Consider the following 143,143-nt stretch of genomic DNA (forward strand, 5'->3'; position numbering starts at 1 on the left):
TAACCACTGGACCCCCCCGCACCCAGGGAATTCCCCAGACTGTGTTTTTTGGACTGAATATAGTATATCCCAGCCACATCTGGCTGCTGAGAACCTGAAACTTGTTGTACTCTTAAAACATGCACTGGATTTTGAAAACTTAGTATATGGAGTGTAAAATCTCATCCATGATTTTTATATTGGTTACATATTGGTATATTGTAGATATGTTGAGTTAATTAAAATAGATTACTAAAATTAAGTTCACTATTTTAAAAAATGCGGATACTAGAAAATGAGAACTTACATATATTGTTTGTATTATATTTCTGTGGATAGTGCTGTGACTACATTAATTTGCTAAAAAGAGGGGTCACAGAAATTCTGTTCACCACTCAATACCTGGTACTGGGGTTGGGACATAGCAGGTGAGCAATGAACAGTGTTATTTATGGAATGAATGTTTGACAGCTACATTTTCCATAAGCCCAGAAACGTTTTGAACATCATGCTAAGGGAATGAGATCTAATTTACATGTCAGATTAGTAAACAACAACAAAAACTCAGGCATGAAATCTGCAAGAAAGGGAAAAGGAGGAGAGTGAAGGGCTTGGGGGTCGGGGAGGGGGCGCTCTTAATCCTTCTGAAGAGGAAGAGGTCCCATGGTTGTACCCACCCCAGAAATATTCCAGTCCCAAGAGGCTTAGGGGAATTTTCTGAACTTTATCAAGCAACCCCCCCACCCCCGCCAAAACAAACAAACAAAACCCCACAACACATCCTTATACGCTGCAGGCGGACATGGTCATAGCCCACTTCTGTACCTCCCCGTGCTGTTTACTAACAGAAGCCCCTTCATAGCCACCCGGAACCCAGACGGCATCCCCCAGCCTCCTTTGGAATTGTGTTTGGCTAATTCTGGCTGAGGGGATGTGAACAGAGATGCCAAGTTAGCTTTTGGGAACTCTCCTTAAAGCGAAGTGCTGTGCCTCTTTCTTCATTTCTTCTGGCTGTAAGGCCCGGAGTTCAAGTAGCCGCCTTGGACCATGAGGAACGAGGGCTGGGCCACATGCTAGGGTGGAAAGGGAGGTTGGGAGAAGCCTGGTTCTCCCACAACTTTGTGAAACTGCTGTTATTAATCCTGCAATACCATCTATGGTCTTTTTAAGTATGAACAAAAAACCACCTTAGGTATTTAAGGCTGTTAACTTAGATTTTTTGTTAACTTATGCTGATAAGTGTCCTGCTCCCTGAATATTTGGTGCCTACTTGTTTATGTAACTGGAAATGACCACTCTACTATGTTCAGGGCAGAACACTCAGCACTTTCCAGAGCAAAGTTTGGTCCAAGATGATGTGATTTCTTTACCATCAGACTTAAAAAAAAAAAAGGGCAATACCTTCAGAAGGTACAACATAACAGAGTGGTTAGTAAGGTGGCTAAGATTACCAATTTCTTATTGGTAATATTTTTTGCTGATGATTTTTCAATGGCAACCTCTCTGAGTGGGACGTGTGTGCGTGCTAAGTCACTGCAGTTGTGTCTGACTCTTTGCGACCCTATGGACTGTAGCCCACCAGGCTCCTCTGTCCATGGCATTCTCCAGGCAAGAATGGTAGAGTGGGTGGCCATGCCCTCCTCCAGGGGATCTTCACAACCCAGGGATGGAACCCGCGTCTCCTGCACTACAGGCAGATTCTTTACTGCTGAGCCACCAGGGAAGCCTGAAGAGAGGAACACCCTATCATAAACACATCTATATAAATAAGGGTATTAATACCTACATCTCTCCGTAAAGAGCCTCTGAGTTAGCTGGTATTACTACCAACAATTCTTAAAACGAGATCACATTTACTTTATGGCCTAAATGAAAATGTTCAAGCTCTGATCCACACAACTGCTAAGTGTCAGTCCCCGCCCTGAGCCTTCTTTGTCCCTGGTGCGAAGTACTTCCTGGGATCTACTGACTGAGCAGAGAGTGAGGCAGGAGTTATATCCAGGGAGGCCCGATTTCCAAAGCCACAGACAGGTCCATCCGAGTGAATTAAAAAGCGTCAAAGGATTGGGTTTTCCTTGTGAATTCACAGAGCATGTTTTTCAGTCAAAATAGTGATAGTCATCACAACTGCAACGTACTTAATGAGCACATACTCTGTGTGCCAAGCTGTACTAAGACCTTATATGCATAATCATGTTGAAACTCACAATGGCCCTATGACTTAGATACCAATAAATGGCATTTCTATCTTACAAATGAGTAGAGGCAGAAAGGCTAGGTCATTAGCTCAAGGTCACCAGATAAAAAGGGGAAACTGGGATTTGAATTCGGACAGCCTGATCACAGAACCCAGGCTCTTAACCATAAGATGACCCCAAGCAGATGGTAAACCCCATGCAGGCAGGGACTTCCTCTGAGGGTCCAGCACACCACCTGGGCCAGAACAAAAGCATAATACTGCTTATTAACACTGCATGTTGATGGTGGGGAAAGGAGACAGCATCCCTCCCCACTGACCAGAGGCAGCTGTCCTCTGCCCAGGGCACATCCTCCAGAACTCAAGTCCAAGGGGAGGAGGCCTGGTAGGGCTGGAACCTGGGGAGTGTGCTGGCTCAGAGGGACCTTCCTCTTTGCTCTGATGAGGGCTCATGTGCTGAGCCTGCCTACAGGAGCCAGGCCCTCAATTCTGAAGCTTCAACCCTAGACTGTGTTGGACACATTTTTGCCGCCCCACCCACTTCTGCCAAAGAATTGTTTCTAGATGCGTTAGTATCTGATTCACCTGTTTGGTTTACTGTTGTACTTTCAGTACCTAGAACAGGACTTTGGACACAGCAGGTCTTTACTAATTGAATGAATGAAGTCAAGCTAAATACCTGATCTTGGCCAGGGGGCACCTCCAGAGGATGGGTGTGGGGGACGTTGCCCCACAATTCACTGGATTTGAATTAGCCACATGGGGTGGGAGGGGGCTGGACGCTTACTGCTTACCTTTAGAGTTGGGCCTGCAGCAGGAACATTCATTATTTTAGGAGTTGAAGCCCACCCATAACCCAGTTACCCTGTTTCACAACCATCAGGGCTGAACTGCTACACTTTTTTGTATAGCACGTTTCCTTCTTTTGAGTTTTGATAGAAAAATGAGTTCTGCCAAGAGACAAAAATTTAAGAGAAAATCACCACCACATAGTGTCAGATTGAATCAGACATTCATCAGTGTGAATGCACGTGGACAGAGCCTGAAGTAGAAACATAGCTCTGTGTTTAACTCTGATCTGACACAGACCCTGAAAAACTCCAGAATGTCTCTCCCGCCCCCAAAGTGCTGAACAAAGTGGGGCGGGACTGTAACTGAGTCAGTCACTATTTTGATCCCTGTGTACAAAGGAGGGAAAAAGGGTCAAGGACTGGACAGATCACCAGTCAGAAATACGTGTCTAATTGATGAGGCAGAATTTAAACATTTTCCTTATTTCCTCCAAATAGGCCAGAATAACATCCTAACCTGTTGAGCTCGCCTTCTGTATACACCGCTATTTGAGTGTTTGAGTTGTTTGCACAAAGCCCAAGGCCAGGGCAGATGATCAGATTAGGGGGAATTTTAACTCCCACCCCTGGGATGTGCAGTGGGGAGCCCGGAGTAGGGTTTACCAGTCAACACCGCCTATGGAGGCAGGGCTGGTGGTGAGGGTGCCTCACTGTCGCTGGGGGTGTGCCCCTTCCCAGAACCACGTGCTGGTCTGAATCCAACCCAGAACCTGTGTCCACTGCAGCCACGCCTCACCCAGGGAGTCAGAGTGCCCGCCAGAGACCAGGCCAGGCTCCGAGAGGCGCCACCTGTCACTCACAGCAGCTGTGGCCACGGCCTCTCTGCTTCTGTCACACAGAGCGAGGTGGGCACTGTGGTCCCTTCCATCACCCAATTCCACCCTCCTTGGCCCTCACGTGTAGTCCAGCAGTCCTGGATCTGATCAGGCCCACAAGTTACTTCTCAGGTTTTAGGAAGCCAGTCTTGTGGCTCCTGGCAGGTTGGGTGAGTGAAGCAGAGTCCACGGTGAGGCTTCAAGGGGCAAACCTGCATAAGCATTATTAACGGACTCAACCATTTGTCTTAAACTAGGCCAGATCAGTTCAAAGGTAAATGGGGAGCTGGATGTGAAAAACGGCATTTTTTTTTTCATATCACTGGCACCCTAAGAGAAGTTTGTAAGTTAACCTCATAGGTGTAGGGCCAAACTAATTTTACGCTCAGTTGTGTTCGACTCTCTGTGACCCTGCAGGCTGTAGCCTGCCAGGCTTCTCTGTCCACGGAATTCTCCAGGCAATAATACTGGAGTGGGTTGCCGTGACCTCCAGGGTATCTTCCTGACCCAGGGATCAAACACAAGTCTCTTGTGTCTCCTGCACTGACAGGCAGATTCTTTACCACGGTGCCACCTGGGAAGCCTGGACTCACTTTGGTAGAATTGAAACCTGAGCGTTGACAAAAAATAACTCAGGTCAAAAATTCCTAACTTATGTCAGTATGGGGAAAAAAGCACTCGTTCCAAACACACACCCAAGAACCTAGGGCTTTGCAGAGTACCTTAGCAGCATTAACTCAGAAGGTGGGGAATCAACTAGGGAATGACCAAAGAATGTAATTCTATAAAATACTGGTTGAATTCTTTGAGCCTCCCCTTTTTCTTTTATCACACCCTCTTTAATCATCCAAACCATCTTCTCACTCAAAAATAGATGCTCATCTCTTTGGCCTGCACTATTGCGTCTTCCAGTAGCTTAATACACCGAGATGCACCAGCTATCATTTCAGAGGTTGACCTTCTTCCCAAGAGCAGGGAGCCAGAAAATAGGGTCAAAGCTCCACTTTTCCTATCATCTCACTTCTGACCAAGCAGCCTAGGTTTTCCAAGGCCCCCAGGGAGGGAAGGACAGGCTCCAAGGAACATTCTCGGAGGAGAGCTGCGGCCACCACAGTTCCTTCTCCGTGGCCTCAGGCCAACCCCAGGGAGCAAATTCGGCACAAAGAACCGTCTCTGTGAGCAAACCCCTGCGCTTGCTAGAAGACAAGCTATGTACGTTTCTTTCTGGTGTTTCACCAAACCCCCTTGTAAGCCTTGAAAAGCCCACCAGCGACGGATGGCGCAGTCACTGGCAAAAGCCCCAGCAGGCAGTGAAGCACGGGTCTTCCTGGGACGCCCTTCCGGGCCCTTCCTCACAGCCTCACGTGTGTTCTCATCACAGATGTGCTCTGAGAAACCTGCTGCAGCCGTCTGGGGAACGTCAGCTCCAGCGGGTGCCCACCCCCGTGCGGGCCCCACCCTCCCTGTCTGGGTGGCCGCTTCACCCGAGCGCCGGTGCCTGCCTGCACCCAGAGGGCCCTCTCACACCAGGCCCCGGGGCACTTGCGAGGCCTCCGGCTCTGCAGCTGCCTCGTGTGCTCCCTGGCTGCGGGAGGCGGGCACCCATGTGGATTCCTCAGGAGGAGTGTGGATGCCCCCAGGCAGGGCAGGGGGTCTGGGCCAGCCCCGCTCCTCATCTCCATGTACACCGGGGGTCCCCACCCCAGCCAGCTCTAAACTCTGGAGAGGCTTCTACAGGACACAAAGACTGAGTCTGACTCATGTGCCCCCATGGGCACTGGAAATAGACACAAAGGGGGTGGCAGGGGAAACAGACAAAAAGGGTGCAGCTTGGCCTCATGACAGTTTCAACGCAGTTTCAAGTCCTAGACAGCCCCATTTGCTTAACTAGTTTTTCCAGTGATGCTTCAAAGCTGGCTCTCTTGGTTTCCACAGCTTCTTGGTTTCAACAGGAAAACTAAAATAACAATAAAAACTCCAAATTCTTCAGTGAACAAATAAATACTACGAACAATATTTACATTAGTATGTCACACTGGGAGATTCCAGCGTGACCAGGGAACGGAAGAACTGAGGATGTGCCCTGGCTTTGGGGCTCAGAACTGGCGCCTGGTCAGCCTGGGACCCCTGTGAGCGGATGGAGGGACAGGGGAGGTCGAAATGAGCAGAGATGCTTGGCTCTCCTCACCAGTCCAGGGAGGTGGAGTGGGCAGGAGGTGCAGAGCTGTCCCCAGATTAAGCAGGTTTCAAACAGACAGAAAAATCCTGGTTTACCCCACCAAGCACTGTGCTATGGCTGGGGTCATGGGATGAGCAGCTCCCAGGACTCCGGGAACCTTCTCCAACAGCCAGCATGGTGGGGGCAGCAGGGCCTCGGTCCTGGAGAGCACAAAGCTCATGAGATGGCTGCTGGCCTCCAGCCCTTTTCCAGGTGACAAGGAGCCAAGGTCAGGAACAGCCCTCTCTTCCTTGGACTAGGTGACAAGGGGGATGTGGAATTCGTTTGTGTCAAAGATGAGGGGCCTCCTGGGAGGGCTGGGGTCCCTGTGGGCCTTGTGGAGCAGCTTGAAGAGTCCAGTTCCAATGTTCATGGGGATCCCCATGATGATGCATTCAGACACCCCTGAAACCAACCAGAAAGGAGATGAGAGAGCTTCTCCACGCTTGGGAAAGTCTTCAAGCAGGAAAGAAAAACTGCTGACTTGGAGTCCCAGCCCCAACGTGCTGGGCCTGGGCTGCTCACTTTACTCCTCATCTGTGGATGCTGAAGGCATGGCCTGGTGCTCCTGGGCAGGCTGGGAGAGTTCCTGCATCTGGTTGAAGGGAAGTGCTTGCTCACAGCCCCACTGCTGGCTCAGCAGCCTTTCTGCCTGAGCTAAAGCATCGTGTGGCCTCACCTTTGAGCACTAAACTCAAACAGCAAGGATACACTGAATGATGCTCAGGAAACCCTGAGTCTGCTACCCAGCATGTCCTTAGCTTAGGGCCCAGGGAACAAGCAAATGGGACCTCAGTGAGCAGATACCAATCCCCATGGAAACAGCAGCACAGATTTGTTCTGTGCCCAGGGGTCAGGGGTGGGCCAGGGTTAACAGCACCCCAACCTCGGAGTCCACAGCTTGAATCAGAAACACTAAGAAGGCAGGGCCCCTCATGGAGTGACGGGAGTCAGGCGACAGTGTAGATTCTTTCTCCAAGCTCCCTTTCAGCTTTCTAAGCTCTAAATGCTGGGCTCTGCGTGAGGCCTCTGGTTCTATAGCAAGCAAGTGTCCATCTGCTATGTTCTGGGCTTTGTGCTATCAGGGGCCAGAGAGGCAATCAAACTAAAGGCCAGCACAGAGTGAGGGCTGACACCGGGCTGCAACATGCAGAGGACCAGGAGGCTTTAGAGCTGGGGCAGCGCGACCACGCCAGGCCCCTAAAGTGGAGCGGGATGCTGGGTCTCCGGCCTGCAAGCAGGCTTTCTCTCACTTTTGGCTGGGCCTTGCCCTTCTCCTGCCCCCATCTCTGCCTTTTCTTTCCTTTCACCCTTCGTTCTAGTAAAGAACCGTGTAATTTCTCTTTCCCTCTATTTGTAACCTGTGACCCTAATCTTGGAAGCAAAATCTAGGCATACACTGCCTGGTCCCATCCGACCATCACCTTGGGTGGTGAGTCCACAAAGGAGGTGAGAGGGGAAATGGCCACTAGGAAGCAGAGCTCTGGCGGCAGCGTTGGGGGCCAGGTGTGGCGTCGCTGTCTGAACCCCAGACCAACTCCCACCTCAGGCCACAGGGTCTTGCTGAGGCATGAGAAAGGCTGGAGCAAAGCGGGCACTCTGGGGCAGGGGGAGCCGAGCTCCGCTGTGACAGCCACCCCTCTCCCCTAGGCCCGCCAGACAGGCTCTGTGTGGGGAGAGCAGGCCCGCGCAGGGCGAGACTCTGATAACGAGTTAGTGCCTTGGTCTTCTCCCTGTGAAAGGGCTGATATCCATGCCTCAGCAACGTGCTGAGATGGCATGCGAGGCACCTGGCAGAAGCGTGCCAGCTGCCTTGTTTAGGGAGTTGGGACAGCAGGAGCACCTGGGGCAGGACCAGAGTGGCTGACTCTCATTCTGAGGGCTAGAAAATTCCTACCTGCCCAGGGGTGACCTTTCCTCTGTCCTGACTGAGCACCCTGCTAAAGGATGGGGGGACGCAGGCAGCCATGGTCAGGCTTTGGAGACAAAAGATCGTTAGCTCCAATTCTGTGAGCTGCGGCTTTACTCTTAAACAAGGCAAAGCTCTGCATGCTCAGTTTCTCCACCTCTTGAGAAGCCCTGGCCATAGTTTAAACTGTAAAAAACAAAACAAAAAACCAGCGAAAACCCACAAAGGCCTCTGGCGAGGCTGCTGGAAGCACCAAACCTACCACACACAGAGTCCTTCTGGCCAAAGTAGGCAGCGTCAAAGAGGTGGTCGGCCGTCTTCTCAAACGAGGCCAGCATCAGCACGCTCTCCTTCATCTTGGCCAGGCCAAACCTGGTGATGCCCAGGACTTCACCCTGTGCCAAGGGAGAGAGCCAGAGTGGGGACTCCTGCCAGGTACAGAACGCAGCCCCTGCGCCCCTCAACAGAAGAAGCAAAAAGCAGCCAGGCTGCTGTTCAAGTCACAATCCAGGTTTGAGAAGGACCCCAATGACCATCTGTCCCACCTGTGTCCCTCTGAGGTCACTGGCACGGACAGCACAGATCCTGACACTCACAGCCAGGGGCCACTGGAACAAAGAATTGAGAACTGGAAACTACAGCGTGGATATGTGTGCATGCGTAACTGATTCACTTTACTGTACAACAGAAACTAACACACCATTGTAAAGCAACTATACGCCAATGAAAATGAACTAAACAGAAGCGGAAAAGCAGGGAGTTCTCTGCTGGCCCAGTGATTAGGACCCTGCACTTTCACTGCTGAGGGTCTGGGTTCAAATCCTGGTCGGGGAACTAAACTGCACCCCTCCCCCCCAAAAGAAAAAAAAAATACTTCTGAAGATGTTTCTTATGGCTCAAAGAAATAAAAACCCAAATAATTTAAAAACCTCAACGTAGGGAAACAAGTAAATTTAGGTACTTTCATTCAAAGGAATATTAAACCATCATTAAAAAAATGTATCTTTATAAAACTACATAGCAATGTGGAAAATACTTATAATGTTCAGTAAAAATGACATGCTAATTTTTACTGTTTACCTGTAGTAATCTAATATGTGCGTATAGAACAAAAATGGAAAGGAAGACTTTACAATGACTGTCTTTACTACCGGATGGCAGGAAATGGGTCACTTCTCCCACCCAGTTTCTGAATTTGCTGCAATACAGCACAAGTTTGTCTGTGGCGGCATCGTGCCTTATGGCACTGAAGAGGAAAGATTTTTGGTACAAGAGACAAAAACAAAACCCAACCAACCAACCAAACTCAGTGCCCCACTCAGATTTTCACCTAGAAACGGCTATAGACGTATGAGAAGTGGGTTCGACAGGACATAAACCTCAGTCTGTCACGGAACCCTCAGGCTTCTGGCAATGGCTAATGTTCTTTTAGGACAGAAACCACGCCCTGCCTCCTGCCATGCGGCTGCAATTTCCACACTGGAATTTTACCAGCACGCCCGGCTGGACCCCTGTACTCTGGGTCTGGGGTCACGGTGGCCGTCACAGCCAGGCACTGTATACGTCCTCCAGGCCTCGTGCCCTGAGACCGGGTGTGCGATGGCAGCCACGAGGCCCCCGCGCACCTTGTAGGTCATGAGGTCGGAGAGCAGCATCACGTGCCGCCGGTCGATGCTCATGCCGTGGTTGACCATCGTATACTGGATCTCGTTGATGATAGTTGTCCGGGCAGCTTCGATGCCCAGGGTCTTCTCCACCTGCGGAGGGCAGGGATGAATGGAGGCAGCTGCGTCCAGGGCTCCCCAGCCTCCCCTCATATCTCCTCTGCCCTGCAGGTTCCCAGCACCGTGTCCCTCCCCAGAGATGCAGCGTGGGGTAGTCTTCGGTGCAGAGCCGCAGTGAACGGCAGGGTCAGAGGAACATGCTGGGACGACTGCAGGAGCCCCGTCCGTGAGCGCTACCTCGTACGTGTTGTTGGAGGTGGTCTGGGTGCCCTTCACGCCGTGGGTGGCCATGACTGCCCGCAGGTTATCCCCCTCCACCAGGAGCTTGTACTTCTCCTTCCCGCTCTGCTCGTCGATGTGGATGACAGCTCGGGATACCTCCGGGATGCCCTGCACCACCACCTGCACTCAGAGACACGGAGGGCTCGAGACCCCGCAGTGCGTGCGGCCCCACCCACCTAGCAGCCTGGGAAACCACAGTGAAACCACAGTGGCTGCGAGAACTGGGGGTGTCACAGCCTGTGTCTGTGGTCTTGATCACCCCATCTCAGGGGTGACTGTCAGGGACGCGCCAAAGCTGGGAGTGCCTGCGTGCTGCCTCAGTCGCTGGGAGGCGGGGAGGCAGGAAAGCAGAAGCTCAGGGGGTCGTGCCCTCTTCCACCACCAGTTTTATGAGAGAAGAGAGAAAAGCTGAATAGGCAGAATGGTGAGGCAGTGCCAAGAAGGCAACCTGAACCTGCCCGACTCCTCAGGGATGTGGCCAAGAAGCGAAGGAACAGGGCGCCACCCGCAGTCTCAGCAGCCCTTACGCGCCCGCTGCCTGGCTCTGCAGCTTAGAGCCGAGCGTGCTCCCCGCGTTAGGCCTGACCGCCTGGGGAGGCGGCCTGCCACTCACCTTGGGGAGATCCTCCTTCAGGAACTGCAGCACGTAGTACATGGAGCTCTTGCTGTTCTCTCGGGGGGTGACACACAGCACTGCCTCGCCGTGCACAGCCACGTCGCCGGGCTTCACACGCAGCCTGGACATGCAGATGGAGTATCTCACCGTCTCCGCGTTCACCTGTGAGGGGTCGCATGCCCGGGAGGTTACTGGCAGGGTTTGGAGGCTGCGGTTTCTGTTTCCTGCCCCTCTGAGGAGCCTTTTAAATCAATCCCCCCTCATCAGTCTCTCTCCTCGTCATGTCTTTTTTGGTACTGTGATATCTTAATACCAGAGACGTATGTACTGTATATACACCTCTGCTTTCTTCACTAAAAAAGCAGATCCCACCACCCGCCCCTCCTAAATCCACTTTGCCACCATTACCCGTTTATAAATGCCAATAAGAAGCAGCCAGGTCAACCCACATATCCTGAGCCAGCCGTTGCTGCGCTGGGCACCCACGGGTGGGTAAGACATGGCTGGCACTATGGCCCTTCCGACTGCTGGCATGCTGTGCCACAGCAAATGGGCACTGTGGTCTGCACACCACCTCCACTAATTTCCTGTGTGCCTCTAGGTGGTCATATCTGTGCCAGGGTCAGGGTTAGACAGAACGTGAAGGTACAACAGATCCAGAGGGCAGACACCACGTGGAAGCCTCTCTGGGGCTTCCCATGCTACACGTAGCTCTTGCCCTAGTTCATCAGCACCTGTCCTGGGACTGAAAGGGGATGACTTCCTTCACGCCTTTAATTACGGGACTCACCTCCAGCCTCAGAAGTCTGATCCGTTCTAGGGAGAGCTTGACGAGAATGAAGCAATCATCAGGAAGAAACACTTCTTCAATATACTCTGAAATCTGCGGTGTCAAAAGATCAGAACATCCGTCAGTCACTTCCCCGTCCTTCAGAGCATACGAGGCTCCCTCTCGGCTTTAAGGACACAGAGCAGCGTGGACACCCAGATTGGTAAATCCACTGCAGGCGGTTCTCACACGTCCTGGCGAAGCTGCTGGCTTAGTTCTCTTATTGTTGAGAGGGATTTCTTCTTACCTCTCCCAAGAGGGTTTTCTCAATCCTCCCTTTCACCAGACGAGCATAGTCGGCATCGTCGTCCTTGTCCAGCTGTGCTGTGATGATGGGAGTGCTGTGGGGAGGGAGGGCAAAGGATTACGAGGCTGCTTGAAGGCCACACTGCATTAAGCCCGGGTGAGTTTGGAGCCTTGACAGCAAGTGCAGTTTACTGTACTGACCATTCACTGGAGCCAGGCGCAGTCCTGAGGGCTGCACACACCCGTGCTCAGGAGGCAAGCCACTCCATCAGTGAGTGAGTGGCTTTCGGAACAGTCTTCCTGGCCACGCAATCCTGCCTTCTCCTCTTTGGTCCTAATACGTAGTTATTTCAGTTCTGCTCCCTGAGTAAACTGACCCTTGGTGTGCTACAAGTTTGTATGCTATGGTGTGCACAGTGACAAGATCCAGTCTCTTACAGCTTACCCCACTGCACCCCCACAACCTCCCCTCCAGGACACCTCTGGCTCCTCCAACTACTAGCTAGCCGCTTCCACCCTCGCCATCCTGGATGGCATCCCCTGAATGCACCCTCCTGGGTGATCTGACTGACCTAGAGGCGGGCAGAGCTCCTGCCACCCGGGACACGGACAGCTGCTATTCCAGAACCAAGTACAGCGTTCTCGCCTTTAACGCTGTGTTGTCATTTCGTCACACTCCGATCATAGGTAAGACATGACTTTGTCACTGAACGCGCCATGAAGTATTTCTGTCTTTCCCAGTTTCAGGACACCTACAAATTCTACCATGAAATCAGCAGGGGGTGGGATTTGGGCTGGGGGAGTTGTCACAGAATACGGCCCCAAATCGAGTTGCAGACACATCATCAGTGAAGCTGGGAATAACAACATCAAATGCATGAAGTCTACAATGACACATGGTTCCAATTTTTCCAGGCATTTTTTTAGGTTTCTCTCTTTCATGGACTTGTGGTCACAAAGAACCACTGCTTCAGTTCTGACTCTCTCCAGTTTGGACATTTTGTCTTGGATTTTTTGTAAGAGCCACAATATGATTAACACTAGCACGTGTCACTCCAGAGTCTGAGATACTGTCCTAGCATTTATCAGACACCCCCTCATGACAAGAGAAACATTGTTTCTCCAGGACATGACAGACGAGTGTGAGAACAAGAGGGAAATGGATGAGGGCACCTGATGGCCTTGGAGGCGTTGATGATCTCTTTGATGCGGGGCACGCCCAGGGTGATGTTCATGGAGGCCACGCCCGCAAAGTGGAAAGTCTTCAGGGTCATCTGGGTGCCCGGCTCGCCAATGCTCTGGGCACACAGAGCGCCCACCGCAGAACCTGGCTCCATCTGTGCCCTGAAAAGACAAGACAGGATGAAATGTACAGCCTGGGGATTACAATTAATGATGATGCAATATCTTTGTACGGCGGCAGATGGTAACCAGATGTATCGTGGCGATCTTTTTGCAATTACAGAAATGTTGAATTGCTGTGTTTACACCTGAAACTTGCATAATGTTATAGGTCAACTATCTGTTGTTTGTTTAGTTGGCCAAGTTGTATCCGACTCTTTGTGATCCCATGGACTGCAGCACACCAGGCTCCTCTTCCCATGGAATTTTCCCAAGCAGGAATATTGGAATGGGTGGCCATTTCCTTCTCTATGGGGATCTTCTTGACAAAACAAAGAGACAAAACTAAACCCCCCAAACTGCTGGGGAGGTTTCTGATTATCTTTCAACAGAAAAAATACATATGCCGTCAGGGTCAGGAAGGAATTGGCAAGGACCCAGATTGGGCTTGTGACAGAGGAAAACCGGACACAGATCAGTTATAGGTACAAATGAGGGGGAGTAATGCTTGGAGGGGTCCAACGATGACAGTGAGCACTGTGTGGCTACTTGCGTTCAGCATGGGATGACTGGAGAAGACCTAAGAGCTCTGCTCACACATGGTACTGCAGGCGGACAAAGCAGCCAGCCCTTGCCCAATATGTTGGTAGTTTCCCTATGAAAAGACAATGCTCGGAAATTTCTCTGCACTTCCTACCACATGTTGGAGCATTTGGCCTGTCTACCCACTGGAGCCCCTACAGAGGAGGCGACAGAACCTGCTCGAGGCCGGCAGTTGGTAAGCGATGTGGGCACAGGATTTTTTTTCCTGGGGAAATAGGAAAGATGCAAGAGACCCACTGGACTGCCCGACCGCCTCAGACAATTAGCACCCTCACCTCATGTACTTGTCCCTACACGTCTCCAGAAACTTCTCTATTTGGGTAGGGGTGATCCGGTCCAACTGGTACAGCACACGGGGCTAGAGGAACAAAAGCCGAGTTCAGGGTCAGGGCCGGCAGTGTGGGAAACCCTCTGCATTGCCTGAGCCCCTGGGGAGGGCCGCTACCTCTGTCGTGCCATTGTCGTTGATGCCGTATTTATCTCTGGTCTTCTTGATCTTCTCAGAGACCTCCTTGATGAACTTTTTTATCTCCTGAAAGATTACACAACAAACATCAGCTCTATATTTCTCAGTGATTTGCATGACCTGATTCATTTTTAAGGAAACTTTAGTCATGTGATGAATCCTTCCTACTTTAGTGGTGGCTAAATAAGACACTGTAAGGGATATGACACGGATACGGGTTCTATTACAACGTGCTTTTCTAAGGAGCACACCACATTACCCATACCCTGGACACGTCCACCCATGCAGCGCTTCTCAGGTCTTTTTACTGTGATGATGCTTCCTATGAAGCTGCAATGCTAACCTAGCACGTGAGAGTGACATAGGATGACCCTTTCCACCCACTGCCTTCTCCCCTGCCCTCCTGGAACACCTCGCTGCCCACGCTCATGCGGCCCAGAGGAAGTACTGTTGCACCACTTGTACTTCTAAGCCTTTAGACTGATACATTTTTGAGGGTTTCTTCTGCAATTGTTCTGCTCAACTTAAATACTACAGAGCTTGGCTTTGTAGATGCTATGCACATTTCAAGCACATGCCTTCAGCTTGCCTTCATTTCAAAGGAAACACGCCCAGGTCCCAGCTCTATCTCTGACCCTCACCTCTGCCTTGCTCCCGTCTCATGCTCAGAACTTTGTAAGGCCTCCAGGAAATCACCCTCAAAGCTGGAAATGAAACATCAGCCTATCGGTAGCTCCCGCTGTATTTTAAGAATAGGGCTCTAAGCCCCAGGATGATGACAAAATGGAGCAAGAAAGAAGGTGAAGAGAATTTACATTGTATGGAAGATCCATAGGTCACGGCTAGAAATGACAGGCCTAGGTTTTCTGGTAACTATTCTAAGGGAAGCCCCATATGCTTTATACTTTGGTATGTGTCTGTGAAATAGCCTTGTGGTTGCTCCTAGAACCAGGAGCAGCCAGGATCTCCTTTCGAGGAGTTTTCACAGGGGGTGCGGTGTGTTTAACGGGCCACACACATCCGTGCCCTGTTGCCAGCACACACCACGCACCGTGGGACTGACTCCTAGAGCACCTTGCAGATGCGCTGAGGACACATGCAATCTAGCAGCTGCATCCTTCAGAGAAAGCACAGCAGCCACTCTGGTTTGATCCTGGGGTGTTTCTGACTATGGTTCCTCTCAGCGACCCTCAGGGAAATATGATTTCCCTCAATGATTCTGGACAAATTGGGGGTTGAGGGGCACTCTGGCCAAGTGCAGGCATCCAGCTGCTTTGTGCGGCTGGCTGAGGTCAGATCCACACATCTGGACAAAACCCTGGGCAGGCCCGAGGGTGGACAACTGTTTTGATGGCTGCAAAGCCTCACTAGGTCATGTTTCTCAATTGAGGATAACTGTAGGAGAAGACCAGCATGCCTGCCCAGTGTCTACTCAATCTGTATCACAGCTGAAAGTATCTAAAGTTTCGTCTGAAATAAATGTTCCCAAGGGCAGATTGGACCAGATGCCCACTTTCGCAAAAACAGAATTCTATAAGGCACTTCCAGAGAGCTTGAGACTTAACTAGCCGGGTACTGTCCTAATACTGCAAAAACAAATCTCTCTCACCTCCCATAGACTAATGAGCAATTTCTAGTTACTATCTTTTCTGAAAGCAAAAAACTAAAACTTCTGGGATCCACAGGGTCTGTGACCACAAACTCCTTAGTCACTTGCTGTCCAGCGTGGTGTGCTCTCCCTGTGGGGCGGTAGGATACTGGCTCCATCACTCTAGAGCGGAGGCCATTTGGGCTGAATAAGGTCAGGGCTTGGCCAAGCGAACAGGCCCCTCTACAAAGTCAAATGTTTCTGCACAGTCTACACTCAGAGGAGGGGTTTCCTGCAAAGCTGTCTTGGCCCGCTGGACACTTCAGACTGGCTCCCAGGAGCCCAGGTGATCGGGAGGCTATAAGGGTGGACTCCATCACAGCTGGGCTGTCCGCTGTTCACGAACACAGGCTTCTCATGACTATCCTTGTTGATCAACTCCCCTCACTGACAAAGAGTGGAAAGTTACCATGCCACTAAGCCATCATTCTATGCAGAAAGACTTCTATTTAAGAAAGAACTTAAACTAATTTAAAAGAGCTTGAAAATTCTCAAGAGACTCTTTTTAAAGAGACACTCGACAGGCTTACTTGTTAATTACAGGTTCGAGGCCACATTTTTCAGATATAGTTAGTTGTTACAAATCAGAGGTAGAACTTAGAGCTGGAGAAGGTGGTGGGACAATCTCCCTTGAGGAGGCTCTGCCTTCAAGTGGGATCCTCATCAACAATAAAACCCGCGGCCACCTAGTGTCTCCTCTGTATCATTCAGTATTAAGAGCTTCCTCCAATGGGTGACTTCCTCCCTGAGCCTACTTATCTAGCTGTGGTCATGTCCTTTAGGGAGAGTCTCTGAAAGCCCTCCTGACCCAGATGTTGCCATTTGCCTGCTAGGTGTTCAAGGCTGCCCCACCTGTTGGCACAGGGAAACCGGGGCCAGAACCCAAGGCCAAGCCGATCCAGGGGGTTTTCATCTGTCGAGGAAGTTGGTACATACGAGCAGTCAAGCGCACACACCTCACACCATTCCCCCGTTCTGGTGCAAAGGACAGCTTTCAGCTGCCACCCACGTGGACATGCTTCTGGGAGCGGCTTTGCTAAAAGGAATGAGTTCCCTCACCCACGAGTTATGGCAGGTATTTTGGAAGTTAGGTTAAAAGGAAAAAGCTCCCTTTTTGGAAGGGGAAACTGAGATAAGCTACTAAGAACTTAGCAGGATCAACCCATGCATACCAAGGGCACTCAGAACACGGCAACTGGCAGGCTGTTAATCACACGGCTGACCAGCAGCTACTGCTCGCACTCAGCCCGCAGCGTGTGTGAGCCTGGCTCTCGGCTTCTGGCAGGGCTAGGGCTCAGCGCCACCCGGGAGTTCTCTCTGCCTCCCCAGCTCTAACACCACAGCAGGATAAGGTTTTCTCGGCTCAGATTAATCTGTTCTGGTCAGCGAATTTTGGAATCCCTCAGCAAACCTGATCTCAGACTGACTGACTGGAGGGTGAGGACGTGTTCCGCCACCTCTGGGGCCCTGGATCTGTGGGGCGTGTGACAGATGGGGACGGGATGGATGAACAAGTGCTCACTGAACCCACAAGCGCTGCTGGTCAGGGCACCACTGTCAAACCATATCTAAGACAAGAAAGGGCCTGGGCCAAGTGACGAAGGGGAAGCCCTGCTAGTCGGACGGGACAGTGCCCTGCAGCGCCTGGGGCTGGCAGACTGCACAGCATAGCCAGGCCCCCTGCTCGGTAGCCACAGCACGGAAGCACGTTACCTCGTTGTATTTCTCATAGCCTGTCTCAGTTAAGGTCTTCGAGGAGAAACAGAAACATAAATAAGTGAATACAGTCATGGAGAAAAACCAAATCATCTCTCTCATTTGTTACTTAAAAAAAAAAAAAAAATTGTGAAGCAGAAAAAAAAAATGAAGGCACTCAGCTTAGCCAGGCTCTTAATTTTAAATGTGTTAAAATCTGGAAGAATCTCTTTTTCACCTTTTGTATCTTACCATGTCAAAGAGTGAAGAGCTTTTACCTAAAATATCTTTATTTAAGTGTCTTACTCTTTTTATCTTTTATATACTTCAAGGGATATATTTTGTGCTATATTTGAATCACAATCAGTGTACACAGGGAACCATGTATTCCTGTATTCCTTTGCTTTTGATCATAAACATGATTATCAACAGAAAGGAGGAGGTCTGTGAAATAAAAAACAAACTAAAAAACCAAGAGGATGTCAAGGTAACAGGTCCCTGGAAGAAAAAGGAAGGATGACTGTACATTTCTAACCCATATTGTGGCAAGAAAAAAAAGCAATTTAAAATAATGATGGTATTCAACAAACCCCACTGCATCATTTATTGTGTAAAACACAATAAATGGCATTAAAACAATGCTCTTACTATTACAAATTACTGGGTTTCAAAACCACGGAGGGAGGAGTTGGCCTACGGGATGCGAGACTGGGTGGCAGGGGGTGACCGGGACAGGGTTAAAAAAAAAAAAATCAGTTCTCGTAACTAGGGCACTTGTCTTCTACCAGAGAAACACTTGTGCAAAAAGACAAACTAAAAAAGACATGAGATAAATTCTTTATGCTGACTGCTGAGATTCTCCTGCCTGGGCCACTCTTAAATCTTCTAACGAGAAACACTCTTACATAAACACCCCCAGCTTATACACTTCACTGTCGGCACCTGGAGAATGATTCCTTGGTGACGGCCAAGCTGGGTGCGCAGCCCCCGCAGAGCTCACCTGCAGGAAGCTGTCCTGGCAGCAGAGAAACTCGTTCTTCTTCATGATGGACTCGGCGCTCAGGAGCAGCTCGTTCTTACTGAGAGCAGGCTCGCTCCGGCATGGGAAGACTGCCTCGAATATCAAAAGAAAACAGTGTGATTTGGAGGCGGGCAGGGGGCAGTATTCAGTGAAGGAGTTTATAAGAGACAATACAACCTCACCCAGAGCTTTCAGCAACCTGTGATGTTTTTGTCTTTCAAAACACATACCTTTAATACGAAGGTGAAAACAGCATAAACTGATACTCCGCCTTACCTAACAGCTTGTGGGCTATTCAGTGGGTATTGTGTCATTCCTTCCCAACCTTCACCCCGCCCCTGATTTGCATTAAAACCATAAACTGCTGTTATGAAAAAAAAAAAAAAATTTCAAGTGTGAAAATACCTCTCCGCCCCCAAGCTCATGGGTTTTCCCTCAAAGTTTTAATGGTTACACTGCAGCCTAACATGTGGACAGACCATTCCATGTTTGACCTGTCCTCCACAGATGGCCTGTATCTGCTATAAACAATGCTGGAAGAACATTCTTGGCACATTTAGATCATTTCTGTAGGGCGAATTCCTATAAGTGAAATTTAAGTATAGCTCAAGGGCGCCCAGACTTAAATTCAGATCAACATTGTCCAGCTACCTCTTAAAAAGCTTGCTCTAAACTGTATCCCCTGTTAAAACTATGAGAAACAGGCCTGCTTCTCCCCACCCACGACTTTTACATGGTCTCTATAGCACTCGACTAGACATTGGCAAGAAGACCAAGGCCTCTTCCACTGGCACTGGTTCACTACCAAGAACTAGACTTTTTGAACTTGAGAAACTCTCTTTCCTTAATACCTGGGGAAAATTATGCAAAGCGAATAAAAAAGACTAACATCATCGCAGTGGTTGGGCAGATATGACAGCGTTAGCTGTATGCTATGCCAAAGGCACACCCACTCTAAGGAAACATCCTTGAAAATGCTCACAGATATGATGCTCAACCTTACTTTGATGTTGTCCAGAACCCTTTTAAACTCTAAGGGCTCATCTTTTCCCTCCATGGCTGCAGGATCTAAGCCGTCTCCCCCGTAAATGAACTGGATGATATCGCCCGTAGAGCTGCGGACTGTCAGGTCATACTGTGAACAAAGATCTTCCAGGGACTTGACGAGCCTTCTCTAAGGAAGAGAAGGAGAGGAGATAAAAGTTCAGGTGCTTTGAGAGCACTAGTCACGTGCATGAAGGTTGATATTTGCAACTGAGTTTCAAGGCTACCAGTGCTTTTAATCACATAAAAACATTTTATTAGAAATCCCTTAGAAAGAGTTCCTGACCTCAAGAATGGCCCCACAAGTGCCTCACTAGCCTGTGCAGTGGGATTTAGAATATGCTCCACGCTCCAGTATGTTTTAGAATACATGCAATTTAAACCCCATCACCCCCGAAGGACTCAGCAAACACTGTTTTCCTAGGCTGCTTTGCCTTCCCTCTCTGTCTCCCTAAGGTTTAAACTAATGCAATTGCTTTGCATTTCTAAACACAACTTAAGCTGGAACCCCTGTGGACTTCAATATGAATTACAGAGGATCCGGTGCAGGCCCTCTTCTGGGACGGATGGGTAAGAAGAGAGAACAGGACTAGTGTGTTTGAACCAGCAGGCAGCAGGCATTTCTCAAACCTGCTTAGGGAGAACCTTCCACCAGCAGAACCCTCCAGCCAGCGGGGTGAAGGGGTTCAATGAGTTAAAGGGAAAGATATCTTCCTCCAGGCAACTTCAAAACAAAAATCCCTCATGCCAGAAGTAATTTGTTCCAGGTTAACAAGCCACTCTGGGAAAGTCATACTCTCGACTTCAGAAAGGTACAGGACGAAAAATAAAGTCAACAGACATTCAGGCAAGAGTGTTAAAAGCATTTCAGAGTCTGTTAGGTTTCTGACAAAAGCACACTCTGAAGCTAAAGGGCGATTTCCCATTAAAAGATGATTAAGAGGGAAGCACTATCAGTAATGCCGCACAGGGGACAGATGAGAGGTTATGGAAATAGGTGGGTACTGACTCGAGTCCATTTTGCTCTCATCAACCTTGTGTATTCTGGCTTACTCATTCACTCATTACTCATCTTTGGTTTATCAGTCCTCATTTCCCTGCTTGCCAAGGGCTGCGCTTCTCAGTCCACGGTGGGGAGAAAAGGGACACAAAACCACAGCAGTTCATGGCCTAGCAACTTGGAGTGTTAACCTCAGCATGTATTGTAAGCAGATAAAATCATCAAAAACACAAACCAAAACCAAAACCAACCGCAAAATGAAAAACAAAATGTAGGTTATGGAGTACAAGGTAGAAATGAGAATTAGAGACTGGAGAGAGATCCTTCGCTTGTGGTCTTATGGAAGCACAAAGCAGGATGTGCTCTCACCTCTCTGCTGTCTAGGATGTACCTCTGTGGCAGTCTCAGAAACACAGGCATAAAAAGCATGTAGCTCAGCCCTATCCCCGAAGACTACTCTCTTACAGCTGTACACACAATGGAGAACGAGTCAGCCCTCCAAGTGCCCACGCCCTCCTGCGGGCAGTGGAACAGGTTCTCTGAGTCCCTTAGAGTGACATTAATGACAGAGTCCATAAACCGCTGCACAGTGAGCACAGGCCTCTCAGTGTGTCATCAGGAGGTGGGTACTGTCAGCCTATCTCCGTGTGTTAGCAAGTAGTGGCTCAGTGCGATGGCGTGCCGGGGGACTCCTGGCCCATGTTCTCTAGCGGGGCTTTGGTACATGTGCTTCCTGGTCTGCACCATTCGAAGGAGACACTGATTCTGAACTTTTTTAATATCTTACTTTTTCGTGTTGTTTATTTTTAGGGCATCTACATCTCTCAGTTATTCCTTGTAAATGCCAAGACTTAATAAATCAGAAGTCAGGTAGAAAAGAAGCAAACACTCAGCAGTCAAGATCTGCAGACCTGTCTGGCTTCATTGCTAATGGGCTACATTTCTCAGGTTACCTGCATATATCCTGTTTCAGCTGTCTTCACGGCTGTGTCGACCAGACCTTCCCGGCCAGCCATCGTGTGGAAGAAAAACTCGGTTGGTGTCAAACCAGAATAAAAGCTATTAGCCACAAAGCCTTTGGCAGCTGGGAGCTAAAGAGAGGTAGAAAAAAAGAGAAAAATCTAACAAATAAAAGTTTAAGGTCCCCAATTCCAAGACCCATTCAAATCAGGAAATACCTCACCTTTAGACTATAAATACCTGGCCAATGCACTGCCATGTTTTATGCCCTTTCCTAAAGAAGAAATAATTTAGTTCAAACCATCCTTACCAGAGAAAAGGAGAGGGAGTTCCCAGCCAGGAGGCTCAGGACAGGGACACCGAAGCTTGGGCTGCTACTCCTAGAGCAGGCAGGCAGTCATGGATCTCAGTTTAGAGGGCACCCTGGCCTTCTCCCAGGAAACCTGCCAGCAGGCCAGACCTGTCCACTTCCAAAACATAGCCGTGTGCTGCTACAGTTTATGGGGATTCATTTTTGGGCTGTTGAAAATATCCTAAGATTTAGATTATGATGATGATCACACAACTCTGTGAACACATGAAGCTGCTGGAATTCTACACTTTAAATGGTTGAATATTAAGATAAAGAAAAAAAAAAAACTGTAAAAAACCAAAAAACCCACATATAAAAAACACCCTATGAAATGCCCAGTGGCCTTTGATCTGGACAGGTTTGTGTTCCTTGGAGAACAACTCAGATGAATACGCTAAAATCCTTTTGCCCCATTTCACTTAAGGGGCAACTGGCATACTCAAAAGCACTTCTAGGCAAGTACCATCCTCCCCAAAGTCTGGCACTAGATGTGCTTGGCATTTCTTCTAAATTGGTCAGGCTTTGACTCCGAGCCATAGAAGCACAGTCAGGTACCACTCCAGTGACTTGCTGGCTGCCTGACCTCTAGTAAATTCTGATCTTGGGCAGGGAGCCCAGGTTGTTCCTGGGGCCACCTGATACAGACAGTGTCTGTCAATTTCAGTACAGCAGGCCCCTCTCCCCAGGAGGGGCTGGCCGTAAGTCCTACAGCTCCTCAGGCCAGGAGCAGCTGGGGCATCTGTGTTTTAGTGTGAATAACAGTTGACTCCGTCCAGAATTACTAAGTGACCAAATCAGCTCTAAGTTCCTCAACTGTTCATTTCATAGCTATCTACCCCAGAATCTCAGAAAACCCCAATACAGGCGTGTCTGTCTCACTCTGCTGACAGTAGTGCCCAGACCACGAGGGCCAACAGAACTCAGAAGTCATTTACAGGCAGTTTAGGAATTCCAGAGAGAGCCTGGAATTTCCTAGTTGTTTCACTGTGGTTCACATGTTCACTGTTTAAAAATCTTTACACTTTTACGTAAGTGTCCCCTAAAATAAGTATACAGGTTGAATGCACACAAACGGTAACACCACATTCAGATTACTTCAGATAAAGTTGGGTAGGAAACGGACATCCTCCCCCTTAAAAGAGAAAATGTACAAAAGGGCACTGGTCCAAGTTTTACAGCTCCGAGTTTCATGAGGCTCCTTCTACAGGACTCAGTCAAGTTTGGGCTGCAGAGGGAATAACCCTGAGTGGTCTTCACCCTCTATACCAGCTCCAGGAGTCGCCTAATTGGCAGCCCCAGAGCTTCAGTCATTCTTTCGTGCTCCTGAAGCTTGTCCTTCAAAGTTGTATTTGATCCACTCCTGCTTACCTTTGAGTGTTTTTCAAAGTGAGGCAGGGACCTGTTTTCAAAGCCATCTGGCACTCGAGAGCCACTGATAGCTTGCTGTCCCACACAGGCAATCATCTGTGATATGTTAATGAAGGAACCTGGGGAAGCAGGCCAGAAATGGAACATTCATTTACCAAAATCACAGTAACTGAAGTACAAGCAGACCTGTTGGTACGACAGGAATACAACACGGCACAGCCCCCATCCTCAACAAGTTCATACTCCAGGGACAGTAAAGGCCAGAACCGGGACAGTAAAGGCCAGAACCAGAACAGCAAGGACAGAGCTGTCAGTAACACAAGGAAGGCCAGGCAGGGCTGGAGCTCAGGGGCGGATGAGCACTCTGGGGCTGGAGGAGAGACTTCCAGGGGAGTATTCGAGAAGGCAGCATTAACCAGCTGGACTCTTGGAGAAGATTATGACTTCCACATAGAGGACACGGGGGAGGACTTCCAAAGTGGGTCAGAGAGTAGGAAGCAGAGACACAGGACAGGAGTGTGGGGTATGCACCAGGGGCAGGGAGGAGACTATGGGGTGAAGGACAGCAAGGTTAAAGAGACTGGACTTTATTCTGTCGAAAATTTGTTAAAACAGGAAGTTTGCAAAGCTCGGGGTTCTGAATTTGAGTGCAGTATCATGAAACCTAACACTTTCAGGTCCTGGCTAACTATAAAATTTAAGTGTATTTAATTATCATCTAACATCATCCCTGGCTCTTCTTTCTTTCTTCAAAAAAAATAAGACCAAGTTTACTCAAAGCACCCTCAAACTCAGAAATCCACACACATGATAAACAAGTTTCTCCAAAGGAGTTAGACTTTTTAAAAATGCCAAGAACCATCTCCTTCTCTAAGCATTATTTGAAAAGATACACCCTTATAAACAAAAGGGCTGAAGCTCTTTTTTTAGGGGGGTCCTGAACAGGGGTTGCCAGCTTGTGGGATCTTAGATCCCTGACCAGGGATTGAACCTGGGCCTGGGCAGTGAAAGCACTGAGTCCTAACCACTGGACGAACGACCAGGGAATTCTAGGCCTGAAGTTCGGATGCACATTTTCCAGAGCACACCCAGCCAGCCTGCATGGAAGGCAGAGGCAGCAGTGGCCAGAGGAGGTGCTCACCTTTGGAGCCACACAGAGCCATGGTGAGGGGGCTGTTGCTCTTATCGAGCTCCCGGAGGCAGGCGCTACCTGCGTGGTCACGGATCACAGACAGCTCCTTCAGGATCAAAGCCTGGCGGGAGAAAGAGAGATGCATGGTGCCTATGTGATTACCGACGCTCAACGTGACATTTAAGAGAATGTGAGGAATTCGAGCGAGATGTCAGATTTCCAGCAGATAAAAGGTTTCAGACCTTAGAAGACCAAGATGTCCTATCTCTGCAGACTGACATTTTCCACGTGCTAAGTCATTTCAGTTGTGTCCTACTCTTAGCGGCCCTATGGACTGTAGCCTGCCAGGTTCCTCTGGCCATGGGATTCTCCAGGCAAGAATACTGGAGAGGGTTGCCATGGCTTTCTCCAGGGGATCTTCCTGACCGAGGGATAGAACTCATGTCTCTTATGCCTCCTGCACTGGCAGGCAGATTCTTTCACCACTAGCACCCCTTGGGAAGTCCCACGGGTTTCATAATCAGTGTGTAAGGAAAAAATGCTGCTGCTAAGCCACTTCAGTCGTGTGCAACTCTATGCAACCCCATTGATGGCAGCCCACCAGGCTCCCCAGTTCCTGGGATTCTCCAGGAAAGAACACTGGAGTGGGTTGCCATTTCCTTCTCCAATGCGTGAAAGTGAAAAGTGAAAGGGAAATTGCTCAGTCGTGTCTGACTCTTAGCGACCCCATGAACTGCAGCCCACCAGGCTCCTCTGTCCGTGGGATTTTCCAGGCAAGAGTACTGGAGTGGGGTGCCATTGCCTTCTCCGTGTAAGGAAAAAATGGTTAGTAACAAAACCTCAGAAAAACATTTAAATGGCAAATGAGGTAGAATATACGCAGCTTTGTGTATATACCCTACATAGCGGTGTGTCTGTATATTATATATATTACTGTATATACACACGTTTGTGTATACTGTATACACATGTATAACATTTTGTACCTTATATGACATTATGTAATACATACTAAAAGAGGGTGGCGTGTAATGTTTCTAAAATTTGTCTCTGCCAAGCACACACTTGAATTCCCACCAACTGGGCATGTGATTAGGCGACTCAATAGCAATACTCTAGTCCATGGGCTCATCTAGATTGCCATCCCTCAACCCACAACCTATGATGCTCAGTCAGCTGGGAATCATGCTTCCACTAAAGAGGAGTGCAGCTGAGGTCTCAAGTGATCATCTAGGTGAGAAACACCCGATTTCTCTCTTTCTGTTTTTCTTTAAGACTTACATTAAGAATGAGCTAATTGTGAATGCCTCACACAACTCTGCTTTCTTTTTGCTTTAAAAAGTTCATCAGAAAATTTCTTATTGGGTTTTCCCTGGTGGCTCAGTAGTAAAGCATCTGCCTGCCAATGCAGAAAGACACGGGTTTGGTCCCTGGTCTGGGAAGATCCCACATGCCTGGGAGCAACTAAGCCCGTGTCCCCCACTACTGAGCCCGTGCTCTCGAGCCCAGGAGCCGCAACTCCTGAGTCCACGTGCTGCAGTTACTGAAGCCCGCGCGCCCTGGAGCCCTGTGCTCTGCGACGAGAAGCCACTGCAGTGACAAGCTCGGGCACCACAGTGAAGAGCAGCCCTTGCTCACTGCAGCTAGAGAAAGCCCACAGGCACCCACCAAGGCCCAGCGCAGCCAAGAGACACACAAATAAAATTAGAACAAATTGTTTTCACTGTTCAAAAATCCTTTCTTCCCTGCTTAGTTGAGTTGAAGCCCTGAGCGCCAGGCTACTGGGAGGCAGAAGAGAGTCAGACAGGGCCCTGGTGCAGTCAGACTGCTAAGGCAGGCTGCTTCAGGGAAAATGCGGGACTCTCAGGCCGTTCTGACTCTGACCCCTGCAGGTCCAGCTCTCAGCTAACTTAGCTCCAGACTGGAACGTGACTGGAACGTGCAACAGACTGGACTGTGCAACAGACGGGACTGTGACTCTCAAACGCGACTTCACCACGTCTCTTTCAAAGACCATCCTTTCACAGCTGTGGTGTCAGTCTGGTCACAGGATGCTGGTAACAGGGCAAAAGCATTGAAGTACCAGCGACAGAAGGGGCCCAAGTGTGACGACGGAACAAGAGCAGCCCCATGTGGCCAAATGGACAGATAGCTGTTCACCGCCTGGAACACGAAAGCTGGAACGGATGGAACCGATTTGATGGGAGGCCCCCCATCATTAGAACACACATGAGCTGCGCAGCTCAGAGACGGGCTGAAGCCACTGCCTTTCCTCTCCACTCACCTGTCGCTTCTCTTCAGGGCCTACAGTGCCACTGGCTGCTAACCTGACCCAGAGAGCCAGACTCACCTCCAGAGTCTCCTCGGCGGTGCAGCCAGGCTGCTGCTGCAGCTTGCCTGTGTTCAGGGCTTCGATGTACTCATCGCATTTTTTGTAGCCAGCGTTCAGTAACTCATGCTTGGCCTTCAGCAGCCCTTGGCCAGGTGTGACGTCACCAATCCCGATTGAGAATCCGCGGTTAGCTGCAGAAGGGTTGGCAGGGAGAGCCGGAAGAGAGAACCATTGATGTTAGTCAACCTGTTATGCAGAAACAAGTTTATACCTTCAGAGAACTTGCTGCAGGCCAGTTAAACAGAAATTTACTGTACCGGTCCCTGGGTTGTTATACAAAGATGACCAAGACTCACTAACTCCTCTCAGAGAGCTCACAACCTGGTATGGAGCAGAGGGATGTCCCAACTATATCATAAAGCAGACAGCCACTGAACAGGAAACAGAGACTGAGAGAGAGCCAGCTGTAGAAAGTGGGCTACCGGACGGATGGCACTCAGCATCCCAGACACCTCTCTGCTCCAATTCTTTTTCAGAAATCATTCCAAAATAGAGGAAAAGAAGCAAATGTGAACTCTACCTTTGATGGAACTATATACCATCAATAATCCTAACCCTAACACCTGTAGCAAGTGGGCAGGTGAGGAGCAACTGGATTAACAGGGTGGGGAAGGGGATGCTGGTAAGTGGCAATGGAATGGAGGGACACCGAGTCTGAAAGTCTCAGAAACAAATCTTCATTTTCTGCTGGAGGTAATGTACAAACTGCAAATGGAGAAAGCCGGGGGGGAAGTTTGTATAGGTACACCTTTTTTTACTGTGCTTCACAGATAGTGTATTTTTTTAAAATCAGAAGGTTTGTGGCAACCTTCTATTTGAACAAGTCTAAAAGCACAATTTTTCCAATGGTATTTGCTCACTTTGTGTCTCTATGTTGAATTTCAGTAATTCTCACAATATTTTAAACACTTTCATTATTATATTTTTATGATGCTCTGGGCTGTTATTATGATTCACTGAAGGCTCAAATGATTAGCATTTTTCAGCAATAAAGTCTTTTTTTTATTAAGGTGTGTACATGTAAGACACTAAGATCATTGCATCTGATCCCATCACTTCATGGCAAATAGATGGGGAAAAGTGAAAAGTGACAGATTTTATTTTCTTGGATCCAAAATCACCGTGCATGGCGACTGCAGCCATGAAATTAAGACACCTGCTCCTTGCAAGAAAAGCTATGACAAACCTAGACAACATATTAAAAAGCAAAGACATCACTTTGCTGACAAATGTCTGTATAATCAAAACGATGGTTTTTCTAGTAGTCATGTATGGATGTGAGTGTTGGATCATAAAGAAGGCTGAGCACTGAAGAACTGATGCCTTATAACTGGTATTGGAGAAGACTCTTTAGAGTCCGGTGGACTGCAAGGAGATCAAACGAGTCAGTCCTAAAGGAAATCAATCCTGAACATTCACTGGAAGGATTGATACTAAAGCTGAAGCTCCAATACTTTGGTCACCTGATATGAAGAGCCGACTCACTGGAAGAGACCCTGATGTTGGGAAAAACTGAAGGCAAAAGAAGAAGAGGGTGGCAGAGGATGAGATAGTTAGATAGTATCACCGATTCAATAGACAAGAATCTGAGGAAACTCTGGGAAACACAGGGAAGCCTGGCGTGCTACAGTCCATGAGTCACAAAGAGTCAGACACAGCTTAGCGACTGAACAACAACATGTTAACACACAATACTATTGCACACTTAATAAGACTATGGTGCAAACCAGTTTTTTATGCATTGGGAAGCCAACACATTCATCAGTTGCTTGATTATCTGTTATATATGCTTCGTCACGGTGGCCTAAAACCAAACCTGCAATGTCTCCGAGGTCTGGCTATAAAAAAAGAGGCCTCAAGCCCTCGCCCCTATGCGAGACAGAGTGCTGTACAAGAGCTATTTGAGCATCAAGAATAGGAAGTCTTAAAAAGAGAAGAAAGACAAGAAGGAAACAGAGAGAAAAGAACTATGGCTGGGAATTAAATACATGATACTGAAAAATTGAAAAAAAAAAAAAAAGAAACAGAGACAGTGTTAAAAAGAAAACTGAATCCAGAAACAAATGCATGGACAACAGGGAAAAAGGGAAAATTAGAGAATCACTCCAAGAACCCCACCAGACGATTAACAGAAATTCCAAAAAGCAAGAACAGAGAAAGTAAAAGGCTATGATCAGAAAAAGTACAAGAAAATTTCCAGAACCGAAGGACACGTGTTGCAGACTGAGAGAGCCTGCAGAGCGCTCAGCACAACGAATGATAAGCATCCCAAGGCTGCATCACTGTGAACTTCCAGAATGCCAGAAACAAAGAGGATTCTCAAAGCTTCCAGAATAAAAAGACAATTCAGGATAAACAAGGTCCTACAGTACAGCTCAGGGACTTATATTCAATATCCGGTTAAAAAAAACCACAATGGAAAAGAATATTTTAAAAAAAAGAATGCATATATGTATATAACTAGGTAAACTAAACTGGATTACCCAAAAACTGGATACTGCAATTTAAAAAAAGACAATTCAAATACAAAAAGTTGGGAATAAGAAGGGAAATACATTTTACAGCAACCCTCAAAGAGCAAAGTAGAGTAATACCTTCAAAATTCTCAGGGAAACAATATTCAGTCTAGAATTCTATACTCAGCCAAAGAGTCAAGTACAAGAGTAGACTAAAGATATTCTGGGGCATGCAAAGAAAATCTCCTGGCCTAGTGTACAAGGACAGTAGGGAATTACTGAGTCAGCTGGTAGGGCTGAACTGTGGAAGAACCAGAGGGTGACAGTTCTGCACAGCCCACCTTGGAAGCAGCCCATGAAGGCCCTTTATGTAACAACCCACGTATGCCATGGGCATTAGGGAGCTACTATAGCTTTTGAGAAGAGAACTGAAAAGCAAATTCGAATCTGCAGTCAAGCTTGTCAGCATCAGGTTTATTTCATTAAGAAAAGCATAAATGGTTTAGCCTGGAACAAGTATCCTTTTCTTTGTGTTTCTATGTGTTTGGGGCAGGGGGATGAAATAGTAAAAGAACCCCCTAAAACATCAATAACCTATAGCAATAAAACAAGGACGCTAAGACACTCACACAAGTAGACGGGAGCCAGCCTGGCAAGCCGTGACATCGCATCGGCAGCTTCATTCTGCCCCCAGTCTCGGAGCAAAATGTAAAAAATGTTGTTCTTGGATCCTGACCCCAGCGTTCCTTTGTCCATGCTGCCACTCATCAGCTCGCTGTTCTGGATTGTGACATCTGGAAGGAAAAGATTATGGACTCACACAAATGATTATCTGTTACTTTGTTTCATTCCAAAATGAATTTAAGGCAGTTGAGAAAATTTGCTTTTTTTTTAAGGTTGCTGCTACTGCTAAGTCACTTGAGTCGTGTCTGACTCTGTGCGACCCCATAGACGGCAGCCCACCAGGCTCCCCCCGTCCCTGGGATTCTCCAGGCAAGAACACTGGAGTGGTTTTTTTTAAGGTTAGAGCAGAGCAAATAGAAATGCTCTCTAAAAAATTTCTTTTTGACGGGGGAAAAGGAGAAATCTAGGAACTTTTGAAAAGCAGGAAAGATCTAGTTTGTTACCCTATAGTCCTGACTCTGAAAGGTATTAGTTGACTCTCATCATCTTTATCTGTGATCTGTGGATGACAGTATCAAGCTCTTGCCATCTTTATGTCATGGCGACGTTTTGAGCACCAATTCAATCATGTACAACAAAGTGTTGTTTATAAAGCACTTTGTTATTCACTAAGACACTGAAAACTAGCAGTGGCACCATTGTGAAAAGCCTCAACAACAAAATGAAATTTGTATCTAGAAACAAAAACACAATATAAAACAAGAACCCAAAATACAGTAAAGACCAGGGAGTACATTTATGAAAGAATGGTTGTAAACCTGGGGTGGGGGTGAAGAAAAAAAATCAGTGCTCTTCAAAATATTTATTCATCACGAGACAGCAGAGAATCCTTGACCTTCAGAGAGTCTTTGCGGTTCGGTCATCAGTATAGAGGCCTGCAGATCCACCTCTCATCACAAAGCCTTGCTAGCAAAGGCCGTTTTAAATCAGTGTTACTCAAAGCAGTCTGCTGGGGAACCGTCTGTTAGCAGCCTGAGACCCAGAAAGTAAATGCTGCCTGAATGGCATAGGTCTGGGGAACACACTCTTGGGCTCATCAGTCAGAGACTCATATTTAAATGTTCTCACTGTTACACCTGGGGCTTCCCAGGTGGCGTTAGTGGTAAAGAGCTGGCCTGCCAATGCAGGCGGCTAGAGCCACAGGTTCGGTCCCTGGGTCAGGAAGACTCCTTGGAGAAGGAAATGGCAACCCACTCCAGTATTCTTGCCAGGAGAATCCCATGGACAGGGGAGCCTGATGGGCTATAGTCCACGGGGTCGCAAAGTCAGACACGACTGAATGACTTCGCACAACACAGCACTCTTACACCTAATCTACATGTGATCAAAACACCCACTGACCAGGTGAGGCAGGTAAAAACATTAGCCTTTTCAATATACTTTATAGCCATGGATGCGTGTTCGACTCTGGGTGACCCAATGAACCAAGCCCACCAGGCTCCTCTGGCCATGGGATTTTCCAGGCAAGAATACTGAGTGGGTTGCCATTTCTTCCTCCTGGAGATCTTTCTGACCCAGAAATTCAACCTGTTTCCTGCGTCTCCTGAATTGGCAAGCAGATTCTTTACTACTGAGCCACTTGGGAAACCCACTTGCTTACTTATACTTTTAGTCATACTTTTAGACAATGAACACATTTTGGGACATAAAATAATAAATTATAAGCCTTAAATAATGAGACCCTTGTATAGCAAAACACACACACACACACACACACACACACACACACACACACCAATAACAGAAAAAGAAGAAAAGAATTTGCATTAATTGGTAGAAACAAGTCACCGGAGAAAAACATGTGGAGAAGAACACTCTAACCGCTGGGCTGGTCATGTTTCCACATGACCTCTACCTTTAGGAGAAACACCAGCTGCATTTCCCTGAAGAACAAACTTCCTGCCTAAGGCCTTAGAGAAACAGGGGAGTTACTGGCAAAGTGAAGGGAGCTGCTGGCCCCAACTTGCCGCTCTCACTCACAGGAGTCATTGACGCAGAGGTCCTCTCCTCTGCCGCAGTACTGCTTGCCCTTGGTTCGGAGGTTGGCCCTCACTGGATTGTCATCGCTGGGTCTGAGGATGACACTGAAGATCTGCTTTCCCGTCCACAGGGTGACAGGCTGGAGGAGGAGAAAGCCAGAGCATCAGCCGGCTCAGCCTGGTCTCACCTGCCCTTCCCACCAATGAGGCAAGACGGTACAGTGGTCACGAGCCTACTTGGCACCAGTGGGTGTACACCAGACCACTGGTGCATCCACACAGACACAGCCACAGCTCCTGCACAAACCTTTAGTATTGTAGGGGGTGGGAGACGAACTTTAATTTTCTCATCCTTGCCCACCAGTATTGAAGCGATGATCTGACAAGCTTTGGCTCGGTCAAAGAAAGTGTCCTTAAGAGTGAGGAGATAGGCACCTGAGGATGTTAAGAAAGAACACAAAACAAAGGAAAGGAATGAAATTGTGAGAAAAATCACGAGGTTTCAACTTTAAAAATACAGATGGACTATCACTAAAAGAGTGAGGTAAAACACAGCTGCTTCTTGGTTTTCTCTTCCAACGAGAATCCATGCTCCACAAGGAAAGGGACTTTGTTTTACTTGTTGCCATGTCCCCAGCACTTAGAAAAGTAAAAAATATCTCGTGTGTGGTTCATTAACTCAGTAAACAAACAACAGAATCACACAGCTTTTCAAGTGGTCACGTGAACATGTGAAAGAGAATCCTTGTGCTCCAAAGTCTCTTTTCAAGTAAATTCCACAAAACCCACCTGTCAGAAAATCCTGAATAGCAGCAATTAGTGGTTCTCCATTTCTTGGTGTAACAAGGTTTGCTTTAGTCTGCAGGAAAAAGGAACACAGTGAGTTAGCCATGCCTGGATGCATGATGCGGCCCCAAGATTCTTCACTGCAAACACTCTTAATGGTTATGGATGAATGCAGAGCAGCAGGAAGGCGGGGCTGTGAACCGGAAGCTGGGGTTCTCAACTGCAGCTTTGTCACTAACATCTAGCACCTTCATCTGTCAAAGGGAGAGGAAAAAAATACCAGCAAGATTGACCTCAGAGGTCCCTATGTTTAAATACTGTGTGGAGCTGTTCTGCATTCTTATAAAGAACTCTTTGGGCAAAAGACGTTAGTGTAATTATAATGCTTTCCTCCAAAGAAAATTTTCTTCTATGAATGATGAGTAGCACGGTGTTATCTTTGAAGTCCATCAATTCCACACGAGTTACAATAATGGCAGGATGGTCAAATTTCTCTTGGTTGAGACACTAAGTTCGAACAACAGCATTTATTAATCATCAAAATGTAATGAGAGCCTACACTGGCAAAAACAGGTGCTAGTTGTTCGCTGCATAAGCACTCAATTTAAAGAAGGTTCTGTACATCAAGGTGCATTTGCTCGGGAACTCCCTGGTGGTCCAGTGGTTAGCACTCTGTGCTTTCACTGCTGAGGATGTGGGTTCAATCCCTGGTCGGGGAACTAATATCCTGTAAGTAGCCACTTGGCACAGCCAAAAGGGGGATAAAAAGGTGCATCTGCTCAAACCCTTTATCTGAAGTATAACCATGATATCCAACAGTCAAGCTTCTGACACACCCGTCTTAGCTTTTCATAACTAGTGCTCATGTGCATATATTCTCCTAGGAACCGACATTACAGTCAGCAGATACCCAGTCCATTCAACTCCCCACCTATGAGAGAAAATAACTCCCTTATATACTATGGGGTGCTTTCAAACAAGACTTGTTTCCCTTCTCCTCCTTTTAAGGAGCTTTTTCTCAGGAGTTGGGCTGCGCCACCCTACTTACCCCCATGAGAACAAGGGCTTCTGCTTTAGCTTCTTCTGTTTGAGGAAGATGAAGGTTCATTTCATCTCCATCAAAATCCGCATTGTAGGGTGTACAGACACACTCATTAAATCTGAAAGTCCGGTGGGGCTTGACCCTGGCCTGTGGAATACAAAACAAAGCAAATCAGGAAAAGGACATAAGTCATTTATTCAAAAGCTTCTGAGTCGCATTATTTTTAAAAAAAGGCTTCCTGCAGAACTGGACACTTTACATTAAGGAAGAAAATTCCTAGTATGTTCTGGTATGGATGAGGTCATTAGTTCAGTTCAGTTCAGTTGCTCAGTTGTGTCCGACTCTTTGCAACCCCATGGACTACAGCATGTCAGGCTTCCCTGTCCATCACCAATTCCTGGAGCTTGCTCAAACTCCTGTCCATTGAATCAGTGATAGCATCCAACCATCTCATCCTCTTCTGCCTTTAATCTTTCCCAGCATCAGGGTCTTTTCCAATGAGTTAGTTCTTCGCATCAGGTAGCCAAAGTACTGCATCAGTCCCTCCAATAAATATTCAGGACTAATTTCCTTTAGGATTGACTGGTTTGACCTCTTTGCAGTCCCAGGGATTATCAAGAGTCTCTGATAAGGAACTTTGCAAGGAAGGCACCACGCTGAGGCATCTGACTCCCTCACCTTCTTCACATGGCTAAGACAGCCAGCCGGCCAGCGTGTACCTCCTGAAATACGGGAAGAGGAAGTAGCCAGCACCACCTATGAGTTATTATTGCCAAAGAAGTTCTATTTGAGTCTGATTATGCTGTGAGAGTTTATTTTCAGTGACAGGAAAACAATGAAGCATGAAGGCACCCTTACTGCCACACAGAGGCGGACAAATAACGAACGTGCAGCGTCCTTCAGGACAAAGGACCTGTTTTTTCAAACATGACACGGAAATTAAGAGGAGGAGGGAGGACTACACTAGATTAATAGGGGCTTAAGACAGGGATCAATTAAATGTGTAGATTTTATTTTATTTTATTATTATTATTTTTTTAAATGTGTAGATTTTAGATCTCACTTTGAACAAACTAGCTGCAAAAAGATTTTTGAGACACATGGGGCAATCTGACTATGGCCGGGTACTAGACAACACCAGGGAATGACTTCATTTTGATGAGGTGTGATAATGGCACTGTAGCTATGTGTGTTTTGCAGAAGTAGGCTGAATATACATGGAAAAAAAGACATGGCATCTGGTTTCATCAAAGGAAAAAGGGAGAGAGAAAACCAGGGTGGCAAAATCTTGAAAATTACTGAATATAAAGGATGGGAATATGTGAGTTCATCACAGTACTCTTTCTACTTTTGTACATATTTGAAAGTTTTCAAATGAAAATATTTCTATGTTAAATGGGCCAAGTTTCCAGAAAGGGAAGGCTCTTTGTTCACCTCCTAGAGCTCCATAATCATAAAATGTATCTTTGGTATTTCTGCCATTGAGCAAAAAGATTGATGTAATGTTTCCATAAACTACTGGAAAAAAAAAATCAACCTAGAAAAACACTACCTTAGGAGCCTGTTTGCAAATGCTCAGGGATTTAATGGTTTTTTCATATAGGAGAATTTATGAATATTTAGCAAATTGAAGTTGCATCTTGTTTCCATTTGAAATCTCCAGAAAAGGAAACTGCTGCTGTTGCAAAGTAAACTGCTCCAAAAAATATGCATTCAGGTCTTAGCTGGAGGACGACTGCAAAGGAAAATCCTGCAAGCATTTTCATTTCGTAGTGAATATGCTGCTTCAAATCAAGTCAATTTTGTGCCATGTCTATTTTGCATAATTTTGTGCACACACAGATATGCATCTACGTTGTTTGCAAGTGAAATCACAGTAATCACTTTCATACTAATTTCCAATTAGTTCCCGTTTCACTGTTGTGTGAACAGTATGTTATAAATATTAAAAACACTGAAGGGAAGCTTGAAATTGAAGAGTTTCACTCAAACTAAAATGGAAGAGAAGAGGAGAACCAAAAGTTGTAAAAATCTGAGACTGCTGGCAATTTAAATTTTAGATGTCTGGAGACTCAGCCTGGCACACACAGCAAGGTCCCGCCCAGCAGATATGAGCGCCTGTCCCCTGCTCACCAGGTGTGCCATGATGCTCAATTTATGCAGCGAGGGCTGCCGGTTGAATAGGACCACGTCTCCATCAATGAGGTGCCTCTCCACAATGTCCCCGAACTTGAGCTCCTGGGCCATCTTTTCTCTGTTTCCGTATTTCAGAAACCTTAACATACAATAATGGACATAACCTATGAGAACAAAGTTTCCTCAGCAAGTTTCTCCCTCTTCATAGCAAGATCTGGTCTCTAAAACGACCATGTTTCACTGAATTTAAGGTGCCTCCCTCCACTGTCGATTAAACTACCGTAACAACAACAAAATTGTTTTTGTAACTTTATTTTTTGGCCATGCCAAGTGGCCTGTGGGATCCTAGTTCCCCAAACAGGAATTAAACCCCGGCCCCCGGGAGTGAAAGGGCCAAGCCCTAACCAATGGACCACCAGGGAAGTCCGTAAACTACAACAAATTGATTGTATGATACCTCTTAATTTTAGAAATGTCCAACTATGATAAAAATATGTCTCAGAGTCACAGAAACCAAGTAATAAACTAGCTTCTCGCACAGGGCCCTGGTGATGTTTGAATTTCACGAGACGAAAAGCACTGGTGATCAGCTCATGTCACTGTGAAAAGCCAGAACTGGCAAAATGTGCGCCTCCGGGGTCATGAGTGCACTGAGGCTACCCCAGAGCATCCAGGTGACCCAGAAAATGATCTGCTTTCACATCCCAATGCGTTATGTCTACCTAAACATTAAATGCTATAGAATAAATGAACACTGTGCACACGTTCAAAGAACCAGCAGAGGAAACAAAACGTACCTCGGCTAACTGCAATTTAAACAGGTGTTTTCCACATGTTAAAATATCACGATAATCGTACTTTGGACAGCCTTCTGTGGCTGAGTATGGCGACAGTGAACTTGGTCACGAGGAGATAATTACATCCAACCACAAGGGGAAAGCATTACCTTTTCATCTGTGTGTGTCTCTGCTGAATGAAATTGGCTCCTGGGTGAACTTCAGGGCCATTTCGAACCAGTTTCCTCAAAAAGTTGATGTTTGCTTTGTTCACCTGGAGGACCACAACATAAAACAGAATGAGGCACTGTTAGGTCTTGATGCGCCAGCATGCTACACTGAACTGAGTCTCAGTCTCTACTTTCTTTAAGTGATTCCAGGGGATTTTCCTGGTGGTCCGTTGCATAGGACTCTGCAACTTCCACTGCGAGGGGAATGGGTTTGATCGCTGGTCAGGGAACGAAGATCCCACATGCCACTTGTGGGGACCAGGAGAAAAAAAAGCATAACTGAACCCCCTGTGCAATTCTAGGAGAAGAGAGGTACCTGCAGCGCGCTGCTGCCAAGGTCTTCACTGTAAGGACAACGGTTCACGTCTGAGTTTGGCCACTCACTTGCTGGGTGACAGGGCCAGGTCCGTGACTGACCTTTGGTTTCTCTACTGATAAAACGACTGGGCTGGACTGATCTGCGGGGACCTTTCAGTATATTCTGTGATCCTAAACACAGGTGGCAGCTTCACCTGCAGTGATTGACTGTGGGTTCTATGGTTGAAAAGCTGTTAACGGCAGAACAGCAGGTCCTGTACTGCTCCGCCGTGCCCTGCGGCCTCCTCGACAACAATCTTGCGGGGCACCGTCTCAGAGAAGGAACTTGAACTCATCCAAGGACACTATTTTTTTTTTTTAATTCTGACTGCACTGGGTCTCTGCTGCAGCTCTTCCCTGAAGGGTGTGCAAGGTTAGCTGCCTTGCAGCATATGGGATCTTAGCTGCCTGACCAGGAACTGAACCTGTGTCCCCTGCATTAGAAGGCGGGTTCTTAACCAATGGACCATCAGGGAAGTCCCAACCAAGCAGACTTTTTATACAAGCTTTACCAGAAGCACCTAATTATGGGCTGATTATGAATTTCAAGAGCAAAGTCAAAGCCAATCAATATCTTCCTGTTATCAGGCCTTTCAATTATCTACACCTCAGTTAAAAAAGAAAATACTGTAAATACCAGCTTACACTCACGACGAGTATGAACTCAGTGTAAAGTGGTACAGCCTTTCTGGTTATATATCAACAGCTTTTTAATATTCAGTCTTTGAGTCAGTGATTCTAATGTTTTAAAAATGATTCTAATGTTTTAAAAATTCTGATGTTTTAACTCATCCCAAGAAAATCAATTGGGTGTGGATGTTTATCATTTAGTTATTTAAGGCATGAGGTATGAACTAGCACAGAAAGATATCAAAGATGGAAAAAGAGTAGGCATGAACGTTTAATGTGTATCTGAGTATTTAAATATAAAGGCAGACACAACTGTGTCGATGCTGCAGATGTTATGCATGGTGACACACATGTGAATCAAACTGGAAAAACACACACACACACACACACGCCACACCGTGGGCTGGGTGGGTTACTGGGGGTTTCCCACTGTTCAGACTGTTTGGAATCTCAGAACGTAACATAAAACACTGGGTTCAGACAAAATACTGAGCAATTCAATGTACTTACCTTCTCAGGAAATGTTAGAATTTTGGCCACGTGAACTGGCACAGCTACCTCATCAATTCGGAGGTTGGGGTCAGGTGAGATGACTGTTCTACCAGAAAAATCCACTCTCTTTCCTGAGAGATTGCCTCTGAATCGACCTAAATAAATAAAAATATATCGTAAGTCTCCAGGGCACAACGTGTGTTGTTTGGGAGCAATGCGACCAGAAAGACCAAGGAAAGACTGTGATCTCCAACGAGATAAGCTGGACATATGTTCCCCCAAACGAACCAAAGGCAGCAGGCTGCCTTCTGCACAGGTAGGTGGACGCGTACCCTGCTTTCCCTTCAGGCGCTGGACGAAGCCTCTGGTCCACTTCTTGGGTGCCATGTTGAGGGGAATGCCTGAGAGCTCGCTGTTGATGTAGAGGGCGCACTGCAGCTGCAGGAAGTCCCAGTCCTCCATGATCATCTGGGTCTTAGCTCCGGATATCCGATGCTAAGAATGAGCAGAGGCAAGCCTGGTCAATTTGACTTTCTCCATCAGATGCTTCCGTTTGCATGGATATACTCCAAAACCTGGAGCCTGGAAACGCTAATGGGAAGTGCTGACCTTTTTAATGACGTCATTCAGGAAAATGATCTCTGTCAACTTCATCGTCAGATCGTCTTCATTGGTGCCAGACTTCAAATCGCTCACGACAGAGGGTCTGATGCACAAAGGGGGCACCAAGAGGCGTGTGAGGATCAAATCGGAGGGCTTTCCAGCTTCCGGATTCATCAGAAGTAGAGGGATGTCTTCAGCCGGGATTCGTTTAAATAAGTTCAAAACTACTAAGGGATTCAAGTTCTCCTGTGGAAAGGAGGGAAGAGCAGAGAGAGAGCTGAGCTTTTTCTCCACAGCTTAGGCAAAGGTTTACTTCATGCCCCCAACCCAGCAGTACCCAGTCTTCTTGGCACCAGGAACTGATTTTGTGGAAGATAACTTTTCCACGGCAGGGGGAAGGGGGAGATGGTTCAGGCAGTATTGCCAGTGATGTGGAGCAGCAGATGAAGCTTCACTTGCCTGCCGCTCACCTCTCATGCGTCCGGTTCCTAACAGGCCTCTGACCAGTACTGGCCCATGGCCCAGGAGTTGGGGAGCCCTGCTCTAACCGCTTAACTGACAATATGTACAAGTGAGGACAACGGCTTCTGATAATTTGCTAAACTGCAAGAGCCCTAAAAATGTGCATGACTTTTATTCCAATAATTTAAGCCAATAATTCCACTTAATTTTTCCAAAGGGTATGATTTTAGAAATTAACACAAAGATTTAGCTATAAGGATGTTCACTAAAGCAGATCTTAATTGTAAAAGCTGCTAACAACCTGAAAGGTTACTGGCCAGATAAAATCATGGTACATTCATATGTAGAAAACTATGAAGCCATTTAAAGAAAAAAAAAATGAAGACACAAAAATGTGGCTTATGCCATGAAAGGTGCTCACAAAATATTGATAAATGAGATAGGTATGTTTACAATGTGATCTAATTTGGGCAAAGATGTACATATACAGAAAAGAGGAGATGGAAGAGTTTACCAAGGTGTGAACAGGGCCATCTTTAGCTGAGCTGGATTACCATTTTGCTTCTTTTTCTACATTTCACTTTTCTGTAATGAACTTTTCTTCGTATTAACTTCACATAACAGAGGCGCCACGGTGTAAAAATGCTGGTTATTAAATTTTCTTGGGATCAAAGACTGTGACTGAGACTATACGTTGTCAGTACAATTTTCCGCACAGGACTTAACGAAACGGGGAACAAAGCCAAGAAAACTGATCAGCTCCTAGAACACTACCAAAGGAAAAGTTTCTACGGTCCTGCCCTGGAGGAGATGGCAGTGTGGCTGGGCAGAAGGAAGGAATCTTACCAGAGGCTTTCGAGTCCGGGCCCCTGTCCAGAGAACAATGCATGTCCTTGGCTCCCATCTCCCAGCAATGGGCACCTCACTGCCATCAGAAACATCAGGGAGGAGGAAGTTTAAATCTAACAAAATTCTAGAACGGGATGAAGGTGAGACGTTGCCTGTAGTACCACAGTCAGTCCTGGACAAGAACATTATGGAGCTGAAGGCCGTCCAGGAGGGCAGGAAGACTGGCAATGGTCTGGAAACCAGTTCTCAGCAAGAGTGGTAAGAACAACTGCATCCCCAGAGGTATGAGGAAGAGGCCGCTGACTTACTGTTAAACACCAGGAACCAGACGTCAGGGACTGATGGGCAGCAGAGCAGGGCCCAGATGTGCATAAGGCAGAACACCCTACCAGCCCGAGCTCTCTAGCCACGGGGCGCGGCTGCCTCGGGGGGTGGCGAGCCGGCACAGCTGGGGACTGGCACTCAGTCTGCAGGGATGACGTCATTATGGAGAGAGCTCATCTGCAGGTCTACCAGTCCCTGGATTTGTACTAAAACAGGAGTGGATACACATCAGCCCTCTGGGAGTAGAGTCCAGAGTTTCTGTCCAATTCCTAAAGGCGTCTCTGACCCATGACAGGTCAGGAACCACTGCTCTAAGGTCTCTTCCACTGCAATCTTGTTGTGCCTCCTGTAAAGGCACGGGGCTCTAAATCCCTGAAAATTCAATGGGTGGGTACACATTAGTAAGTGAAAGTCGCTCAGTCATATCTGACTCTTTGTACCCCCATGGACTGCCGCCCGCTAGGCTCCTCTGTCCATGGGATCTCCCAGGCAAGAATTCTGGAGCAGGGTGCCATTCCTTTCTCCAGGGGATCTTCTAGACCCAGGGATCAAGCCTGGGCCTCCCACGCTGCAGGCAGACTCTTTACTGTGGGGGTCACCAGGGAAGCACCACGTCAGGACATGGGCCATCCTGGGGTTAATGAGACACCTTTCTGCTGCCTGTCTTTATAAAAGGCAAACGTAACTCGATAATTCTTTGCTTACTTTGGTGACTGAGTGGCTCCCTCTGAGGAATCTTGGAGGACCCGCCACTACTCCAAGCACTGTGACTGGCATCACACAGGACCTCAGAAAAAGGGATCTTGTGAGGGACTCAACTTAAGTGGAAGAAACTAGCAGAAATATAAGACGGAACACAAGAGGTGTATGGGGCATAGCAAATGTACATGTGGTTGACGGACGGTGAAGACTGGGGTGGCGGTGTGTTGCAGAGAGCAGAGGAGGCTGCATGGAAGCCCAGGGATGGGGGATTCGGGAGAGAGGGAGGGCGCAGAGGCTCTCTTGAGCTGAAGGGACACACGAAAAAGAAACAGAAGAAGGCTTACCTCTCCATCATTATTTCTGTTAATACAGGAACATCAGGAATAAGAAAACCACAGTAACTGGGTCACAGGCTTGAAGCATTTGCTATTTGCTAAGCATCTGATCTGGAATCCATCTTTTACTCCTCATAATGGCCCTAAAGCAGACACTCTTGTAATCCCTGTTTCATAGTTGTGGAAACTCAACTCCAGGTTGGGTCACGCGTCTAAGATCATAGAGTAAGTGAGCGGCAGTGTGCGTGTGTGCTAAGTCACTTCAGTCACGTCTGACTCTTTGTAACCTCATGGATTGTAGCCCACCAGGTTCCTCTGTCCTTGGGATTTTCCCAGCATGAATACTGGAGTGGGTTGCCATTTCCTTCTCCAGGGGATCTTCCTGATCCAGGGATCAAACATGAGTCTCCTGCATTGGCAGGCAGATTCTTTACCACTGAGCCATCTGGGAAGCCCCAAAGCTCTCAGCCATCACCACCCTAAATCACATCGAGGGTGTCAGCTGGGTCACGTGGGCTGGGGTGGACAGAGAGGTGGTGGCAGTGGGGGACACAGAGAGGCAAGACGGACATGCTAGACAGGTGGCTCCTGAGTGGGAGGAGATTACCTCCTGGGCCCAGTCACTCAGGACAGTGGGCCCCAACCTTCTGGCACCAGGGACTGATTTCATGGAAGACAGCTTTCTCATGGGCCTGGGCTGAAGGGGATGGTTTTGGGACGATTCAAGCACACTACATTCACTGTGTGCTTTACTTCTAATCTAATGCCACTGCTGATCTGGAAGGAGGTACTGCTCCCTGGCCTGGAAGTTGGGGACCCCTGACTTAAGAGACTTTTCCAAACAAGATGCCTCCTAGGCCTTAGACAATTCTACTGCAGAGGGTGCGGGGAGCAGAGGAGACTTGGTCCTCTGCACGTAAGGACAGTGGCCTCAGGGGCCCAGGCGGAGAGTGGGCACGGCAAAGTGGCGACAGGCGTCAGGGAGGCTGATCTGGGGGCAGCAGAGGGAACACACAGGAGCCTGCAACTAAGGCCACACTCAGGAGAGCTGGGCAGCCCTCAGACTCATTGAACGCTTTCCGCACAGTTGTCAGCCTGGAGGGTAGAATTCCTCTACACTCACGCTGGGAGGAGACGAGATCAGCTTTCTCAGTCTGCACCTTCACTTCCTCTGCAGGAGCCTGAAGACATCTCCACTGGGATGCACGGCTGATGCCGTCCCCCATCACGGTACTCCATGTTTCCAGACGCCGGCGCATGGATTCCGGCTTGTCTCTGACCGCCTCCTCTCCCACCCGTTGCCACGGTGGCTGGTCATCAGTTACTGTCCATTCTACCTGCACACTCTGACCTCTGGCTTCACTATCACTGCCCAGGGTCACAACCTGCTTCCTTTTTACATCTCTCTCCCTACTATATAATAGTAAACTGCACAAATCTTAAAGAGATGGCTAAAGTTTTACACAAGTACCCATACACCACCATTCAGATCAGGAGAAAGAACATGTGCCCCTCTCCAGAAAATGCCCCGATACCCCTTTCTCAGTGCTAAGCCCTCGCCCCAGTTCAGTCCGGCCTGTTCTTGGACTTGACCTAAATGCAATCACACGCTTCGGACTCTCGTATAAGGCTGCCTGCTCTCAGCAGGACTCTGCTATTCAGCCAGGCTGTGTGTGGCAGCATGACTCTTCACTCCAGGACAGCACTCCACCGCGTGGACCTACGACAATCTGCACACTCTCCTGCTGACAGGCATCTGAGGTGCTTCTAATTCTGGCTTTTATTAATGAAGCTGCAACGAACATACTTGCACAGATATTTCTGTGGACGTATGCACTTGTCTCTCTTGGGTACATGCCCGAGAATAAGGCTGCTAACCACATGCTAAGTGTAGGTCTTACTTTGTAAGGAATTTCAGAGTGGTGGAAACATTTTACAAGGTTACTATCGACACAGGAGTGCCAGTTCCATCAGATCCCTGCCAGCACTTGGTTTTCAGTTGTTTTACATTTAATTTTTCTAAGAGGGTGTGTGTTTTAATTAGTATTTCCCTGATGACTAATAATGTGGAACAACTTTTCATCTACTGATTGGCTGTTTGAACATATCCTTTTGTGAAGTGCCGATTCAAGTCTTGCTTCTGCTTTTAAAAATCAGGACTTTATATTCCAGACATGACAGTCCTTTGTCAGACATATGAAAGGTGAGTATTTGCTCCCAGCTTCTAACCTGGTTTTTCATTTTTGTTACAGTGTCTTTTGAGCAGTCAGGCTGTTCTAAAATGTCATTGTTTATGTCCCTCCCTTGCTTAAAATTCTGAATGGCTCCACATTCTCCAGAGCAGGAGGACCTCGACAAAGTGCGTTCAGCTGTCTGTCTTTTCTCCAGCACAAGCCTTTTCTCCAGTGGCCTCAATGAGGATTCCCCCTCCACCACTTACTATTTTCTTGGCTGATGCAGCCTCACAGAGTTGCTGTGAGGATAAAATGTGAGGATAAAATATGAGGCAATCCATGGAAAGAAGTTGGACCGACCCCGGAAGGTAATAGCAGTCACTAAGTGCAAGGTGCTTTTGTTAGCAAAATGCTGGGACTTTTGAGCAGAACTTGGCTTCAGAAGGAGCCCCAACACAGCCTCCTGGACGTGGCAGGCTCACTGCCCTAGACTCTCTAAACCCTACAGGTTTAAGGACCACAACAAGCCACACCTTCCCTCACAGTCTGCCCCAACCAAGCCCCGCTGACTTCCCACTCCTCCCTATCCTTTCCATTCCTGTGACAGTCAGCACCGTGTCGTGTGGTATTGGCTATGTTTTCACGGGTTAATGTCCTACAACACCTTTAAAACCATGGGATTCCTGGGTGCAGACCCACTGCCTTGTGGTTCCTGATGCTCCCTACAGGTCTGACAGTTTGGTACTCAGTGGCCACTTAATTGTTAGTTTTGTACACTATCAATTCTAGAAGGTACCGTGTGTCTCAAGTACTAATCAAATTCAGAATGAGGCAGAACAAGACACTTCATAAAATCCTACTAATTAATCTGTGCCAAGTAAAGCAATGGAAATTACCTAGAAATTGATTAATGCCGCATCCATATGAGAAACAGGATCCCTCAGTGTATGCTGTACACAGCTATGCTTTTACAATCTTTTACAATGAAAATGTAACACGTGTTACCTATATAATTAAACTCGTTAGTTACGAGGACAGCTCACAATAAACTGATTGCCAGGCGAATACCTGTCACGTGAAGTATCCCTGGAGATCTAACCCCAGTGGACCTTCTGTTCTGGAGGAACGGTGTACCCAGACGGTGAGGAGACAACGTGTGATGCGGACAGAGGGGGCAGGCAGGGGCGGGCTCACCTGCGCCTTTCCCAGCAGAGGCTCCACTTCTTTGTTATGCTCTATGGCGGTTTCAAAGGACTGGAGGAAACTTGATACGATGGGATCCATCACTTTCTTGTTGGTCTTGTATTTCTCATGGATTATCTTCAGCAACCCGCATTTCTTGACAGTACCTGTGAGAGTTAATCCATTTTACCATGGTTGGAAAAATCAAGTCCTTGGTTAGGCTGGTCTGAGCTCATGATCTAGGAAATGCAGTTGCGGAAACTGCCATCGCGATGAAGACAGGATGTGTATCTGGCTCACCATTGAAGGCGCCACAGTGATGGCACGTGTTCTTTTTCCGGCACTTGTCAGAGATTTTCTTCTTTAGCCCTCGCTTCTGGAGGTAGGTCAGGCCGGGCCTCTTCAGATAATCCAGAAACTGCTTCTTCTCCTCCTGGGACAGCATGATGTGGCAGCAGGTTTTACAGATCATCTTTTGAAAATTAAACAAAACAGATAAAAGGATGAGAGGATGAAAAAGTATTTTCTTTTTTTTTTTTTAAAAAAAGCTGCATCTACCCCTTGTCCAGGACACTTAATTATATGCACACATCTACAGGAAGACATGCTTAGAGGCAGCCCATGTTCACCACAACGCTGGCTGTAGCCACAGCCGGCAAGTGGGGTTTTTGTTAGCTTTATCCCCTTTCTGGTGCTTGAATTATCTTGTGCTTGTACTGCTTGAATTATTATTATTTTTTTATAATATATATCTACAACCTACTCAAGAAAAATCAAGGAAAAAGAATCTTCAAGCAATTTAACTTATTGCAGGATGAAATATTATGCCACAAAAACCAAACCAAAACAAAAAACAAACCCCTCAAACAAAACAAACATTACATGTTTAGTATAAAGATGTTCCCTACGTGTATCCCCGACCAAGCTCACTCCCATGTCCCTGATCAGCAACTTTCAGGGAGATGGAGTTACTGCATGGAGATGAACACACACACGCTTACCTGTAAGATACCTATAACTGCTCGGAAGTACCCCACGTGGAAGCACGGCAGCTCCAAGTCAATGTACCCATAATGGCCCAGACAGTCAGCCAAATTCTTCCCACAGGTTTCACAAGGGCGGTCCTTCTCACTTGTACCCTGTGAATAAAAGCATGATCAATAATACGTGGAGACCAGTGGAGAGGAAACTGGGATGAGCTCTCACAGGTGGCCAGGGGACCCAGAGTCAGAATCACCTGGGAAGGTGCAGGGTATTCATGTTCACTGGATCAAGGAAGGCTGGAGTCCCTGAGATATGCTGGGGAAGGGGGAAGGTGGAAGGAAGACCTGGCTTCTTCCTATCTGGTAAGTCACCAGTTTTACCAGCCAGTCAAAACACACGGAGCCACGAAGGGCAGCAGGTCTTACCATCCTGTGGTCCAGCACCCCGTATAGCAGCGGGGCGTGGTTGTTGTCCTGGCTGTACAGGTTCTTACTCACAACCTGGATGTGTGCCTGCTGCCGCATCTCCTCGGCTGACTTCATCCCAAAACAGATGTGGCTTCTACAATGGAAAGAGACAGGGGAACAGTTACATCAAAACCACTTACCAGGAAGAGCATTTATGCATGTGACCCACCATAAGCAACCTTATCCTTCCCACGCCTGACAGGCTCTGCTCTCTCATCACTAAATGTCCTTCATCCTGCTGACTGTTCTCACCTTCATTATCTAAGGACGGTGCTCACCAGTTGTACCTACCTCCTTGCTGCTAAATCCAGGAAGAATTTCTCATTTTAACGTCTCTCTGTAGCACTGACAGCAACCTCTTCACCCCTTATCTTGCAATAATTTCTTTCCTTGGCTTTGGTAACACCATCCACACTTTGAGTTTTTTCCCCTCTCAGGCTGTTACATCTTAAGTTTCTTCTGTGGCCTCTTCTACTGCCCTCTCTCAGACGTTGGCTTTTCTCCTTACCTGGGGTTACAACCCCATTCCTCCTTGCATTCTATACCTTCTTCCTGAGTGGTGTCTGTCTAATCTCTATCTGTAGGCCAACTATTCCAACTCATACACACACCTCCTTTGGACAGTTACACAAGTACCTAAACTCGGCACTTTCTCTCCCCAATCTGTTCCTTTGTTCACTTTCCCAACAAACTGGGGGTTTACAATGTGCCAGGCACCATCCTGAGGGGCTGAGGGTACAGGTTAGGACAAGACAAACTCCCTTCCCACATGGGGCTCAGTTTCAGGGAGGGCAAGACAGAGAATAAACAGATTCACAAAAGTGAATAGATGTAAAGACTGAAAACACTGAAGCCTAGGGGAGAGTTTGACAAGACTATGTGATGTGGTCAGAAAGTCTGGAAAATTGACATTTCAGCTGAATTCTGAATCAGAGGGAGCCAGTCATAAGACGATCAAGAAGTGATGCATAAGAAGTACAGCTTAACTAGGGCAAGGGTTCTAGAGGCAGCTCAAGCCTGGCATTGTCAAGGCACCAAATGAAACCAGCAGTGTAGAGCACAGAAAGCTAACGGTACAAGAAAAAGCCAGTGGGGTTTGCAAAGACCAGCTTTAGGGGGCTTGGGGACTCTGACAAGCAATTTAAATGTTAGTCCAAGGGAAAGCTGCCTGAAGAGTTCAAACTGAAGTGTCAAGGATCTAATTTGCATTTTAATAGAGTCACTCAGGTGGTCAGAGGAAAACAGATTATATCTACATCTGAATATAGTTGGAAGTTGGGATGGGTTTGGAGGGACCACCAGGGATAATTTATCCAGCAAAGAGGCACGTTTCCCATTCCAGTGAATGGCAACCTCCACAGAGTCACCCAAGCAAGAAATTCTGTGCATCAATTTCATTTCTCCCTTACCCATCCCTACCAAAAGCGTCAATTTCACACCCCTCAACCGAGGGGTGATGATGGCCATCATCAAAAATTCTACAAATAATAAATGCTGGGGAGTGTGTGGAGGAAAAAGAACCCTCATTCACTGTTGGTGGGAATGTAAATTGGTACAACCAGTATAGAGAAAGGTACGGAGGTTCCTTTGAAAACTAAAAAGAGTTACTGTATGATCCAGCAAGCCCACTCCTGGGCATATATCTGGAGAAAACTACAGTCTGAAAAGCTACACTTCAATGTTCACTGCAGCTCTACTGACAAAAGCCAAGGCATGGAAGCAACCTAAAAGTCTATCAACAGATGCATGGATAAGATGTGGTGTGTGTGTATGTATATACACATAAGCCACACACACACCATAAAAAAGAAACAATGCCATTTTCAGTAACATGGATCGCTCTAGAGATTATCAGACTAAGTAAGCTAGACAGAGAAAGACAAATGTCAGGATATTGCTTATATGTGGGGGAGAAAAAGATACAAATGAGCTTATTTACAAACACACAGCAAACAAACTTATAGTTACCAAAGGGGCAGGTGGGGGTGGTGGAGATAAATTAGGAGTTTGACATGAAAATATACACTTACTATATTTAAACTAGATATCCAGCAAGAAGCTACTGTATGGCACAGAAATGTATACTTAATATTTTGTATAACCTATAAAAGAATCTAAAAAAATAATACGAATATAATCTAAGAAAGAACGTGTGTATAAAACAACATATAGTATATATATAATAAAAGGTATATTTTTTAGATTCTTTAACAGATATTATATGCATTGTTTCTTATATCTATTATAGGCATATTATGTTATTTTATACATATATATTCTTTCTTATATTACATATACATATTCTTTTTTAGATTATTTTCCCTTATAGGTTTTAAAAAAAGAGTATCTGTGTGCATTGCAGGAACTGCAGGAGACGTGGGTTCGATCCCTGGGTCCGGAAGATCCCCTGGAGGAGGGCACACAACCCACTCCAGTATTCCTGCCTACAGAATCCCATGGACAGAGGAGCCTGGTGGGTTACCGTCCAGGCAGTTCGCAAAGAGTATATAACTAACACAACGTTGTAAATCAACTATACCTCAACTGACAAAAAAGCCCCCTCACTGCCTCCAAGATGACTCTGGAACAAAGCTGCAAAATCAGCTTTCTTCTCATCACTGTAATGTCTCCCTCCTCTATGCTCCTGGAAGAAGGCTGTTTGGCTTGCTTTCTTCCATCTGAACCCCTTTCCCACTGGTGCCAACCCTTGCCCTTGCACTAACCGTTGACTTGCCTACCTTTTCCAACTAGACTAAGCAGTAAGGTCTTCCTCATGTCACATCTCTTAATGCCTATCACCGGGCCCAGCACACAGTACCTTCCTCAACTAAGTGTCTCCTGCAGGAACGATTGATTTATTTCTTTACTGGAAGTTCTAAGGGCGAGGCTGTGACCTATTAAATTTCACCTCATTTTTGAGACTGCTATCCATGTGCCTGTTGACACAGCTTTCTAGCTGGTAACTCCATTCTTTTGGTCAACAAATATTACCTCCGTGTCACGTGTTCTGCAGCAAAATGAGTCCCCGCCCCAAGCTGTAGTGACCAAAGATTCGCAGAAAGGGGTCATCATCTGACCTCAGGAAAACTCTCGTATCGACCCAGGGTGTACGTTATCGCCAAGGTTCCCACCACATCTCCCATTCTCTGCTGAAACCCAAAGGAACACCCCGGCCTGCGGTTCCCCAGACGCTGAAATACCCTCTGCCCAATCAATATTCATTAACCTGATACTCCTGAGCTGTGCCCACACCTCCCACTGATTCTTGGTCCTTTCCTTCCCACTGACCCTCAGCTATGACGCTTCGAGACCTAAGACCCTTGGCCTTGGATTCCTTTGCCCCTAATTTCTGTGCCCTTTGGGGATTTTGGCTCCATCTTACATTTTCTTGGCCACATCTGTCTCCCGGAACTGCTCCTTCACCATGGTGACGGCTGCCGGGGCTCCCTCCTATAAACTCCTGGAGCTGGGTTAAAAACACGATGTTCTCCGTACCATCCGCGGCTGCTTCTTCCCCGGTTGCTAACACATCTGCGGCATTCTTTCGGCCACCGTAGCACGCCCCACGTGCCCGCCCCCACTTCCGCTACTCGCTAGCGCGAGTCTGTCAAGAGAGGCTTCAGGCACGCAGCTTCTCGCCTTCTCCCCATACCGCCATCTGGCGGCACCTCGTTGAAACCGCCGCGAAGCCCGAGCTGTATTTTCCAAGTTCAATTTCCAATCTATTTCTGGTTCATTGGTCTGTCTCTCTCTGAACCTGCACTCTTTATTTTATTGCTACACATCTATCTCCCTGTAATCAATGGACAAATTTCAAATAGCAAATACTTGTTAGAAGCTATAAAGAAAGCTGAGCATCGAAGAATTGGTGCTTTTGAACTGTGGTGTTGGAGAAAACTCTTGAGAGTCCCTTGGACTGCAAGGAGATCCAACCAGTCCATCCTCAAGATCAGTCCTGGGTGTTCATTGGAAGGACTGATGTTGAAGCTGAAACTCCAATACTTTGGCCACCTGATGTGAACAGCTGACTCATTGGAAAAGACCCTGATGCTGGGAAAGATTGAGGGCAGGAGAACGGGACGACAGAGGATGAGATGGTTGGATGGCCTCACTGACTTAATGGACCTGAGTTTGGGTAAACTTTGGGAGTTGGTGATGGACAGGGACACCTGGCGTGCTGTGGTTCATGGGGTCGCAAAGGAGTAGGACACAACTGAGCGACTGAATTGAACTGATTAAAAGCCCACTCCAGTAGTCTTGCCTGGAAAATCCCATGGACAGAGGAGCCTGGTAGGCTACAGTCCATGGGGTTGGATAGAGTCGGATACCACTGAGCGACTTTCACTTTTCACTTTAACCTTGATTGTTGGGATGGGGAGGAAGGTGGGAGGTGGGGGGTTCAGGATGGGAGACACATGTACACCCATAGCTGATTCATGTGAATGTATGGCAAAAACCACTACAATATTGTAAATAATTAGCCTCCAATTAAAATAAATTTACAAAAAAAAAAAAGCTCACTTTTGTAGGGACTAAGATTTTCATAAAAAGACAAAGTTTGGGGAAAAAATTTAGACAATCAGATTCTCTAATCTCACAAAAATAACGGTCAGGTCTGAGTACTTGAAATAACAAAAGGTTTTGAGTCAGTTCTGCACTTTCCCCAGCGGTAAAATGAGGAGGCTAGTCGAAGGGACCGCTAAGGATGCCTTCCACCCTTACCAACCGCTAACGCAGGTGGAGGGGATTTAACTTTAATCTGGTTTAATTTAAAGTCCAGACAGTCCAAAATAATGAATCGAAGTGGAACATGTGCTAGCATAAATCTACTCCGTCTAAACTGTGCGCCCTCGGGATTGGCCAGTTCCCGTTCGGCGGGGTGTGGCGAAAGACCACAGAGATCAGATCTTAAGCACTTTCAAACAGGCATTGGCGAGGTCGGCCTCACGGTCCGGCCACGCCCCCACGTCGGCGCCGTCCGGGGACCTTCCGTGAGCGTTGATATGATTGGCCGGCGAAGTTTTAGCCCTCTTTTCCTCCCTGGCTGCTTGAAGATCAGCCGCCATCATGGTGAGTCTCTCCGGACCTGTGCCTCCATCCGCCGCGTATCCGCGCCATCCTCCGTCCCCTGGTTCTGACATTGGCGTTACATCCCTCCAAAGCCCAGTTACTCTTCCTTGGCCGAGTCTGACCGGGGAGACCTGTTGCCGAGGGCCTGGGAGCCGCCGGCGAGGAGTCCGGGCTGTGTGTTGTCTACCTAGACATGCCGGGCTTTCAAAAGTCCCAGGAGTGGGGGATTGCGGGAGTACCTACTACGTTTGTCGTCCTCGTGGAGTCTAATGGGTGGGGTGGGGTGAAGAGAGAGACATCACATTTGCACTCCCATCCTGGGGTAGACGGTTTGCCAGTGAAGGCTGCCCAGGAGGTGAAGAGGGTGCCAGCAGCGCCCGGGCGAGTTGCGGCGAGTGAAACTGTCATGTGTAAGCTACAGTTACTGTCAGCCGAATGCATTCTCTTGTTTCACATGGGGGAAACGGAGGCCTCCGGGTGTGGAGCCGCTTTAAGGCTTGCCATGCCTTTACTAGTTCACTCATTCGAAGGTTCACCAGTTTTTAACCCCGCTGCATCCTCGACCTATTTTTTCCTTGATCCCGACTTGAAAGAATTGAACTTTGCTGAAGTGGATTTAGTTTGGTGTGGTTTTTTAAAACTGTAGTTGAAATAGCTATCGGTTTACTCTGAGAGCTCTTACCGGTTAAGTTTTTGTTCGTAGCGTAAACATGCCGAATGCCCACATTCTTTGCTAGTTACTGTGTACAAGCAGTGGGGCCGTTCAGAAGGGAATACGATTTTTGTGGGATGTAGAGTTGGTCATTCAAGAAGGGTAGTTTACCTGAAGAAAGTGCAATGCTTGTCAGACCTCTGCGGGCTGTTACAAACAGGGTGGTCTGACAATAACATTTGTAGAATCACAGCTTCACCCCAGAGCAGTGGAACGTGGGGTGATTTTTGTCTTTAAGGGTACAATGGGCAGAGTCTGGAGACATTCTTGGTCACAACCAGGAAGTGGGTATGCTACTAGACGTTCTGAAACACACGGGACAGTCCGCACAGCAAAGTAGTAGCGGGGGCAAGGCATCTGAGGTTTGAGAAACCTGGAGAGTGATTTCTGTAACAAAACGAAGTAGCCTTTACAGATTGAGTGTGTGGCTGTTGAGCATGTATTCTTGGTACTGTTTTTGTGTTGGGGTGACTTGTAAGTTAGGCAGTTTGCTAGTAAGTGTGTTAGGAGGAGATGGGAATTGGTGCCTTTTTTCCCCCTCTTATTCACGGTTTCCTGGCACTAACGCGTATGACTACTTTGTTTTAAATTAACTGTTCACAGATAGTGGCTATTGATGTGGGCCTTGCATTTCTAGATCTTGGAAAATCACAGTAGGGTCAGGAAAAGATTGACTAGTTATTACAACTATTATTATTAAAATGAGCGTTATGTTTTCAGAACGACACAGTAACTATCCGGACTAGGAAGTTCATGACCAACCGACTGCTTCAGCGGAAACAAATGGTAAGGAAGGGTACGTCAGTGTTTGGTTGCTCAGTTTAGAAGATGTGTTTCCTTATAATATACACTAAACTTGATAATTTCTTCGTAGGTCATCGATGTTCTTCACCCTGGAAAGGCAACAGTACCTAAAACAGAAATTCGGGAAAAACTGGCCAAAATGTACAAGACCACACCAGATGTCATCTTTGTATTTGGATTCAGAACTCATTTTGGTGGTGGCAAGACAACTGGCTTCGGCATGATTTACGATTCCTTGGATTACGCGAAGAAGAATGAGCCCAAACATAGGCTTGCAAGAGTAGGTGTCCTCGTTTGTTCAGTCGCTGCTGGAGACTTTTTTAATGGCCTTGTATTGTGGGTGCAGCAGAATGAGCGAGAGCAAGCAGTCTGGAGGGATAACACACTAAACTCTTGAGTGGTTGGCAGAAAAGGTTCTTTGATAAAACACACAGATAGAGTGTGGAGTTCAGATGGTGTCTGCAGGATTTGAGGAGGTGCCTTTTCAGCTGGGTCTGGAAGAGTAGGTGAAGTGCTCCTGGAGGTGGGAACTGGCTGGCAGTAGAGGGATGGGTTTAGAAACCATAGGTTGGCCCTACTTGAAGTGAAATCTTTATTCCCAAATGTCTTAGAGTTTGCACTTAGCTTCGTAGCTTAGGTTCATTGAGCAAGGAGCCATGAAAAGTTGCGGGTGGTTTCCTGAGTATCAGGTGCATAGTGAACTACAGTGGATCCTTGAAGAACACTGGTTTGAACGTCCACTTACATGCAGATGTTTTTTTCAGTCGTGAAGTCTATAGTGCGGTGATCTAAGGTTGGTTGAATACATGGTGGCAAAAGAAAGCGGATGTGGAGGGCCAGGCCAGCCATACATTCTGCTGAGCTACTTGACTCTGTCGAGATTTGATGTGCTTATTCCTGGAGTTGGATGAGTTGATGTTTGCAAGTCATATGTTCATATGTACACCTTTTTCCTTCAGCATGGCCTGTATGAGAAGAAAAAGACCTCAAGAAAACAGCGAAAGGAACGCAAGAACAGAATGAAGAAAGTCAGGGGGACTGCAAAGGCCAACGTTGGTGCTGGCAAAAAGGTATAGTCTATCGAGGAAAATACAGAAATGTTTCAGGTTTTTAGTTTGTAGAAAAGTGGGGTTTTGTTTTCTTAATAACCTTTCTTAATGTTTCTTCTTTTCCCACTTCTTCTGGATTACAGAAGGTAACCTGTTTTGAGAAGCCACGTAACGTAGTATCTTAACACCTCAGTAGAGTAGCTTTGCCCACCCCTTAGCTCACAGATTAGCACAGCACAGGGCCACATCGGTTCAGTGATCCTGGTGGGTGCCTTGCAAGTTTTACCAGAAAAGTTTTCACTTTACTGCTAATTGCAAAGGTTTGTAAAGAGGGAGCGGATCTCGGTTCCCAAGACTGACGGCCTTAAAATTGGCAGCTGATTGAGGAAGCAGCTGAATCGATGTGGTCCGTGTTTTCCTGGCACACTGGAGAGGCAGCACGGTTTTCCCTTGCTTTCCTCTCCAGTTAGTCAGGACTTGAGTGATTTTAATTCTCAGCTTTTTACCAGCTTGGCTAGCTAATTGTAAGTAGTTGAATGGAATTAAGGTGTTGGGTTGTCAAATTAACAAATAATTAAGTGTTCTGTGAACTTTTTTTTTTTTTTTTGCCTTTTCCCTCTACTTTCTTGGAATTCTTGTTCATCAGAAATGAAGTGTCTAGCAGGTACTGAGATTGTGAGCACGGTGTGGGGATGGATGCATCACCTTCACTGAATTTGCTTTGATGCTTTGCATGTTGGCTTCCAGAGGAGAGTTTTGTAGCAGAGTCTGTTATATAACAAACACTACTCCTATGGTTTAAAATAGTATATTGTGAGCAAAGGAGAGAAACTTTAAATCACGTTTATTTTGGAAACTCAGAAATGCATGTTAAGTTGTGAAGTGTCCCAGTGGAGGAAGGTGGCCCCTTTTAATTGGCACTTGCTGTGTTCCAGAGCACCACATACCCAGGAAATGAATGGCTTTACTTCATTAACAAGGGATTGGGAAGGGTTCTCTGATCTAGTCATGAGCAATGTCTCTCTTGGAGACTGGTTGATTGACTGGCAGCTCGATAAACTGGCCCAGAAAATCTGGCAAAGCCTCTGTCTCAGAGCACCCACTCAAAGCTGCCTTTCACCATCTCTCTACTGTCCCATTGCTTATCAGCTTTCTACCTGATGCCCCCTTTTTTTAATTGAAAAATTTCCAAGATAATGGAGTATTCACATCAAAACCTTTGATAAGCTTTTGCCATAGACGCTTAAATATATTTGTACCGTGAGCAGCCTAAACATGTAACATGAACAGTGGCCTGAGAGTGGACTGGGGCTGCAGGGTTTGAAACAGTGGTGGTCACAGCCCTGTGTGTTTCCCTGTGTGACTCCCTGCAGAGTGGGCAGGACACCTGGTGTGCGCCCTCAGGCTCTGACCACTTCCTGGTGCTGAGGAGCTGTAGTGGACGACTGCAGAGGAACTGCTTGCTGCTTAGAGCTGCTCCCTGTTTGTGAGGCTTACTAAACCTGTTGACAAATTCCAGAAGTTGAAAAGCAGTCAATATTTGTGTACTGATCTAGATCTGAAGAACGTTTTTACGTTTTGTTTTCTTCATTCAGCCACGTGTTAGTGCTCAGTGGTGACAATGTGCAGAAAGTCAGGCATCCTAATTGTTCTTTTTAACTTAATTTTTGTTCACATGTTGGAATTACATCTTTTGGGTGCTGTAGAGTTTTACATTAAAAGGATAGTCTTTTGTTTGAGTAGCGATTGAACTATTTTTATATCAGCTAAATTCTGTCTCTTAAGATACTAATTTGCTACTTTTGTTGATTGTGAATAGTGGCTTTTAAATTACTGAACCTGAGACAGGTCTTAAAGACTTGGCTTGATCCTTTAGAGCTCTCCCTTTGGTTAAATTAGACTTTAGTCTGGGATGATTCTCAAGTCTGTTGATGGTGCTAACATGCCCAGCATGGTGTTGCTGAGCAGAGCAGAGGGGCTGAGGCTTCTAAAGTGGGCATTGGTAGCCTAAGAACCATAGAAATCGGGCAGGGTGTTCTCAAAATTGGGGAGAATAAAATCAATTAGTGCATCTTGGGAGTGCTCTATATACAATTGCAAAGAATAAAACAATCATCATTAAGGTACCTGATTGCATGCAGATTATTTAGGAGTTTGCAAAGGGACTATTAACGAAATGTTTCTTTTCCCTCTTCCCTCCTTTCTCCCTCCCCTGCCACTATTCAGTGAGCTGGAGATTGGACAACAGGTATTCAAGCTTTTCGTTTAGATTGTTAGATTTTTTGGTTTGACAGCATTAAAGCATGTGAAATGATTTAGAAGCATATTTACAGTTGCTGTCAAGAGTTGTGCCTTTTAAAAACTAGCAGTGTCATGGTTTTGTTTTCAGCACTTGTTTTTTGTCTCATCCCTAACTGGAATGTTTTTTATGTCTTCGTGCTTACATTGTGTTGAGATTACACAGACTTACTATGGACTAGGTTACTAATGTTCGTTCTGCATGAGTGCCATTAAGTTTGCAGTTTGTTGAAGACTCTGTACTGTTAATTTTTAAAGACTTTTAAAGGTAGTTGCTAACTAATTTCTTTTTTCTTTGATTCACAGAAGGAGTAAAGATTCTGCAGTGACTGTATCTGTGGTGATTGTGCAGATTTTTCATGAAAGAGAAAATAAACTAAGACCTTTTACATGTCTGGCTGTTTGGAGTATATTTGAAGTTTCCTGGGAGTGTTGTAAATTGGTTTGCTATTTAACAGAATTAAACAGCCCACGATCACATGTTCCATTAAGCATTCAGTGAAAACTTGCCACGATTGGGGTGGTGTGTGTCCTTTCGTTTACTAGCACAAAGATGTGAGTGTGTAGAGTATCTAGCATGGGGGCATGTAGGGCCAGTCCAGTGTGCCGTGTTAATACTTGGTATTGTAGTTGGTCAGTCTCTGAAAGAGACATTTGAAACCTGAATTCCTTTTTGGTCTTACTAAAACCCTACTTTGTTAAGGAGAAAAAAATGTGCTGGCTGTGATAAAAATGAAAGTTACTAGGTTGCATTCTCATTATTTACCCTGGAACAAATAGGATCTGACAAAATCATTAGTCTATCACAGGTTTGTGCTTATGTGATAAATGGGTGTTCTGTTGTGGGTGGAGAATTTGGAAAAGGCTCTGAAGTGGTGAATATTTGTGTAGTGTGTAGTTGCTTGGTAAGTCTGATTGTGCATGGGTTTTATGAGGTATGGAGGATTATCTGGTGCTGCTTTTTCTTGGCCAGATGCTGATTCTCAGATTGGCTTTCTCGGGCTGAACTGGCTTGCTGGTCAGTTGTGTGGGGGTGGCGGGCTTGAGGGTGCATGAGTTGGGAGAGCTTGAGTGTTCAGTGGGGACGGAAGAGACGCTAATAGTTTGGGTTTTTCTGTATCATTCATTCTTTCCCGCAGTTGGTGTGATTGGTTTGTGCATGTAGGGGTCAAGCTTATAAATGCCATTAGGAACTATGCCAGTGGATGGAAAGCTCCAGAGAGGCTTCAGGAAGCAATAGCGGACTGCTTGGTTGGTTGGTTGCTTTGATGGGGGAGCCAGGAGAAGTAAGAATTGACAGCAGAAAGCATCTAAGGGTTGCAGGAAGGAATGATATTTTGAAGAGAGCATGCTGGGAAGCCTTGACTTGAAGGAGCTATATGCAGGGAGGGCAGGGATGTGACTAGGTAGGTGAGGGGCCTGAGGCCTAGGGTACAGAGGGCAGGGTGGGTGTAGTTCATTTGTAGTTAACGCTGAGGCTAGATATTTGGGTTTGTGGAATTCATGGCCCTGTGGGTTCCCTTACTAGGAAATCTGCTTTGTGTTCCCTTAATAGGACCAGGAAATAAGATCTGATGGCCTACTTGTAGGAAGAGTAGAGAAATGGGGGATTTAGGCTTTAACCAAAATGGCTAATGGGTGGCGTGGAATCTCGGGGGGATTTGAGGTGGGTGGCAGTTTTCAGTGAGCAGTGCATGGGGCCCAGAAGAGGCCATCTAAGCCTGGGGAAGGTGCAGTTTTTCCCACTACTGACCTGGGGTGTGGGAACAGACCCATTGGTGAGCAGGATGTAGGCAAGAAGCAGAAGATCCTGGGAGGCTCAGGACTGGGCAGAAGGTAAAGTTGGAAGCAGTGGTGGGCAGGGTTGACAGGGTGGCCCCAAGTTCCCGTCACCAAATTAAGGAACGAGGCTCAAAGCAATGGAGCAAGAACCAAAGGGAAGGAGGTGGTTTTCAGAGTAGGGTACTAGAGGCCGACGTGAAGATAGACACACTGCCGGGAACCTGACCAGGTGAGGGTTGGCATGCAAGTCCCAAGATGTGTAGGCTTTTCCATTGGGATATGCTCAGGAAGGGCAGGGTGCCGTCATTCAGCCAGGAGTCTCTGAAGGGGGTTGCATATGAAAGATCCAGATTTCTAACCTCTTGAGTTAGAGGAGTCAACAGCAGGCCCAGCCTTCTGGACGGTGACAGCTGGCAAAAGTTGGGCGGTGGGCTGTGTGCCTCCGGGGAGATGCTCTGTTCTCCCTGTGGCCTCTGCTCCTGCAGCTGGCCTCAGCCCACCTGCCCTCTGTTCCCATGTCCCATCTGCGTGCAGCTTAGCCTTCGAGCTAGTCCAGCTGGGTGGGCAAGTTGCCTGGTCCCCTGATTGGGTTAGCTTCTCTATATTGGGGCCCTCCAAGAGAGCATTAGCTTCTCTTCTCATAGTTGGCACCAGTGATAATGAGTCCCCTGCAAGGCAGGAGACGCCGCTTTGATCTCTGGGTCAGGAAGATCCTTTGGAGGAGCAAATAGCAATCCACTTCAGTATTCCTGCCTGGGAAAGCCCATGGACAGAGGAGCCTGGTGGGGTAAAGTCCATGAGGCTGCAAAGAGTTGGACACGACTGAGCGTGCATGCAGTGTGTGCTCTACTGACTTGACACAAGGCCGTTGTGAATCTCAAATGATAAAAGCATCTCATATGAGAACAGTTTGGAAACTGAAGTGCTGAACAACTGTGCCAGAAAGGACGCGCTTTAAGTTGTGCACAATTGTGTGCAATTCGAGGGTTCTTAAGAGACTGAGCTCTTCGTCGGCTCTGATAGTAACCAGATCAAATTCTGCTGTCAACAGGCTTTGAAAGAGCCTCCATGAAAACACAAAGTCGACTTTACTGATCAGCAGTGAGGGAGGGCACATCCCTTCCGTTCGCTTGTCACTTGTGAGGCTTGTGTCATGAGGAGAGCTAGAAAGAGCCTGGTGAGAAGAGCATAGGACCGCACCCTTTCTTTCCACTTGCAGCTGCAGGTGCCCAGGTGGTAGTTCAGTTGCTTAGTCTGTCCAACTCTGCGACCCCATGGCCTTCCCTGTCCTTCACTGTCTCCCAGAGCTTGCTCAAACTCAAGTCCATTGAGTTCGTGATGCCATCCAGCCATCTCGTCCTCTGTCGTCCCTTTCTCCTGCCTTCAGTATTTCCCAACATCAAGGTCTTCCAATAAATTGGCTTTTTGCATCAGGTGGTATTGGAGCTTCAGCATCAGTCCTTCCAATGAATATTCAGGATTGATTTCCTTTAGGATGGACTGGTTTGATCTTGCAGTCCAAGGGACTCTTAAAAAGAGTCTTCGTCAACACCACAATTCAAAAGTATCAATTCTCATTTGTGCCCAGGTAATCAGCTTCTAACTGCTGTGCGCTCTTCCAAAGAAAAGATCAAACGGCAGGTTGATGATTTTGGGCTCTCCTGAAAGATAGCATCTTGACAAACCATACTTTTGGAGCTGAGTTAGGTACTGTATGAACAGTTCTTTAGTCTGTACAATAGAAGAGGCAGGTCTCACTAGACCCATGTTGGAGAGGGTTTCGAGCGGGTAGGCAACTTTGAGCTCAGTGATGGGGTGGGATTAGAATGCAGTTGACTGACTGGAGACTTTATTGTGCATTTCTGCGCATGCGAGCCGTGCTGTGCTCAGTCGTGTGTGACTCTGCAACTCCATGGACTAGCCCACCAGGCTCCCCTGTCCGTGGGATTCTCCAGGTAAGAATGCTGGAGTCGGTTGCCATTTTCTACTGCAGGGGATCTTCCCAACTCAGGGGTCAAACCCGTGTCTTCTGCATTGACAGGTGGATTCTTTACAACTGCACCACCTGGGAAGCCCGCAGGACTGCCTGTTACGTACTCTATGTGTCTAACTCTTATTTGTAGTTAGAGTGCCTGTTGCCAGGAGTGTATTGAGCAGTCATTGATGGCCAATCGAGTCTCCCATTTACTGACCTGCTGTGCAGAGTCCTCCTTGTTCTGGTAGCTGCGGAGATGCTGGAGAAGCTGTCCCTGCCCACAGAGCTCAAAGGGGCTTAAGCCGCTTACCCCGAGGCTCGTAGCCAGGTTTCTGTTCCTGGCCGTTGAAGCCGCAGACTAATTAAGTCACGTGATGGGAACCCAAAAAGGCAAGAAGTCTCCCGAGAGTAAAACCTAGGGCAAGAGGTGGTCTGGGCATATGGGAGCAGGTGTCTCACAGGAAGGCTGTGAAAGTGGAGGAGGGTCACACAGCAGTCATCTTGCAGAAGAGGGGATGAGACTGGAGAGAGTGGGGGCGCAGTGCAGGCAGGCTTTGTCGTCCTCACTGAGATGGCCCTGTGGTGACTGGGGGCTTCCAGCAGGGTGTTGCCCAGTGCATTGCTGGTAGAAATTCTGTTTCAAAAATAGACTTCAGGTTGGCTGCCAGAGTACAGAGGTGTGACACTTGATTGATTTATGCTGGCAAAGTAGAGGTGTTCCTGGGTTCTGGAGCCCTATAGTGTGAGCCAAGGGGGTAAACACACCTTACTTTCCTTTGTCCATTCCTTCCCACTCACCCTTGAACTTCCTTTCCTATATGCTAGACTTTGTGGAAGTTGTACCCATAGAACAAGTGTCTGTAGTCTGGTTGAGGATCAGTGCACAAGGGAGCTTCTGGTGGGAAATGAGGTCAGCAGGGAAGAGGTCAGGGAGGAACCTTGTATGCTGGGCTAAGGAGGTCTCATATAGTATTTTGGTTGAGTTGAAACTAGATGTTCAGCAGTGAATTGATTGCCCTTGTCATGTGCTAAATTCCTCTGCATGGAGGATACCAAAGCCCTTGGACTGCTCATTTATGTAGGAGAGGGAGCTTATACAGAAAGTTAGGTGCTGATGAGATGGTATCCAAGCGTCTAGCTTAGTGGGAAAAGGACTAGACTGGAAATCAGGAGACTTAGTTTCTGACGACTACTCAGCCTCCAGCCGCCTGGGGCCCTGGAAAGACAAGAGGCTTCCCTTTCCTAGGTCTCTATTTCCCTGTGTCTAGATAAGACACAAGGGCTTGATGAGTGCTTCCCAACCTGGTACCTGGGTGCTTGTTAAAAAAAGCAAATGCCCATGCCTCCTTCCTGTGTCCAGAAGTCTCGGTCACAGTGAAGGACATCTGAAGTTTTAACAGCTTCCAGGTGATGCTGCGGACAAGCTCAGTACAAAAGGTCTCTAATGTTCCTTCTGCGTCAGAATTCTGTGTCTGTCATTCTGAATTGTCTTATTAAGAAGCTGGCAAAGAAACAGTAATGCTACTGTTACTGCTGCTAATAAAAGTAAGGGAAGAGCTAACACTTTTGGAGCGCTTCCCAAGTGCTAGTGCTGAACTGATTTCTCTCATTTGCCTTTTATAACCACTCTGTGAGGGACATATTCATATCCTTGTTTTACAGATGAAGAGGTTGAGGCTCCAAGAGGTGAACTGTTCTGGTCAAAGTTTCACAGCCATGGGGCCACAAAAAACCAAGTATGAGCATGCATGCATGCAGCTTTGACAGCCTATGCTACACCTGTGGGCATTACTGGAGTTTCCCAGTAAGGAGGTATAATTTGCCCTGAGTCTAGAGTGCAGAGAGGTTAGCTAGCAATTCTCCGAAGGCTAAGGCAGCTTCTACATCACCCTGCGGCATGTGAGAAATGCAAGTTCTCAGGCCCCAGCTGAGACACACTGAATCAGACTGTGGGGTCCACCCACCTCTGTTAACAAGTCCTCGGGGAGGTTCTGATGCAGGTTAAGGTTTGAGAGAACCCCTGAGCCAGAGAGCGAGAAGGTCGTTCCAGGATTGCAGGCTGGCCCATCACGGGCCTTCCCTTTGGTGGAAGCGAGAAGCGAGAGGTCAGAGGAGCCACGAAGACGCCCGCGAGGGGGCGCTGTGGGCTCAGGCTTGGGTGCTGCTTGCTTTGTTATGGCTGCTACCCTGGTGGAAGCGTGGAAAAAGCCTGGTGTCGCATCAACGGGAGAGGTCATTCTTTCTCCTCAGAAAAGGCCTGATGGGGCTGGCAGTCTTGTTTATAGGATTCGGCCCTCGTAGGGAAGCTGAACCTGCAGGGCCTTCTGCCGTTCACGTGTGCACAGCTGTCTACCCGTGCCGCAGTGTCTGCAGCTCTAGCATTCCTCTTGGAGCTGCCCAGCCAAGGGGCTTGTAGTTTCTTTGAGAGAAAAACCGCTTGAACCCCTGCAGCCTGATTCTAGTTCAGTGTTTTGCCTATAGGCGATGCCTCTGTCTAGTTCTTTGACACTTTGGGAGTAGAGTGCAATGCTGGGTTCCAAGACCCATCTTCAGGCCTTAGCTGTACCCCAACTATATTTCGTGATCTCAGGCAAATACCCCTTTCTTCAGGCTTGAGTTTCTGGTTGTGTTACATAAAGGAGTAGTGTGGAGAAGGTGGCTTCCAGCATCTTTCTCTACATATAAAATGCTGCCCTGGGGAGTTGAGGAGGAGCTAGGCCTGTCTTATTCAAGGAGCTGGCAACGCAGGGCCGCAGCAAGCCCAGCTGCACTACATCCATCTCCTGTATCCGCTTAAGTAAGTCAGGTACTTTGTATAAGGCAGAAAGGTGGAACCTGTCAAATTGGAATTTTTTTTTTTTAAAGTCCAGATCTTTAGGTAAGGATTTGCCTCTGTAAATTTCTATCCTGAAGAATGAAAGATTTACACCTTGTTCTCTCAGCTGCAGTGTGTATTTCTTCTGAAAATACTGGGGTTGTGGCAGCGTGGACGCTTTGACGTTCTCATTAATCCGGGGGTTGGCATTCTACACCTCATGGTGACTGCACACCCAGCTGAGCTTCTCTGCCTGGGCACTTCATTTCTGGAATTGTGGTGTTTTCAGAGAGCTGTAAATGTGCTCATCTCAGAGCCAGAGGGAATTAAAGAGACGGTCTGGTCTAGCCCTCTGCTGGTTGCCCCTGTCTATACACAGTGATGTTCAGAGCATTTGGTTAGAAATTGCCCCATCCAATGGGCAAACGCTGTCAAGCTGCAGCTGTTTGGTGGAGGAAGCTCCTTAAACAAGATACCTCTTTCCATCAGGCCTCCTTGGAGAAGGAAAGAAAGCCCTTCAGTTGATCTGGCGCCTCTGTTTTGTGTCCACGTGATTCTGCACTTTTCTCCCGTTTATGGACAAGGCCGCTGAGGCATCATCAGGTCCAGTGGCTTTCCCCAGCCCTGCAGCTCATCAGTAGTGGTGGAGGGGTGCGCATCAGGCCTCTTCCCCTTGAGCTGCTCCCCTCCTGATTGCTGCCGAGCCACGTGCTATTCAGGTGCCAGTTTCTCCTCTTCTTTTTATTTTTTGAAGTATTCCACCCTCAGTTGTTCCTTTAAAAAATTTTTTTTCCAGTTTTTGAGATATAATTGACATGTCGCATGATGTGAAAGATCTATATATCGTGAAATTGTGAAATGGTTACCACAGTAAGTCTATTTAGCATCCATCACCTCACATAGTTACAAATTTTCTTTTTTCTTGTGGTGAGGACTTAACAACAGCTCTCAAACATACAACACTATATTTGGTCCATGTAGTCACCGTGCTGTACACCATGTGCCCAGAACTTCGAGCTGGAAGTTTGTACCCTTTGGCCACCTTCCCCCATTCTCACCCTCCTCCTGCTACTGGCAGCCGCCGCCCTGTTCTCTGTCTGAGTGAGTTTGGTTTGTTTTAGATTCCACATAAAAGTGAGATCATACAGCATTTGTCTTTCTCTCTGACTTATTTCGCTTATCATGTCCCCACGTCCATCTATATTGTCACAAAAGGCAGGATTTCCTTTTGAAAGACTGAAGAATACTCTGTGTGTGTGTGTGTGTGTGTGTGTGTGTGTGTGTGTGTGCGCGCGCGCGCGCGCGCGTGCACGTGCGGCGTTGTTAGTCATTCATCTAGTCACGGACACTAAGGTTGTCTCTGTGTCTTTACTGTTGTGAACAGTGCTGCGTTGAATGTGGGAGGGCAGACACCTCTTGGAGAATGATTTCTTTCTTTCTTTTTTTTTTTTTTTGGAGAATGATTTCATTTCCTTTGGATATATACCCAAGTTTGGAATTGCTGGGTCATAATACAGTTCTATTTTTAATTTATTTATTTTAGTTTTTTGAGGAAACTCGATACTGCTTTCTATAGCAGCTGCAGCCATTACGTTCCCACCAACAGTGTACAAGGGTCCGTCTTTCTCCACATTTTTGCCAACACCTGTGTCCTTTGGTCCTTGCCATCTTCAGGGCCTTATGGTTGCCTGCTTCTGCCTGGCAGAGTGAGCAAATAGGCAGAGAGGCGCCCATTCTCCATAAAGGCCTGACCAGAAGCCACCCACAGCTCTCCATTCCTACTCTGCTGGCTGCAGCTTAGCCCTCGGCACGCCCAACCACGACGGGGGATGAGGAATGTAGGCAGCTCTATCCCAGGCAGAGGCCAGGAGAGTGGTCTGAGGGGACGTCTGCTAGTCTTTGCCACGGCAAGACGAAGGAAGTGGGTGTCCTATGGGGACCCTTCGAACAGAAGCCTTCCAGCAAATGGGATTTATTGGAGAGCTGGAGGTGTCTAATAGCCATAATGCAGACAGCGCTGATGGCTTTGCTGGGATTGGGACTAGGAGTTGTTCCAGTAAAGGTCAGCTCTTCTTCCTTCCCCATCTTTTGAGTCTATTTCACTCCTTTCAGGTTGGCCTTTTCTTGCTCTTCCCTAGGGCTTTCATTTCAGCTTCCCATTCCCTTCCTTTCTAAGCATCCAACAATATTAATTTGAACCTGCCTCCCACTTAACACTTCCCAAGAATGAGACACTGACTGGCCTGGCCCAGGAGTAGGGTCCCTTCCTCATCCTTCCAGCTCGTGGAGCCTACTTTCCTCTTAACCAGGACTGAGGGAGCACTTGCTGAGAGGGAGTGAAAATAGGGGGCTGCTGACGTGTGCACAGTGGCTGCCCTTTGCACTGCTAAGACTTGCCTTCTCTCCTTGTCACTCCCAGACCACCATGTTACCACTTAAACAAGAAAACCAACGCTTTATTTTTAAAAACAAACAAAATAGCTTTATTGAGATACAGTTCACATACCAAAATCCTTTTGAAATGTACATTTCAGTGGGCTTCAGTATTTTTGCAGTTTTATAACTATTATCACCACCCACTTTTTAGACATTTTCATCATGCCAGAAAGGAACCCTGTGCCTGCTAGGAGTCTCCCCCTTTACTCCAGCCTCTACCCTTTAACCCTGGGCCACTGCTAGTCTGCTTTCTGTTTCTATGCACACATGCATGCTAAGCTGCTTCAGTCGTGTCCAACTCTGTGACCCTATGGACTGTCCATGGATATTCTGTCCATGGGATTCTCCAGGCAAGAATCCTGGCGTGGGTAGCCATGCCCTTCTCCAGGGGATCTTCCTGATTCAGGGATTGAACCAGCGCCTCTTAGGCCTCCTACATTGGCAGGCAGGGTCTTTACCACTAGCATAGATTTGCTGACTTTGGACATACTCATTTCATATAAATGGAATTATATGAAATGTGATCTTTTTGTGATTATATTCTTTCACTTAGTATTTTTAAGTTTCATCTATATTTTAGTGTGTATCATTACTTCATTCCTCTAAAAAAATACAGCTTTATTGAGTTATAATTCACATAGCATGGAATTCACCGTATATAGCCCTCCATTGTTTTTAATATATTCACAGAGTTGCGCAGCACTCACCACTGTCTAATTTTAGAGCAAAGTTTCATCCATGTAGTGGCAAGCAGCAGTATAATTAATGCCTTTTAATTGTCAAATAATATTCAATTGTATGGGTATACCATATTTTGTTTATCCATTCATCAGTTGATGGACATTTGAATTTATTTCTGTATTTTTGCTGTTATGAATAATTCTGTGAACACTCACATACGAATTTCTGTGTGGACATATCTTAACATCTTGAGGTGCTGCCAAACTATTTTCCACAGACACAGCACCATTTTTTGTAACTCCCAGCAATATGTGAGGGTCCTAATTTCTTCACATCCTTGCCAACACTTTTTATCGTCTGTACTTTTGATTTTGGCCATCAAGTGAGTATGAAGTGGTTTCTCACTATGGTTTTAAGTTGCATTTGATAATCAGTGTTACTGAGCATTTTTTAATGTGCTTGTTGGTTGTTTATATGTTTTGCTTAGCAAAGCATTTAAGTCTCACTTATTTTAGAATTGGATTATTTGTCTTTTTAAAAAAATTGTAGTATAATTGATTTACAATATTGTGTTAGTTTCAGGTATACAGTCAAGTGATTCAGATATATATATATCCATTATAGATTATTTTAAAATATCAAATATAGTCCCCTCAGCTTCCCTGGTAGCTCAGCTGGTAAAGAATCCACCTGCAATGCAGGCGACCCTGGTTCAATCCCAGGGTTGGCAAGTTCCGCTGGAGAAGGGGTAGACTACCCACTCCAGGATTCTTGGGCTTCCCTGCTGTCTCAGTCGGTAAAGAATCCACCTGCAATGCAGGAGACCTGGGTTTGACCTTTGGGTTGGGAGGAAGATCCCCTGGAGGAGGGCAGAGCAACCCACTCCAGTATTCTTGCTTGGAGAATCCTCATGGACAGAGGAGCCTGGCGAGTTGCAGTCCATGGGGTCGCAAAGCGTCAGACACGACCGAGTGGCTAAGCATAGCCCAGTGCTACACAGTAAATCCTCATTTATCTGTTTTATGTATATCAGTTTGTTAATCTCATCGTCCTAATTTGTCACCCCTCCCCCCCTTTGGTAATGTATTTGTTTCTGTTTTGAACACGGATTCATTTGAGTCCTGTCTTAGGTTGCATATCATCATAATATTTGTCTTTGGTTGTCTTACCTCACTTGGTACGATATTCTCTAGATCCATCCAAGTTGCTGCAAATGTTGTTGAGTTATAAGTGTTCTTCATATATTCTAGATATAAATCTGTTAGATATGTGGCTTGTACGTATTTTTGTCCATTCTTTGGGTTGTGTTTTCACTTTTTTGATTGTGTTCTTTAAAAGGCGAAAAGTTCTACATTTTGATGAATTCCAAATTCTATGCTTCTGTTGTATGTCTTTGATATTTAGGTAAGAAATCGTTGTCTAACCCAAAGTCGCCAAGTTGACTGGTTTCTTTTGTGAGTTGTGTAGTTTTAGTTCTAGCATTTAGGTGTGCGACGCATTTTGAGTTAATTTCTGTAGATGGTGTTAGGATGGGTTCTGGCTTCCCTCTTTCCCTGCGGCTCCTCCGTTGCCCTAGCACCCGGGTTGAAAAGCCTACTTCCCCATGAACTGTACTGGCACCCTTGTGGGAAACTGGTTTTGTGTGTAGCCACTTACTGGATTTTCTGTCCTTGGAAACTGCTGTCAGGGCCCCCATGAGACTTTGAATATGACGATAATGTCTTTCTTGTATTGAACACCTACCATTTACACTGCTAGGCACATTATATGTATTCTCTTTTGTCCTTGCAATAATTCTTCAAGGTGAGTATTACTCTCCTCATGTCAGAGATAAGCAAATTGGAATTTAGGGTTTCAGCCATTTGCTGAGGGTCCTTTCGCATGCGGTGGAGCTGGGCCTTGAACTTCGGTCACTGTGGCTCCCAGGGCAGAGCCTGACCCTGTCTATGGCTCTGTTCCCAGGAGACCCCATCCAATTTAGGTGTCCTTTCTGGGGTTCTTTGAGGCCATGACTAGTCAGGTATATGTATGGCAACATCATGGCCTGAAACCTGAATGTAGATTATATGATTTCACAGTGTACTTTGGAATTTTTTAAAAATTAATTAATTATGTTTAAAATTTTTTATTTTTACTTTATTTTACTTTACAATACTGTATTGGCTTTGCCATACATTGACATGAATCCACCACGGGTGTACATGCGTTCCCAAACATGAACCCCCCTCCCGCCTCCCTCCCCATAACATCTCTCTGGGTCATCACCGTGCACCAGCCCCAAGCATGCTGTATCCTGCATTGGACATAGACTGGTGATTCGATTCTTACATGGTAGTATACATGTTTCAGTGCCATTCTCCCAAATCATCCCACCCTCTCCCTCTCCCTCTGAGTCCAAAAGTCCGTTATACACATCTGTGTCTTTTTTGGAATTTTTTTTTTTAAAGCAAATTTTTGCCTCCAGCGGCTACTGTAGAAATTGGGCATCTAAAGTGAAGGAATGGTGGGTGGGTCCTATCCTGCCCTGTTGGGCCACTCCTGGGGGTTACGTTATTTTAGAAGCCATGAAGTACATGGCTTTAAGAAAAGAGTATCAAGATGGTGACTTGCCTTCAGATAATGGCCTATGAAGTAAAGGTTGAAGGTATTTAACTGGGAAATGAATGGAGACAGTTGCTGTCGACTCGAGGGCTGTCATGTGGGAAAGGGTGCGACTTGTGCCAAGCACGGTAACGCAGTTGGCTGGACAGGAGGGAGCTTTAGAGCTCAGAACCTATGGGAGCTGGCAGGGCTGCCCTGTGCAGGCGTGAGCTCTTGCCGCTGGTGGTGTACAGGCAGAGCCTAGTGCTAGCCTTGTGGGATGGTTCTAGAGGCTCTTGGGGGCTTCTGTCAGGTGTAGGCCTGTGGGACTTTTTTAAGGCTTCTTTTGACCCCCAAAGCTTATGTGTCATGGCTTCTGGTTTTACAGGGACTTCCTGTCTGTGCATCTGGGATTGCTCCCAGCTCAGATCTGTCATGCCTCACTGATCCCGAGGGCTAAATTTGGAATTTAATAACAACACTTTGGATTTATGTAGCCTGTTTCCTTGGAGGCACTTCATCTGTTATCCCATTAATTCTCATAACATCCCTGAGCGGAAAGTGAGGGAGGGCAAGAGAGGAGAAGGAATCTCACTGACTTCTGCACAACCTGAAGGTGAGAGGAGGTGGTGGGATTAGGAGCTAGCCAGGCCCCTCCAGCTCCCCACCCATCCCCTTACCCTCACACACAGAGAAGCAGTTGCCCACTGGATAAAGGGTGTGTCTGCCCAGTAGGAAGCTCAGGTCTTGGGCATAGTATGTTGGTGATATGATTCCACAGAAAGTTTAAGACATCTCTATGATGCATATAGCTCCACGTCAACTCTGTCGTGTGTGGGAGTTGATGTGTATGGAGGAGAGCAATGAAATTTGAGCCCCAAGGAGAAGGGAAAGACCAGTGTCCATCGTGTCCACCACTAACTTCTAGTGGCGGGGGTGGTAGGGGGGCCAGGCAGAGGCAGCAGGCTGGCTTCCTGGGGGAGGACATTTGAGCCAAGTTTGAAGAGTCTTGGATAGAACTTTGGATTTACAGTCTGGAGCTCAGAGTTTGAGTGGTTTTCCTACAACTAGCCATGTAATGTGGGTAAAGTCCTTACCTCGCTGGTGCACTTTCCCAGGGGAGGCCTTGCCTTGGGTGCTCTTTAAGTTTCTGACCCTGTGAGCTGAGTGCTGTTGCAGGGATGGGTAAAGAGTCTGGGCATGCAGAGGAGGACCTGGGGACTAGCTTAGGAGGAGGTGCTGGAACTGCTGTAAACGTTGAGCAGGGATGGAGGGAAGAGGACCCCGGCTAAAGGTGTCTGCTTGGGCAAAGTCCTTTTCACTCCAGACCATGCTGCTTGTCACCCCTGCCTCTGTTCATACTCTCACGGGCATCTGGCTTCTCCATTCCTCCCAAGCTCTTTCCCTTTAAGCCTTGGCATTCTGTTTCAGGCTGGCCCTCAGTAAGTGTCCCAGCCTGCAGTGGGGACACTCCTGGCTGGACTCTGAGTGCTGCTAGTCTTCTCTGGCACCAGGCAGGAGAGGGCATGGGAACCTAAGGCCACAGACTGGAGACTGCTGCAGCTGGAAGGTCCCTTGAAAATTGTCTGGTGCTATACTCCCCGTCACCTTTTGGTAGATGAGGGAATTGGGGCTTGGAGTTGCAAGCCCTGGAGAGAGCAGAACAGGTGCCAAGACCCAAGGCAATAGAAAGCAGATGGATTTGTGGAAGGTGAAAGAGTCAGGACTGCGAGTGTTTGAGAAATAAGGCCGAGGGGTGGGCAGGGCCAGGCCACCGCAGGACGATGTTAAGCAGAGGAGCGGTTCCTCTCGCAAAGGGTACTGGCCGGAAACCAAGCCCCGTTTTCCCTGCGTTCCCTGTGCCTTGGAGGCCTTGCCCACCGGTGGCGCACCCAAGGCAGGGCCCAACTCCTCCTCTCACCTCCGCAGTCCAGACTTCAGTGTTTCCTCTCTTGTGAGAACTTGCTCAACAGGCACTTAGTTGAGCAGTTACTGTATGCCAAGCCCTGTGAGAGGTACTGAGGGTCTAAGGATGACTAAACATGGTACCTGCCCTCAGTGGCCTGGCGTGGCCACTGCTGAAGAGGTTGGGCCCATGCTGTCTGGATACTGCCACCTAGCCCCCCAGCACACCCAGAGTTCTGTCTAATCTACTTCCCCAAGGAGCAAACCCAGGGGCCAGGAGCCCTCCAGAATCTTGCTTTCCTTAATGAAGTCCTAATCTGCCCCTAATGGGCGACAGGTGCTTGCTTGACACTGGTGAGCCATGATGAGCGGGCTGCTGGGGTACCCTTGGCTTCGACTCTCTGAGCCCATGGGGGCAGCGGGGCCCTGGGCCCAGTACAGTGCAGGGGTCCCCATAGGAAAGAATCCTTTGGTGATGAACATTGTGTCTGCAGAAACTAATGGCCCAGCCTCCTATTCAGTTTATGTAAAATAAAACAGGCCATATGCTGCTGCTTTCAGAGTTTGGGTGTTTAAATTAAATGTTGTTTAATGAATATTCAAACCCATTTGCTCCAAAGTTGCGCTCAATGTGGTGGCGGCTTTCATCCCCACTCCTTCCTTGCAGCCGCCTCCCTCCTCCAATACCCAGGGTATTAAACCATTAGAACGGGGTGTGAACATCCAGGCATCTGCCTTCCAACGGAAAGTTGGATATTAAAATGCTGGAGCAGATGACAGTATAAATAAAGACATACAGTGAGAGGCTCGTCTGGTTATTTTTTTGTTTGGTAATTAAGACTGAGGAGGTTTTGACTTAAGTTCTGTCTTACTGAGAAACAGAGCTGGGGGGCCAAGAACTCTCCATGTCTTTCCTTTGCCCATCAGCCCAGAGGGTCTTCCACACTGGCCTCTGTGTAACTGGTTTATTGACGAGTGTCGACTTGGTGGCACAGAGAAGTAAAATGGTTTATTTTCTTCCAGTCACTGCTTTCTGTTGAACTCTGTCAAATGACCCTTAACATCTGCTGGAGTGGAGTCCTTAGTTTTATGGTCGTTTATAGTCCAGGCTCTGGGTCGGGAATAGCCCCTGGAAGAGGGCATGGCAACCCACTACAGTATTCTTGCCTGGAGAATCCCAGGGACAGAGGAGCCTGGCGGGCTGCAGTGCATAAGGTCACAAAGAGTTGAACATGACCGAAGCAACTTAGCACACACAGTCCAGGCTAGTTCACTCCTGGCTCACCTCTGGATAGAACCTCTCCTCTTGGCCTGCACACCAGACCCAACTCGGATGATTGAAGTGAGGAGGGGGTAGTATTTGCTCTCACTATTCCTCCAGCTCTAGAGCCTTGGGTCTCACTCCTTCAAATTCAAGGGCAGGGACCATGCGCTGCGAAGGCAGGGTGTCCTAGGGGAGCAGTCCCCAGGGTGGTGGGAGGTATCTACTTTGGCTTGCTGCCGTGGCTGACCTGGTGGTCTCTGTGTCAGTGGGGAGCTGGAGTCCCTGGGGGCAGAGTCCGTCTCATTCCAGCACATCCATCTCTGAAGATGCCCTTAGGAGATGCCCTCCTCTGAGGCCATGACATCCTGTTGCACACATTTAGAGTGAGGGTTTGTGTATGGCTGGAACCATTTTCAGAGCATCATGAGGGTTCCCATCCTTCTCTCCTACCCCGCAAGACACCCCCCAGCCTGGAGAGCTCCAATGCCTCTATCACCTCCACATGGAGACCTCCAAGCCTCTGTCAGCAGCCCTGAGCTCTCTTTGTGGCTCTTTCCACTGGGACATCCCACTAAATTTCATATGCTCATTTTGAACTTCCTCATCTCTTCTCACCTCCACAGTCCAAACCAGTGTTTTCTCTGTTGTGAGAACTTCCTCAACAGGTGCTTAGTTGAGCAGCTACTGTATGCCAAGCCCTGTGATAGGTACTGAGGATCCAAGGATGGCTAAAAATGCTCCCTGCCCTCAAGGAGCTCTTGGCTCAGTGGGGTCCATGGACCTAAGGGAGAGACTCTCAATATGAAAAGGTAAGAGCTAAGGATGGAGGTGGAGAGCTCTTAGAGGTATTTCACTAACCTCTAAGCATGTGGGCACTCAGGCTTTCTGGAGGGGATGACCTTTAAGCTCAGTCTTGAATTGTAATAACTAGCAGGGTAGGAAATGTAAGAAGGACATCCTGAGGAAAGGAAATAGCAAGAAGAAAGAGATGGAGACATGGAAGAGCTGTTCTGTGTTCCTGGCGTCTAATACGCAGGGTAGGGAGTGGTAAGAGGTGGCTGTTTCCTGTGTCTGTTTCTGGCCTATTTCTCCTCCCAGTCCTCCTCCTGCTAAGAGTCGTGGCTGACACCTCTTCAGCAAGCCTTCGGCCCTGCAGCCTGTCTCACCCCAGGGTGAGTGAGGGAGTGAAGTGGCTGATCACATCCTGCTTTGGTGCCATGCCACCAGTAGGTAAGTCTGGTGCTGTCTCTCCTGGGGGAGGTGGCCTGGTGGAACCATATGAAGGTGGGAAGCTATCCTCGGGCCAGACCTGCTCCTTCACCCTGGCCTTCCTTTGGGCTCAGCTCCTGGTCTGAATTCTGACTCTCCTTCATTCATGACTTCATTTGCATTTTTTTAGGCTCTGACTTTCATTTAGAACCTGCTTCCCAGATTCGATCTGATCTCTCAGAGTAGGCAAGCTAGGTAGATCCACCTCTCTTGGTATCGCACATGCCCAGACCTCAGAGAAAAGGACCCGCCTGTGGACCCCAAGGTATTCTTACAGATCCCCACCTGACCCGGATCCCACAGCTCCTGTTGTCTAGGAGGACTGGCATCTTCTAGGTGAGGTCAGCCTGGAGACTTTCTTCCCTGCCCTGACTGTGTGTGCCTGTGCATATAAATGCATGTCTGTGCCTGTCTGTGTTGAGAGGGATTGGCAGGGAGCCAGTGTCCCAGCTGAGAATCTGTTTCTGGAACTCAGAGGAAACTGGACATCCCTTCCACTGGCCTGGGCTCCCAGTCATCGATAAGTGCGTTATCTGTGATAGGAGTATTGCATTTTGGGGGTGGAAGCCCTAGTCCCAAGCCCATGCCTAGGCCCCTGACTCTCCCAGGTGGCAAGTGTGGACTCCAGTGCCTTTTCCTGGTAATCAGAGCCAAACAATTCAGGAGCTGAATGTGCTATAAGGAACCTGTTCATTTGTTCCTTCTTGCTTACAATTTGTGTCAGAGCTTGGGCTGGGAATTGGGGGGTAGCGGGACAAATAAGACATGGCTCCTGCTCTCAGGGCTTCATAGCATGCTGCAGGCTGGGGGAGAGCATTCTGTGCTGTGTGTGTTTAGTGGTCCTGGGCATCAGGGATAGCCACCTCCACAGGATGAAGGGGCTGATGTTCGTCAGGCCCTTACCTTGCACCTGCCTCAGGACTGACCTCTCGATTATTTCACTTCATCCTCATAACTGCCTGATGAGATCAGTACTATTCCATCAGAAGAAATAGGCTTAGGGAGGGCAAGCAAAGTGTCTGAGGTCACACAGGGACAGCCTTTGAGGTTGGGCAGCCCCTTTCTAGAGATCCCACTCGATTCCTGATGGCTCCCAGTCTCCTTGTGGGGCAAGGTGCTGAACTGCGTTTACCTGATGGAGTTAGTGATTTGCTGTTCCATTGGGCAGAGGCTCCCTGCCCTGGCTTTTGGAGGTCCACAGAGCCCTTCTAAATGCCTAGAGACAAAAAGAAGTAGTTCCAGGGAAGGAATTCCCTGGTGGTCCAGTGGTTAGAACTCTGAGTTTCCACTGCAGGAAGCACGGGTTCAATCCCTCATCAGGAAATTAAGATCCCACATGCCACAGCTCAGCCAAAGAAAGAAAGAAAAGCAGCTCCATGTCTTTGTGGACATCCCTATAGTCCTGAATCTGGAAAAGACAGTGCTCAAGACAGGGACAAATGGTCTACCTAAGCTTATTCCGGTTTCTTCTGGGCATGAAGAAGAACTGGCTCACCCTGGCGAGGGATGGGGAAGATAGTGGGGGAGTCAGATGCTTTGTCTGTGAGTTGAGGATAGTAGTTCTGCTCTGTATCCCAGAGTGGTTGTGAGATGGTATTTTAGAAGATCACCTCCTACAAGAATGTAAAACATGACTCACACTGTTACCTGAAATTCTTCCATTTCAGTGGGTTTTTCTCTGTCATTAGTGGACTTCTAAAAACCAATCAACCAAGCAGCTGCCCTTGTCCATCACAATACATTTATTTCATACCTACTTGTTGCCAGTCACGTACAAAGAAAGGCAAGCAGTATTGTAGGCAACCTCCTAGAATATTTTTAATTAGATACCTTATTTTGCTGAATCTTCTCCATACCAGTCAGATGCTATCTCCATAGGAGATGACAAAGTTGAGCAACAGAGAGGCTAAGTTATCTGCTCCAAGTCACCGAGGTAGTAAGCAGTGCAGCCAGAATTTGAATCCAAGTTTTTCTACTTCAAGTGGTTTGCCATGCTATTGATGCAGTGGCCTTAAAGGGTCCTATTTTTATTTGGTGGAGGAGACCATCTTGGTTCCAGAAGACAAACAGTCCATCGTGTGGCTGCACTGCAGGTTTCTCAGTGACGGGCAGTGACTCCAGGGTGGTTTTGTAGATCTGTCCCCTTATCTCTACAGACAGCTGAGCTGTGACACCCTGAATTCAGTATGCTGCCAGATCTGCACGCTGCCCAGGAACTTGGGGGTATCTTAACAGGCACATGGGACTTGGGCCCATGGAAAGGATGGAGAGAACATTCAGACGGGCATAGAGACCAATTTCTCACACCAGGACCAAGAAGCCCCTGAAAGATGCACCCTCGTCCCTTGGTGGATGCCCCTTGGCCTCATTATTAGGTGGGGATCACTGGGTTGCATGGAATGCCATCTGTGCGAGTCAGCTTATGCAATGGGGGTCGGGCAGACCACAGTTATTGGAGCAGTAGAGTCCTTAGGTGGGAAGTGAGGCCAGGCAGCTCGTGGGGACCAGATCTGGTAGGCCATCAGCGAGTGAGGCAGCTTGCCTCTCTGTCTGGGGTCTCCCGTCTCTTGGGCTGTGTGGTCTTTACCCTTTGCCTCGCTCTGAGCCTCTGTGCTGTTTTCCTCTCTGCAGGCAGGATTCCTCTGCTTATTTATGGATCCTCTGCTCAGCACACCTTTCTTTTCCAGTCTTTTTGCTTGGTTTGCTGTAGGGTCAACATAACTCTACACAACCTCAAATGTCCATCACCGTCTAACTTGGTCTAAATTCGTGAGAGAAAAAAATCTGAGTGGTCACTGATGAGCAGTGAACTTGATATCCTTAGGTCAGGTATCTTATCTGTCTCCCGTCCATTCAGCAGAGAACAAGCGGTAGAGACACGGCCGCTTGGGGCTGCCCCTGCAGCCAGGGGTGTGGGCAGGGCAGGGACACCTGAGCACATCTGCTGTGGACCAGGCCAAGCTGGAGCCACTTGTCTCACTCAGACCTCGGGCAGAGGGCACAGCCGGGCTCAGTTTCCTGTGGTCTGCTTTTCTCCAAGTGGGCAGTTGCCTTCCAAAGGCTCTGAGCAGCGGAGGCCCCCAAGAGCGCAGTTCACTGGGTTTGTCTCGGTTCACATCGTGAGCCCTCCAGGTAGGGAGGACATGGTGAGAGACGTGTGTCCACGTGACTCAGGGCCCTTCCAGCATGTGAGGACAGAGGGAGAAGCCTGCAGTGGAAGAGGGCCTGCACTGAATACCGGTACCACAGTCTTGGGCTTCCAGCCTCCAGAGACGTGAGGGATGGATTTCTGGGCTTTATAAGCCACCCGGTTTGTGGTATGTTGTCACAGTAGCACAAATAGACTCGGACCCTGTTCATGTCTGGAAGCTCTGCTGGCCCAGCTGGCTGCGCAGAGCCATGTTTGTCCATGGCTGACTCTGCCAGCCTTTTCTTCCTTGCTCCTGTGGACCTCTCCATGTCAGGGTCATGTCTTCACAGGACAAACAAGCTGTGTGTGTGAGAGAAAGAGAGAGAGAGAGAGAAGGAGAGGGAGGGAAAGGGTTAGACATCCAGGAAGGCCTTAACATTAGGGCTGTTGATGAGCTAAGTGACCAGGTGACTTCCTAACTGGCTGTCACAACAGCCAGCCAGCTCCTGCCACATTTGTGCAGGACTCCTGCTTGCCTGAGGAGGTAAAGCACAATCAGGCAGGGCTGGAAACGGGGGACTGTCCCCACCCCACGCCACGACTGTAATCCAGGAGACTTGGCACCCAGCAAGGACTTAACGGCTTGGCCAGCTTTCTGAAAGGGGTGAAGGCCCTTCTCCCTCGGTCTGACTACCTCCATCAGTGCAGAGAGAAGGAGCTTCTGATTGGGAGTCTCTAACTCTGAAGCGACTATAACTGACTTCTTTATGTTGTAACGAGCCCAGAAGCCATCAGGGAGAGGACAGAGGACTGATGAAAGGATGGTCCTATTTTGGATGAGCTGGGAGAAGGAGAGCATACCTTGTGGTCTCTGCTGGCTGAGAAAATGAGATGTGGCTGTGTCAGAGTGCTGACCTGGCAGAAGGGTGTGCTCTGATGTCATGGAAGAGCATGGATATAAGAGTTGGAGGCTTGGCGCCAAGTGCTAAAAAGATAGTGACTGATAATATCATAGTGCTTATTGTGAACTGGGTACTTTTCTAAGCACTTTATGTGTTTTGAATTCATTCGAGGTTCACAACAACATAATGGAATAGGTACATCCTTGTCTGTTTTGTGGTTGATAAAACTGAGGCATGGAGAGGGTGAGTGACTTGCCCAAGGTCGCATCGCCTCTTAGCGGCTACTGAGACCGTCATGAGCTGTGCAAGCCTGCCGCTTGGCCGGGGGCAGGCCGCTGGCCTCTTCACGTGGAGTGGCTGGCGTGGCAGTGCCCTGCCTGTTGTCCTCTGCTGTGTTTTGACCCTGAAGTCTGGCCTTGGGACTCTCTGCAGGGTTGAGAGATGGTGAGGGGTGGAGCTTTTCTTCCCAGGGACAAAGGAGCTGTCCAGATGATGTCATCACTGAGCTGTGCAAGCCAGCCTTCCCTGGTTGATCACACTAGTCATTAATCCCCATGTAAAGCGCAGCTCAGGACCAGGCTCCAGACTCCGTAGTCACATGCCTGATAAATGATTCTGTTGGAAGAGGTTTGAAGGGCATCTGTGGAGAGTGGTTCTCAGCAAGATTCTTTAAGACCTTTTTACACATTCCCATCCATTCTGAGGCGGCCCTGGGACTGAGCAATGAGACTGCTTGCAGCATTGGGAAGCCAGCTCTGAAGGCCTTTGGCCTGGAGTCAGAATGCTGTGCAGGCTTCTTCCAGGAAATAGGGAGGGAGAGCCTGGGAGGCACCTTAGGCTCTCTCTTCCACTGCACTTCGGGTCCAGGTGGGAGAAGGGAGTATTCCAGGTTGGCCAGTGTTAGTCCTTGTGCTGGGGCTCTTAGAACCATGCTTGGCCTTTCTCCTTGCCTCCTAATAATATCTGGACACTGGCGTGTTGTAATCACACCAACCCCAGGAGAGGAGTGCTATTAAGCCAATTTTACAGATGAGGAAATTGAGGTCAAACTAGCAGAAGCAGAATTTGGCCACAAATGCTTCCTTATTATTCCTTCTTGTAGTATTAAGATCCTTTATATTTTCCAGAGCACTTTCTCTTTCATGCACAGGCTGTCTGGTGGCCATAATTTCTGAACCAATAATCTGGATGGTCAATCCAGTATCAGATAGCCCAAGTTCAAATCCCAGCACCACCATTTACTTTGGCCTTGAGTAAAGCAAACAGTTATTGAAGCCTCAGTTTCTATTGTAAATTGAGGGTTCAGTTCAGTTCAGTTCAGTTCAGTCACTCAGTCGTGTCCGACTCTCTGCAACCCCATGAATCGCAGCACACCAGGCCTCCCTGTCCATCACGAACTCCTGGAGTTCACTTAGACTCATGTCCATCGAGTCCGTGATGCCATCCAGCCATCTCATCCTCTGTCGTCCCCTTCTCCTCCTGCCCCCAATCCCTCCCAGCATCAGAGTCTTTTCCAATGAGTCAACTCTTCGCATGAGGTGGCCAAAGTACTGGACTTTCAGCTTTAGCATCATTTCTTCCAAAGAAATCCCGGGGCTGATCTCCTTCAGAATGAACTGGTTGGATCTCCTTCCAGTCCAAGGGACTCTCAAGAGTCTTCTCCAACACCACAGTTCAAAAGCATCAATTCTTCGGCGCTCAGCCTTCTTCACAGTCCAACTCTCACATCCATACATGACCACAGGAAAAACCATAGCCTTGACTAGACGGACCTTAGTCGGCAAAGTAATGTCTCTGCTTTTGAATATGCTATCTATGTTGGTCATAACTTTTCTTCCAAGGAGTAAGTGTCTTTTAACTTCATGGCTGCAGTCACCATCTGCAGTGATTTTGGAGCCCCCCCAAATAAAGTCTGACACTGTTTCCACTGTTTCCCCATCTATTTCCCATGAAGTGATGGGACCGGATACCATGATCTTCGTTTTCTGAATGTTGAGCTTTAAGCCAACTTTTTCACTCTCCTCTTTCAATCAAGAGGCTTTTGAGTTCCTCTTCACTTTCTGCCATAAGGGTGGTGTCATGTGCATATCTGAGGTTATTGATATTTCTCCCAGCAATCTTGATAATGTCTAAATCACAGAGCAATTTTTAGGATGAAATGAGACAGCCCTTGGGTGGCACTTATGATTCCAAATATGTAAGTGGTAGCCACTAAATCATTATTATTGATTAGAAATGCCAATATTTGATATTGAGTCTTGTCCTGGAAATCTAGAATTAAGTTTGTTGTGACCATATGCTAAAGCTTTTGGCCAGTTTCTACAGAAGGAATGGCTATTATGATTTATTTTATTAAGTCTGTGATAGGCTGAATAAAGGGTCTCCCAAAATGTCTACATCCTAAATCTGGACTCTAGAAACTTCATGCTGCTGCTGCTAAGTCACTCCAGTTGTGTCTGACTCTGTGCGACCCCATAGATGGCAGCCCACCAGGCTCCCCTGTCCCTGGGATTCTCCAGGCAAGAACACTGGAGTGGGTTGCCATTTCCTTCTCCAGTGCATGAAAGTGAAAAGTGAAAGTGAAGTCGCTCAGTCGTGCCCGACTCTTAACCAACCTGTGGACTGCAGCCTACCAGGCTCCTTCGTCCATGGGATTTTCCAGGCAAGAGTACTGGAGTGGGGTGCCATTGCCTTCTCCAAGAAACTTCATAGAAGTGATTAAATTAAGGATCTTGAGACCGGGTGATTATCTAGATTATCTGGGTGGGCCAAGGCCAGCAGAGGGTCCTTACAGGAAGGACAGAGTTAGAGAAGCAGATATGATAATGTAAGCAAAGTTCAGAGACAGAGAGAGAGATTTGAAGATGATTTGCTGCTAGCTCTGAAGATGAAGAACGGGACCATGAGATAAGGAATGTGGATGCCTGTAGAAGCCAGGGAATGGCCAGGAAACAGATTCTCCTCTGGGGCCTCCACAAGGAATGCAGCCCAGTCTGGACCTGTGACCTGTAGAACTATAAGTTGATAAACTGGTATTGTTTTAAGCCACTAAATTTGTGGTAATTTGTTAGGCCACAGTAGGAAATCAATCTAAGATCCTTACCAAAAAGGCTGAATCCAGGTGATACCGCAGCAGAAAGATCATTTAGGAGACTTGGTTGGGTCTAGCTTATACTTCTTTTGTCAAATCTTACTGTACCTTTGTTTGAAATAGACTATTTGACTTTCACTGGGATCCTGGGTGTCAATGAGTAAATGATATTCTAGTTTTTCTGAATAATGATAGTTCAGTTTTTCCACACACAAAAAATTACAGAATCCTTATTTAATGTCTGCCATTCAGATTTTACAGGTAATGATAAGCACCTCCTCCACAGACCAGGCTCTGTGCAAGGTACTTCCACCTCCGTGCATTTCTATAGGCAGGGTGATGAGTGCATTTGGAGAGTGTGGGCTTTGATGTAGAAGATGCGAGCAGGAATACCAGTCTTACTGCTCATGAGCAATGTGACCTTGGGCCAGTCTTCTGACCTCTCTGAGCCTTAGTTTACAAATCTGTTAAGGAGGGTTCAGCACATGAGAAATACTTGACATGGGCCCAGCACACAGTAGATCCTGACCCAGTTAATGTTGTTGCTTGCCTCTCTCAGCCGTGGGTGCTCTGTGTTGCTCCCCAGGAGAGCACTCTTGTCCGGTGAGTGCCGGCACTAGGCGTCGGGCGCGTGAGGTTCAGTGCCTCACGCTTTACGGCTCTCCTGAAGAGAGGTGGCCTGGCCCACGGACAGGGCCAGAGAACTCACCTGCAGCCAGAACTTCCCAGAGGTGGAACCAGCTCCTTGTTACCTTCCTTGTTTTCAGGGGGACCTGGGTGTTATGACTTTCTGTCCCACAGGGGCCTGGGAAGGACATTGGCTCAGTCCAGACGGTGAAGATGTGGACGTTGGGTGTCATCCCCTCCTGGGGTCACATATACGGTCACAGAGCCACAGAGCCCGCTGTTGGGACCGAAGGAAACAAACAGATATGCACCATCTTGGAGTCGAACGCATGTTTCCTTTCTGGTCTTTGCTATCTCTAGCGCTCCATACTTCTCGAGATTACGGGCTTTATCGAGGTATTGGCACAAAGACATATATTGATCAATGGAACAAAATGGAAACCCCAGAAATAAACTCACACACCTGTGTTCAGTTAATCTACAACAAAGAAGGCAAGAATATATAATGAAGAAAAGCACATGGTGTTGGGGAAGCTGGACATGTAAGTCAGTGAAAGGAGAACACTCCCTCACACCACATAGAGAAATATGACTCAGAATGGCTGAAATGCCTAAATATAAGACAGTACCATAAAACTCCTGGGCTTCCCTTGTAACTCAGTTGGTAAAGAATCTGACTGCAATGCAGGAGACCCGGGTTCCAGCCCTGGGTCGGGAAGATCCCCTGGAGAAGGAAATGGCAACCTACGCCAGTATTATTGCCTAGAGAATCTCATGGACAGAGGAGCCTGGCAGGCTACAGTCAGTGGGGTTGCAAGAGTCACCCGGGTTCCAGCCCTGGGTCAGGAAGATCCCCTGGAGAAGGAAATGGCAACCTACGCCAGTATTATTGCCTAGAGAATCTCATGGACAGAGAGCCTGGCAGGCTACAGTCAGTGGGGTTGCAAGAGTCAGACACGACTTAGCAACTAAACCACCACCACCATACAACTCCTCGAAGAGAAAGTAAGCAAAACATTTTCAGACAGGAATTGTAGGAGTATTTTCTTTGGTCAATCTTCCAAGCAAAATAAATAAATAAAAGCAAAAATAAACAAATGGGACCTAATCAGACTTAAAAGCTTTTGCACAGCAAAGGAAAGCATTAACAAAAAATGATGTAAATGACAAGGGGTTAATATCCAAGGTATAGAAATAGCTCAGACAACTCAATATTTAAAAAACTGAACAACCCAATCAAAATAATGGGGAGAAGACCTAAATAGACATTTTAACAAAGAAGACATACAGATGGCCAAACGGGCACATGAAAAGATGCTCAACATCAGTAATGATTTGAGAAATGCAAACCCAGAACCAAGAGGCATCTACCTTATACTGATCAAAATAATCGTCAAAAAGCCTGTAGGCTTTTGTAAATAATAAATGTGGGAGGGACTTCCCTGGCAATCCAGTGGTTAAGACCCCATGGCTTCCATTGCATGGGGCATGGATCCCATCCTTGGTTGGAGAACCAAGATCCTAAATGCCAAATGGGGCACAACCAATCAAAAAAATAAAAAGAAATGCTGCAGAGGGTATGGAGAAAACAACTCTCCTATTACTGTTGGTGGGAATATAAATTGGTGCAGACACTATGGAAAACAGTATGGAAGTTCTTTAAAAAACTAAAAATAGAGCTACATATGATCCAGCAATCTCACTGCTGAGTATATACCCAGAAAAGATGGAAACTTTAATTTGAAAAAAAAAAAAATCCATGAATCCCAGCGCTCATCACACTACTTAAAATAGTCAAAACACGGAAGCAACCTAAGTGTCCATCAACAGATGAAGGGATAAAGAAGATGTATGTGAACACACGCACACACACAGAATGTGATATTACTCAGCTATAAAAAGGAATGAAATATTGCCCTTTACAGCAACCTGGATGGACCTAGAGAATATGCTACGTGAAGTAAGTCAGAGAAAGACAAATATACATCACTTAAATGTGGAATCTAAAAAATACAACAAATGAACCTATATACAAAACAGAAAGAGGCTCACAGACATAGAAAACAAGCTTATGGTTACCAAAGGTGGGGAGGGGTCACTTAGGAGTATGGGATTAACAGATACAAATGCCTATAAATAAAATAGATAACCAATGAAGATTTACTATATAGCACAGGGAACTGTATGCAGTATCTTGTCGTAACCTACAATGGAAAATAATCTGAAAAATATGTAGCTGAATCACTTTGTTGTAAACCTGAAACTTACACAATATTGTAAATCGACCATACTTCAGTAGAAAGAATACAGGCTTCCTCTTTTGACTGGCAATCACACTGCATTCCATTTTGTTTGGATTGGTGGGTGAAAACAATATTTTGGTAAATGTACACATTAAAAATTCCTCTCCCCGCCTTGGCCCCCCGCTTTTAAAATTCTGGCAGTTCTTTATTTTTCACTCAGAGCTTCAAGAAATGGAATTAGCCTAACTTGAACTTAACTTCATGAAGACTTTGCCTCCAGCCAGTATCTGCAAAAGAAGGAAAAAATACAAAAATTACCCAGATCTGCAGTATTTGAATAGAGTCTTCCTCCTTTGAAGCCCTATCCCATTCATTATCTCCTGTAATGCTTTCAACAACCTTCTGAGGAAGGTATTCTTATCCTGCTGATCCAGTGCTCAACCGGGGTTAACAGGTGAGGGCAGGGGGCACGTAGACCATACCACCGTGCCCACAGCTCTGGTCCTTTCCTGCCAGCATCTGTTCTGATTGGTGATAGCCCGTGCTGCACTGATGTTTACTTGTTTGAATAGTACCCCTGATTTTCCCCACTTCACAGGTAAAAACTCAGATAGGTGAAGGACGTTAAGCCAGGCCGCACAGCTGAACCTGGGGCCCCTGACTCGGAGAACCTGTGAGCTTTCCCTGCTTCAAGCTGCCCCTCTTTGTGGCAGGTTAGATCATACCAGCTTTAAAGACCCCATTACAATACCTTGGTTTCTTTCTTTTTACCACCTCGGAAGCAGCAGTAAAAATATTAAAACCAATTGCCGTCATCTTTCAGACCGCTGCGTTTAGGAGAGGTAGCCTTCAAATGAACGAAAATAACCGCAGACTCCCTCCCCGTTCCATTCTATGGGGACATTTCAGATTTATACAATATTTCTGAAAGCTGTTATAATAGAGCACATGCACTCAGGGCATTAATGAAGTCGGCTCAGTGCTGGCTGGTCTCATTCCACGGAGCTAATTGTTAAGTGTTTTGCATACTTACAATTGAACTAAATTATTCCAAGCTCGCTGGTTTCAGGAAGTGTTAATTATATTTCAGTAAAGGAAAATCAAGGCTGAAAAATCATCCACTTAGAGCTTATCTATTTATGAACATCTCATTCTGGAGATCTCAAACATATATTTTAACACCATGTGAATATTGAGATTAATATTTCTTCACCAAAGAGAGCTTTATTCCTCCTTTGAATAGGCCCCTTCTCCCCCCATTCCATCCTTCTAGCTTTATTCAGCAGTCTGGTCTGAAAGTTGAAAGAGGCCTTCTTGTGTATTTCTGGCGCCTTGAATCTTTAAGTTGGGTGCCAAGAGCAGCATTAGCTCCATTCATCTTGAGACCAACTGGCCTTCTATAAATGATATTAATTCATTTAGGGGTCCTGCACAGGCCGTTTCAGACCAAGTGCTCCCTTGCTCCTGGGGTTCTTTCTCGAGTAAGTCGTTTGGACGGGAATTTTCTCCTGGGACATGGGTTGGAGAGGGTGAGTGGCCCAGCATTGTCACTCAGGTCTCAGTACAGCAGGGATGGTAGTGAACAGCTGGAGAGAAGGGCGCCTGAGGGGTCCACGGCGCCTGCATTGTCCTTTCACACTGCTCTTTCTGCCCACTGGGTCAGAAGAACTGAATGCATGCCTAACAAGAAGCTCTCTCAGCTTCTTTTCCACTTGTTCTTAACTTTTTGTTCATTCACTCCCGGCATGCATTCATTTATTTATTCAGTGCACACGTATAAAGCTGTGGAAGGCCCATCACTCAAGAGCAGTGGACCAGGGGCTGGGCGTGGAGAGCTGAGGATGGCAGAGCCCCTGCCTTCAGGAGTGCTCATAATAGGTAAATAGACCAGAGCCTCCTGGAGGGCTTGTTTAAAACACAGATGACTGGGCCCCACTGCAGAGCTTTTGATTGAGCAGGTCTAAGGGGAGCTGATAACTGGCGTATCTAACAGGTTCCCAGGTGATGCTGATGCTCTGGTCCAGGAATTACTCTCTGAGAACCACTGCAGGAGACTCATGGGATGTAGGAGACTACATCCTGAGGCCATCTTAGTTTGTGTGTATAGAACTCTGGTATAAATTTTTTTGGCTGGTAGATGTGAGTGGCATTTTTTCATGAATAAAGACTTTTTCCTTTAAAAAATTACTTTATCTTATAAATGACAGAGAATAACCAATACGTGTTGAGAAATGAGCATCAAGTGTCTAAGTCGGGCTTCTGAAGCAGCTGCACAGCTCCTCCTGCCCACTAGCCTTCCAGAAGGAGATCCAAACACACGCTTGTGCAAAATGACAAACACTGCTTTGTGGAGGCCTCCAGGAATGCTTGCATGTGCGTGGGACCTTGAGAGGAATTAATATTTAAATAGCCGTGGTATGGACAGCATCTCAGTGTTAAATCCCCACAGGTCCAGGTCTACCCAAAGCTTATGTAGGCCTGGGCTCGGGATCTGGGCACTGAAGAGGACATGGGTAAGCTGGAGAGGACGTGGGTAAGCTGGACATGGGTAAGCAGGGTCATGGCAGCACAGGAAGCTGGTGAGGGGATGGTGCACTTGGGGCTTTGAGGGATGAATAGGAGTTTACTAGCACTGGCGTGAGCGCAGGGTAGAGAACCACTTTGGGCTGAGGGGACAGTCTTTGCAAGGCACAGAGGTGAGAAAGGCAAGGCTTAAAGAACACTGTGCAGGCACTGCTGTGTGGAAGCAAGAGGAAGAGTGGACAATGAAGCAGGGTGACAAAAACCAACTGTTAGGCTGAAAGCTAGGCTTTGTCCTGAAATGCAGATGAGAGAGGGCCACTTGGTGCTTTCCAGTCGGGAGAGTGACTCAAGACTGCTGTGGGGAGGGCTTAGGAAAGAAGTCTGGCAGGACTGAGAGACGAGCTGGGAGGCAGACTCCAGTCTCATAAAAGCTTCAGTCCCTCAGCTGTAGTAGCCATGTTTCCAGGACTTCGTGGCCGCATGAAGCTAGTGGCTGCCGTTGGCCAGTGCCTATAGGACAGCCCTGTGGAATGTTCTATTGGGCAGTGCTAGTCTGGACGGGAAGCCTGAGGTCTAGGTAGTTACATCTCCTTGGGTCCGTGGACTCCTTACCGCAGGGAGAGAGGGGTGTGATGCAGGAGGGCCAGAGTGGAGCCCTCTCAAAGTGCCGGTTTCCAAGTTCAAGGGTAGCACTTGGGTGGAGTGGGAGCCATGCCCAGAGGTTGCTAGCAGAGTATAAGCAATGGGAGTGGCTGGAGAGGGATGGTCAAGGGTCAGAGGAAAGATGACTCAAGCTCAGTCCTAGAGGCCAAGAAGGACGGTTTCAAGGAGTGAAAGCCATCGGTGAGCCTAGGAAGAGCAGGGATGTTCAGGAGACTCCATCTCGGCCAGTCAGTCCTTTCTCCTGGAAGTCTGAGTTGAGACACAGCGACTAAGCCCATTAAATGCAGGAGCTGAGTTGGAGGGTCATTAGCTTGGGGGACAGAGCTGAGACTGCCATGTTTGGGAGGCTGCAAGGAAGATGGTGTGCCAGAAGAGGAGAAGCCAGTGTGTGGAGGGAGAGGAGAAGAGCAGGTGTGTAGAGAGAAAGGGAGCAGCCACTCCCTGGAAGGAATGGGCTGAGAGTCTGGCTCTGAGCCCCTGCCACTTCCCAGGAGACACTGTCCCCTCTCTGCGCCTTCACAGCAAGACTGCCTCCACTCCTAACCAACGGAGTTTCATTGGGTTTCTCTTTCTTACAACCCAGCCATCTCTAAGCGTGTCCTACCGCCTAGCCCAGGAAGTGACACACACCAGGTGCCCAATCAAAGCCTTTGCCTTTATTTACAAATTTATTTTTTAAATTGGAGTTTAATTGCTTTACAGTGTTTTGTTACAATTTCTGCTACACAATGACAGATGAATGATTAAAGATGCAGTACATATATACACAATGGAATATGATTCAGCCACGAAAAGGAATGAAATCAGGTCATTTGTATAGATGTGGATGGACCTAGAGTCTGTCATACAGAGCGAAGTGGGTCAGAAATAAGAAAACATATATTAATGCGCATATATGGACTCTTGAAAGATGGTACTGAGGAACTTATTTGCAAGGCAGGAATAGAGATGCAATCAAAGCTTTTAAGGTGTTGAATCAGTGTGAGATTTGAACCATGGACAACAGAGATTCAGAGGCAAAGAAGAGGCCGTGGATTGCCTGTTCATCCTTCCTCCCACCGCCTTGAATGCAGATGGAAATACTGTGGGCAACTGAAAGATGGCCCTTCTTCCCCACCCCTTTGGCATGTGGGATGTGGTGCCCGTCCTTCCTTCTTCCAGAAACTACTCCTATGGTTGGCGCTGCTTCTGATGTCTTTCCTTGCATCACCACACTCTTGCATCAATTTAGGTAGTGGTTTAGAGCCAATTAAAGTGTGTAAGCCACAGGTAGTGAGTGAAATCCCTAGGATTAATTTGCTCAGTGGAGTATTAATCTGTGTAATGTCACAGGTGCTCCTTCAGCAAACGCGGCAAGATGGAGATGGAGGTACATCCCCTCCCCGTGTTTTACCGTAAATGCTCTAATTGGCCCCGCTGGGCTGGGGCTGGGGCTGGGGTGTGGCTCCACCTCCTCTGAGCCCGTGAAAGGGCAGAGTCAGCTGTTTGGGCCCCCAGCCGAGCTGCCAAGCATCCAGGCCCCCTCCTCTGTGCCAGCTGGCCCCCACACCCTCGCCCTGTGCCACCTTTCCACACTGCCCCTGGGGCAAAGCAAGAGGAGCTTAGCGGGCTGATCCTACCAGCCCCCAGGACTCTCCACATTGCAAGCTTTGTAATTGGAATCCTTCTCAATTAGGAGGTGGAGTGAATCAGCATCCAAGTTAACAATATGACCACACCCATCTGCCTGACCAGCTACCTTGCCTTTAAGACAGCCCCAAGAGCAGGAGAGGATTTTTTAGCGCTGAGGCTGCAGAATCAGGGCTGCACGGTTGAGGGGATGTGAACCTGTCTAATAAGCTTGGGCGCCGCGGTTCAGGACATCTGGCTTCTAAGGAAATGTCTTCCCTCACCAGAGCTTGAGTCACGAGAACCTAGTCTTAAGGGCACTGGGTTTCCTCCTGGAGAGTCTAAACTTCACTGTTGCAGTGACCGTAGCTGGTGACCTTGGAGTCTGGAGGCGCTTAGGTGGCTTGTCCAGAGACAGTGGCAGGACAGTGGGAAGCCTTTCAACACAATGGCCAAGAGTTCTGGCTTTGGAGCCAGACAGATCTGGATTCAAGTCCAGCTTCTGTGCTTAGCAGTTGGAGGTCCTTAGGCAGATAACCTAACTTCGCTGGGCTTATTTTCTTAATACCAGAATGTGTATCACAGTATCTGCCTTACAGGGTCGCATGATGTGTAGGAAGTGTTTAGCACAGAGCTTGCTCAGTCAACGCTCTTAAAAGTGGCAGTTTTTATTATTATCGTTAATAGTAGTGATAATGGAATAAAATGCCCTCAGGTGCCCTGAGGTCGCTATGTTCTCCTATCCTTTGTCCTCCCTTCTGCCTCCCCTGTCAATAACAAAGACCTGCCATATCTGCCTCGACCTGTGCGTCGTGATAGTGAGGCAGGACAGTGGAGGCGACGGCTCTGAGGACATAATTGGTGCTTAAGCGTAGAGATGATTATGGCCAATAAGCTAAGCTGAAGCCCTAGAATCCTCCAGAGCTGGTCAGCTCGTCTGATGACGGGGACAGAAGTTCCTCTCAGCTTCAGAGGATTCTGATGTTGGGGTGAACATTGCCAAGTTCACTGCCGCCAGCAACGGACATGGACTCTGGCTGGTTTAAGTAGGAAAGGACTTTCTTGAAAGAGTATGGTGTCTCAGAGAAAGCTGGGAACCCAGTAAGGGAGGTGGGGTGTAGAGCTGTGCTGCCTCTGACCTCACTGTGCCTGGGGTCACACACGGACACCCTGGGGACACGGGAGCTGCCTCACCTCTGGAATCTGTTCTCTCCTGACCCTGCCTCTCTGTGCCTCTTGCACATCCTGAATATCTGATCCTTTCTTCCTGGGTGACATACTGGATTGCAGCTGCACAGATGAGTGGGGGAATACTAAACGCCTGTCAGGCCTGCCTTGTTTTCTGAATTGGGAGGAGGGCTGTGCCTCCCCAAGAGTCACACAGGTGTTTATTACATAGTAAGAACACTTGGTCATGGGGCAGCCACTGGTGTATGTCAATGGAAAATCCTAGAGGCCTTCAAAGTCCCCATCCCATGGACCGTGACGCTGCTGAAACCTTCCCTGGCACATTTCCAGCATATTTCTGCATTGATAGCTGCTTCTGTCCGCCTGTCCTGTAGGGAAAGGGGCTTAGCCTCCTGGAAGTCCAGGCCCAGATCTTCAGATGACAGGATGCTTGGGATCTCTGGGAGTAGGGGTGGGGGCAGCTGGTCCACAAGTTCAGGCCGTGAGCAGAGTCTCTCCGGAGCAGCAGTGAGTCAGAGCCCAGGTTGCAGGGTGGCAGGAGAACCGGAGGCACATGCTGCAGGGGGCTGCCATGCTGCCTTTCCGGGGACACACCAGATACGACACCCCTCCTCACCAGGCCCCACTCCACGTGATGTGCGTGGGGAGGAGACTGGCTGAAAAGGCCCTTGTCCTGCCTTGACAGCATCGTTCGTGTCCTGGGGCTTCACCCCCATCCCCTATCCCCATTCCCTGCAGTGGGTGACCACCATGCGCCAGGGAAATGGAAGGTAGCTTCCTGTCACCAAATGAGAAGGCATCTTCATGATATATTCCAGTTGTTCCCACAAAACAGTGTTTAAAAAGTCAAACACCAATTTTTTAAAAAGCCAATCTTATCCACAGCACAAAACATTACCGTTGCTCTGTTAAAACCCTGGGTGAGTGGAGGGCTGGGTGTGGGGTCAGAATTCACACAGCCTCCCCTGTGTCGCCTAAAACAACACCTGGCCTTAGGACAGTGGTTCTTACAGTGTGGTCAGCAGCTTCAACGGCGCCCGGAGATGTTAAAGACAGCTTCTCAGACCCCATGCCAACCTCGCAGAATCAGGAACTCTGGGAGTGGGGCCCAGCACTGCTCTGGCAAGCCCTTCAGGGAACGCTGATATTTGAGGACCACAGCCTTAGGTTTGAGGAGGTATATTCTCCTTCCATGGAGAAGGAAATGGCAATCCACTCCAGTATTCTTGCCTGGAGAATCCCATGGATGGAGGGGCTTGGGCTACAGTCCATGGGTTACAAAGAGTCGGGCACGACTGAGTGACTTCATTTTCACTTTCATTCTCCTTCCTGAAGGCCCTCCATTTCCCTATCAGTAAGGTGAAGAATTTGGATGGGGACTTCCCTGTGGTCCTGTGGCTAAGACTTTGTGCTCCTAATGCAGGGCCCGGGTCTGACCCCAGTCAGGGAACTAGATTCCGCATGCCACAACTGAGAGATCTGGTGGGCCACAACGGGGACCCAGCACAGCCAAATAATTGCATAATTATTGTTTTTAAATTATTTGGATGATTTTTAAACTGCAAATTCAAATAATTCTTGGAGTGGACTTCTCACTCTGTTATCAGTCAGCTGAAGGTCACTGGGTGAGTCACAAAACCTGGGCATAGTTTCCTCATCCATCAAAGGAAAGATATTGGATGGCTTCATGGAGGAGGCAGGACCTGGGGAATGGACTGGATAGATGACTTCTGCAGGCCGACTGTGGACCTGGAGTGTGCCATGATGTGTTTGCAGTGGGGGTTTCCTGCAGCTCTGATTTTTTAAAAAATTATTTATCTTTTATTGAAGGATAATTGCTTTACAGAATTTTGCTGTTTTCTGTCAAACCTCAACATGAATAAGCCATAGGTAGACATATATCCCCTTCCATCTCCCTCCCCATCCCACCCCTCTAGGTTGATACGGAGCCCCTGTTTGAGTTTCCTGAGCCACACAGGAAATTCCTTTGGCTATCTATTTTACATATAGTAATGTAAGTTTCCACGTTACTCTTTCCATACATCTCACCCTCTCCTCCCTGCTCCCCATGTCCATAAGTCTGTTCTCTATGTCTGTTTCTCCATTGCTCCCCTGTGAGTAAATTCTTCAGGACCATTTTCTAGATTCCATATGTATGCATTAGAATACGGTATTTATCTTTCTCTTTCTGACACACTTCACTCTGTATAATAGGTTCTAGGTTCATCCACCTCCTCAGAACTGACTCAAATGCATTCCTTTCTCTGGCTGAGTAATATCCCATTGTGTGTATGCACCACAGCTTCTTTATCCATTCATCTGTCGATGGACAGCTGGGTTGCTTCCATGTTCCAGCTATTGTAAATACTGCTGCGATGAACAATGGGATACGTGTGTCTTTTTCAATTTTGGTTCCCTCAGGGAATATGCCTAGGAGTGGGATTGCTGGGTAATATGGTGGTTTTATTCCTAGTTTTTAAAGGAATCTCTGTACCATCCTCCATGGCGGCTGTATCAATTTACATTCCCACCAACAGTGCAAGAGCGTTCCCTTTTCTCCACACCCTCTCCAGCATTTATTGTTTGTAGATTTTTTGATGAGGGCCATTCTGACCAGTGTGAGGTGATATCTTTTTGTAGTTTTGATTTGCATTTCTCTAACAATGAGAAATGTTGAGCATCTTTTCATGTGGTTGTTAGCCATCTGTATGTCTTCTTTGGAGAAATGTCTGTTTAAGTCTCTTTCCCACTTTTTGATCGGGTTGTTTGTTTTTCTGGTATTGAGTTGTATAAGCTGCTTGTATATTTTGGAAATTAATCCTTTGTCAGTTGTTTCATTTGCTATTATTTTCTCCCATTCTGAGGCGCAGCTCTGATTTTTTAAGTACCAGGCTGGCCAAAGTATCAGAGCTTCAACTTTAGCATTAGTGTTTCCAATGAATATTCAGGAGTGTAGAACTGCCTTAAACGTGTATTGGAACTAATAGGAAAACAGAGATCTTCTCTTTTTACTGGAATGGTGATATTCTGCAGTTGGAGCTATAGAGACAGAATAGGAAACATATAAAGATTGTGTGTTGGTGGATTCATGGACTAAAGCATCACTTCATGCCTTCATGAAAACCGAGACTAAGAAAAATAGGGAAGATTGAGGCCAGAGGAATGGATAGGGCTTAAGGAAAGGTTGAAGCTCAGCAAGAGATAAAGATTGAGGTAAAGTTCAAAATTAGTTAAGTGCTTAGAGATGTAGTGAACTATTGGAATAATAATCAGGGATGTGTGTCTACTATCTTGGTATTGATGTGCTATTGTGATGAGTTCATATCAAAACTGCTACCTCCAAACATGCATTGGGAAGTTCTTTTAGTCAAGAAATATCAGTGCTGAGGTACAGGACCGTGTTGGGACCAGAGAGGATTTTCTGCATAGAATCAAGATTCAATATGAATTTTCTGTGGGGAAAAGATACATCAGTTACCCAAGAAATCTGGCAAAAGAAACAATTTAGCATTTGTACTCAAGCCCAGGTGGTGCTAGTGATAAAGAGCCTGCCTACCAATGCAGGAGACGTAAGAGACACAGGTTCCATACTTGGGTCAGGAAGATCCCCTGGAGGAGGGCATGGCAATCCACTTCAGTATTCTTGCCTGGAGAATCCCATGGACAGAGGAGCCTGGCGTGTCCATAGGGTCACAAAGAGACACGACTGAAGTGACTTAGCACACAGACTGGAAGCAGCTATAGATCCACAAATAGATGCGTCCATGCAATCAAATATCCTGCATTGTCAAAAAGAATCCCTGGAGAAGGGAATGGCTACCCACTCCAGTATTCTTGCCTGGAGAATTCCATGGACAGAGGAGCCTGGCAGGCTACAGTCCATGGGGTCGCAGAGAGTCGGACACGACTGAGAAATGAGGAGAATGTGCATGTACTGATTTGGGCTAATCTGTCAGATACGGTAAGTGAAACAAACAAGGTATAAAACTGTATATAATGTGTTAAAATTTGTATGAAGAAGATATCGACATGTTTGAATATACGTAAGATGTCTCTGGCTATAGGATGTGCCCCTGGACAGGGCATCTCAGGGACGGGTGTTGAAGGTGGGTGGGAGTGAGACTTACTGGTTACCATATCCCCTTTGGTACTATTTGAGTTTTTAAAGCATATACATGTACTACTCAGAAAATGAAAACATAACAGAAAGCAGCAAAAACAGAGGGCCACTGGCCGGCCTGGCCCTCTGGCGGTCTGGTCCTTGAGAACTGGCAAGCCAAGGCTGCACGCCAGAGATGAGCAAGGCTCCTGTGGTGGCCTGAAAGACAGGAGGCAGCAGGTGTGGGCCGAGTTCGCTGTTAACATGCTCACAGACAGCCAAGCTCTCCAGGCCTCTGTCTGCACCCTGCAAAGGAGGGGGAGGTGTGGAGGCCCAGAGGGCCCCCGCTTATAGGCTGCGCAGTGAGCTGAGCAGGGGAGCTCTGGAGGGCAGAGGTGTGCTTGCCAGGCAGTCAGGGCACTGGTCTCCCTGTGGACTCCAGCTGGGCACGTCCCTGCTGGCTCCCAGGACCACAGAGGTGCTGGGGGCGTGAGGCTGTGCTGGAGCCCAGGGCTTTGCATTTCTAGCGCCCTTCTCCATGTCATCTGCACGCCTGTGATGGGGGAGTGTTGCTAACCCCTTTCTGCACATGAAGAATCGGAGGCTTATTTGTTCCAAGGACCTGTCCAAGGTCACCTCACTGGTACATGGCTGAGCTGGGGTTGGAACTCAGTCCATGTCCCATGCAGTGAATGGTAGGAAGAGGTTGCTGATGACTTGGGCAGGAAATGGGCATCACCCTCTTCTGGCCCAGGCTGAGAGAGTTCAGGGTCCCAGGTTTGAGAAGCAGGTTTGGTAAAGCAGACAATTCAGCAGCAGCTGCTGACCTTGAGGAACTTCCTTGAACTAGAACCACCACTGCTTCCGCATAGGGAAGAGGAAGGTGACTCTGGGACCCTGTGAGAGGTTCTGCCATGGCCTAGTCCCGTTTCCCTCTTCTCGTTGGCAAGTGCCAATCAGGCTAGATAAGTGGATAAAATGAACATTCGCTGCCTGTTGGGAAATCCTATTATTTCTCCAAGGTCTGGCCCAAATGCTGATCCTCCACAGAGATTCTTGGATCACTCCCAGGGCACTGGATCTCTTTATTCTTGCAGAGCATGTTCACATGCAGTTCCCTGCTCAGGGCAGGGTCCTTGAGATTGCCCATGCTGTGGCCAACTTTGGGTTCACAGGAAGGTTTTGTGAAGGCTGAAAGGTGTCCTGGCCTCATCTCTCCTCTCCAAAGACAGAAGTCATTTACGATAATGACTCTCATATGGCTAGGACAGAGGGTGTTTAGCAGTGAGTGACTCAGAGTTGGGGCTGGCTGTGAAGGCTGCAGGGAGATTTTCTCCTGGAGGCCCGAGGACCTGCAGAGATGCTGAATTAACCTGTGTGGTCTCTGGCAGTGGTAAGGTGGGAAGCCTAGGGATATGGGGAGAGGCTGCATGTGGACGATCAGGCCACTCAGTGGGCCTGGGATGTGGGATAGGTCTGAACAAGGCAGCTGGGGAGGGGCAGCCAGAGGTGGAATCAGCAGTTAGTGTGAAAGAGAATGAGGAGGAGAAAGAGGAGGGGAAAGGAAGGGCAGGAGCGGACCTGTATTGTCTGGTGGCTTCTGATGGGCGAGGCAGTGGATAAGACATAATTTTAGTAAAAAGGAGGGGTCAAAGGAAGTCTCAAAAACCCAGGGAGCATCCTTTTAAAAAGAAGGCGTGATGCCAACTTCACAGCCTTCAGAGGAGGTCAGTCTGTGCAGGGCTCGGGGAGGTGGCTGGCAGGGGCTGTTAGGAGGTCACGCAGCCTGGACTGATGGCTCTCCGGGCATGATGGTGGAGACACTGGATGGCAGTGTGAGGTGAGCAGCGAGGCATCGCTTGTGGGTTGGGAATGGGCCCAGCACAGGCTCACTGCGTGATTGATTCTGCTGCTTGAACCAAATAGCTGGCAATGTAAACACTGCCCGATCCCGGCACAGCTCTTGGCATTGCTAATTAGCCCTGAGATTATTCCTTGCAAGGGAGCAACTACATCACACCTCAGTTACGGCTGAACTACCGGAGAGGGAGGCTGGTCTGCTCATTGGCTGCCTCTGCCCCAGTTCTCCCTAAGAAATGCTCCAGACAGTCATCTGGCCCCTGCCTCCTGGTTCTGCCTTCTTCCCAAGGTGCCACTGCTTAGGTGTTATTACTTAGGAGAGGGACTAGTTTGTGTAAGGGAAAAGTCACAGGGAGAGACTGTGGTGTAAATGTTAATCGTTTTTTAACTCCGCATTATGTGATCCGTTAACATTAATATTTAATTTAATGCAGTCAAAAGATTAATGCTTGTGTTTATTTCTAAAAAAGGCAAGAATGCTTCAGGCTGCTTTTCAGCTTGGTTGAGCTTTGGGGGTAAAAAAAAAAAAACCCATCCAGAACAGAAGAAATGTATTCATGCTGTAATAACACAAATACCCCCTCTCCCTCCTGTTCTCCCTCCTCAATTCCTAAAAATAAGCCACGGGGTTCTAATGGGGACACTGATTAAATATTCGGCTCTGTAATTTATGCCCAAGTGAATCCCAACAGGAACCAGGGGCTCTGGAAATCTGTTGCGAAATAATTATCCTGAATGACATTGTCGAGATGGTCTGCAAGGGTGCTGTCAATAATGCATTAGCCCAAATCTGTTTGAAATACAGCAAGGAAATTACACGATATTCATGGGAACCTGAAAGAATTATCAGTAAACAAATTTAATCAACTTGATGTTATGCATACCACTCAACCTCTTATTATCTGATCATCTAGGTTTAGAACACGCAGGGGAATTGAATGACGTGGGATGCGAGGCTGTGTGTGCGTGTGCGTGTGTGCCTGTGTGTGTGTGTGTGTGTGTGTGTGTGTGTACTTGGTGGAACCAGCCTCAGGTTTCTACGTTCCTCCTCCGTGGCTGCATTTCATTTGCATTTCTCTCTCGGGCTGATTGTTGGCTGTCAGCTCTCATATCAGCCTGCTCCTTGAACACTCACTTTCCACCCCCCACCGTGTCAGAGCCCTGCTTAGAAAATCAGCTTACTGTCCCCCTGTCCTTCAGATACCTCTTGCTCCCCTTCTACCTTCCAAAGGAGTGGTACTCGCCCCTGCTTTCAGCTCAGAAGTAAAGAGACAGTGAGTGCTGTTATCTGGGGGATACTTCCTGGCGTAGGAGAAAAGAGTCCTGAGTGAGGGTCTGCCACTGATTTGCTGGGTGATCCTACCTCAGTCCCTTGCCATCTCGGGGCCTTACTTTTCCCATCTGAAAAGTGGGTCTTGGGCTGAGCTTCTTGGCAGCAGCTCAGCAGAGTCTCATTTGACAGGCTTCTTCTTCGTGTCCTCTTGAAGCTGATGGGGACCCCAGAAGGAAGGGGGCTTTCTCAAAATTACACGGGAAGTTGGAGGCAGAGTCAAGACGAGACCTTCCAGACCCACCTCTCATGACCCCTGTGTCTCCTAAGCCAGAATGTTTTGTCTTTGCCTGCACTACAATCCACGAGGAGCATTTCTGAGTCTTTAATTCCCATCCGAGCTCTCACTCCTGGGTCAGGGGACTTGGGTTTCCTCCTGGGATGTGTATTCCTTTCTATTTCCAAGTCTCAGCTTCCCTACCTACACAACAGAGCAGCTGGGTGAGGTGACATTCAGAAGCCACTTATTTTAATAAAAAAAAATGTATTTGGCTGTGTTGAGGCCTAGTTACAGTGCATGGGCTCTGTCTTTGTGGCACATGGGCGTCGTTTCTCCAAGACAAGTGGGATCTTAGTTCCCTGACCAGGGATTGGACCCGAGTCCCCTGCATTGCAGGCTGGCTCTTAACCAGGGAGCCTCCAGCAAAGTCCCAGATGCCACTTATTTCAGCTTTGACATTCCTCATTGTCGTCTACTTTCTAAGTTCCTCAGTTGGCTGTGGCTTTGTGCTTTGAGGAAGAGGGTCTAACTTCCATATCCAGACTGTCACCGTCCTGTCTAACTTCTCTGTGAAATGAAAGTGCGCTCTTGGTGAGCCCCTGCTGTGGCCAGTGCCCAGGCCCAGGCCCTGGGTGCACGTGAGGTGGGTGATGCTCACTGAGCCCTGAGCTCAGTGATTGGCCCTGAGCCTCATATTGGTGTTACTTGATGGAAGTTGAGAAGTTCTACTTGGAGATTAAGTAAAAGCCAATTCATTCATCAGCTGCTTTTTGGGCACCTGCTGGGTGTCCATCCCTACGCTTGGCATTGTGTGGGATAATAGTAACATATGAATATAGACTATGTACTCAGTACTTTACATGTTTGAGGGCATGATGAATTGCCTGAGAATGGGCCATGATGAGGGCTTCCCTGGTGGCTCAGCAGTAAAGAATTGGCCTAGAATGCAGGAGAAGTGGGTTCGATCCCTGGGTGGGGAAAATCCCCTGGAGGAGGGCATGGAAACCCACTCCAGTATTCCTGCCAGGAAAACCCCATGGACAGAGGAGCCTGGTGGACTACAGCCCATGGGGGTCGCAAAGAGGCAGACACGACTGAAGTGACTGAGCAAGCACGCATGGGCCATCACGAAATAAAGTTAGGGTAAGAGGCAGAAAACACCTGTATTATAAAGAACAGCCAAAGCAGAGAGGTCTAGACCCCACAGCACCCCCCACCCATTCAGAAGCTACTGAATGGGCCCTTCTCCCTCCGCCCATCACTGTAGCCTGGCCCCTGGGCCCCACATTGTCCCAGCCTATACAAATGGAAGTCTAGATCTGGCGCTGCTCAATATGGTAGCCTCTCGCCCCAGGTGGCTATTCAGTCCAGACTGAGGAGGGCTGTAAGTGTATACAACACACTGGACTGCAACAATAAGTACAATTAAAGGATGTCAAGTATTCCGTTAATAATTTTTATATGACTAGATGTTGAAATGGGCTTCCCTGGCGGCTCAGACAGTAAAGAGTCAGCCTGCAGTTTGGAAGACACGGGTTTGATCCCTGGGTTGGGAAGATCTTGACCTTTTGGAGGAAGGAAACCCACTCCAGTATTCTTGCCTGAAAAATCTCATGGACAGAGAAGCTTGGCAGGCTACAATCCATGGGGTTGAAAACAGCTGGACACGACTGAGCGACTAACACTAATAGATGTTGAAATATTATTTTGGATAAATTGAGTGAAATGAAGGATTATATTAAAATTAAATTCACCTGTTTCTTTTCCATTATTTTAATGTGCCTAGTAGGAAACCTAACATGATATATGTCTTATATTTTATTTCTATTGGAAATAGAAATATTTAAATATGGAAATAATTTATCTCATGGGAATGAGGAGTACCAGGATGGTGGTGCTGTGACTTTCCCCTCCCATCTCTCATGGGGGAGACTAGAGGGGAGTTTGTCCCTACCCATGTAAGGGGTTCTAAGAGAATCACTCATAGCAATGGAGGAGTGCTGGATGAAGGAAGACTGGCATCTTATCTATTGGCTTAATTTATCAGGAGAATTGTTGACCTGCTCCCTCTGCTGGTCTGAACAGGGGGAAAAGAAAATCAGGGAGTGTGGTAGATGGAAAAATCCACACCCTCCTCACCCCAAAGATGCCTATGTCTTCCTTCCAGCAACCTGTACAGATGTTACCTTACATGGCAAAAGGGACATTGCAGATATGATTAAGGTTAAAGACCTTTCGATATGATTATCCTGGATTATCATCTGGGCCTAATCTAATCACAAGAGTCCTTGAAAGTGGAGAACGTTTCCTGGCTGCCCTCAGAGAGAGCTGGGATGACAGGGATGATGGAAGAAGAGGCAGGAGAAATCAGAGTATGAAAGGGACCTGACTTGCCATTCCTGGCTTTAAAGTTGGAGGAAGAATGTCATGACCCAAGCAATGCAGATGGCCTCTAGAAGTTGGGTACACAGGGAAACATGCTCCCCTAGAGCCTCCAGAAATGACGCAGCCCCGCTGACACCTGTGTTCTGGCCCAGTGAGATCTGGGTTGGACTTCTGACCTACAGAAATGGGTGGTCTTTGTGTTAAGTCACAGTTTGTAGTTATTTGTTATGACAGCAATAGGAAGTGAATATAGAGAAAGACATGAGGTTGGAGAGAGGGTACAGCGTTTGGTCCAGTAAAACTGCATGAGTTGCTCATGCGTTGAGTGGGCATCCTGGAATACAGCCAGGCTTGAACCATTCTGCCAAGACATATCCAAGAGCCTAGATGCAGGGGAAAGGAGCTTAGCAGTAAGAGGCTTTGGGGTGGACCACCAAGAATGACAGCTGAGAAAGATCAAATGAGATTAGGTTGGAGCGGATGTGGGGGCTGTGTAATGGAGAGTCCTCCTTCCTGTAGGGTCTCCTGAAGAGCTCATGTATGTGTTCCAGGATCAGTTGGGGACCTGTCACACAGAGATTATTACCAGAGACTGTGACGATTGGGCCACGGAAGAGCTATTTCTATCAGTTAGTTAGACTAGGCTGATGCTAAGTAACAAATAGTCCACAAATATTGGCACTTTGTAACAATGGAGATAATCCCCGTGCGTTCTCCATGTCCATCTCTACCCATCCTTCTGCGATCCATGCTAACATGTCATCTGCTAAAGCATGCCACATGGCTCTACCTAATTTCAAGGGGAAAGGAAAGTGTAATCTTACTATGTGCCTGGGGCTATAATTGGGGATAGTTAACCTTTGGAAGAAAAGTTATGACCAACATAGATAGCATATTCAAAAGCAGAGACATTACTTTGCTGACTAAGGTCCGTCTAGTCAAGGCTATGGTTTTTCCTGTGGTCATGTATGGATGTGAGTTGGACTGTGAAGAAGGCTGAGTGCCAAAGAATTGATGCTTTTGAACTGTAGTGTTGGAGAAGACTCTTGAGAGTCCCTTGGACTGGAAGGAGATCCAACCAGTCCATTCTGAAGGAAATCAGCCCTGGGATTTCTTTGGAAGGAATGATGCTAAAGCTGAAACTCCGGTACTTTGGCCACCTCATGCGAAGAGTTGACTCATTGGAAAAGACTCTGATGCTGGGAGGGATTGGGGGCAGGAGGAGAAGGGGACGACAGAGGATGAAATGGCTGGGTGGCATCACTGACTCGATGGACGTGAGTCTGAGCGAACTCCGGGAGATGGTGATGGACAGGGAGGCCTGGCGTGCTGCGATTCATGGGGTTGCAAAGAGTTGGACACGACTGAGCGACTGAACTGAACTGAACTGAACCACCAGAATCAATGCCCACCAATCCTCTTTTCCTTTCTATTCTTTCCAGGCCCAAAAGCTCCTGAGGAGAAAGGACCCCAGGAGAGGAAGGAGAGGAGGGAGAAAGAGCAGAGCATGTAGCCTCCCTCATGGCGTGACTCTCAGATTGATGCCTGACTAGTACGGGAGGAAGGGTAGCTTGTGACAACTGAATTAGGTATCCAACTGAGATTTTAAGCCAGACTGGGCTTTTCATTTAGATTTTGAAAGGATATGGGAGGTTCTTCCTGTGATACCATTACAAAACAAGAAACAGATTCATCAGGGCATGGATGAAGGCAGTACTGGGCTTTTCATTTAGATTTTGAAAGGATATGGGAGGTTCTTCCTGTGATATCATTACAAAACAAGAAACTGAGATTCATCAGGGCATGGATGAAGGCAGTACTTAGAAAATAAAGTTATTTCTTTAATTTGGCCCACTAATTTCAGACTCTGTAAACCAACTACCCATGCATTTAATCCTCAAAATGATCCTTTGAAGTAGTCACTATTATTACCTTTATTTTATATATTACCAAACTCAGGCTCAGAGAGGTAAAGTAACATGTCCAATGGTACACAGCTCTAGCAGTGAGCCAAAAGTCAAGCTCAGATTTGTCTGCAAGTACACTTCTGGGCATCTCCAATGGCTCAGTGGTAAAGATTCCACCTGTGATGCAAGAGACATGGGTTTGATTCTTGGTTGGGAAAGATCCCCTGGAGGAGGGCATGGCAACCCACTCCAGTATTCTTGCCTGGAGAATCCCATGGATGGAGGAGCCTGGTGGGCTATAGTCCATAGGGTTGCAAAGAGGCAGCCACAACTGAAGTGACTGAGCTTGCACAGGCATGCAAGTATACTTTTAAAAGTCACACTTGCTTCCCTGTGCCATAGTACTCTGATATAAGTGACCCTTCTAAAGGAGACAAGAAGAGACTCACTTACACTGGGAGTTATCCCTTTGTGGGTAGGAGGGTAAATTTAGAAAGATCTTCAGGATGTAGCAAAAGGGAACTCACATTTCTGGGACACCTGCTATGTGCTCACCACATACTTGGCATGTATTATCTCATTTACCTTCTGGGCAACCCTATAAGATAAGGAATTCCATTCCAGTTTTGCAGGTGAGTCAAATGGAGGCATCAAGAGGTAATGTGACTTGCCCTAGGTCAAGTAACTAACAGGCAAGATTTAAATCCAGTTCTGTCTGTTTTGCAAAGCTCTCTCCACCCATCAGCAATTCCCAGTGAATGGATTTTGGAGGAGTTAGAGTTGAAGGGGGTGGTCTTGGTGGAACTGTTGAGAAGGGCTTCCAGATGAGAGGGTGTGATAAAACAAGAAAGGTTGCAAGGGAAGGTGCAGAGATGAGAGTTTGGGGACTCGGAGTAGACAGATCTGGTTGTCACCTGGAGTGTGTAAAAACAGTGGAGGTGAGAAAAAAGGCAATGTGGAGCCAGATGGGGTCTTCTTTGGGATGTTGGGATGAAGAGTTGGGCTTTGTTCCTGCAGGTCTTGGGAGACCATTTGCAGTGAAGTCTGGCATGCTGCTGGGGAGGACTAGGAAGCCCCAGGCCTTAGCGCAGGGGCTTTCTGCACACAGAGGCATGGTCCTCTGGACGGGTGGAAAACAGGAAGGGATACTTTAGGCAGAAAGGACTGCTTCAGAACAAGGCATGGCCAGGGTTGGGAGAGATGGTGGGAGAAGATGCCAGACACAGAAGGACAGACAATGGAAGGCCCCAAAGCAGGCAGGATGCCTAAGGCAGCAGAAAGAACATGTCTTTGGTGCATGGCAGGACTCTTTCTGGTCTCGGCTGTGTCTTTTAGTGTCTTTGCAACACTGGGCACATAATTCTGCTTTTATGACACTTAAATCCAGTGATATCTGTGTGGTAGAAGCTGTATTTTACTGTACTTGACTTGCTCAAAAAGGTAGCCTCTTTGATTTACCTGACCTTCTTGCTGAGCTCCTCTTCTGCAGGAGAATAGGAAACCCACCATGCCAGCAACAGCCTCTGCCAGTCTGTTCAGTCTCTCCTCAGTGCAGATGTCCCCATTCATCATTTTATTTTGTTCTCAGAGCCGATTTAATGGTCCCTCTTGGGACCTCCCTGGTGGTCCAGTGGTCAGGACTTCAGCTTCCACTGCAGAGGGCATGGGTTTGCTCCCTGGTTGGGGAACTAGGATCTCACATGTTGTGTGGTACAGCCAGAAAAGAAAAATGTTAAAAAAAAAAGTCCCTCCTGAATAGCTCTTCAAGTCAACGCTCGGTGTTTCAGCTTCTTTCCTTCTCTTACGTTTCTCTAGGATGGCGCACAGGCATTTGAGGGTTTTACTGCACTCCCGGGGCAGTGAGGACAGTTGTCCTCCGTACCCAAGAGCTGGTCTGCTCTGCCCCTGGACTGCTGGCCACTAGGTGTGACTGATCTCTTCCAGACTTCTAGATGATGTTCTGGTGATGTCTCTGGTTTTGGCTGTTTGTCCTCGGGTCGCACAATTCCTGTGCACAGTGGCCTCTTTCTCTGGATCCTGGTGGGCCTCCTGGGGGCCTCTGCCCTTTCAGTACCTCTGCGTGCCCTCTTTGGATCCCCCTGTTGGTCAGGGGTGCTGCCTCAGGCTCAGTCCTCTGGCCATTTCCTGCAGACCCTGCTGAGCCATCACCCTTTGCTGTGCTGGAATTCTCTTATGAGGGGCTTTTCCTGGAGGCTTTATGGACTCCTGCCAGTAGACGCAGGGAATGAGTCTTCAGTTCTTTGGTCTTGACTTTCCTCTTGACCCATCTAATTTATCACTTCAAAGTGAGATTAAAGTTAGAGGGGAAAGGTAGAACATGATAGCCAGCTTCCTGCTAATTCCTCTCTCCCTTCCTCCATCCTTTTCTTTCTCATCACTTCTTGAATGTGAAGGGATGAACACCTTGGCTTTTACTCTGGGGAAATACAGCACCCTAGACCATGTGTTTTGGGGTGTGACTCCATGCCTAAACCCTAAGGATGGACAGATTTCTTAGGCCTGGACGACCAGCTTAGTCCCTTCCCCTGGCCAGGCACATGTTCAGGGATAAACATGTGACCACATTTGTGTAATGAGATACAGCTCTGGGAACTAATTAAAATAGAGAGGCTCTCTTTTAAATTTTGTAATTTTGAGATATAATTTATGTAGAGTGAAAGGTACAGATCTTCAGTATTTGGTTTGAAGAGTTTTGACAAATGTTCAGTTGACCCTGGAAAGACATGGGTTTGAACTGCACAGGTCTTCTTACTAACGGAATTTTTTCGATAAAAAATACATCCTGTAGTACTATAAGTTCCACAGTTGACTCTGTGGATGTGGCATTGTGAATACAGAGGGCCGACTGTAGGGTTATAGAGGATTTTTACTGTGTGGGTGACCCTAGCCCCCGGGGTTGTTTAAGGTTCAACTATATACACATTTATGTAACTAACACCCAAATCAAGGTACAGATCATTTTCATCACCTAAGAGGGTCCCTCTGGCTCTTTTCCAGTCAATCCCAGAAAGTGTCCACTTGCCCCTTCTCGGTCAGTGCCACTCTCTCCCCAGCGTACAAAGCAGAGGCAATCATGAGTCTGACTTTTTATCACCATAACTTACTTTTCCTGTTCTAGAACTTTACACTCTGTTCCACTCCTCTGTCTTTCCTTTATCCAATATCACACTGCCTTGATATACTGCCTTGAAGTTGCTGCTGCTGCTGCTGCTAAGTCGCTTCAGTCGTGTCCGACTCTGTGCGACCCCATAGACGGCAGCCCACCAGGCTCCCCCATCCCTGGGATTCTCCAGGCAAGAACACTGGAGTGGGTTGCCATTTCCTTCTCCAATGCATGAAAGTGAAAAGTGAAAGTGAAGTCGCTCAGTCATGTCCAACTCTTCGTGACCCCATGGACTGCAGCCCACCAGGCTCCTCCACCCATGGGATTTTCCAGGCAAGAGTACTGGAGTGGGGTGCTATTGCCTTCTCTGGCCTTGAAGTTGGGCAGTATGAGTTTTCTAATTTTGTTCTTTTTCAAAGTTTTTTTTAATGTTTAGGTCCTTTGAATTTTCATATCAATTTTTATTTCTCTTATTATTTAAAAAATATTTATTTATTTATTTGGCTGCATAGGGTCTTAGTTGCAGCATGTGGCATCTCGTTTCCTAACCAGGAATCAAACCTGGGCCCTGCACTGGGACCATGGAGTCATAGCTACTGAACCACCAGGGAATTCCCCTCATATCAATTTTAGAAACAACACTCTCAATTCTTCAAAAAACAACATGATGGGATTTTGATTGGGACCTCATTAAATGTACAGATCCATTTGGAAAAAGTTGACACCTTATCCGTATTGAATTCTGCCATCCATGAATGTATTTCTTTCCATTTTTAGAGTTCTTCTTTCATTTCTTTCAGCAATATTATGTCATTCTCAGTGTAGAGTCTTTTATTATGTTCATTCCCAAGTATTTTATATTGTGTTGCTATTGTAAGCAGTTTTAAAAATTTCATTTCCAACTGTTTGTTGCTCCTGTAGAGATTCTCTTTTCAGTGTTTGCTAAGCTTGGTGGGAGGTAAGCCATGCAGAGGTTACCATGGGGAGATGGTCTCCCTGAGAGTAAATTCAAAAGAGGGGGAGCATGGGACTTCCCTTGTGGTCCAGTGGTTAAGACTGTGCGTCCACTACAGGGGACAGGGGTTCCATCCCTGGTTAGTGAGCAAAGGTCCCACGTGCCTCATGGTGTGGCCAAAAGATAATATAAATTGTGTATAAAAAGAGGGGAGCAGAGATGAAAACTGAAGAGAGATAAGGAAAGAGAGGAAGAGAGAAAGAGAAATAAAAAGAGAGAGAGATCCTGGACGTCACTGGAAACAATATGTATGTTTGTTTTTGGTTAAGCCATTTTGAGCTGGATCCCTCTAGTTTGCAGCTGAGTCTTGACTAATCCAGTGCAGACCCCTGTGTATGTGAGAGTATGAGTTCCATGCCTATGAAGAAAAGAAAAACAAAAAAAAGAGAAGAAACACATGGGCAACCAATTCTTACTCCATCTTCCTGTGAGTGAGCGCTGCAGGGGCGGTAGTTTCCTCACTAGGCGGCCTAATGTTGAGGAAGCCCATTGCTTAACTCTTCTCTCCCCTTCCTCCTCTTCTCTCCCCTCTGCTACTATTAAGCTTGTAGAATAGAACTATAGACTATCCTGGCTTCACAACACATGAAAATGCCAGTGAATATTACGGGGTGGTGTTTGAATAATGTAACATCGGGATGTCCTAATAAGGCTGATAGCACTAAGTTCTTATCTTTCAAAACTTGTTATTTCTTGGAACACCACTCACAGGATTTATGTAAAGTATACTATGCATATGGACTTATTAATATTTATTTTATTTGCAAGAACAACTCATCCTTATTAGCAAAAAGAGCCTCAAACACACAGAGACAACACGGCAACAGCTATGAGCAAGACTGACTCGTGTCAACTGTGACCTTCAACTCTACATGTCCGCGTTGTCTGTTCTTGGTTGTGACTTGAGACTGCTGTGTTCCTTCAATCCAGTAATGTCTCTATATTGATATGCTTTAATTTACACAGGAGAATTATGTTATATTTTCTTGTTTCCTTGCATGATTTTTCTTGGGAGTTGGGATTGGTTAACACTGAAATCAGATTGATTATATTCTTTGCAGCTAAAGATGGAGAAGTTCTATACAGTCAGCAAAAACAAGAACAGGAGCTGACTGTGGCCTAGACCATGAACTCCTTATTGCCAAATTCAGACTTAAATTGAAGAAAGTAGGGAAAACCACTGGATCATTCAGGTATGACCTAAATCAAATCCCTTATGATTATACAGTGAATGTGACAAATAGATTCAAGGGGTTAGATCTGATAGATAGAGTGCCTGAAGAACCATGGAATGAGGTTTGTGACATTGTACAGGAGGCAGGGATCAAGACCATCCCCAAGGAAAAGAAATGCAAAAAGGCATGGTTGTCTGAAGAAGCATTACAAATAGCTGTGAATAGAAGAGAAGCGAAAGGCAAGGAGAAAAGGAAAGGTATAACCATTTGAATGCAGAGTTCCAAAGAATAGCAAGGAGAGATAAGAAAGCCGTCCTCAGTGATCAGTGCAAAGAAATAGTGGAAAACAACAGAATGGGAAAGACTAGAGATCTCTTCAAGAAAATTAGAGTTACCAAGGGAACATTTAATACAAAGATGGGCACAATAAAGGACAGAAATGGTATGGACCTAACAGAAGCAGAAGATATTAAGAAGAGGTGGCAAGAATACACAGAAGAACTATACAAAAAAGTGACCCAGATAATTATGATGGTGTGATCACTCGTCTAGAGCCAGACATCGTGGAATGCAAAGTTGAGTGGGCCTTAGGAAGCATCACTACGAACAAAGCTAGTGGAGATGATGGAATTCCAGTTGAGCTGTTTCAAATGCTAGAAGATGATGCTATGAAAGCGCCACACTCAATATGCCAGCAAATTTGGAAAACTCAGCAGTGGCCGCATGACTGGAAAAGCTCAGTTTTCATTCCAATCCCAAAGAAAGGCAATGTCACAGAATGCTCAAATTACCACACAATTGTACTCATCTCACACACTAGCAAAGTAGTGCCTAAAATTCTCCAAGCCAGGCTTCTACAGTACTTGAACTATGAATTTCCACATGTTCAAGCTGGATTTAGGAAAGGCAGAGGAACCAGAGATCAAATTGGCAACATCTGCTGGATCATCGAAAAAGCAAGAGAGTTCCAGAAAAACATCTGCTTTATTGCCTATGCCAAAGCCTTTGACTGTGTGGTCCACAAGAGTGGTCCACAAGAGTGTGGTAAAGAGTTGGACACGACTGAGCGACTGAACTGAACTGAACTGAGTTTCAAAAAGAACATTTAAATTCCCTGAGAAGTAACAGATAGCCTAGTCTTGAGGGAAGTGCAGATGTAAGCTAGAGGATCTCGGTAAGGTAAATATGACGAGTAGCTGTTGAACTCCCACTAGACTACCTATAGGAGCTACCGTGTGAGCTGGGCTGTGAATGGTACCCAGGATTTAGAGACAGGAGGTGGAGGTAAGAGTCAGCAGGAAGACATTCCAGGTAGAAGGCACAGCTTTTGCAAAGAGAGACTGAGAAGTTGAAATTTGGGGATACACCAGGAAGTTAGGTTCACCTTGAACAGAGTTTATGAAGGGGGTGATTGACAATATGATTGGCAGGGGCTAACTCCTTGTGGAACAAGGTGGGGTTCCTATACCATTTGCATCTCCCCACCCTCCCCACTCTAACATTGTTTGTTTCCACGTTCTGATGACGAACCTGAGGCATGTGAATTAAGGGATTTGCTTAAAGTCACACAGGTAATAAACGGCAGAAGTTGGGGAGCATGAGCCCCCAGAGCCTGAAGTCTAATGTGTTGCCCATCACAGGAGATGCTGGGAGTTTATGGAAGTGAAAGAGTGACTGGGGCTTTCTTTTTTTTTACAAAAAATCTTTATTTATTTGGCTGCGTTGGGTCTTAGTTGCAGTACGTGGGATCTTCGACCTTTGCTCCCTGCATTGGGAGTGTGGAGTCTTAGCCACTGGACCACCAGGGGTAGGCCCTACTGGGGCTTTCTTAAACGTCTGTTGAGTTGAATTGATATGCAGAAATTAGAGAGAAATCAGATTTTGGTTCAGTATGAACAAACGCTTTCAGGAAAAATAGGCTTCTATAACAAATTGTTTTAGTAATCAGTTTTGGGGATCTCTCTCTCTCTCTCACTGATGTTGTGAATTTGTAACTGATAATGGTTCCTTCTTCCTCTTAGCTATAAGGAAGCTTAATGTCAAATCTGTAGCTCTATAGAATGGCTGGTCTGCTTTTCTGCATGCTAATCTTACTCCTTGTTTTATTTTTTCCTGCCCTTTTGTCCCTTTGCTGTTAATTTTATCCCTTTGTGTTGGACACATCCATTCAAGCTGCCTCAAATTTGCATATAATTAACTAATTAATGGGGGCACAGATTGAGAAATTGTAACAAATATGCTGCCTTGTGAGGTCATGAGCTCACTGCCATCAGAGATATGTAAGAAGAGACTGGAGGACCTTTTGGCTCAAAGATCAGTTCCAAGAGTTTCTGATTATAAGAGTCAGAAATAGGTCATTCTTTGACTGCACCCACATCCATTCCCCTAACAAGCTGCACCCCAGTGCCCATAATAAAGTCTTCATCCTCTCTCAAGCCTGAAGTCCTCTGGCTTCACCGGCTAATGAGACTCTGGGGGCCGGGCACACAGGCTGCCTGGTACTGGGGCAGCAGGGCAGATGACATTAATGGCATGTGACTACATGGACTGATTGAGTAAGCAGATGTTAAGGTCTGGGCTGATAATGACTCATTACTATTTGGGAAAACCCTGATAGGGACGCTCTCACTCTAAGAATTAAGTAGTTTATGCTTCATCAGTTGTATTGAGCAGAGTGTAAATGGCCCTTCTGGGTACAGAACTCTCCAGTTAGGACAATTAGCATTCCTTCTCCCCAGCAAGACATGGAAACAGGAAGTTTCCTTCCACTGAAGAGCAGGCGAGAAGGGGAGGGGAAGAACCTGAAGACAGAGGTGTGCATATTAATATTTGCATTACCAGCATCCACCACGCCACCGCCCCCCCCCCCCCCCCCCCCCCCCCCCACCCCGCGTCCTCCCCTGCTTTGTCATTTGGAGATGTGCCTCTTTGCTACTCTCAGTTCAGGCAAGGGTGGGGCTCCTCTCCCACTCAAGTTGGGAGGGAGAGCAGGTAGCCCAAAGCTGGGCCAATCAGTGTGTTGCATTACCTGGGCCACAGTGATTGGTACAGGGAGGTACACTTGTGACCCAATCAGACTCCATGAGACTTGAGACATCTGCTGGGAATCTATGGAAAGCCCTTCTCTTACTCTTCCCAGAGGATGTGAAATAGGGGCTGCAGCAGCCATTTTGTGATTTGAACTCCCAGGCCTCTGAGTCACTTCAGCATATGAGTCTCCCCAGATGGTGCTATATGGAGCAGAGACTACTGCCCCCACTGAGACCTGTCAAATGACAGATTTGCCAGCAAATATGAGATTGCTATTGTTTTAAGCCACTGAGTTTGAGGCCATTTGTTATACAGCAGTTGATATCGAGGACAGTTCATCTCTCATATCTTGCGCTCTGGGCTAATCTTTTCTTATTTGCAAACCTGATCATCTTGCCTCTGTTTAAAAAGACCTCAAGAGCCTGCAGGTTAAAGACCAAACTTCTTCATGTGTTATTCAAGGACTTTCAGGCTCTACCTCTGAGATCTTATCCCCCTGTCTTTCCTCTTGGATATTCTGTCCTTCAGTCACACAGAGCTGCTCATAGCTCCATAAATAGCTCCTACTCCCAGCTCATACTCCGTGTCTTATATAGGCTGTTCCCTGTGCCTGGAATGCCTGTCGGGTCCCTAGCAGAAGACTCCTCTGTGCAGAGGTCTTTCTACTCTTTTCTCTTTCTCAAACTCCTGTTGGTCAAATTAATCTAAATTAATCCAACATTTGGATTAATTGATTAGATTAATCACTATATTCCCTCTATTTCTATACATATTCTCTGTTTTTCTATATGGAGACTGCCTTGATTTTATCTTTCAACCCTTCCTATGGAAAATTCCTATGGAGAGTAAAAAAGTTGGCTTAAAGCTCAACATTCAGAAAACTAAGATCATGGCATCTGGTCCCATCACTTTATGGCAAATAGATGGGGAAACAGTGGAAACAGTGGCAGACTTACTTTTCTTGGGCCCCCAAAACACTGCAGATGGTGACTGCAGCCATGAAATTAAAAGATGTTTACTCCTTGGAAGAGAAGTTATGACCAAGCTAGACAGCATATTAAAAAGCAGAGATATTACTTTGCCAACAAAGGTCCATCTAGTCAAGGCCATGGTTTTTCCAGTAGTCATGTATGGATGTGAGGGTTGGACTATAAAGAAAGCTGAGCACTGAAGAATTGATGCCTTTGACCTGTGGTGTTGGAGAAGACTCTTGAGAGTCCCTTGGACTGTAAGGAGATCCAACCAGTCCATCCTAAAGGAGATCAGTCCTGAATAATCATTGGAAGGACTGATGCCGAAGTTGAAACTCCAATACTTTGGGCACCTGATGCGAACAGCTGACTCAGTTGAAAAGACCCTGATGCTGAGAAAGATTGAAGGTGGGAAGAGAAGGGGACGACAGAGGATGAGATAGTTGGATGTCATCACTGACTCAATGGACATGGGTTTGGGTAGACTCCGGGAGTTGGTGATGGACAGGGAGGCCTGGTGTGCTGCAGTCCATGGGGTCGCAAAGAGTTGGACATGACTGAGTGACTGAACTGACTGATGGAAAATTCTATTTTATCTCATTTTGAATTTCCAACAGCCCTTTTTAAAAATTCTGTTTTCACTGTATCGTGTATTGTTTCATGTTTTATGTTTCTTGCTTCATGAATGAAGTAGCTTCTTAAATCTTTCTGCTCTTCTTTACTCCGAATTATCATAGCTTCCTCGTAGGTCTGTCTTTTAATATTTCTTGATTTCTTGCTTTCTTACTGGTGACCCCATGGACTGTAGCCCATCAGGCTCCTCTGTTCATGGGATTCTTCAGGCAAGAATACAGGAGTGGGTTGCCATTCCCTTCTCCAAAGGATCTTCCTGACCCAGGGATTGAACCCAGGTCTCTTGCATTCCAGGTAGATTCTTTACCACCTGAGCCTTCAGGGAAGCCCTCTTCTTGTTGGCAACTTGCCTCAAATGTTTGACAATTCTTGAGTTGTCCATTCATGTTTAAGAAAGAGCAGCTTGGGAACTCTGAGGACATGGGGCTTGAAGTGTTCTCCTGTGATGGGTGAATAGGAAGCTACTACCCTGGAAAAACTCAAGCGCCATAGATGTAGGCTGTGATACCCCACCCCCCTGAGCTATCTATGGTTGTCCCAGACAGTTCATTCTAACTCATGGGAGTATATTCTTCCTTGTCACTGAGGGATGCATACTTTGATATAGAGCCCACTGTACATGGGGTGGCGTAGGAGGAGTAATGAGCCTTATAAAGACTAACCCTCTCTATTCATCCCCAGATCTACCTTCTGATCCTCATTCTTACTTGGTAACTTTGAATCACAAACCTCCCTGTACCTGGACATGGCAGGATAGCCTCCTCATCACCTATAACCTCATTCTCAGGTGTTTTAGACTGCCTCTTCTTCCATCCAACTGCATCAATATCTGGGCAGTTTCTATATTTTGCTGCTGCTGCTGCTGCTAAGTCACTTCAGTCATGTCTGACTCTGTGCGACCCCATAGACAGCAGCCCACCAGGCTCCCCCATCCCTGGGATTCTCCGGGCAAGAACACTGGAGTAGGTTGCCATTTCCTTCTCCAATGCATGAAAGTGAAAAGTGAAAGTGAAGTTGCTCAGTCATGTCCGACTCTTAGCGACCCTATGGGCTGCAGCCTTCCAGGCTCCTCCATCCATGGGATTTTCTAGGCAAGAATACTGGAGTGGGGTGTCATCACCTTCTATATTCTAGAAATATATTAAAATTCCCTTTCCATTGATGTCTTACCCCTGTTCTCTTTGTCATATTGGGTTTATGCCTTTTAAATTCTCTCCCTGTCATCTTATAGGGATCTCATCAGGGTGAGAGAGAGAGATGCCCAGTCCACAGGCTGTGTGCTTCTGCCTTTCTGCCCCGGGAAGGACTTCAGAGACCACAGACTCAATTTGAAATGAAGAAACCAAATTTAGAATGGATATAGCAACTGGCTAAGGAAGAGTGGCCAAGTAGGGAAAGAATAGAGTATATTAGTTTAGAGCATGGACTCTGAGACCAGTTGAGTTTGAACCCTGGCTCCATCACTTAGTAGCCATGGGAACTTGAGAAAGAATTTTAACTTCAATGTGTCTGTTTTCTCACCTATAAAATGGGGATAAAAATACTGACCTTTTAGAGTTGTGAGATAAGTGAGTTACTATATATGAGGGGCTTAGAAAAGGGTCCATCATGAAGAGTTATGTAGTAGCGGAGAAACTTAGTAAGTTTCAGATCTTGGCCAAACTCAGGCCCTGCACCAGTATGTCTTATGAGCTTCTATCATATGAAGTTTCTAAATAAATAGAAGCACAGCCATTGCTAAATTAACTACAGAGTCATTCATCATCCTGGTAGCTCAGACCCTCTGCCTTGTAAAGACTTGAGCCTTGTAAAGACTAACCCTCTCTATTCATCCCCAGATCTATATCTCTGCCCCCAACTCCCACCTGGTTTGTCCACCTGTTGCCTCAGACCCCTTCCCCTCTTGCCCTATCCAAGCCATGCAGTCTACACCAGTCCCCCCTGGTCCTAATTCTTTATGGCTGATTGGAACAGCTTTTAAATGTAGTCCCTAGGGCCCACCACTGATAACTGTGTTAAGCAAATGGCACCCTCAAACACCTGGAGAATCCCTCTCTTGTCTCTTTTGCTGCTGCCTTTGCTGAGTTTTAAATCTGTTTAACAAAATAGACTTCTGTCCTATTTGTGTCTTGGCTCTCATCAGAATTTCCTTGAAGGTAAGGACTGTGGCTAAGTCATCTTAGTTTCCTCCAGAAGGTTGGCGGGTGTAGTACTTCACATCTGCTAATAAGCATGATGGAACGACTTGGAGATGGGTAGACCTGACTGAGGTCTCAGCTGCGCCAGTCAATAGCTGTGCATCCTCAGAAAACTAAATTATCTTCTCTGGTCCACCACTACCTTATGTGCATTTTGAGACTCAAATAAGATGATAAACCTTTTACAAACCTAATAAACTGCGAGGGGAAGATTTCATTGTTGTTGTTAGTTGCTAAGTTGTGTCCGATTCTTTTGTGACCTCATGGACTGCAGCCTACCGGGCTCCTCTGTCCATGGGATTTCCCAGGCAAGAATATTGGAGTGGGTTGCCATTTCCTTCTCCAAGGGATCTTCCTGACCCAGGAATTGAACCACGTCTCCTGCACTGCAGGTGGATTCATTACTGCTGAGCCAAACCTAAGGAACTGTGAGAGGAAGATTTCATCGAGGACATGCTTATGAAAAAAAGAGCTGAGCAGTGATGACAAGGACTCCCTGCAGGTAGGATGGGTTAAGGGAGATGAAACCCCAAGGATCTACCAGGGAAGACTTGGTAGAGGCATGTAGTGGTGGCCAGGGGCAACTGGCACCTGTGAAAAGTGGGAGGTAGGTGATCAAGAGGACAGGGATGTTAAGTGTAGCCGATTGGAGGATGATGTGAAGACCGGGATGGAGAATTTGGCAGGAGAGCAAGTTTGGTGCCCAGATGAGGTGTTAGGTTTGGGAAATGTAGGGTTTGAGTGAGGATTCCATAGAGATGCTCTGTCAGGAAATTGAACACATGAAGTTCCTACCTGGGGGAAATCTTGGATGTCTCTGTAACTGAGCTGATTGTTGGTACCGTGGAGAGGACGAGTGCATAAGGGAATGTGGAGATAGATCAGAGAGCTGAGGACAGGATTTTAGGGAAGAAAAGCATCTTTTGAAGTTTTAGGCTGGAATTGTAGTCCATGGAAAGAGGAAAGTGCTCTGTGACACAGTAGGGGAGCAGGAGAGCACTGGTCTCAAAGATGAGAGTTTAAAGAATGAATGCTGATTACTGATTGGCTGTTTGTTGATATTAAGAAACTATGTGATGTGTTTAGATATGATAATGGCATTGTGTTTATGTTTTTTTAAAAAGTCTTAATCTTTTAGGTATATACATTCTTCATCTGAATGATTTACAGATAAAATGATATGGTGTTTGGTACCTGCTTTCAAATAAACTGGTGGGATATCTAAAAAGGACACACTTAGATTCAAGATTCAAATAGGATGAAAGTTAAGGATGGAAAAGATATACCACGCAAACAGTAACCAAAAAGAGAGCTGGGGTGGCTATAGTATCATCAGACAAAATGGACTCTAAGACTGAACTTATTATTAATGACTAAGGAGGATATTTCACAATGACAAAAGGGCAATCCATCAGGAAGACATAAAAATTATAAAAATATATGCACCTAAGAAGCCTGGCAGGATACAGTCCATGGGTTTGCAAAGAATCGGACACGACTGAGTGACTAAAGAGAGGAGGATGCGTCTAACGACAGGTCCTCGAAAACATGAAGAAAAAAAAAGAACCCTGCTAGAAGTGGAATGAGAAACAGACAATTCAACAGTAACAGTTGGGGCCTTCAGTACTCCACTTTCAATAGTGGATAAAATAAAGAAGATCAACAAGAGAAGTAAACTTGAACAACACTCTAAAACAATAGACCAAACAGATACCTATAGAGCATTCTAGCCAACAAAAACGAAATACATGTTCTTTCCAAGTGCACACAGAACATCTGGAGAATTTGGTTGGGACTTGAAAGGGTTTCCTGAGCGTTGCATAATTTGAGGCCAATTTTCCTGAATGAATCAGCCACTGAAATCCCTCCTGATTATGGATAGGATAGGACAGAGTGTTTGGGCTCAGAGCCTGCTGCATTGGTTAGAGTTCTTAATTATACTTACAGAAGTGGGTAGCTTTGTGCTTAAGAAGATGGGATCAGGGCAGTGGTCTGGATCCAATTCCTGGGTCTGCCATTTACTGGGTCTCTGAACGTAAGCAAATTGCTTAACCTCTTTGTGCCTTGATTTTTTTCGCCTGAGGAATAAAAATGATATTGATATCTTAATATTTGTTAATAGTTGTTAGGATTAAATTTAAAAATCTATGTCAAGCATATACAAACATGCATGGAACCTAGTAAACATTAAACAAGTGTTATTATTGTGTGTTAGTATTACTATGAATGACTGGGTTACAGGTAACAGAAATTCAACACAACTAGATTAGGGAAGAGGGAGGGATTTATTGACTCTTGTAACTGACAGTATAAGAAACCAAGCATTTATAAATCAGTTTATTATCAGGAATATCTCGAGGCTTCACCTTCTTCTGTGTTGGTTTACTTCTCAGGCAGGTTTTCCACAAGGTGGCCACCTGCTTCTCTGTGCTCACATGCTACTTTCTGAGCAATGCCAGCAGAAGGCAGAGCTCCTTTTATCTTGAAGCTCCAGCAAAGGCTTTGGAGTTGACTTTTACTGGCCTGGCTGGTGTTCCCAGCCCATCAGTGATCTGATTACTGTGGCCAGGGGAACTCAGTGCTGTCATTGGCCAGTCCCGAGTCACATGTAACCTTTACAGCTGAACCACATGATCTGAGGTTGGGTGGGGGGATAGTCCCAAAAAAGAATGAGGTATTTTTATCAGAAGAAGACTAAGGGTGCTGGGCAAGTAGAAAGTCATTTCTATGACACCCACAGAAGGGGCAAAGTGGAGAAGGACTGTGGAAGAAGAGAGGTGCCTGTGCCAGGTGGCGAGTCTACTAGCAGCAGGAGGGCGTGTCACATAAGCTGGTAAGATAGTTCTCAAAGTGAGTTCCACTGAGTGCCAGTTCAAACAAGCATTAATAGACATTCCTGTGAGACAGGTTCTGTGGAGGAGGAAGTTTGGGAAATGTCAGGTGTCTTTACTACAAAATGCTCCCTGCTTTTAACACACCTCTGTATTTGATGACTCTGCAGGATTGAGATACAGATCTGAGATTCCCAAACATATGGAACCACGGAACCCTTATTCATGAAGCATTTTGTAGGATCACAATCTGTGGAACGCGATTTGGGAAGCATGGTAGACTAGGATGCTGATGAGGTTGGGCAATGGCAGGAGCAAGAAACTCCCCTGAATGTTCGCAGGGGGACAACGGTCTGCGGGTGACTGTGGGTAGTGAGGGGTGAGCCTCTCCTCTTCAAGCCTGGAGTCAGAAACTTCTGTCTTAGTCCAAAGGGGAAACCAAGATCACATCGTTTTGCCTCTAACCAAGTTGGCCCTCACCCAGAGAACACACCCTCCCTACATGTCAGGAAACAAATGCAGAGGACTGATGCAGGTTCTCACCCCTTTAGATTCAGCTGAGAACAATGGGGAGGAGCCTCATCCCTGGGGAGAGCAGAGTTACCAGACCTACTCCTCCAGGCAGGGTGCGGTGCACAGGGATGATGGGGCCTGATCAGTACATCGTGAGAAACGCTGGGCTGGAAGAAACACAAGCTGGAATCAAGATTGCCGGGAGAAATATCAATCACCTCAGATATGCAGATGACACCACCCTTATGGCAGAAAGTGAAGAGGAACTCAAAAGCCTCTTGATGAAAGTGAAAGACGAGAGGGAAAAAGTTGGCTTAAAGCTCAGCATTCAGAAAACTAAGATCATGGCAGCCGGTCCCATCATTTCATGGGAAATAGATGGGGAAACAGTGTCAGACTTTATTTTGGGGGGCTCCAAAATCACTGCAGATGGTGACTGCAGCCATGAAATTAAAAGGCGTTTACTCCTTGGAAGAAAAGTTATGACCAACCTAGATAGCATATTCAAAAGCAGAGATATTACTTTGTCGACTAAGGTCCATCTAGCCAAGGCTACGGTTTTTCCTGTGGTCATGTATGGATGTGAGAGTTGGACTGTGAAGAAGGCTGAGCACCGAAGAATTGATGCTTTTGAACTGTGGTGTTGGAGAAGACTCTTGAGAGTCCCTTGGACTGCAAGGAAATCCAACCAGTCCATTCTGAAGGAAATCAGGCCTGGGATTTCTTTGGAAGGAATGATGCTAAAGCTGAAACTGCAGTACTTTGGCCACCTCATGTGAAGAGTTGACTCATTGGAAAAGACTCTGATGCTGGGAGGGATTGGGGGCAGGAGGAGAAGCGGACGACCGAGGATGAAATGGCTGGATGGCATCACTGACTCGATGGACGTGAGTCTGAGTGAACTCTGGGAGTTGGTGATGGACAGGGAGGCCTGGCGTGCTGCGATTCATGGGGTCGCAAAGAGTCGGACACGACTGAGCGACTGAACTAAACTGAACTGAACTGAACTGAACTGATCTTGGAAGGTCTCTGCAGGGGAAGTTCTGTGTCCTCCTCCATGTGTGCTCAGGGGCAGGAGAGAACTTCCATCAATGGGTGTAACAGCAGCATCTCAGCAGCTCTGCATGGCCTGGAGAAGACTCTCTTTTATGGGACTGCCTGGGAGTAACCATGTTCTCAGGGAGACAGCCAAGTCTTTGCAAGCTTGAGTACCAAGGAGTCAGCCCCTTAGAATCCTTTTGAGTGATGTCACTGCAATCCTAATGCACTCTTACCATCCTATGGTAGCCTTTGCATGGGAATTAATCCCACTGTAATCTAACAGAGCTGTGTGTTCTTCTTTGTGACTTGAGGCTAGAGGTTTCAGCCTATACAGGGGCTAGACTGGTGATCTAAAGAGAAACATCTCTTGAAGGTGGCATTTGTCCAGAGGGCCATTCCCACGCAGAAAGGGACTCCTACCACCATATTACCCCTCAGTGCAGTCGTGAAAGTCAATTGCTGCTGTTAATCATTTCAGTTTCAGGGACATTTCTGGACTAGACTTCCCTGGTGGCTCAGATGGCAAAGCGTCTGCCTACAATGCAGGAGACCTGGGTTCAATCCCTGGGTTGGGAAGATCCTCTGGAGAAGGAAATGGCGACCCACTCCAGTATTCTTGCCTGGAAAATCCCATGGATGGGGGAGTGTGGTAGGCTATAGTCCACGGTGTCCCAAACAGTCGGACACGACTGAGCGACTTCACTTTCACTTCACTTTTCATGGACTAGGCACCAAGTTTTCAGTGGGCTTTCATTGTTTCTGTTGGTTCACAAGAATTTATTTACAACTGAGGAAACAGAGATTCAGAAGTTAGAAAATTTTCCTGGAATCATACAGATGGCAAGTGGCAGAGCTAGGGCTCAAATGCAGGTCTGTCTGATGCCAGAGACTGTGCACTTTAGGGAGCTGGCAGAAATACTGGAGTGGGTTGCCATTTCCTTCTCCAGGGGATTTTCCTGACCCAGGGATCAAACCTAGGTCTCCTGCATTGCAGGTGGTTCTTTACTGTCTGAGCCACCAGGGAAGTCCACATAAGTGCTGAGAGAACATGAAATGGTGATGCTTTTATGATTTACACAACAGGGGGATTTGGGCTTGATGTTTATCTGGGGGAGGAGCATTCACTGCTGTCCTTCTTAAGAGGCAGGATATGTTATAGGACTTGGGTCCTGGGAGTCTCTTCATATTTTCTCTGTCAGTGTCCTCTGGGAGCCAGGAGCCATGGTTTTGAAGCTACTCCTGCCAGTTAGCTCTTGGTCACAAATGGGCATCAGCTATAAATCAGGAGAATGGTCTGTCATTGGCTCTAAGCGGCAAATGAGATAATTAGGTCTTGCAAAGCTGGTCACCTGTCATCTCATTTCCATGTTTGATGGGGTTCCTAAATATTGGTACCATTTGTCAAATACTCCCTTGTGCTCTTTTTGAAGGAGTTTTGCTCTAAAAGGGAGGAAGAGAAGTGAGGTGGTACCTGAAGGGAAAATTGAGATTAGGAGAGGCTGGTTTTTTGTTTGTTTTTAAATCAATGAAGAATGACTGAATGGCTAAACACATAAATAATCAGAGCATGTTAGCAAGCGGAAGGGAATGATCAGTAGCGAGGAGGCATGTGCTGAAATGAGAAGATGACTGAAGCTGTGTCCTCAAGTAGATGAGACGGGGATAGATTTACAACACAGATGGAAGGAATGGCTGTAATCAGACATTCGGCTGGAATCCAGATATCCCATGCTTACAGAATCCTCCAGGCCACAGAGGGGAGGCTGTGGGTCTTGGGGAAGAGACTCGGACTTAGCGAGGAGGACTGATTTCCAATGGCCTTGTGCTTCCTCTAGAGGGTCCTGGAACAGGGTGGATAACTTCTATAAGCTTTGTTGTTGGTCTCCTTGTAAGATAAAGATGATTTTGCATACTCTGCAGAGTTGCAGCAAGTATTAAACAAGATAATGTAAGCCGAACCCTTGGCATGGAAAATAAAAGTGATTTCAATTCTATCACTGAGAGATAACTGTATTTACCATTTTAATGTATTTTTGCACCTATCTGTTTCCCACTTAATATAAACACATACTTAAAAATACTATTGCTCTTTACATACTCTTCTATAACATGCTTTTAGCACTTAAATATATTGAGGACAGTTTTCCACCACAATTTTTCTATAACATGCTGTTTTAAATATATGCAGATCATTACAGTAGGCGGATGTACCATCCTGCATTTTAACCAGTTCCTGTTGTAGACATCATGGAAGTTGCTCCTCACTATTTTCTATTACAAATTACACTGTTAAAATTTCCTTTCAGCTGTAGTTTCACATACATCCATGGTTATTTCCCTATGGAAGTTTTCTGGCAGTGGAATTTCAGCTGACCTGTGGGCAAGCTCTTTCACACAGCTATCTAGAGAGAGGAAGAGGATTTTAGGGGACAGCACAGACAGGCAGAGTGAAGTATGATACCTGAAGGGTGCTGATGAATGGCTTGCTGTCATTCAGGAAGCAGGGCTCTGGGGGCCTGAGATCAAGATGTGATCTGTCTCCTTTAACAATTTAATTGCTGCCCTGGTTGTAGGCATGAAGGCAAGCTTACCAAATATGAGGATGTTGTGAAGTTGGCAAGGATATGTTGAATGATGGAGTCAAGATGTAAGGGAAAACCTGAATGGCAGGAAGAATGGGCTGAAGCACACAGGAGAGACTGAATCAGGAAAACTGCAGTGTCTTAACAATGATAAGTCTGGAATATGCACATCAGAGCTAGGGTAGAGCTGGATGAATGCCAGGTCATGCCAAAAAGACATGGGAGCTGATGTCGTGTGGTTGACCCCCAAACTCATGCAAAACAATCCAATAAACGTCAGGTGGTATTGGTATGAGTGCAGTGGCTAGACCTTGCGTCAGTGGAATGTTGATAAGCTGGAGCTCAGCAGGAAAAAAAAGGTGGTCAGGCTGGTGAATGATCTAAACCATAACTGTTCAATAGAAATATTGCTGTTGTTCCATGACTGAGTCATGTCCAACTCTTTGTGACCCCATGAAGTGCAGCACGCCAGGCTTCCCAGTCCTTCCCTATCTCCCAGAGTTTGCTCAAATTCATGTCCATTGAGTCAGTGATGCCATCCAGCCATCTCATCCTCTGTCACCTCCTTCTCTTGCCCTCAATCCTTTCCAGCATCAGGGTCTTTTCCAACGAGACAGCTTTACAATGCAGGCCACATCAATCTATCTATCTAAAATTGAAAAAATTTCTGGTAGCCAGTACAATATTTTAGATAACTCATTCTATCAAAAATATTATCATTTTGGCATGTAATTAATATAAACAAGTTATTGAGATATTACATTCTCTTCCCCCCCTCCCCTGCCCATGTGCTAAGTCTCTGAAATCCAGTGTATATCTTATACTTCCAGCACATCTCAGTTCAAGCTCTAAATTTTCAATGGTCAGAATGAAATATAGTTCACTGAAACAAAAAGTTGTATTTAGTGGAAAAATATTTTATACTGCTTTTGTTTCTTAATTTAAATTTAAATGATTAAAATTTAGCACAATAAGAATTGAGGTCCTCAGTTGCCCCAACAGCACTTCAAAATACTCAATAACCTTGTGTGGCCAGTGGCTATTGAAATTGGACAGGGAAGGTCTGTACCCTATGGGTGCTACTCAAAATGTGGTCCATGGACCAACAGGATTTGCGTCCTCTGGGAAGTGGTTCGAGATGCAGCTGCTCAGGCTCCACCCAGAACTCCTGAGTCGAAATTTGCACTCCAGCAAATTCTCTGCATGATTCACGTGCTCACTTGAGAAGCAGTGATCTGGATGTCAGGTGATGGATGACTTGGGGAACGTATGAAGAAGCCAAGAAACCATGTTTTGCATGGGGAAAGGAAACCTCAGGAGACCATGATAATTTTCAAACATTTAAGGGCCTGTGTGTGGAAGGTGGGAAAGATCAGGCGGAAGGACTGAGGCCACAGGTGGAGGTGGGGCTGGGGTGAGAGAAAGGGGATCGAGCTTTTTTAAGCTTCCATAGTTAATTTCACTTAATCCTCATAATGAAAGACCTGGACTTGGAGTTAACTCAGATAATCTGAGTTGAGATCTCATCATCACTAATCACTGTGCATCCTGAAGGAAAAATTACTTAGCCACTCTGAGCCTCAGTTTATCGTCTCTAAAATGGGAAAAATAACAGCCCACCTGCCAGGGCTAATGTGAAGACCGGGTAGGCAAGGACCATAATCACTGTATTTACCACACCTTCCCTGGGTTCAGACATGGCATAGATGCCATCTGCAATGAGGGTTTCTTTGTAAACTAGGCAGAGCTCTGGCGCGTGAAGGATGGCTGGTACTACTATTAGCAGGCTTGTGGTTTGGGGTGACAGATTGCGTTTTCAGTAGACACAAATGAACCCTGCCCCTGCGTGTCTTCATCGCACCAAAAGCCCATTTTTTTGTTTACAGCCCTGATTGATCTGGGTTGATCTATCTGCAAACCGTTTCATCAGGAGGGTGAAAATGGAAAATTGGGGAGGGGAGGTCAGGGCTCCTCCTTCTTACCCTGCTCAATGGGTGGTGCTGGGTCTCTAGCCACACTACCTTAATGGGGGTAAAAGATCTCCAAAGAGTGGTACTGGGTCATTCTAAGATGGGGAGAAACTGGCCCATCAGATCGTTTCTCAGCAAAAGATCTCATTGCTGCTGCGCCAAACCACATCTGTGCTCTGTCAAGTAAACAAAGAATATCTACAGCTCTCAGGCAGGCACTAACATTAGCCGAGTGAGGGCTCTTTGGGGACCGGGGAGAGTAGGCCTCGCATTTGAAAATGAACCACTGTACGTGGATTTATAGCACTGCTTTTCTGATGAAGAGGGGGAAATATTTTTCTCTGGGAGATTAGAATTTACTAGTGGATTCAAGTGTAACTTTGGAGAGTGGCAGAGGTATTAGATGTGGCAGTATCACAGTATTGTTTTATTGGCAATTAGATTTCAAACTGGCACGAATGTATGAAAATAAGTCTCAATTATGGGCCTGCGAAGTTTCTCCACCATCTGTCAACAGTTTGCTCCTTATGCCACAACATGTGTACCTTTGGAGGGAAAATGATTTAATAGCCCAAGTCAAGAGGTACAGCTCACCAAATTATATTGGAGTTTATGGCCAAGGCCTGCATTTGTGGTTTCTGATGCAGAGAAAGGAAGCCTGAGCTCATGTGCATACACACACACACTCTTCAGGGTCTCACAGCTGTCAGAGACGGAAGATGTCTTCAAAAGGAGCGAATTTAACTTCTGCATTTCATAACTGGGAAAAATCAAGTCCCAGAGAGGCCGGGGACTTGTGCAATTGGTGCTGAGAGACAGGGCAGAGCTGGAATGATAACAACAGGAAGCTTAGGCATGGGGCAGTGGGGGGTTAGTAAATGTGTAACAACCTCTGGGGAAATGAAAGCCCTGATGTGTAGCACCTGCCTGTTCCCGTGACGTAAGCACTTTCATGACGGCGATTTCATACTAGCGTGATACCACTGAATGTGAAGTTTGGAAGGGGTGTACGATTGCCTCTCACAAGCCAATTTCTGTGGCTCCGGTGTACCACCGTGAAGGGGGATGGAGGTGGTTATAAATATTTGTGGTTTGCCTGCCCAGCATTGGTTTTCCTTTCCAGTAAGTGTACTTTAATTTTCCCTGAGGATGTCCACCGGTACCCTGTTTTGAGCCCATGGAGTTTGGTTAGGGTAACCCCATCACCAACTCCAGGAGTTGACCCAGGCCTGGGCCAATCAGTGTATTTCATCTCCCTGGACATTGATTGGTTTCAGGGTTGAGCTTGTGGCCTAATCTGGCTCTGGGAGTCAGGCCCAGGACCTTTGTTTGAAGTGGTGGTCTTAGAGCTGTGAAGGAGCAGCTTGTATCGAGTGGTGGTCACTTTGCCGCCATGAGAGAAGAGGCTGTCGAGAATGAAGATAGAGGAGAACAGAGCTGAGAGACGAGAAAGAACAGGCCCCGAGTCTGTTCTTCTAGAAAGAACAGGCCCCGAGTCTGTTCTTTGCTTCTGGATCTATCTGAGCTTCAAGTGTAGTTCCTGGACTTCCTGAGAATCAGTGAACATGTTTCATTTTTGTAAAAGTCTGTGCATGTATTATGTCAGTTATGCCTCAGTTTAAAAAGTGTATCCAGACAGAACCAGTTGCGGAGCAGGGCTCCTTCGGGTCTACTCACTTCTGGAGCAGAAGCTCAGCTCTTAGCTGCCTTTCCCAACCATGCCCTTTCCCCCTCTGTCCAAACTTCAGCAAGCATCCTTATTCTGGCTGGGATCTGGGGAAGCTGTGTGTTTCTTTATCAGGTGTGTTGCCTCTGATGGGAAGAGTTCTAACCGACGAGTTTGTCCCTGAGAGCTATGCTAGGGAATCTCTAGAGCCTTTTTGATGTGCTGCTTATCTAGAGTTTGATCCATGAAGCCACAAGCCTTGTCTATCTTGGACATCATTGCTTTCATGGAGCCCAGCACATGCCTGTTGTGTGGGAAATGCTCAGTAAATATTAGTGGAATGTCTTGTCTCAGGCAGCCTTTGCTGTGTTATGATGCTGTAACAAACAACCTCTAAACTCAATGGCTTCTAACCACAAAGTTTCATCTTTCACTCAAAGTTTTTTATCATTTATGTTGGCTGCAGCTCTTCTCCATGTCTTTTTGTTTTAGAGTCCAGGCTGATGGAACAGCTCCCACTGGGAACATGAAAATCTCATGGCAGAGGGAAAAAGAACAAAGGCGGAACACGTGATGATTCTTAAACTTTCTGTTTAGATAGGTTCTGCTTAGATACGTTCCATTGGTCAAAGCAAGTCAGTTGGCAGGAAGATGCCCTCCAAAGCAAGACACTGCATACCACAGACATCAGTAGAGATGAATAATCGATCCTCTTATAGGTTGGGGAGTGAGTAATGGGGGATAATAATACAGGCAATCACACACTTAAAGGGAGAATGTGGGAATGCGGTTAGAACTAATCTTGTGAAACTGAGCATTTGAGTATAGACTGACCCAGCATTGGGCTTCCCTGGTAGCTCAGTTGCAATGCAGGAGACCCTGGTTTGATTCCTGGGCCGGGAAGATCCCCTGGAGAAGGGATAGGCTACCCACTCCAGTATTCTTGGGCTTCCCTTGTGGCTCAGCTGGTAAAGAGCCGCCTGCAATGCGGGAGACCTGGGTTCGATCCCTGGGTTGGGAAGATCCCCTGGAGAAGGGAAAGGGTACCCACTCCAGTATTCTGGCCTGGAGAATTCCATGGACGGTATAGACAATCGGGTCGCAAAGAGTCGGACATGACTGAGTGACTTTCACTTTCTTTCACTTTAACCCAGCAATACCCAGAGAGCTTCTTGCCTGTGGGTACCAGTGTTTTAGGAATGTTTCTAGGAGCATGTTTGGTATAGCAGAAAACTGCCAACTCAAACAACTTAAATATCTGTAGACAGATGAATGGATATATAAATTAGAATACATTTACACAAAGGAATGTAATGCAGCAATGAAAGTGAATGAACTTCAGCTATTCAGAACAACATGAATACATCTTAGAGGCATATTAAGCTAAGTGAAATAAGAAGATACAGAGAATTTGATTCCAATTTTATAAATCATTCATGTGAAAAAATTACACAAAAAGCAAATGAATGATAAACACAAAAATCAAGATTGGGCCGCTTTGAGTGGGGCAAAGTATGACAGTGGGATAGGCAGATACAACTTACTGGTGATGTTCTAGCTTGCAGCTGGGGTGGTAGATTGGGGAGGTCATTTTCATATTGTGCATTTTAACATATTTGTTACATTCTTTTGTGTCTATCAAATATGTTCAAAATGGAATTAGAAAAGAATGCAAAAATAACAGCTAGGAAAAGTAATAATTTTTTAAGAGAGTGGTTATGGAAAAGTGCTATCATAAAAAGTGGAATTCCTAGAATCAAATTTGGCAAATACACGTTGGGGCAGAATTCCGGGACGAGGATAGAAGATGGGTCCTCTCAGCACCGACCCTAGACTGTGGGCAGTTCGCACCATCAGCCGTCCCCACGCCTGGGGGATGACCTGTGTCCTCATTGGCCCCAATATCACGTTCCCTAGGCTGCTGCAGGGACTGAGATGCATACAGGGGCCCTGCCTACGGGCCCGGACATTCCAGGTCCACAGAGAAACGTTCATGGATGAACACAATTGATGACTGGGTTTGTCCAACAGGGGTCCTGATTTAACTGTCCCTGAGTTTGGTCCTCTGTGGTACATAGAGAAGGCTTCTTTTGGCCTTGTAAAGTTGAAGAGGCCACACCCAGATAGCTCTTGGTCACCCCCATGCCACCCTGACCACTTCAGTGAGGCGGCATTCTGCTGGAGGAGTCCCTAATCTGGTCTCCAAGCTCAGGGCAGGAGAAGGAAGCTTCAGACTGGATATTATGGATCTCTGACAAAATAACCCGAGAGCACCTGCCCCCAGATGCTTCAGCACCTTCCCAGTCCGAGCTACTTTCATTACTGAGGGGGACTGCCTGCTGTGGTGACTCCAGGGGTCCAAGTGGCATCCGAGTCTCTTCCATCAGAGAGAGAAGGAGAAGGGCGCTATGGGGCAGCTTGGAGATGAGCCAGAACCAAAACCAGAGCACGGGTGAGACCTACCCAGCCTCTGCATGAGGGGCAGCCTGCCCGCATCAGCTCTGCTGAACTTCCTTGCCCACCTGTGGGGCACATGCAAAAAGCTACCAACTCTCCCTTTTGGGGGCGGAGCCTGCTTGCCAATCTGTACACTCTCAGTCTCATTTAGCTCATTTCAGTTTGGTTGCTTCTGGTTGCAGGTAACAGAAATCCAAAAAAATGTAGTTTTTGTCTATTTGCATTTATATAGGAGTAGATATAACATTAGGTGAAACTTGGTCCAGGATTCAAAAAAATATCACTGAGCCCTCTTTCTCTCTCTCATCTCTTCTTGGCTCAGCTTTCCAGGGTGGGCTTTATTTCAGAGAGACTTCTCACTACTCCCAGCCCTAGGGATCTCCCAGAGCTTCTGGGACTCCACTAAAGTCCAGCAGGAAAGAAGTAACTTCTCAGCCCCCATGCCCATTAAAAGCCCTGAGATTCATCCTGTTAGGGTCACGTGCCCCTTCCAAGCCCATCACAGTGACTGGGAACTGGGAGGCATTGACTGGTGTAGTCAGGTCACACGATCTCCCCAGGGCTGGGGATGAAGTCAGCATCCCCAGAACTTGTGGGTTTCAATAGAAATCCAGGACTGCGAGGAAGAAGGAAGGGGGACTGGATGCTCAGAGAGTAATCCACAGCCACTTCCTGTCTGCTGATGCTTGTTGTTCAGCCACCAAGCCAGTGATGCCAGCCGCTCAGCCATCTCATCCTCTGTTGCCCTCTTCTCCTTCTGCCTTCATTCTTTTCTGGCATCAGGGCCTTTTCCAGTGAGTCAGCTGTTCGTGTTAGTGGCCAAAGAATTGCTGATGCTTGTTATTCGTTTGGAGGAGCCTTTGCACCTTAAAGATAACAGTGGTTTATAGGCTCCACGGATGTTAAAAAAGTATTTTTCTCTATGGTTGTTTGCCATTTAAATTTATGTTTTTTTAAAAACCTTTTATTTTTAACCATGGTCATTTTCAAAGACACACAAAAGCAGAGTGAATACAGTAATGAATGCATCTCTGTATCCATCAACCAGCTGCAGCCATTGTCTTATGCTGATTTTTGACTTGCAAAGTTTCAAATTTGTTCAGAGTCCAATCTTCATCTTTTCTATTGTGGCTCCTCCTAATAGATGTGATTGTGTTCAGAGGGAAACGAGATACACAGTCACCTACATTTTTTCTAGGTTTGTTTTATCTGGATATATGCTGTGGAGTGAGACGCTAACAGGATTTTCCCCCAGGTCTCCAGTTTCCCCAGGTCCGTTGATTGAATCACCCATCCTGTTCTCACTGGTTTGTGAGGCATCCTTGACTTGATATTAAGTTCTCGCATGTACCAATATCTGTTTCTGGCTACATATTCTTTTATTGACCTATGTGTTCTTGCACCAATGTCAATGTTTAAAATTTAATAGGTATATAAATAAGTTTTCATATCCAGTATACCAAGTTCCACACGAGGCTTCTTTTTTCAGTATTTTCTTGCCCAGCTTTATCTATTCATTCTTCCAGATGAAACGTAGAAAGATTTTTCTAAGTTCAAAACATAATGACCTTAGGATTTTGATTAGAACTGGTTAAAGTTCTGCGTAAAGTTGGAAAAAAGAACATTTTCTTCATAGTCAGTCTTCAAATGTGTAAATATGGCGCATCTTCCCATTTATTCAGGCCTTGTAAATCCCTCTGTAAAAGGGCATGGTGTTATCTCCTATGAGGACCATTCCTGGGTTGTTTATGTATTCTGCTTCGTTTATGGATGCGAGATTTAAAACTTCCCATTTTATTTTCTTTATTCATTCTCTCTGACTTTTTATTTCTATCAAGTCTGAGTCACTCTGAGAGGTTTAGGCCATGGTTGCTAGGAGCCCACCACCCAGTCGGCCAGAGATTCTATTTGCTCTAAAGGTGGAGTCCCCTGAGCTCCACGTTACAGTGGAAAGAGCATGAGATCTGGCCTCAAGGTAGGCCTGAGCTCAGGCCCCTGCCCTGCCCTTTATCAGCTGCGCATCCTTGGGCAAATTATCATTTTGCTTCTCCACATCTCATTTTCTTTACCGGCAAATGAACGTTGGTTGTTTTCTCCATTTTTAATCTATTTCCTTTTACTGTGTTTGTTTCCAAACTTCTCTTTCTTCTCCGGGGAGGCTAAGCTTTCTGGGAACAGAGGTTGTGCCTCCCCCGCGGCTGCAGGTGGAGATCGCAATCAGGAAACAGTAGGTGTTTGGTGCTGCCAGGCCGCACTGACCTCAGAGTCCAGCCCACCGACACCACTGTGGTTCATTTGAAATAGAGGATACTCCATTTATTTATTTTTATTTTTAGTAGGAGGATACTTGCTTTACAGTGTTGTGTTGGTTTCTGCCGTACAACATGAGTCGGCCGTAAATATATATATGCATATAAATACGTACATGCACCCCCTCTCTTGAGCCTCCCTCCCATCCGCATCCCCATCCCACCTCTCTAGGTCATCGCAGAGCCCCGAGATGAGCTCCTTATGTCCTATGGCAGCTCCCATTTGTGGTCTGTTTCACGCTCGGTAGTGTATATATTTCAAGACTGCTCTTAAAGTTCGTCCTACCCTTTCCTTCTCCCACTATGTGCATAAGTCTCTACATCTGCATCTCTCTAATGAAAAGATACTTTGAAATAACCTGGAGCCCTCACCCGGATTACGGTTCTTTAATAAAACTTTGAAATATGGATAATAGTTTCCAAGAGTACAATAGTTGGGGTTTATTGAGTTCTTAGCATGTGCCAGGCACCAGGTGATCACGGTCCAGGTGTGATCTCATGAGACTACACAGAACTCTGGTGAGGAAGGTATAATCCCCATCTCAGTTCAGAGATGCTAGAAACAAAGGTCATGCAGCCCAAGGATGGTGCTACTGAGACCAGCTCAGTGCCCTGAACCTGCGTACCCTACCATCTTCCCAACCACAGTCAAGTGGTGTGTTAACAGTGCCTCAGGCCTTGAAGGTAGCCCTCTGGTGGTCTAGGTCTTGCTTTTAGCAAAGTAGTGAAGTCAGGGAGCCATTGATCGTGTTAGTTGCCTTCTCTTTCTCCTTACATTTTAAGCATCCTCAGAAGAAGACCGTGATCAATGCTTCTCACTGTGGTGTCGCACTCTTCCTCACCCAGTCTTTGCCACCCTTTGCTCTCCTGACTCATGAGTGGCAGGGCAGCAAGGCCTTGTAGGACTCCTGGGTGGAAGAGAGGGTATGGAGCATGAAAGGCACACAGAGCATGGAGGTGGAGGACCCACAGCCTGGCAGGACAGCAGTGGGGGAGAGCTCTGGGTGCATTTGTGTACAAGCGTGGAAATGGCAACCCATTCCAGTGTTCTTGCCTGGAGAATCCCAGGGACCGGGGAGCCTGGTGGGCTGCTGTCTATGGGGTCGCACAGAGTTGGACACGACTGAAGTGACTTAGGAGCAGCAGCAGCAGCAGTGGGGTTGCCCGGGAGAGAGAATGTAGCCATGTGGGAGTATGTGCTTATGTGTGAGTCTGTGCATGTATGTTTGACTACATATGGGTGTAGATTTAAGCACATGTGTACATGCAGTTATGTTTACCTTTGTGCATGGGTTACGCGTGAGTGTGTGACTACGTATCAGTGTGTAGGCATGTTTGTGCATGTGTGAGCAGCTGTCATTTGTGTATGTTTGTGTGTTCACATGTAGGGGAGGATGTGTATATCTTTGTGTAGGATTTTATGGGTGTGTGTGCATGGGTGGATGTCAATATATGTGTGTGTATAATTGTGTGTGTGCTTGTACGTGTGTGAGAGTGTGTGAGTGTATGTACAGCAGGGCCCTGGACTGCGGAGCTGGGTGCCTTTCCTTCACTCTTGACAGATGGTCCAGCTAATGAGGGCCCCTCTGCCACCTGCCTGCGTGCCCCCCTCCCCAGGGCCTTGCTCCCTCCCTCGAGTCCTGCTGCCTCCCGGTGGCTGTCTCTGCTCTCCCCGCCTGTGAGTGCCTTTTTGGCTGCTGTGTGGGGTAGGTGGGATTAGGACAGAGCTGACAGTCAAGGCTGCCCTGGTTGAGCCTACGGTGACAGGTCCAGGAAGCAGACAGGGCTGAGAGTGTGTGTGCGTGTGTGCCTATGCCTGTGCATGCGTGTGTATGTGTGTGTGTGTGTGTGCGCGTGCATGTGGTGGTTACCATGGCAGGGAGGCAAAGCCCAGGCAGCCCTCACCAGTGCCTGGCCTCATCCGCAGGGTGGGCAGGCAGCCCAGGGTAGAAAGGCCTGTGCTTTGCAGACAAAAATGCCAGATGGTGGGGGATTTGGGGGGGCCTTCCATGGCCTGGCTGCCAAGGGCAAGGAGGTTTTCTGGAGCTCTGGAGAGTGAGCTGGGGGGTTGCATGTGCTGCTGTGAATTTTTTTTGGTGAATCTGTGTGTGTGTGTGTATGTGTGTGTGTGTGTGTGTGTGTAGCCTTGTTTTTGCATATTTTAGAATATATTTCCCATTTGGATTTCTATCAGTTTGCTAAAAAATTTGATCTTTAAGCTTCAGTTTTCATTTTTTTTGTATAAGAAGAGTACATGTTCCTGCGAGGAAGTCAAAACATCTTTTTTAAACAGAAAATATTTATTGACAGGCTATAAAAAGCAGCACCAAATAAGGCAGACATTTAGACTGGGTGTTTCGGTTGTGAGTGAGCCTTCGGGCTGTGGCGAGTGGCTGGGTCCTGTTCATGTTATGAATGGGTTTTGCCTCCTGCTGGCTAGCTTTCTAACTTGGTCTTTAGTGCAAGTTTTCCTGGGTGAACCCACCCATTCTCGACGATGTGTGCTACCTATTCCTATTGGAAAATGCAGAGCTTGCCCAGGTGCAGGCTCAGACAGGTGCGGGGATGGCTCTGCTCCTCCACCCTGAACCAACATGGCGTCTCCATGGAGACCACCCCATGCACTGATCTCACTAGGATAGCCACACCTGCGCACACAACCTTGGGTAGAGACCAGCTTTTCTTTTCTTTTTGGAAAAGAGAAACAGTGTGGGAGAAGGACGATCTCATGTGAGTGAAATATTCCCTGGCCCTCACACAGCCCAAGTACAAATGTCTGCACAGGAGGGCGGTGCTCACGGGAGCCTTGGGGATGACGCGTGGACCTTCCAGTGGAGTTTGCCTTGGAAACAGGTCTTCCCAGCCTCAAGGAAACAGCCAGCTGTCTGCCTCTGGCTCTCCTGTTGCCTCATCACCAGGCTTAGAAACCCTCCATGGTGTCATGCTGAACAAAGCCCAGATTCCTTAACAGGGCCCTGCAGGTGGTAAGCATAGCCTCCTTCCCAGGGCACCTTCTTCTGGTAGCTCATCTGCTGCTACACCTTTGGTATCTTGCTGCAGGCTCTAAATGCCATTTTCTTTTAAAAAGTAATTGTCTTTCTTTCTTTCTTTTTGGTTGTGCGGGGTCTTCGTCGCCGTGTGGGCTTTTCTCTGGTGGTGGTGAGTGGGGGTTACTCTGCAGCTGTGGGGTGTGGCTTCTCAGTGGTGGCTGCTTTTGTTGTGCAGCACAGGCTCTAGAGCACGTGGGCTTCAGCAGTTGCATCTCGCAGGCTCTAGAGCACACGCTCAGTAGCTGTGGCTCACGGGCTGAACTGCCCCATGGCATGTGGGATCTTCCTGGATCAGGGACCGAACCCATATCTCCTGCATTGGCAGGTGGATTCTTTACCAATGAGCCATCAGGGAAGCCCTGCTTTTAATTTTTAAGCAGAAAAAAAATATGTATTAACATGCTATGAAAACAGTACCAAATACGAATGAAGACAATAAGACTTTCACTCACGCTGTGCCTCTCTCCCCAGGATGCCCTTCCTGCTCCTTTTCCTGCCTGAATCCCATCTTTCTTTCCGGGCTCAGCTAGCTGCCACTTCCTCCTTCCTTTCCCTGTGCTCCTGTGACATATCATAAACTAAGAAAAATCTCATGTGATTCCTGTCTGAGGTGGCCGCTTTCTTTTCTTGAGGTCGAGGGACTGTATTTAATCCTGACTCCTAGTGAAGCTGCTGGCACGTAGGAGGTGCTTGGTTGGCTGAACGAATGAACAGAAATGCAAGCAAAACAAAAAAATTTTGAAATGTGTACCACTGAGAACACGTAGTATGATTCTGAACACCGATCTACTTATATCACCATCATCATCACTGTTATTGGTGTGTGTGTATGTGTGTGTGTGTGTGTGTGTGTGTGTGTGTAACTGCATGTGTGGTGACACTGGCCCATTCAGTGGACACAGAAACAGTGCATTTACAAGTTCCACTCAGGAAATAAGAGATGATGAGACAGAAATTGTTACTCATCTGCCCAATAGCCACAGCTTCTTCTTCCAGCACTTTCTGCCTTGAGCATAGCCTTCATCAACGTCATCTTGCATATCACCTCTCCCTTGCCATGATTATCAGCCTCTCTTCCACCTTCGGACACGCTCCTGATTGAATACATTTATACCCTAGTGGGAAAGATGGGCCAGTGATTCTGGATCAGACATAGGCTGGGTGCTCAGGATGCAGAGATGAAGGAAGCAGGACCCCTCCAGTAAGGAACTCACATCTTAGGAAGAGTCCTGTACAGATACGGACAAAGCTTAGCTAATTCTTTACTAGAAACAGGAACAGATTTGCTTCTGAAGCGTAGGGGAGAGAGAGATCTCCACACTGGAAAGCTCCTACTCATTCTGAAAGTTCCAGAGCATCTGCCCCCTACTCTAGAACACCTTTATGTCCAGAAATGTGGGGATTCAGATGTATAATTCAGCCCCTTCCCCCTACAACCCTCCCACCCCTGCGATATCACACACAGACATAGATAGACATTTGTGTGTAGAGTCCTTCACCAATGGGGAACAATTTCTCTTACAAAAACACAAGCAACTTAAGGTTTAAGATTAGATGTTGCTTTTATATAATGTCCCTTGATTGTTTCCATGAATTTAGTTCAACTCTTCCATTGCGTTACTTGATCCTCTTCCCAATCTGCCTACTTTTTCTCTCTCTCTGGATCAACACCCCAACCTTTGTCATTTCTTGGGAGAACAAATACTCTGTCCACAGCTGATAGCCCTTGGGATGTGCCTGGCTGGCCCTGTGCTGGTCCATGGCAGACGTCTGCCCTGACTGGTCGGTGCTCATGCCTCACTTTGCTGTTAGCTGTTTTGAATGTTGCCCTGGCTTAGCTCCAGTCTGGGCTCCAGGACCCCCACTGCACATCAAGGACTTGGCTTGGCGACACTTTCCTGTTGGGTCCTCTGTCTGCTTTTGTGTTTTGTTAGGTGTGGGTGTATTGAGTAGGAGGAGCCTCTAGAAGCTACATCAGCCTACTTGCCGTCACCCAACTGCTCCTGGGAATGAGCTTCCTTCAGTGCTGTGAGGCGACACCCTCACTTTGGGCTCACACTCCTGGCTGCTGAACCAAGTGGCTGGGAGCAGGATTGCTCCTCAAACAGTGTAGGGGTAGGGGGAGCACCACCAATCCTCCAGTGGAAAATAAAAAGGTCAGGCAGTATTAATTCATCTGCACAACTCGCTGGGCTTAAAAAGCACAGCCTGAAATGGCTTCCTGATTGAGAGAAGATGCTTCATTAATCTTGGCCCTCTCATTTAAGAGTGTGAAGAATGGAGACTAATGGCTGGCATTTCAGTCTCATCGATGGGACACAGAAGCACAGACACTGGACTATAATTGCAGAGAAATCACAAGAAGGAGAAGAGGCGTGACCAGGCCAGGGAGATGAACAGAGAACTCGGTATCCTGAGGATGGTGGTGGTGGGGAAATGTGTATGTATAAGTCCCTTCTTGTATATGTTGCCTGTTAATTCAATATCCTGAATCATCCTGGAGACAGTACTCCAGGTCCTCAGTGTGAGAGCTCTGGCCTGGAAGCCAGGAGTCCTGGGTTTGAGTCTGGTTCCTCCACTGCCTGACTGGGTGAGTGAAGCAGGGTGGTGCCCCTTGCTGTAAAATTCAGGGAGAGATGACTTCTCCGGTCCATCTCAGTGTTAGGCCGCTTGAAGCTGTGACAGACACCACTTGGGTTAGGCCTTGTAGCCTAGGGTTGAAGACAATGCCTCTGCTTTTGAGGGGTAGCCACACCTGCTCATGAGATCCAGTGTGCTAAGAGACCTACACAAGGAAGGTGTCAGGAAGTTAATATGCCAAGAGTGTAATTGAGGTAGAACTCTAATAGGGAAGGGAAGGAGGGAAACCTCTTTGCAGCTGGATGTGGGAAGCACCCTAAAAGGCTTCCTGCAAGAAGAGGGCCTTATGGCTCAGGACAAGCTCTGGCAGGCAGAGAAGACGGAGGTGGAAAGTTTCGACTTCCAAGTATCAGATGCGGGGCCCAAGGAGAACTATGAATTTTCTGTAGGTTTCTGGGATGAGGGAAGAGAAAGAATTAGCCATGGCCTGATCACCTAGAAGGCACCCTCAGTAGCCTTTGAGCCGCACCAAACCTTGTTTCACACGTCCCAGGTTTCCACCCTGGGGCAACCATTCCTGGAGACAGAAAAGATTTTTCTGGGTTGCTTACCCATGTTGTGACTTTGGGCCAGTGGCATAGCTACTCTGAGCCTTATTTCCGCATCAGTAAAATGTGGGTAATAGCATAGCTTGATAGGTAGATAGCTGGGATAGTATGATTTAATATACATAAAGTGTTTACCATGGTGTCTGCCATGGGATAAGAGCTCAAAAGCATTGTTGTTTAGTCACTAAGTCGTGTCTGATCCTTTTGCGGCCCCATGGACTGTAGCGTGCCAGGCTCCTCTGTCCTCGGGATTTCCCGAGAATACTGGAGTGGGTTGCCATTTGAGCTGCTATCGTATGGCTGTCTTAATGATATCATTCCTGAGTACCTACTGTCCCCAGGCACTACATTCTAATAGTAACTAACACATTGTGATAACCATTCTACATGGGCAGCATTGTTATCATCCCTTTCAGAGAAACCGGAGGCACAGAGATGTTACGTAACTTGCTCAAGGTCACACAGGTAGTACGTAGTGGAGGTATAATTTGATTCCAGGCACCTATGCTCTGAACCACCCTGCTACCCCTGCTACTAATTCTCTTGGAATTAGTATTATTATTTGGCTTTCAAAAATCAGGCTGCAGATCCAGCCGACCAGTGAGGGGAGAGGGGTGAGCAGAGGAGGCAGTCTGAAATAGTTTCCTTGTTTCCAGCCAACCTAGGGAACCGAGAAGGGGATGGTGACTCCTGGGGGTAGGGGATGATAATCCTGCATATACATAGTAGCAGAAGCATGCTGTATGGGTGTGTGGTCAGACTGGGATGGTCCAGACTAGAACCTAGGTCAGAAGGCAGCATCTTAGAAATGTGGTTGAATGTGCTGAAGGGTGAACTGGGGACAGATCAGAGGCAAACTTATCTCATGTCTGTGAGGATTCATCTGTCCAGCTTTGGGGAGGTGGTGAGCAAATGTGATCAAATTGCCAACATCCATTGGATCATAGAAAAAGCAGGAGAATTCCAGAAAAACACCTTCTTCTGCTTCATTGACTATGCTAAAGCCTTTGACTTTATGGATCACAACAAACTGTGGAAAATTCTTCAAGAGATAGGAATACCAGACCACCTTATCCGCTTCCTGTGAAACCTGTATGCAGGTCAAGAAGCAACAGTTAGAACTGGACATGGAACAATGGAGCAGTTGAAATTGGGGAAGGAATACTTCAAAGCTGTATATTGTGACCCTGTTTATTTAACTTGTATGTAGAGTACATCATGTGAAATGCAGGGCTGGATGAAGCACCAGCTGGAATCAAGATTGCCAGGAGAAATATCAATAACCTCAGATATGCAGATGACACCACCCTTATGGCAGAAAGTGAAGAGGAACTGAAGAGCCTCTTGATGAAGGTGAAAGATGAGAGTGAAATAGCTGGCTTAAAACTCAACATTTAAAAAGCAAAGATCATGGCATCTGGTCCCATCACGTCATGGCAAATAGATGAGGAAACAATGGAAAGCTGCAGACGTTATTTTTTTGGGCTCTAAAACCACTGCAGATGGTGACTGCAGCCATGAAATTAAGACACTTAACTCTTTGGAAGAAAAGTATGACAAACCTAGACAGCATATTAAAAAGCAGAGGCATTACTTTGCCGAAAAAGGTCCATCTAGTCAAAGCTATGGTTTTTCTAGTAGTCATGTATGGATGTGAGAGTTGGACCGTAAAGAAAGCTGTCATTTAATTGCTAAGTCATGTCCAACTCTTGCGACCCTGTGGACTGCAGCCCACCAGGCTCCTCTGTCCATGGGGATTTTCCAAGCAAGAGTACTGGAGTGGGTTGCCATTTCCTTCTCCAAGGGATCTTCCCGACCCAGGGACTGAACATAGGTCTCCTGCACTGCAGGCAGATTCTTTACCAACTGAGCTATCAGGGAATTCTCTAGTAAGAAAGCTGATCACCAAAGAATTGATGCCTTTGAAATGTGATGTTGGAGAAGACCCTTGAGAGTCCCTTGGACTGCAAGGAGATTAAACCCGTCAATCCTAAAGGAAATCAATCTTGAATATTCATTGGAAGGACTGATGCTAAAGCTGAAGCTCCAATACTTTGGCCGCCTAATGAGAAGAATTGGCTTGTTGGAAAAGACCCTGATCCTGGGGAAGATTGAAAACAGGAGGAGAAGGGGATGACAGAGGATGAAATGGTTTGATGCCATCACTGACTCAAAGGATATGAGTTTGAGCAAGCTCCGGGAGTTGGTGATGGACAGGGAGGCCTGGTGTGCTGCAGTCCACTCAGATATGACCAAGTGACTGAACTGATGATGGTTATTGCCCCAGACTTGTAGAGCTACCCATCATCCCTTGGAGAGGGCTTAGCTTGATATTTCCATGGACTCTTCCATGGAACATGAGGCCCTGGAGCTGTTTTCCTCAGGGTGTTTGAACCAGCCTTGAAAACTGCAGCTTTGTTCCATATAGTAGATATTATTGGGGTACCACCAGTCACTCCCACATTTGCCAAGCCAGTGCCCTGGGCTGGGCTTCCAGCTATCAGCATCCGGAAGAGCAGCCCCTCTGAAGTCTTTCTTCTTGTGCCTGGGAAACAAGAAATACTGGATCTTTAATGACAATTAATGACACCCCTCCCTAGCCCAGCTCAGTGACTGGCCACAGTTGGGGTATAAATACCCCAGCTCCCTCACTCCTGATGGAATAACTCTGAGGCACGTATGTCATTATGACAGTCTTATGATAGCGGAATTCCACTGTTTCCTTGCAGTCCTGGATTGGGCTTCTAGCCACTGTCGCCGAGAACCATGTAGCGACCATCCCGAGCACCCAATCTTATAGTGAGACCTAACTACCTTAACCACCTAACTAACTTAAAACTAACTTTCCCAGACTTGTTTGACCAGAGGATTCCTTTTTACCCTGGTACCCAGTAACCGCCCATGGAACGTTGTTTGGCAGCACACACTGTGGGAAACCACGATCTAACCCTTGCTCACAGCTTAAGGCTGCGTTATCTGAGGCCCAAAGAGGGGAGTGAGTAGCTGAGCCTGCTCTCGGCAGCGCTGGGGTTGGGGCTCGTGGCCCCTCCACTCCTGGCCCAGGTGCATTTTCTAACTGTCGTAATTTCCTCCTCATCTGTGATACGCAGAGAATAATATTTCCTCCGTAAGAGCTAAGGTAACATGTGTGAAATCCAGAGTGAGCTGAAGAGGATTATATAAATATGTGGAATGATTATTCTGACAGTGGGAGAGGGGGTGGAGAGCCCTAGACCTAAGATCAAGGTTAGTTCAGTGGCTCGGGGGCATCTGAGTCATTCCTGGAGGAGACAAGGTGCCTGGAATTCTTAAACCCACCAGGCTTCCTGCAAGAGCACTCCCCCGACCCTTCTCCACAACCTGTCAAACCCAAGGCTGACCAGAAATATCAGCTTAGAGGAAAGTCGGAAAATGGCTTAGAGAGGGCCGGCATCCATCTTGGAATGTACTTATCTCATTTTCACAGTCACCGGAGACAGCCAGGGAGGAGAACCAGATGTTCAAGCATCCCTTTCTTGCGCTCACTCACTTGCTCGCTCACTCTATCTTTTTTGTAAATTGAATTTAAAGGACCTGTTTCTTAGCAACAGCAGCAGCCCGTGATTACAGAGTCCTCCTTGGCCATTTCAATGCCCAAGGTTTCAGTAAGCAAATAAACCTCTCAGTACAGGCTGGGGATTGGGGACAGATAGCAGGGCCACAGTGGAAGCCAGTGCATCCAGTGGTGTGTTCAGAAGGGCTCCCAGAGGACCCCGGTGAGGGCAGGAGGGCCTGCAGAACCCTCTGTGGCTCCCAGGCACACATGGTATGGCTTTGTGAAGAGCAGTAGATGAAATCTCAGGAAACTCAAGTCTGGCGCAACATTGCAGGGTTACCTTGGGCAAGCCATGGAATTTTTCTAAGCCTTGGCTTCTGCACCTGGCAGACTGGTGGTAACACCTTTCCAAGCTGAGGTGTAAAAGTGATCAGAGCATGCAGATGTCTGAAATGCGTGAGGAATGATGATGGGTGTCAGGGGTTAGGAATGCTTCCTTCCTTGGCCTGTAATGCTCTGCCCCCTATCGCTGGAGAAAGCAAACCAGATCCTGAAAGCTGTGAGATAATCTTCCCTCCTCCCCCAGAACCTTGACGATGTCTTCAGGCTTGTGGACATAAAAATTGTGGGATAGGAGGAGGTCCTGCCTGGGAAAGGGGAGGAGAAGACCTCTCAGTGCAGTCCTGATGATTAGAGCGATGACAGGCCTTTGGGGCCCCTCTGCTTATTTCATACCAGTTTCTGGTCCTTGTAGGCACTTGAATTTGAGATCTCTGCTTTACTGGCAATCCCTTGAACGTTTATAAGATGGGGATGTTAATAAAATCTATCAAAAATAATGATTATTAGCTGCACTGCCTGGCTTCTGGGATCTTAGTTCCTTGACCAGAAATCCAACCTGTGGCCCCTACAGTGGAAGCATGGAGTTCTAGCCACTGGACTGCCGGGGAAGTCCCTAAAATAGTTATTATTAAGGTGAAATGATGTAATGCATGTAAAGTGCCCAGCACATGGCAGAGGTTGAAAGGTATTGGTTTTTGTCCCCCTAAAGCTTTCAAAACTTTGAGTCCTTTGTATTAGTGGGTCAGCCATAGGAACCTAGAACAGTTCTTTCTAGAGACGACCTTTCTTTAGGCATGCATTCCTTCTGCCATTCATTCATTCATTCTTTCAGGCACTGCTGTGTCAGAGTTTGGTCTCTAAAGATCAAGCTCAAGTTCACATCAAGGTCAAGGCTTGGCTGCCTAAGACGTGGGTGATCTTGGCTGAGCACTTGACTTCTGAGCGGCCCCGTTCCATTCATTCACGCATGCATTTATTTTTTGCTAGGCATCATGGTACTTGGTGATGAGGCTTTAGTGATACATAAGACAGACCAAAGAAAGTCTTAGTCTTGTTTCCTAGAAGCAGAGCCTGAAGCAGGGGTTCCAGCGCACGTGGTTTATTAGGGAATGTTCTTAGGAAATGCCTTTAATGGAGGGAGTAAAGCAGAATAGAGAAAGAGAAAAGGCTGAGGTCAAATCTTGCCTTGATCTGATCCACAAGGAGGTGACTGGGTCCTGAATTGTAAACCACACTGTAAAATGTAGCCCCCTTCAGGCAAGAGGAGCAACATTTTATACTCCCAATTCAATCAGGCATTGGCTATGGACCAATGCTGGGGTTGTGTGATCTCTGGGCAAAGCAGCTCCTGCCAGCCAAGGACAGTTCTCTGGAGAAGGGAGGCAGCTGTGACTGTTAGCAGCCAGCATTCACAGCAGTTGGGAGATGGTATCCTGGCCAGGTAAGAGCATCTGTGCCGGGCACTGGCTTTGTCTACCACAGCCCACCACTTGCGCCACTGAGATCCTCTTGACTCTCACATTCAGTTCATTCCACCTGGTGCCAGCTTCTCGAGAAATCCGTGGTTGTAACTCCTGGGGAAACTTTAAAGAGGAGGATTAGTGGGACATGCTACAGTTCCTGTTGCCACAATCTCAAGACCACAGTTGGTCATCATTATCTTCCTCCTCTTCTATTTGCTTTTGATTCCTCTTATCCTTGGCTAGCACTTTTGCTGGTCTGGGTGGCTTGCCAGGTGGGGTGGCCCAGGCACTCATCTCTAAAGGAGTCTGAGCACCTGGTTACTATGCCATCCTCAGGCTGTGGTTGGGGCACCTGCTGCTGCTGCTAAGTTGCTTCAGTCATGTCTGACTCTGTGTGACCCCATAGACAGCAGCCCACCAGGCTCCGCTGTCCCTGGGATTCTCTAGGCAAGAACACTGGAGTGGGTTGCCATTTCCTTCTCCAATGCATGAAAGTGAGAAGTGAAAGTGAAGTCGCTCAGTCATGTCTGACTCTTAGCGACCCCATGGACTGCAGCCTACCTGGCTCCTCTGTCCGTGGGATTTTCCAGGCAAGAGTACTGGAGTGGGGTGCCATTGCCTTCTCCGTGGGGCACCTGCTACTTATACACAATACTAGGTATGGGAGTACCAGACACACTCCAGAGAATCACACGAGTTCCAAACACATTCCTCTATGTTTCCATTATATGGACGCAAGCCACACTTCATGATGACCAGGGCCAGTGATCCCTGACGGTAAGAAACTCTTTCTGTGCCTGCTTATCTAGTAACCCAGGAAGCGATGATAGAACCTTGATCAACCTGGCTAACAAGAAGTCCCTGCTGTTGGGTTTGTACCTGACACAGTCCCTGCCACTGTGGTTACTTTGTTTATGAGCTCATTGTACACACTCCTGGTGATCAAGAGCTGAGACTAGCTAACATTGTCTGGCTAAGTCATCCTGTTTAGTCTTTCACAGAAGGTGATCCCTGGTGTATGTTAACACATGATACAGGGATCTTCACACTTGTGTTCACTCCCATGAGCCCATTCCCATGCCTCTACACGAGACCTCCTCATCCCTGGACTTCAATCTTGTTCCTTCCAGACTTCTGTCTGACAAGCCCTGTTGTTCACTATTGCCCATCAGTTTACATACGTCCTAACTTTAGGCCACTTCTTTCTTCACACAAAGTGGATGATCAGATGCCTTGCCTGACGCTTTTGCACTAGAAGGACCTCTTCTCACTATTGTCTGTTAGTGTCCCCTGAGTGGGGCTGTGGTGCAACAGTGTCCATTTTCTATGTGCACCAGCATCTGTGAACCAAACTTGGGCTCCTTCTTCCTCTGACACCTGGTCGTGGGGAATATCTCATAGGACTATAGATGTGAGTTGAGGGAGAGACACTGGTACAAACATGTTTGGTGACATGGAATATGGGACTCCTGTTTGTTCAGTTACTTCTGTCCTTGGACTTGTTTGGCCATGATCCTGGATGTACCATGTCCAGTTTCTGATGGATTGCTGACATTCCCAGATCACAGTGGGTTGTTTTGGTCTCATGGTTACCTGGTGTCCCATGACCAAATACTCTTGTTACTGCTTGCTGCTGCTGCTGCTGCTGCTGCTGCTGCTGCTAAGTCGCTTCAGTTGTGTCCGACTCTGGGCGACCCCATAGACGGCAGCCCACCAGGCTCCCCCATCCCTGGGATTCTCTAGGTAAGAATACTGGAGTGGGTTGCCATTTCCTTCTCCAATGCATGAAAGTGAAAAGTCAAAGTGAAGCTGCTCAGTCGTGTCCGACTCTTTGCGACCCCATGGACTGCAGCCTACCAGGCTCCTCCGTCCATGGGATTTTCCAGGCAAGAGTACTGGAGTGGGGTACCATTGCCTTCTCCTGTTACTGCTTACTTACTCATAAAGGTTTGATGACATTGATGACATGATGTCATAAGTATAGTGAACCAGTGATGTTCTGTGGAATATCTAGATGTTTCAGGCCCCCTTGGATATATGATGACAGAATGAAGGAGAATGAACAGAGTCCTGTGAGAGTATGAAAAGAGAATTGTGGATGAATACTGCTGTTCATCCCTTGTGAACATGAACTGTTCTGGGTACTCCTTTCTGCTGGGTATGGGAAAGAAAGCATTTATCAGATCAAAAGCTACCTATCATTTATCTGCAACTATACTAATCCACTCTGGAGAAGGCAATGGCAACCCACTCCAGTATTCTTGCCTGGAAAATCCCATGGATGGAGGAGCCTGGTAGGCTACAGTCCATGGGGTCACTAAGAGTTGGACACAACTGATCGACTTCACTTTCACTCTTCACTTTCATGCATTGGAGAAGGAAATGGCAACCCACTCCAGTGTTCTTGCCTGGAGAATCCCAGGGATGGGGAGCCTGGCAGGCTGCCGTCTATGGGGTCACACAGAGTCGGACACGACTGAAGCGACTTAGCAGCAGCAGCAGCAGCAGCAGCATACTAATTCACTCTAGTTAAGATAACACATCAAGCTGAGAAGCTGCACATGGGACTACTATTTGGTTAAGTTTGGAGTAGTTCACTGTAATCTGCCATGGCAGAGGCCAGACTAGTGTGTTAAATGGGAAATATGATAGGGACCATCTCCTCTGAACTTTTAAAGTCTTTGTGGATGACACTAATCTCTGCTGTTCCTGCGGGAAGTGGTAATGTTTCTGATTTACCACTTTGGTCCAGGAATGGGGACAGCTTTAGAAACTTCCACTTGGTCCTTTGTACTAAAAGAGATTTTACTCTACTTGTCAAGGAACCATTGCTGAGTAGATATATTCCAATTATGTACTTGGGAACTGAGAAAGGACTACCGATTCTGGGCAATGATTCAATATTTTATTTGACCGCCATATGCTTCTACTATAATGAAGGAATCATGGTACGTCTTTGGGTCTCAAGGTACCCATAGTAGCTTAGATCCTGCATCTAACATCCCTTAAAGAGTCTAGATATTTCATCTCCTCACTGTAATTTTCCTTTCCCTTGAATAAATGATAATAGTTCCAGTGGTGAATGACTTCCAAGTGTTATTTACTATAAAGTTGCAAGATCTGTCTTATGGGGGCTAGTTAATGAGTTCTGGGTCTAACAACTGGCTCAAGTCTAGAAACTGGGCAAAGAACTATAAACCTCCACTGGAGTATCTAATCTTGGCATTGGACTCATCCGTTCATCTCATTCATTTCTATATTAATCCCCTTAGCTATTGGGACCCTTATGTTATTAT

At 46.9% G+C, this 143,143-nt stretch overlaps 2 protein-coding genes across 8 annotated transcripts; one reads left to right on the forward strand and one right to left on the reverse strand.

The window, feature by feature from the left end:
* Positions 1–5,827: 5,827 nt before the first annotated feature.
* On the reverse strand, positions 5,828–49,903 carry POLR3A (RNA polymerase III subunit A). Of its 4 annotated transcripts, XM_060406396.1 has the most exons (32): positions 49,721–49,903; positions 46,297–46,432; positions 45,889–46,026; positions 45,188–45,359; positions 44,900–45,054; positions 38,866–39,105; positions 38,589–38,751; positions 38,275–38,411; positions 36,718–36,821; positions 35,769–35,910; positions 33,642–33,782; positions 32,597–32,666; positions 32,115–32,242; positions 31,809–31,947; positions 29,774–29,938; positions 26,647–26,819; positions 24,306–24,417; positions 23,165–23,283; positions 21,438–21,575; positions 19,444–19,614; positions 18,420–18,533; positions 17,438–17,473; positions 14,056–14,142; positions 13,886–13,968; positions 12,840–13,010; positions 11,668–11,761; positions 11,382–11,474; positions 10,589–10,753; positions 9,931–10,095; positions 9,595–9,726; positions 8,232–8,364; positions 5,828–6,465 (listed from the first exon to the last, which is right to left on the reverse strand). In XM_060406396.1, the coding sequence occupies exons 1-32, from the start codon at positions 49,762–49,764 to the stop codon at positions 6,317–6,319; spliced, it is 4,209 nt and encodes a 1,402-aa protein (XP_060262379.1). In that variant the 5' UTR covers positions 49,765–49,903; the 3' UTR covers positions 5,828–6,316. The 4 variants fall into 4 exon arrangements, with proteins under 4 accessions (XP_060262379.1, XP_004021555.2, XP_060262380.1 ...); XM_004021506.5 differs by lacking the exon at positions 17,438–17,473; XM_060406397.1 differs by lacking the exons at positions 44,900–45,054; positions 45,188–45,359; positions 45,889–46,026; positions 46,297–46,432; positions 49,721–49,903 and adding an exon at positions 41,200–44,710.
* A 1,465-nt stretch (positions 49,904–51,368) lies between these two features.
* RPS24 (ribosomal protein S24) lies at positions 51,369–56,662 on the forward strand. Of its 4 annotated transcripts, XR_009598524.1 has the most exons (7): positions 51,369–51,408; positions 52,841–52,906; positions 52,995–53,204; positions 53,884–53,994; positions 54,117–54,637; positions 56,200–56,221; positions 56,578–56,662. XR_009598524.1 is itself a non-coding variant. In XM_004021507.4 (6 exons), exons 1-5 carry the CDS (start codon positions 51,406–51,408, stop codon positions 56,200–56,202), a joined length of 393 nt encoding a protein of 130 aa, XP_004021556.1. In that variant the 5' UTR covers positions 51,369–51,405; the 3' UTR covers positions 56,203–56,221; positions 56,578–56,662. The 4 variants fall into 4 exon arrangements, 3 of the variants coding, with proteins under 3 accessions (XP_004021556.1, XP_060262543.1, XP_060262544.1); XM_004021507.4 differs by lacking the exon at positions 54,117–54,637; XM_060406560.1 differs by having other exon boundaries at positions 54,117–56,662.
* The last annotated feature ends 86,481 nt before the right edge of the window (positions 56,663–143,143 follow it).

Source organism: Ovis aries, chromosome 25, assembly GCF_016772045.2.
Source record: "Ovis aries strain OAR_USU_Benz2616 breed Rambouillet chromosome 25, ARS-UI_Ramb_v3.0, whole genome shotgun sequence".
NCBI classification, from domain to species: domain Eukaryota; kingdom Metazoa; phylum Chordata; class Mammalia; order Artiodactyla; family Bovidae; genus Ovis; species Ovis aries.

What these genes read in the sequence shown, in the direction of transcription:
- POLR3A (XM_060406396.1), bottom strand. Translation starts at nt 49,764, where the DNA reads ATGGTGAAGGAGCAGTTCCGGGAGACAGATGTGGCCAAGAAAAT. An exon ending in AGAAAACCCTCTTGGGAGAG is followed by an intron (nt 11,475 to 11,667) that starts GTAAGAAGAAAT and finishes TTGACACCGCAG; the next exon opens with ATTTCAGAGTATATTGAAGA. An exon ending in TGAAGGAGGATCTCCCCAAG is followed by an intron (nt 10,096 to 10,588) that starts GTGAGTGGCAGG and finishes CTCTGAGTGCAG; the next exon opens with GTGGTGGTGCAGGGCATCCC.
- RPS24 (XM_060406560.1), top strand. An exon ending in CCAAACATAGGCTTGCAAGA is followed by an intron (nt 53,205 to 53,883) that starts GTAGGTGTCCTC and finishes TTTTTCCTTCAG; the next exon opens with CATGGCCTGTATGAGAAGAA. An exon ending in ACGTTGGTGCTGGCAAAAAG is followed by an intron (nt 53,995 to 54,116) that starts GTATAGTCTATC and finishes TCTGGATTACAG; the next exon opens with AAGGTAACCTGTTTTGAGAA.